At 32.3% G+C, this 144,179-nt stretch overlaps 8 protein-coding genes, 1 non-coding gene and 1 pseudogene across 10 annotated transcripts in view; 4 read left to right on the forward strand and 6 right to left on the reverse strand.

Annotated features, from left to right (window-relative positions):
* sqd (RNA-binding protein squid) overlaps window positions 1–6,740 on the forward strand; it is an 11,885-nt gene extending 5,145 nt beyond the window's left edge. Inside the window, exons 2-8 of one of the 2 annotated variants that reach the window (XM_077430194.1) lie at window positions 302–342; window positions 551–825; window positions 916–1,047; window positions 1,296–1,572; window positions 3,012–3,077; window positions 4,842–4,977; window positions 5,528–6,739. In XM_077430194.1, the coding sequence (XP_077286320.1) occupies window positions 302–342; window positions 551–825; window positions 916–1,047; window positions 1,296–1,572; window positions 3,012–3,077; window positions 4,842–4,927 (877 nt within the window). In that variant the 3' untranslated portion in view covers window positions 4,928–4,977; window positions 5,528–6,739. Of the gene's footprint in view, window positions 1–301; window positions 343–550; window positions 826–915; window positions 1,048–1,295; window positions 1,573–3,011; window positions 3,078–4,841; window positions 4,978–5,527 lie in introns of both variants that reach the window. The other variant, XM_077430195.1, reaches the window with a different exon arrangement.
* Window positions 395–464, forward strand: LOC143911429 (small nucleolar RNA snR61/Z1/Z11). The gene has a single exon (XR_013260575.1). It is a non-coding gene; the product is annotated as a small nucleolar RNA snR61/Z1/Z11 (small nucleolar RNA).
* A 2,483-nt stretch (window positions 6,741–9,223) lies between the features above and the next one.
* LOC143911389 (cytochrome P450 9e2-like) lies at window positions 9,224–13,611 on the forward strand. The gene is made up of 9 exons (XM_077430264.1): window positions 9,224–9,670; window positions 9,744–9,907; window positions 9,977–10,111; window positions 10,177–10,382; window positions 10,451–10,679; window positions 10,786–11,007; window positions 11,073–11,173; window positions 12,742–12,910; window positions 12,983–13,611. Exons 1-9 carry the CDS (start codon window positions 9,453–9,455, stop codon window positions 13,162–13,164), a joined length of 1,626 nt encoding a protein of 541 aa, XP_077286390.1. The 5' UTR covers window positions 9,224–9,452; the 3' UTR covers window positions 13,165–13,611.
* Window positions 13,612–14,722: 1,111 nt separating this feature from the next.
* LOC143911391 (uncharacterized) lies at window positions 14,723–15,842 on the reverse strand. Its single transcript, XM_077430266.1, has one exon. The coding sequence runs from the start codon at window positions 15,806–15,808 to the stop codon at window positions 14,876–14,878; it is 933 nt and encodes a 310-aa protein (XP_077286392.1). The 5' UTR covers window positions 15,809–15,842; the 3' UTR covers window positions 14,723–14,875.
* A 4,033-nt stretch (window positions 15,843–19,875) lies between these two features.
* On the reverse strand, window positions 19,876–21,757 carry LOC143911390 (uncharacterized). The gene has a single exon (XM_077430265.1). It carries the CDS (start codon window positions 21,708–21,710, stop codon window positions 20,178–20,180), a length of 1,533 nt encoding a protein of 510 aa, XP_077286391.1. The 5' UTR covers window positions 21,711–21,757; the 3' UTR covers window positions 19,876–20,177.
* A 3,850-nt stretch (window positions 21,758–25,607) lies between these two features.
* LOC143910322 (uncharacterized) lies at window positions 25,608–26,684 on the reverse strand. Its single transcript, XM_077428746.1, has one exon. The coding sequence runs from the start codon at window positions 26,652–26,654 to the stop codon at window positions 25,608–25,610; it is 1,047 nt and encodes a 348-aa protein (XP_077284872.1). The 5' UTR covers window positions 26,655–26,684.
* Window positions 26,685–41,451: 14,767 nt separating this feature from the next.
* Window positions 41,452–43,287, reverse strand: LOC143911392 (uncharacterized). Its single transcript, XM_077430267.1, has 2 exons — window positions 43,076–43,287; window positions 41,452–42,999 (listed from the first exon to the last, which is right to left on the reverse strand). The coding sequence occupies exons 1-2, from the start codon at window positions 43,249–43,251 to the stop codon at window positions 41,652–41,654; spliced, it is 1,524 nt and encodes a 507-aa protein (XP_077286393.1). The 5' UTR covers window positions 43,252–43,287; the 3' UTR covers window positions 41,452–41,651.
* Window positions 43,288–59,428: 16,141 nt separating this feature from the next.
* Window positions 59,429–87,318, forward strand: ChT (choline transporter). Its single transcript, XM_077428751.1, has 9 exons — window positions 59,429–59,594; window positions 62,870–62,977; window positions 67,482–67,637; window positions 67,712–68,010; window positions 70,089–70,218; window positions 71,589–71,775; window positions 71,888–72,022; window positions 73,041–73,313; window positions 86,940–87,318. Exons 1-9 carry the CDS (start codon window positions 59,429–59,431, stop codon window positions 87,316–87,318), a joined length of 1,833 nt encoding a protein of 610 aa, XP_077284877.1.
* On the reverse strand, window positions 76,269–77,385 carry LOC143910238 (cytochrome P450 302a1, mitochondrial pseudogene; annotated as a pseudogene).
* A 5,888-nt stretch (window positions 87,319–93,206) lies between the features above and the next one.
* Muc91C (Mucin 91C) lies at window positions 93,207–101,747 on the reverse strand. Its single transcript, XM_077428752.1, has 3 exons — window positions 101,727–101,747; window positions 94,986–95,052; window positions 93,207–94,906 (listed from the first exon to the last, which is right to left on the reverse strand). The coding sequence occupies exons 1-3, from the start codon at window positions 101,745–101,747 to the stop codon at window positions 93,207–93,209; spliced, it is 1,788 nt and encodes a 595-aa protein (XP_077284878.1).
* Between the last annotated feature and the right edge of the window lie 42,432 nt (window positions 101,748–144,179).

Here is a 144,179-nt window from a genome sequence, read left to right on the forward strand (position 1 = left end):
TCTATAATAAATGTCCGATTGATTATTATTGTCCGTATAACTTTTAAATTTTGCAGATTATTTTTTTTTTCGATTTGCTGTCTTGCAGGATCCATTTGAGATGAGGCTTTGTTATTTGTCGCAGTGCTTTGGAGAATTCTCACAATTTATTAATAATTTTTTTTTCTATTATACCGATTAACTGTAATTAAAGTACTGCGTAACGTTAACGTAACTGAGCGTACTTTTTTTGGCAAACGTATAGCTTCGGCCACCATTTAATATTTGATCACATTTTCTGACTCTCTGTTTTCGTTTTCAGAAAGCTGTTTGTCGGAGGATTGAGCTGGGAGACTACAGATAGTGAGTATACATTTTTATTTTTCCTCTTTTCGCCCCCCCCCATACTTTTCACTCTCAATGATGATCATTCCAGTTCTGCTACTGAAGCTAATGAAGATAGCCATATACCAAAATTCTGAGTTATTATTTAAAAATTTGATGAATCCTTCAGTCGTCGCGCTCGGTCATACACGGGGACTAATTTTTGTTTTTTTTTATTTCTTTGCAGAGGAGCTACGTGACCACTTTAGCACATATGGTGAAATAGATAGTATAAATGTCAAGACAGATCCAAACACTGGCAGGTCCAGAGGGTTTGCCTTTATTGTGTTCAAATCCTCAGACTCAATAGATAAGGTTATGGCCTCAGGGGACCATGTTATTAATAATAAGAAAGTTGACCCAAAGAAAGCTAAAGCGAGATTTGGCAAAATTTTCGTCGGCGGCTTAAGTAATGAAATCAGCGATGAAGATATCAAATCATACTTTGCTCAGTATGGAAATGTAAGTGTCGCGCTTTTCGATTTCGACTGTTTAATGCCAACACGCCCCCCCCCTTCCCGAGGTTGAAACTCACTTTTGTTTTGTTTTTAGATTGTTGAGGTTGAGATGCCATTTGACAAAACGAAAAACCAGAGGAAAGGTTTCTGCTTTATAACCTTCGAATCCGAACAAGTCGTAAATGATCTCCTTAAAACGCCCAAGCAGACGATCTCTGGCAAAGAGGTGAGGATGTTTTGAAATGTCGATTCTGTTGTTTATTCGATCCGACTACGTAACAATTTCGTGATGATAATTCGCATCCTGTCGGATATGCCCGAAGACGCCTCAGCGCTAGCAATAGCGGAACCCACTGAGGCTACGGTGTTTTAAAAGTCGAGATTCTTGCGATGTCTGAAAAAATAAAACGAATCGAGTACACACTGTGAATGCATGGATATTTTGTAGCGTTACTAAGCGATTGTTTGTGTTAGGTTGATGTGAAGAAAGCGACGCCAAAACCAGACGGACCCGGGGGCATGGGTGGCCGTGGCGGAAGAGGAGGACGAGGTGGCCGCGGAGGGCGGGGAGGACGAGGAGGATATGGCAGCCAGGGCGGGTGGGGTGGCAACCAGGGATACGGAGGATACGGCGGATACGGCCAGGGTGGATATGGAGGAGGCTATGATGGTTACGGCGGCGGATATGATTATTACGGAGCTGGATATGGTGGTTACGGAGGCTACGATTACACCGGCTACCCCAACTATGGTAATAAGTATAATAAGCAGCAGCATCAGCAGCACTAAAATGGCAACAATATCACCCATTGCCATAAAATGCGGTTCTACCGCTTTCCGCTAACGTCCTTGGGACCACACTCTCGGACTTATATTGTTCACTAAATCTAAAAAAAAAAGAGCCTATAATTAACATCTGTTTAGGTTTTATTGTGCAGATTATTTATTTTTTGGAAGATTTTTGTGGATAAAAAAAAAACAACAGATTTAAAAGAACAATATTGATGCATGTGATACCTTTCATATATATATATATATAATAATGTATATAATTAGTATTGTTTGTAATACCACATTTGGCATCTGTAGCACTGTCATTGTTTATTTTAGTAATTTTTGAGGCTCTTTTAGCTCGTGTGTGTGTCATAAACCTCATGATGCTATTTGCGAAATAATTAAAGTAAAATTAAATGACTACAAAGTTAACAAAAAAAAAATACACATTTAGACAGTGCTACATTTGGGAAATTGGGTAAATAGTATATGGAAGATACATTGTGAAATATTGGGCTTTTAAATAAAGCATTTCATTAAGTGGTATTCTCAATGTGTTTGCCATATATTCATGCCCCATTTCCAATGCCTATATATTTATCCCGCCTTATTCCCCCACGTCTCACACAGCTTCTATTGTCAAAAAAACCTTCATTCAAAGGTAAGTTTTAGACAAATCAACTGGCTTCACCAAAATCACACCCACATTTATAGACGAGACAGCGAAACCGTATTATTATATGATTGACAATGGAAGCGTTGGACTGATTTAATTTTATTAAACATTAGTTAAAATACAGATTTTTTTTTTAAATTTTCACTTTTTTTTTTTTCATACTCTAGTTATGGTTACTATAAATATTTGCATAATGTTGAGTTTAATCTTTGCTGTTAATAATAATAAATATATATATATTTAGTTTATATTGAATTACATATAAAAAATGTGAGTGACTCTTGTGTACATTTAGATACTTGTGGAAGTGCATATATGTACATATGTGTACACGTAGTTAGGGGCTTCGTTATCATATTATATTATGATATATTATTACGCAGTTTGTATTTTCTTGGGTCTTAGCTTCTGGACGTCACTTGCATTTTTTTTTTTATTAATGATATAAATAATACTAACTTCTCGAACAGCTTTGTGCTTCATAATGATTTCATCTGTATAAAAGAATAGTACACACGAATTTAAAATTTTTAAATAATATACATATATATACGACATTGAAGTCATTGTTTGCACATGCGCTGGATTTTATATGTATATATAAATTGTGTATATATATATATATATTATATGAATTAAGCAAACAAAATATATATATATAATTATATATACATATATATATAATCTCCACACCGGCTATTATGCTAACTGGGCATTTGTGTTGTGTGCGCTCTCGCCAGATTACGGAGGCTACGGGGGGTATGAGGGTGGCTATGGAGCGCGCAGTGGAGCCCCACGAGGCAAAGGTACCCTTTCCCATCCGACCTCATTGTAGAAAATATATACATAATATATATATATATATCTATATATATTTGTTATTTCAAATATTCTATTTCAAGTGCACTATGTAATATTTATACATATACATATATATATATTTTTACATTTTTTTTATACGTGTGTACAATGTGTACATATTTGGCGACGACTGTTATTTATATATATGTATATTATAAAAAGACATTGGGTTTTATTAGAATTTTTTCTGCTGTAATTAACCACTCCATTCACACGTGTTATAACATCTTTTATTTTTTTTTAAAATCAATACAATAATTCATTGACACGTTTGCAATTTTTTGCAAAATGTTTTAACGTGGGGAAGAGGGCAAACTCAATTGTTTATTTTTTTTTGTATTTGTTTTTATTGGGTAAGATGGGGGAGTTAATTAATAATCAATTATTATTATATTCTTTGGAGCAGTGGTTCTCAAGTCGTTAGTCTGTTCGGGTTTTTTTTGTTTTGGGTGAAGCCTCCCTCGTATCCCTGTAGTTGATCGACATGGTAGACTATTATTATGTTTATAATAATTAATTTAATGGTGGAGTGTATTTTGTCTTGTGTGAGGCGCTCGGCTTTCTGAAGCTTTTCGTGTTGAAAATAGGGAATTTTAGAGTGGGAGGGCTTTCATTTTAGACTTACAGTGGTGGCTTCCGTTGGCTGCCGAACAAAATAAATGACAGCTCTTTGGGAACCACTGATTCGAAGTTTCGTTTAGGATCATCTTAGTTGAATTATGATTGAAAACTCTTTGGTTTCTTTCGATTTTTTTTAATTGAAGGGCTTGATTGTTTTGCATGGTTTTTTCTATGGCAATGAAATGAATTATGATTGGTCTTTTATGACATTACGTGTTTCAGCTAATTAATGTAATGAATTTAATTTTATCATGTGAAAGTTATTTAATTTTCCTTTTTTTTTTTTGAAGCTTCGATCTTAAAACTTTCTAAAAAAAATTGTGGAAGTAATTTTCACACTTGGGAACATATTTTTATTCCCAAAAAGCATGTTTATCGAATGATAACCATCTCTTAGGAAGCGATGTAAAGTTTCCGCTGCTCGAACGATTCCTTTCGTACAGATCTCATACTTGCGTCTCGAAGTCTCGAATATTTTACGATTAATTCTGTTGTTTTTTTTTTTTTTTTGCTTATCTTGCACTTAGTGTTTGCTTTCTTTTTTCTATTCTTCGAATACAACTTTGGATGTAATTTCTCATATTTTTTTTGGCAGTAATTGTGTTGATTAGTTTTTCGAGTGAATGCCATTTGGGTATTTCCAAGACATTTTTTATGTATGAAAATATTGAAAGCCTTCGTTTTTATATATTTTCAATTGAAGATGTTTGAAATAACAGTGTGGTATTTATTATATTTAAGTGAATCATTGCTTTTTTTTGTATATATATATTATTATTATTAGTAAAAAAAAAACATTGAATAAAATGTGAATATTTTTAGATTGAGTATTTTAATATATAATATATATATTTTCATAATTAGTGTAACTTCCAATGAGATCATCCAATGTTCATTCGCGTGCTTTTGTTGTGGCATATTTTTTCATATTGTTTCGGGTGGTGACGTGTAATAGAATAAAATTGAGCTAAGCGGAGTAAAGCTAAGCTGTGCGTGATGTGCCGAAAGAGAAAAGATATGCCACGATGAAGGTGAATGAAATGGGATAATTTGGGGAGTGTAATTGTATGGAAATTATTGTGGGGCAGGAGGTTCAGGCGGTGGCTACACCGGGGGCAAGCAGCGAGGCGGGGGCGGCGGAGGCCGTGCAAACCAGAGGCACCAACCGTATTGAGATAGCTGCTGTTAAATTATAACCATCCATTTCACATCGTCTTCTCTTAGGTAAATATTCGAGAATTGTGTAAATACTACATCTATCTATATATATATACATATACATATACATATCCAATACATATATATATATATAATAAATACATACAAATACAATACCATATACGATTCGATTTGAGAGCTTTGAGGGAATTTTGTCTCTGTGGAAGTTGACGTGCACTTGTTTAGGGACACTAATATACATATATTTATATATGTATGTAATATATATATATATATTATATATATATATATATATATATGTGTATAACAACAATATATAACACTTATTGAAAATGAATACACAGGAAACAAAAAAAGTCAAAAGTCGAGTCGAGACAATTTCAATGGAAATTAAGAATGTTTGGAAGTGGTGTTATGCTAAATGTGTGTGGATTTATTATTTCTTTTTCGAATCACATTTTTAAAATTATTAATAGTTATATGAAATTAATTCGATTTGTAATTTTTGATAATAATGATAATAATATGGCCTTACTTTTCTTTTCTGGTAAGATTAGACGAAGCATCACTTCCAGTTACTCTTTTTTTGTTTCAGGTTTAAGAATCATTTCGTCATCGTGTATTATCTGATGTATTGGTAATCTCTCATTGCGTCTTCGTGAGAAATCAGATCATTCCATTTCACTGAGGATAAATAGGCAAGATTAGGTTAAACTGACAGATGCCGGTCCTGGTATTGAAATAAGAGAATTTAAGTCAAGCAACCTCATTCTCACTTCATATTTTTTTAATAAAAATTATACTATTGCATATTGATGTACAAAAATAATATTGTAGATTAATTTAATTAATTGTGACAAAAGTTAAATTATAAATTTGGCGTCGGTCCGAGAAGAATGTGTCGCGCTTATTTTTTTAAGCGATTCTTCTCGGGCCTTCGTTTTGGATTTTTATATTTTAAAATTACACAATTGTTTTTCGGAGACTGTGTATTTTATTGAACAAATCTAATTAAAAATAAAAATGAAATCGCCATTATGAGTATTTTAAAAGAGTTAAAAATAGAAAATGTGTTAGAGAGGAGGGGGCAAAATAGTCTTAGATTAATTAAGTTTTGCTGAGATCTGGGTTCGCATTTCTCCTCGCACATTTGCGCGCTGCTTGGTGGCGAACACTGTTTTTTGTGTGAGCCAAGTAGTTTTACATTCTTTTTGTCTTAGCAATTATATATTTAGTAAAATAGTGAATAAGTTTTTAATCTGAAATTGTCAGATGAAATTGAAATTGGTGTACACGTCTTGGAATTATTAAAATTTGTGTAAATAAAACTACCTTTTTTACTTGATTCATTCACCCATGACTTTTTTCAATGGATTATAATTATATTACTCTTACTATACATCTACATTTTTAATATGGATTGAGTGTTGCTTCTTTAATTGGTTAGCCCCCGTTGTATACTTTTTACTAATCAATTTCTAGTTTTACATTAGAATTACATATATTCGTATTTTTAATATTGGCTTACATGTGTAAATGTAATGTATATATTCATTGTTCACTTTTTTTTTCCTTCTTTTTATTCACTATTATATACAAAATTATCATATAAGGTGCTAACCATTTAATGTACTTACATGAATTCTCGTCCAAATTTTATTTTCTTTTTACAAGTGTGTGATACGGAAATGCATTTTTATGGAAGCTAAAAACCAGTCTTGGAATGATTTTTTTTCTCATAGATGACTGGCCTTGGGTTACCTGCAAAACCGAAATTTTCGATCCCTAATTAAATACTTTCATACCTAACAATTTTTATAAGGTCATGTTTTTGTGATGGTTTTTAAGTTGCCTGTCCGCTGACGCTCTCGTGAGTTAGATACGGAGTTTTGCAGTGGCTGGATCTTTACATTTTCCACTGTTTAATAAGATAACAGTGGTTTTATTGGGTGGGAAGATTACCCATTACAGTGTTGTGCAGATACAACTTGGACTTGGGAGGATATATGTCATAAACATGTTCTTGAGAAAGACTGAAAAGTTACTGGTATTGAAAGGGTCCTTGAGTCTTAATTCAGAAGTTTCTCTTGTCTCCATGCTGAAATTTTAAGTTTTTTTGTTAGGTAAGTGAAGGTAAATTTTGTATTGGAAACTGTCTCAAGATTTGGATTTGGTTTTCTGATCTAAGCCATATTGGATGGAGGTATTTATTAGTTCACAAGGTGTATTTTAGGAATGAATGGTAAGTAGATATTTGTGCTAGATTGTCCAGTTATAAAGAATACATGTTCGACTTGCTGCCAAATAAAGAGGTTTGTTTTGATTTAGTCATTCATGGCATAATTTATGCTGGTCATTGTCAAAATATTGATAGCCTTAGTGCTGGCTGGTGTATAGATTTGCCGACTGTATAAACATTGCCATCGATGTTTTAAAATATTGCCAGAATAAAAGACTGACCAAATAAATAATTCTTATCTCCGCGTATCTACATATATAAATACGCATGTTTAATCGGTGTGTAGAATTGTGGTCGGCAACCTTTGCAATATTTTAGATTTGAAAGTTTTACATAATGGGCGGTAGAAGTTTTGGAAAAGGTTATGTAGATACCAAATAAAATATCCTTTGAATTATGGTTTACTTTCCTTTGACTAGTTTGAATATATTCCGTCTAACCCACGTAAGTTGATTCATTTTGCGAATTGCGTTCTAACTGGTCAAAATATATTATAACTGAAAATCCATTTCAACCGTAAGTTGGTACCTGGTAAGATGTAGAGGTTAGGTTTTCGTGAAAACGTCACTTGACTAGTAAATTGGGTTAATACAGTACTAGCAAATATTTACGCCTTGTTGAATCCTAAAACATTCGTAATAACATCAGAGCAGTCAAAATTCAACTTAAATATTACTACTGGCCAGGGTTGCCAATATTCTGGCGATGCTGACCCGGAGATTTTTTTATGTGGATAGGGGGGGGGGGGGGTTAATTTAAAAAAAATCTTAGAAATACAGAAGAATTAAAAATAATGAAGTAAATGCTTTATAAAATTATATAATGTCTTACAAAAACTTAATTTTTTCAAGTTATATTTTATTTCTCTGCGCATATTGAATTAGGGACTTCTGTTCTGGGGCTTTTAAAAATGTGTAAAAAATTTCGTAATCCATATAAAAATTAAGCCGAATTGCCAGTTCGGACGTAACTAAATTTAAGCGCATTATATTTGTCATTCCTCCAAATGGATTCCATTATAGAAAAAATGCGTTCAACAAATGCATTGCTGATTTGGATAGACAAAGCTTTCCATAATATTTTTTTTAATTTCAGTTGTTTTCGACTTAAAAATTGTCACCCAAATCTTTACATTTTTTTTATATACATTTAGTAACTAGTGGTTTTATCCGGCTTCGCTCCGTATTTGTAATAGTAAACATTAATTTATTTTTTTATTAAATTTATTTAAATAAAAAAAAAATATTCAACGATATCGATATCGTCGTCATAGAAACTTTGATTTGTTTTCGATGTGCCCAACAAACTTTATATACATAGTTACAAAGTCTCTTTCGAAACTATACTTATATATTTGATTAAGTTTTCCCACCACGAATGATAAAATTTGACCACTGACCCGGAGATTTTGTTTGTAAACCCTGAGCCCAGAGATCGACCGTCAAACGCAGTCTCCGGGTCAAAATGACGGTGTTGGCAACCCTACAACTGGCGCACATTGTTGTAAGTGAATTTGCGCTTGTCTTGTTATATAAAAGGCTAACGCGTGAGAGTGTATGAAGTTAAGTCCGTAAACCCTGCTCCGTCTCTTTTTATCCCCTTGAAATCGTATATCGTGGAAAGAGACGCGGCATAGTTGGGGCTTTGCACATGTCACTGTACGAAGTACTCTCTCACTATGCTCCGTATCTCTTTCTCCACTTGGAATCGTGGAAAGAGACGCGGCATATTATAATAATATTTAATTCATTTTCTTTTAAAAAAAAATTGTATGTTAAATTTATTATTTGTTTATGTCGGCCGATTAAATGGAGTGCACAAGTACATATGTACACGCAAAATCCCTAGTAAGATATAATTTACTAGTTGAATTGTATTCGAATATGAATGAACTAAAATGCCAGTTGGAATATAAGTACCCATAACAATGTGAAGATTATCCAGTTGAATTTGAAATAGTTAGAAATTAAATCATTATTTTATTTTTCTAAAATAATACATTAAATACAAAATTGTGTTTATTTAGAACGTGCATCCAGCATCAGCACAGTTATCGGTGGGTTACTCACTTGTTTACAGGAAATACAATATTTTGCGGGTCCAAGGTTGCCTTCCTCTACGAGCTGATTGCATCAATTTTAGAATGGATTGTTCCATTTACGGAATAGATTAGGGAGTTGAGTCAGTTTCAAGCCAACTTTTGTTGACATCGGTTGCGACCCAAGATAATTATATATTTTTGTGCATAAAAAAATATATTTATATAGTGCCGCCTATCAAAATGACGATAACATTGGTAGACATCGGTATATTCGTCACAGTTTTTTTTATTGGTCTTTATTACTATGGAACGAGATTCTATGATCATTTTAAAAATACTGACGTTAAGCATACTAAGCCACCTTTACCTTTTTTGGGTTCGATAACTAACATCCTTCTTAAAAAAGAGGACTTGTTTCAGTTTTTTAAAAGAACTTACGACGAGTTTCCGGACGAAAGGTGAGTACTTAAAATTTGCACACCTGCACACATGCATATTGCCTTTTTATTTTAATGTTGTTTTCCATATAAGATACGTAGGTCTTTACGATACTTGGATCCCTACGATCATGATAAGGGACTTGGAACTGATTAAGCAATTGGCTGTCAAAGATTTTGAAACGTTTCATGATCATCGCACTTTCGACCTCGGAAATCAAGATGACCTGTTTGCATCTAATCTGTTTGTCTTGAAAGGTATATAAAATTAAATTTTGTTAACAGTTAAATAAAGATATGAAAACACTCAATTTTTTTTTCACAAAGGTGACAGATGGAAGGAAATGCGTGCTGCTCTAAGTCCAGCATTCACGAGTTCAAAAATGAGGAATATGTTTGATTTCATTGAAGAGTGCGCTAAAAATATGACTGAATACTATACGAATGACAAAGAAGTCAATGGTAGATACTGTTTCTAAGTATATGTACATTTGACATTGATCTGATTTTAAATAAGGTATTTTCAGAAAGGGGATTTGTGGAGATAGAGGTGAAGGATTCTATGGCAAGATACACTAACGATGTGATCGCATCTTCAGCTTTTGGTATTCGAGTGAATTCAATCAGGGATAGAGATAATGAATTTTTCAATTTAGGTAGACTGGGTAGTGATTTCGGTGGAATACAAACGATAAAGTTCATGGGATTCGCCCTATTTCCAAAGCTCATGAAAGTAAGTTAGTTTAATTTAGACCGAGCGAATATTTAAAATACATAGTACTCATTTATTCCTTTCTTTAGTTGTTGAATGTTCCATTTATGAGACCAGTCGTCTCTAATTTCTTTAAACCTCTGATAAGCGATGCCATTAAAAACCGAGAAGAGACTGGATTGATTCGGCACGATTTAATCAATTTGTTGATGGAAGCTAAGAAAGGCACTCTGGTACATGATGCAACCAGTGAATCATCTGAAACTGGCTTTGCTACAGTTCAAGAATCTACCATTGGACAACGGAAAGTTGTCAGAAGTAGGAACAATACTGATACTACTATTTTGTTTATGACATACATAATATATTAAGAGAAATACATATATGTATGTAGTATATTAAACTCTTCATGGCATCTATTCAGAATGGACTGACACCGAATTGGCTGCTCAAGCTTTTCTATTTTTCATTGCTGGATTTGACACGTCTTCCACGTTGATTACATTCTTCTTCTACGAAATGTTGCGTAATCCAGATATACAAAAGAGACTCCAGGAAGAGATAGACGAATTCATGTTGAAATCAGAGGGAAAACTCACATACAACGACCTTCAAAATATGAAATATTTAGACATGACAATATCGGGTAAGGATCTCAGTAAATGTTCAATGTGTAAATTGCTGTTTAATACCTATCGATTGATGTTTTAGAAACACTTAGAATGTGGCCACCAGTAGGTGCTGTTGACAGACTTTGCAAAAAGTCTGTCACATTGCCTCCACCAAATGAAAAAAGCAACATTCCTTACAAAGTTGGCGAATATTTTTTTTTTGCAATTTATGGGTCTACTTTGTTTTCTTGAAACTCAACTCCCTGAAAATCACTGTATCAGGTTATTAAAAAACTTCCTGGATGTGTAGTCAAATATTGTCTACATACATACATGTATATACATATGTCAGTAGCGGCTCGTGAGAATTCATAGTGGGTGAGCTGCAGAGTTCAATCAGGCTGGAGTACCTCATTGATAGAGACACGTATTTTGGGCATTTTGCTATTAATGCTAAATTCGTAAAATAGATGCTAATAAATGCTAAAATTACAAACAAAAATGAAATTTGCATAAAATTAATAAAATTAATAGACAATTTAGAAGGGTCTTCCTACCCCTTTGCCTATTTATTATGTGAAGAAATTGAGGGGATAAAACAGAGCTTGCAGTTGACCATAGACGGTGTTTTTCCTGTCGAAACCAAGCAACTGCTTTTGTCTACTACTGTAAACAGTTGGAGCTGTGTATCCAAAAGGCTGCTCAAAAAAGCGTCTTAAAACTAGACTTGCACTCAAGACTAAATGAGACAAATCTATTCCTCCAAACATTGAGTAAACTATTCAATTTATCTGTGGCAGGTACAAAATCTAATATTAATGTTAAAGAAACAGTTTTGTTTTTAAGAAACCTGCCATTGTTTAATGTATTAACAGATGCTCAATGTTTGGAAGGATATTAGCACGTTTTTAGACAATCAATAGAGAATATAAAAAGTGAATCCACGCCGGATATATTGCTATTATTGATGGCAACAAAAATTAAATATGAAGAGTTTGGTTGTGCAGCTCTAAAATCCATTTGGTGTCCCGTCAATAGTATGGATGCTGAAAGGTATTTTAGTAAATACAATATAATAGTTACCGATCGTCGCACGAATCTCAAAAAAGAATCTGTAGAAATATGCTCCATGTTCAATTTTAATAAATTTTAATTGGTATTATATTTTTATATTCATATTTTTGTGTTAGTATTTTTATATTCATGTTTTTTTCATTGTAATTTTAATTCCAAAATATTTTTAAATTTTTCTATTTTTTTTTAATTGTTGTGCTGTCTTTAAATTGTATATATGTACATATGTATATACATTTTATTAAAATTCATCGAAATTTTTTATTATTTAAAATTAAACTCTTCATAAAAATAGATGCTAAAATTGAACATTTTTAATGCCCTAAAACGCTGAAATACAAAATGAAAATGCTAAATTTGACAAAAATTGATGCCCAAAATACGTGTTTCTACTCATTGACCATACCGGTGATCAAAAGAAAACAAAAATAGCATGCATATGTATTATACTGAGGTCTGCAGCCCCACAGCCCATGTAAAGTGAAATATTGATATTGGCATCAGCGGTTCTATGGAAATGTGCCGTGGCCGCACCAAATTTTTATTTATGTATTTATGGTGACCCTGATATACTATGGTGTTCAAGTTCGGGGAGTTGGGTTTCAATGAATGCATTGCCACCCGCTATTTCTTTTATACATATGGTAAATTTTAAATATTGATGAAATTAAAAAAAAAAACCATTCTTTTTGAAGATCAAAACTAATGAATTGATATCGATCCCGATATATGGTTTGCTACACGATCCAAAATACTTCCCTGACCCTGAAAAGTTTGATCCTGAGAGATTTTCCGATGAGAATAAAGGTTCAATAGACCCAATAACTTATTTGCCATTTGGTGTTGGTCCTAGAAATTGTATAGGTAAATATGTATCTGTATGAATAAGACAAAATAAATTTCGTGATAATTGGTAATTTTTATAATTTTTTATAGGATCTCGATTTGCTCTGTTGGAGATAAAATTGATTGCTTTTCATATGTTGTCCAAATTCGATATTATACAAACAAAAAATACGCAAATTCCGATCGAATTTGAGAGAGGAACTTTGCAGTTAAGATTTAGTAAAAATGGATTGCGTCTTGGACTTAAACCGAGATCATTGAATTTAACTTAAGTCAACATTGTCTTTTTTTATTTTGTACACAATGTGATCTAATATCGTATTACAAAAACAATATTTATTTTAATACATCCCACATAAATATATAGGTATGTATAAATATTTTGAAAATAAAAATGTATCAAAACATTAAGATTTGACTTTCAATTAAATTCAAAGCGGCAAGTTTTGTCATGTACGTACATATGTATTACAATAATATTTATAATACATATATGTATGCTATAATATACATATGTATGTATGTTATAAAATAGAATAAAAAAGAACCGTTAATGTTGATCATAGAATTTGTATTATATTTAGAGGTAGGACCGGAAGCGTGCTTTTTTCAAGAAACAGGGCGTTTTGGGTCTATTTTCCAGGAAATAGGGCAAACTACAAAGCTAGAGAACATAAAAAAAGGTTCATCATAAAAATGAACATTGCACGGCGAACAATGAAATTAATTTTTTTTCTGAATTTTATTTACAAGCTTAAAAATTACAATAGAGTTTCTTATAAATAAAGTAATAATCAATGAAAATACACATCAGTTATTTATCAATAAGTTTTTTGCTTTTGTACATTCGATGACAAATTCTTAATATCTGGTTGATATTTCGTCACTTTTAGTAATACACAACTTAGTAATTTAGTAAGACCAACTGAATTCATCAGTCATTCTATTTCGTAAACTACATTTTATAAAATTCATTTCTGAAATTTATGACTCACAAGCATACGTAGAAGAGAAAATTGATAATATTGCCTTCGCTAGTTTTTTTAAATCGCTTAAGATTTCTGGAACGTCATTCTTATTATTTCTTCTTCTGCATTTTTGTTAATTATGTTCGTTAATCGATCACTTTCAATTATTTCCAAATCATTTCTCATATCAACAAAGTTTTGTTTCCATATCGAACTCGATTGGAATTCGATAAATTGCAATTCAATGTCTTCCAGATTTAGCCACTCAAAAATCTCCAAATTGAGTTCATCTGCTGATAGAATGTCTGGATATAAAATAAATTTTGATGTATTTTCAAATCTCCTGAATTGTTTGAATCTTGAAAAAAACTCGTTGATTACACTGAGCAACAAAAAATCACGTTTTTGAGTTACCAGAGCAGAGACTAACCAATCTTTACTAGGTTTGACCCACTGAATTCGAATATGATGCTGATTTTTGTTGTTTGGGTCTCCTTTGCGAGATATGAGCGTTTAAAAAAATGCGCACTTTTTACAGATTTTTGGCTTTTAAAATGCTTTGATTAAATCAAACATAAAAATAATTGTTTTGTTAAAACCTTGCAGTTTAATATTTAATTCATTTAAATGTAAACACAAATCAGTAGTTGAACACACGACAGATTTCGTTAGGATGTCTTTGGGGTCAATCATTTGCTTTCTGTTTCTGCCTGACCAAATGTAAATTTTGGAGACAATAAAATATTTGGTCAATTATTATTTAAAGTTCGTCATTGACTACATATCTATATATGTACATATATAAGAATTTAATTTTTAATGTGTTTAATAAGTTAATTTGATTAGTGAATAATTTTGTTGGATTAATAAAAAAAGGAAATAATGAAAGTGTTGTTTAATTTTGAACACATTATGTTTATTACTATTTTTACATAATACATAAATAAATTATCACAAATAAGTAAATGCTACTTATTCTAATTATTGAGATCGATATAAGGAAAGTAAAAGTGGTTTAAGGGAAAAATTCCGGGACTTCTACAGAACATTGAGCTTGATTGGGATAATCGCATACAGATAATGCGGCATTGAATTCCAGATTGGATGGACATTTGTGTCGAAGTGGAATTCCATGGGAACAAATGTAAAAGTGTTGGCAACTAGTTGGATCTGCTTGAATTTCTACAAAGCCGACATCTGAAGAAGTTGCACACATTACAGATTTTATTGAGGCTTTGTGTGTGTTTCTGAAATGATCTGTCTTTGACGCGACTTTGCATCCTGCAACCGATGGGTGATCGCATACTTTCTTAGCTGGATTGAAATGCAAACCAGCTGGGCAGTCTCTGCATATCGGAGGCAAAGTTTCGATCACGCAGTAGTAGAAAAGTTCACAATCATCTGGGTGAGGCAACAGCCTGTCATCGGGAAGAGTTTGAGCACACGAAACTGGTGTGACGCTGTTCTGTATACATCTTTGGGAGATATTGTTCTCGTGAGGAGTGACTACTTGTTCAAGCTCGGTTTTGCCAATGGTTCTGATTATCTTGTTTTTAATGTCTACCTTGTATTTGGTTTGGTTGTCAGTTATGCATCCGCCGTATTGTGGGAAGTCGCATCGTTTGGATGCAGCTCTAAAAATCGTTCCGGGTGGGCAAGACATATGGATGAGTCGTCCCCAGTCGCAAACGTAGTACTTGGTACAGTCCTTTGGATCAGGTTTCAGATCCACATATACTCCATTGTGGTCATTACACTGTTCGATTTCTTTCTGCATTCTGGATTCAACAACGGTCTCTGTTCGGCATCCGGCTACCTCTGGGAAGTCGCAGACTTTCTTGTTGGGGTTGAAATGTAGATTCGCTGAACACTCCTGTCTATATGGAACTCCATGCGAGCAGATGTAGAAGTGTTGGCAACTGGCTGGGTCTGCTAGAATTTCTGCCATGCCGACGTCTGAAGTAGTTGAGCACACGACAGATTTCGTTGCTGCTTTGTCAGCTACAGCTACACTCAGCCCGACAGATACCAGAAAAACTATCAATTTATGGTTAAGCGCCATTTCGTATCTTTGGTAGTGTGAGACTGGTGTTTGGCGTATGTCGATTGATACTTTTTTGAGAGGAAGGCTTGGTTTATATATTATTTTAAAATTTTGAGATAAGACGCACGCTCAATTGTTTTATTACATTTTGTTCCTAATTCCACTTAAATTATTATAACAATTGCTTTGAGATATTTAACACGATTCTTCAGAATTCTTCAAATGAAATTGAAGATAATGTTTTGGTCAATATCTGATATGAGATATTGTTGGGATAGCAGATATTCTATTATATCGTCATTCAAAATCTAATCGATTTAAATACTACATAAACTTGAGATTATAAACTAGATAGTATAAACTAGATAGTATAAACTAGACAGTATATAAATCGATGAATAATTAGCTATATGTGTATATATAATATCCATATTTAATTAGTGTGCATATTTTATAGAATTGAATATTGTAAAATAGCTTATATATTTCAAGTCTTGCAATGTTTTTTAAATTAAAATAAATATTTGGATTTCAATGTTTTGTTTATAAATATAAAGCTTTGTGGAATATCATGAAAAATATTGGCGTCCATAATAAATAGACTTTTTTTTTAAATATAATAATAATTTATGCGTATATCAATTTTTTTACATTTCCAATGTCACCGAAAATAATTTGAAATTATTATATTATTTTATGATATTGATCTAATTAAAGGTTCGACTTAAACAATATTACCAACTTCTGTATTTTCGAAAAATGTCAACGGTTAACAGGTTCGACTTAAAAGGAAATATTATACATACGTATGCATATTTCTTTTAGAAGCAGTCTTTCTTGTAAATGAGATCCGATTAAATTGAGAAATACAAAACATTAAATAGAATGTCACTATATGACTAGTCTTCGGGGTTGGATAAATATTTTTCGCAGAAAATACAGATCACTATTGTTATTTTTTTTTTTAGATAAACTATCCTTTTTTGCTCTCTTGCTTTGAAAACTAATGAAGCGGTTTATTTTTATTTGCATTCGCGTCTCTCCGCCTCTTAATTACATATGCTTACATGGCTATTGTTGTTATTAATTTTTAATAAAGAATTTGGAATGAATGATATTGTATGTATTTAAAGGTAAAAGGGGTATCATCATTCAGTAACGGACCAGAAAAGCAGGAATATCATAGAATGCTTGTTAATTGATAATTTTTTTCGATCGATAAATGATAATCAAACAAAGAATACATAATATATAAACAGGAAACTGTTTTTATATTATCTATATTTTTTTATGAAATTCCAAATTATACACAATAAACAATAAAGTAAAAATCTATCATGTTATTGTCGGAGATAAGGAAAAATTGAATATAGTTAATGATGTGTATATAGATATACATATATCTGTAATTACTAAGAAAATTATTTGAATCATTAATACCAATTTCCGGTCAATATATATCTAGGGATAACAATTTACCGTCAAATTTCATAAACAAGTAAACGGTAAATGATTTTTCCTACTGCCGGTATATCGGTATTTACCAGTAAATGAAAAAAAAAATCGTGGATTACATATGTAACTGTATGTGGTTACTTTTCCTAAAAATGTTAACCAAGATTGAACAATTAAAATAAATCTCGGGTGAATAATGACATAAATGAATTAAAGTAAATCCGTAATAATGAATAATTTTTATTTTTTATTCTTAACCAATCATATTTGTTTATTTAAAGTTTGAACCATTTGAAATTTTCAATCATAATTGAGACAACCTTATCCACTATAATTAATATTATGGAATAATATATCTGTATATGTAGATAGTTAATTCGCGATAAAACAGCTTACGGTAAATATTGAAATATACCGGTATTTACCAATGTTTATATTTTGTTGATTTACCGATAAACCAGTATACCGGTATACCGGTGTTGCAATCCCTAGTAATATCTATCTATACATGTTCATGGGAACATGGAATTTATATGCTCTTTGTTCCACAGGATATCACTTTCTATCTACAGGATAACGTGATACTTTTTTATTTAAATATTTGATGTATTTGCATAGTATATTTTATTGAAATTTTAATGCTTAAACTGCTGAAAATGAACTAAATTGTTATTTAAAAAGAATACTACAAAAAAGATTTAGAGTAAATTTTTATCTTGTCTTTTATATTTGGGCCTCACGGGGATATTTTGTATTCACGGCTGGTTCCTGTACATACTACATATATACATACAAACGTACATAAACACGTACGTACGTATGTACATATATACATATGTATGTACATATACTGATACTGAATTTTGATGCAAAACATTTAAAAATTTTCTCCTTATATTATATTTATCTGCCAAACCAATGAAGAGGTTGAAGAGAAGGGACTTCTTGGAGCAAGTGAATTGGCAATGGGAATTTCACCCACATGCTAGGAAATTGGCTTGAAAATGTGCTGAATATCCCAGACGACAGATAAATGAAAAAAACCGATAATGAAACATACATACACGTTTACACATACGGGCTATGAGAGTATTTTGCAAAGCAAGCAAAGAGACCAAACTTACACAAGACAAAGTCCTACTTCAGGTTGTTGTATTTTGTACAATTTTTTTTTATTACTTAACATCACTACAATATACATCTACATCTAATATATAATTTGGAAAGAGACTTTGTATATATTATATGTATGTAACCTTCGTTCGTTGGGTCGTAAATCTGTGACGCCATCGAACAAATAATTCATTTTTTTTCGATTCAAAGGATTCGAAGTCCCCGGGGGCAAAAGCGCCGAGGGCGAAGCCGTCTTCGCGCTGGGGCGAAGCCCTAGGGGGCACAGCCGCGGGGCGCAAGGCGGCGGATTCTGGTATACATATAATTTTTTATAAGAGACTTACTATATATATTCGTTTGTTCGTGACAGGCAATTTAATAAAAAAAACAAATGAGTATTCAAATAAATTTATATAAAATAAAACTATTCAAATAAATTCAATAAAATGTATACTATTAGATTAGTCATGTTTAAGTAGTTTATATAAGACATACTGAGCGAAGCCGGTTAATACAGCTAGTATATTGTAAACGTAAAATATCAAGAAGATGTGATCCGTTGAGCGGCTTGGGAGATAATTTAATCCAAAAACTTAAAAAAAGAGGACAATATATACATATATGTACATAAATACATACATAAATATAAAGGGAGGTACCACTTTTGGTTAACTTAAAAAATTGAAAAAAAATTACGCAGTATCGATTAGCGTTTTAGTAACTGATACTTAGTTTCAATTTGATAAGTGTTCAAAAAATCTCCAAAATACAGACACATATTTTTTTTCTAGATCATTAAAACGTAATCAATGATCGATTCTGAGTTCGAATTAGTTAAAATCTCGAGTTCAAATTTTCGCATTATCACAAAACTTTTGTTGTTACTACGCAATAGATAAAGTCAAAAATTATTATCGTCATATTAATAGATAATAAAACGTAAATAAATAAAAATATTATCTATAATATATACGTAAGTATATATAATAGATAATAAAACTATTGTTATATATTTTGTGACTATTATTATTTATTGAACTTTTGCTGTTATTTGTTTTTTTTTTTATATATTACTAGTTGTTTTACCCGGCTTCGCTCAGTATTTGTATTATAAACAGAGTAAACATGGCGAATATAATAGTAAATATTCATTTGTTTTTTTATTAAATTTATTTGAATCGAAAAAAAAAATATTCAACAAATTGAATTCTCGTAATAGAAACATTGTTTTGTTTACAAACTTCCCAACCAAAGATACTTACATATTTAAATACATACAAAGTCTCTTTCAAAATTATGTATTAGATGTACCTATAATATCTGTTATATATTTGACCATAAGATTTAAATAAATATTATACATATATGTATATGTATATGCATACATATTTCAATAACCTGACCAAATGTAAATTTTAGAGACAATAAAATTTTTGGTCAATTATTATTTAAAGTTCGTCATTAACTACATATGTATGTAGGTACATATGTTTATAAGAATTTAATTTTTAATTTGTTTAATAAGTTAATTTGATTAGTGAATACTTTTGTTAGATTAAAAAAAAGGAAATAAAGAAACTGTTGTTTAATTTTGAACACTTTATGTTTATTACTATTTTTACATAATACGTAAATAAATTATCACAAATAAATAAATGCTACTTATTCTAATTATTGAGATCGATATAAGGAAAGTAAAAGTGGTTTAAGGGAAAAATTCCGGGACTTCTACAGAACATTGAGCTTGATTGGGATAATCGCATACAGATAATGCGGCATTGAATTCCAGATTGGATGGACATTTGTGTCGAAGTGGAATTCCATGGGAACAAATGTAAAAGTGTTGGCAACTAGTTGGATCTGCTTGAATTTCTGCAAAGCCGACATCTGAAGAAGTTGCACACATTACAGATTTTATTGAGGCTTTGTGTGTGTTTCTGAAATGATCTGTCTTTGACGCGACTTTGCATCCTGCAACCGATGGGTGATCGCATACTTTCTTAGTTGGATTGAAATGCAAACCAGCTGGGCAGTCTCTGCATATCGGAGGCAAAGTTTCGATCACGCAGTAGTAGAAAAGTTCGCAATCATCTGGGTGAGGCAGCAGCCTGTCATCGGGAAGAGTTTGAGCACACGAAACTGGTGTGACGCTGTTCTGTATACATCTTTGGGAAATATTGTTCTCGTGAGGAGTGACTACTTGTTCAAGCTCGGTTTTGGCAATGGTATTGATTATCTGGTTTTTAATGTCTACCTTGGATTTGGTTTGGTTGTCAGTTATGCATCCGCCGTATTGTGGGAAGTCGCATCGTTTGACTGCAGCTCTAAAAATCGTTCCAGGTGGGCAAGACATATGGATGAGTCGTCCCCAGTCGCAAACGTAGTACTTGGTACAATCTTTTGGATCAGGCTTCAGATCGACATATACTCCATTATGCTCATTACACTGTTCGATTTCTTTCTGAATTCTGGACTCGAAAACGGTCTCTGTTCGGCATCCTGCTACTTCTGGGAAGTCGCAGACTTTCTTGTTGGGGTTAAAATGTAAATTCGCAGAACACTCCTGTCTATATGGAACTCCATGCGAGCAGATGTAGAAGTGTTGGCAACTGGCTGGGTCTGCTAGAATTTCTGCCATGCCGACGTCTGAAGTAGTTGAGCACACGACAGATTTCGTTAGGATGTCTCTGGGTTCAATCATTTGCTTTCTGGATTCAACTGGTTTCAAGAGCGCCGTGCATCCGGCTACTTCTGGGAAGTCGCAGACTTTCTTGTTGGGGTTGAAATGTAGATTCGCTGAACACTCCTGTCTATATGGAACTCCATGCGAGCAGATGTAGAAGTGTTGGCAACTGGCTGGGTCTGCTAGAATTTCTGCCATGCCGACGTCTGAAGTAGTTGAGCACACGACAGATTTCGTTAGGATGTCTCTGGGTTCAATCATTTGCTTTCTGGATTCAACTGGTTTCAAGACCGCCGTGCATCCGGCTACTTCTGGGAAGTCGCAGACTTTCTTGCTGGGGTTGAAATGTAGATTCGCTGAACACTCCTGTCTATATGGAACTCCATGCGAGCAGATGTAGAAGTGTTGGCAACTGGCTGGGTCTGCTAGAATTTCTGCAATGCCGACGTCTGATGTAGTTGAGCACACGACAGATTTCGTTGCAGCTTTGTCAGCTACAGCTACACTCAGCCCGACAGATACCAGAAAAACTATCAATTTATGGTTAAGCGCCATTTCGTATCTTTGGTAGTGTGAGACTGGTGTTTGGCGAATGTCGATTGATAATTTTTTGAGAGGAAGGTTTGGTTTATATAGTATTTTTTTTAGTTTGAGATTAGATTACACACTCAATTGTTTTAATTTTGTTTCGGTGCCACTTCCAGATAAATTTTCATCACAATTGCTTGGAGATACAGAGAGCGATTCCTCAGAATCCTTTGAATGAAATTGGAGATTATGTATTAGTCAATGTCCGATATGTCGCATTGACAAAATGACGATATTTGATCACTACCTATGTATGTATATACATACATATGAAATATTTTTATTTGACTTAAGAAAAGGTTTTAATAATAATGATAATAAATTATAATAATAATAAGAAAGTCTAAAAAATAAGATTTAATGGTTTAAAAATAAGATATTTTATTATTTATGATTAAAAAATAAGATAATATTTCAATACAAGTTTGAGCGTTAATAATGTTGGGAATCTCATACAAGACAAATTTCTACTTCCAGTTATTGGATTTTGTACAATTTTTTTTGCTTAATATCACTATACATATTATAAGCGTAATTGAAAATAATTGAAAAGATCAAAATAAAAGTATATAAAATGCAAATATAAATTTTCAGCTCGATACGCTTAGGGCCGGGCCGCACCGTAAAACTTTGTCGGCCGACTAGTTACGCGACACGAGAAAATGTATGGAAATGAGTGCGACAAACAAGTTGATGGATATATTTAAACGGATATACGAAAACTTTATATATTGTTACTACTTATGTACATACCTACATATATGTATAATAGATAAAGTAAAAATCTAACCAACTGCTATTAGGTCAATTGGTTACAGGTTTAAAAGAAAAAGGTAAGAACAAAGTTTTTTTTTTTAAAGAGGTAGCAGTCTTTTCTGCAAATGATTAGATTAAAACATACAGAACATGAAATAATATGTCATCAGTGGCAATGCTTAGATATGATGATTGTTGTTAATTAATTTAGATATTAGAACAGATAAGATTAAATTAAACGAAATAAGAAGTATTATGGCAAATAGGAAGCTCAAAGATCGATTGCCAATCAATAAACTTTGTCGTACGATAAAAGATAGTCAAACAATGGGATTCACGTTTGCTCTTCTAGTAAATACGATGCTGGTGATAACACGGCAGGAAACGGTTTTTTTTTTATATATTTAATGCCAAATTATATAGATAACAAATTATATTATATACAAATTATACAATAAACAATAAAAAATTGTTTTTGTAACAATACAAAATTAATCATATACCTAGTAGTTAACGACAAATATAATTTCCGAGAAAATTATTTGAATTATTTCAATTTCCGGTCAATGCGTATCATCTGTGAATTTTGTAATACACATAATCATAGTATCAATTTTTTTGCTGCTGAATTTTACTTACATATGTATGTATTTCACCATCATATATGTATGTACATAAATATGTAGTATAATTTGTATTTATTTAATAACCACGCAAGCTCATATTATCATGATATAATTGCACTGAAGTACTTATTTACTGTGTACATTGTGTAATGTATAACATGCGTACATATGTATATGTATGTACGTAATGAATTTGATCGATATTTCAATGTTAAAATTACTCATTATTAAACTAAATCTTTGAATTTATTTTGATTATATATAAATTTGGAGATTTTCTGTTAGTAATCGTTACACAATAAAACAATTGATATTATTTTAATATTGAAGTATTTATTTAACATATTTGGGTGCCCATTTTTAAAAAGGTCTTACTACATATGTACATACATATGTATGTACATATTTTGTCTTTCAATTTTCTAATTTAAAAAAAAATAGTTACTCAAGTATAATTTTTAAAATATTGTTGTTTCTGTAGCATTCTGGTTACAATGTTCGTAAGCTATGTACATATGTAGTTCATTGTATCTATCTAAAAGTTGGAATTTTCTTTTGTGTTTTTATTAAAACAACACCTGCATCCATAAGCTATGGAGCCTCCTCTAAGTATTCTAAACAAATAAATAATTCTATTTAAAATTTATCGATGAAATTTTCTAGATTTCCATTTTTAAACCGAGTGCAATAGGTTTATTTCCACTGAATAGTTTTTAACAAATTCAATATGTTGATTTTATACATTAATAATTTGCTCTCCATTACGTAAATAAGATATGCACTAGGGCTTCCAAACCGGTTTAAACCGAAACCGAAAAGCCGGCTTTTTGACCATTTTTCAAAAAAACGAAAACCGGCTTTTTGGCTCGATCAACCGGCTTTTTAAGGTTTTCTTTAATTAATGTTTTTTTCCTCAAAATTAAGAATTTTTATGAAAGAAAATAAATGTGTATAAACGCTCTTAGGTAATAGGCGTATATTTCTTTGAACAAAAAAAAAGCTACATTACTTTCTTTCTTGATCGGTTTCTTTGAGATTTAGTAATGGACCAGGTCATAAACCAATAAAATATTATTGAAAGTATGTAGTTTCAATGACCTACCCAACTTCAGGTATAGAAAGCATAGTTATCTATCGCAAATCCTTGTACTTGAAAACGTCAAAAAAAGTAGTCAAATGATTTATGGCAAAATGTATAGGAATTTCCGAAATATAATTGATTTTTCTTCGAAGGAATTGCCCTTTAAATATTGAGGCCACATACCTACTTTTATTATGGATTTAAAATGTTCGTGATCAAATGAATTTGCCGTTTCAAATGAATTTGTTTCCGAAATTTGCAACGGTTGCTTTTGGATTTTTTAAGCTAAAACAGATGCGTAAAAACAGCTTTGAAATCTCTTTATCTATAATCTATCTAGCTTATTTAAATCATTTAATTATATGTGCGTATTTAGGATCTGCCATTTTACGACTGTGATATATGTACACATAATACAAATTGTATTATTTGTAATATTTGTAATAATAATATAAAGTAATGATCTTATGAAAGTTCATAATGTTTATAACTTAATTTAATTTATAAAAAACTATTTTTTTGCATAATATAGATATATATTATGCAAATATATATGTACATATTTACATTTTTTTTTCGATATAAAAATTTTATTTTTCTAAAACCGGTGAAAGCCGGCCAACCGGCTTTTTATTTGTAAAAAAACCGAAAAACGGCTTTTTATTTCGGGTGGTTCTTTGGAACCCCTAGATATGCACACATGTAATATGTATTTATAGTAATATGTAATATGAAATATGATATGAAAATGAAATATGTATGTTAATTTGAACTTGATTGGTTAGTTCTGGTTAGAAATATACCGAGCAATTCTTTTGATTTGTTAAAATAAAATATATAGATATCATTACGAATATGGAACTGTAAACTAAACGTGAATAATTCTCACGTGTTCATGTAAGTATGTATATCGAGTATCTAATATATAATTTCGAAAGAGACTTTGTAACTATGTATGCATGTAAGGTTTGGGTAGGAGCATCGAAAACAAATCAAAGTTTTTATGACGATGATATCGATATCTGTTGAATATATTTTTTTTCGATTCAAATAAATTGAATAAGAAAACAAATGCTTACTATTACATTAGCCATGTTTAAGTGGTTTATATTACAAATTATATTACAAATACCGAGTGAAGCCGGGTAAAACCACTAGTAATATATGATAATATAATAATATTATGAAGTGTAATTTTGAATAAATCTTTCAAGGTTTTAATAGCATGTATGTACATATGTATGTAGGTATGAATATTAAGAATTGTTCAAATTATGAAACTGTTGTTAAATTTGGAATATATTCAATTTATTAATTTTTTTATACAATATATAAATAATTAAAATTAATTATGAATGCTATTCGATTGAGATTAATATTAAGAAGATTAAATGACATAAATCAAGGGAACAAATTCGGGACTTCCACAGAACATTGTGCTTGGTCGGGATAATCGCATATAGATAATTCGGTATTGAATTCTAGGTCGACTGGACATTCGTGTCTATAAGGAACTCCATGCGAGCAAATGTAAAAGTGTCGGCAACTTGTTGGGTCTGCTTGAATTTCCACCAAGTCTACGTCCGAAGTAGTTGCACACACCACAGATTTCGTTAATTTTTTGTGGGTATTTCTGGAAAGTGCTGGGTTTGGCGTAACTTTGCATCCTGCAACCGGTGGGTGATCGCATACTTTTTTGACAGGGTTGAAGTGCAAACCAGCCGGACAGTCTCTGCAGATCGGAGCCAAAGTTTCAGTCACACAGTAGTAGAAAAGTTCGCAATCATCTGGGTGAGGCAGCAGCCTGTCTTCGGGAAGAGTTTGAGCACATGAAACTGGTGTGACGCTGTTCTGTGTGCATCTTTGCGAGATGTTGTTCTCGTGAGGAGTGACTACTTGTTCAAGCTCGGTTTTGGCAATGGTATTGATTATCTGGTTTTTAATGTCTACCTTGGATTTGGTTTGGTTGTCAGTTATGCATCCGCCGTATTGTGGGAAGTCGCATCGTTTGAATGCAGCTCTAAAAATCGTTCCAGGTGGGCAAGACATATGGATGAGTCGTCCCCAGTCGCAAACGTAGTACTTAGAACAGTCTTTTGGATCAGGTTTCAGATCCACATATATTCCATTGTGGTCATTACACTGTTCGATTTCTTTCTGCATTCTGGATTCAACAACGGTTTCTGTTCGGCATCCTGCTACCTCTGGGAAGTCGCAGACTTTCTTGTTGGGGTTGAAATGTAGATTTCCTAGACACTCTTGCCTATATGGAACTCCATGCGAGCATATGTAGAAGTGTTGGCAGCTGGTTGGATCTGCTTGGATTTCTGCGTAGCCATCGTCTGAGGTAGTTGAGCACACGATGGATTTCGTTGAAGTTCCGTCAGCTTTAGTTACACTTAGGCCGATGCAGACCAGAGCAAATACTAATTTATGGTTAAACGCCATTTTATATTATTTCTAGTCTCAAACGGATCTTTGGTGTAATGGCGATTGATACATTTTCTACAGGAGGGCTCGCTTTATATACTTACTGTTAATTACAATAGGATGTATCGTATCAGAGATAAGATTAGGTATTTTGTTTTTTTGATTCCGTTCTGATGCTACTTCCAGTGAAATACTCTTCACGATTGCTTACAGATATTCATTGCAATTTTAAGAATTCTGATTTAGAATTCTTTCTAATTTGGAGGTAATATTTTTTGCAGTGTACGACGTAGTTTTTGATACTTGGTAAATTGTTATTTATTATTGTAATTATGACATTTAATATTCTTTGTATTGTAGTCGTTTTTCTGTGATTTGGTTATCGGTTTTGTGTATTATAAATGCTTATATGTATATGCATATACATACATATGTATAATATATCATTCAGCAAACTTATAAATAGACTTCGGGTAGAAATAATTGCAAATAGAAATAGAATGTCCATTAGTATTCAAAGCACGAACCCAAAAAAGCATTGTTTTTATAATAATTAATTTTACCATTGTACCGATGACTGGCTGTCTTGTATCGGTGTAGTATATTTTAGTACCAGTATTTTCCCATATATAATATATTTTTTATTATCAGTTATGGTTGTAATAGTTTATCATATGTGGAGGTGAATTTGTGATGTTTACATGCTAGCGATATACGAACCATATCATCTCAATTACAGTAATTATAGTTTTGGTAGCAAATTAAGACTAGCTTATAAAAAAAAGGATGAATAATGAGTCGCTATTTTACTGGAAGACCGATTGTCAATTGATAAACTTTGTTGATCGATATATGGTAATCAAATATTGAAATTCACTTTTGCTTTACTAGTAAATATGATGTTATAAATAAAAGGACAGTTTAATGTCAGTTTAAGCGAGTTGACCATATAAACTTAGTATGAAACCATTATATGAATATATATACATACATATGTTTGTTGCATATACATACATATGTATTAAATGTTTCTAAGAAAATTCTTCGATTGATTGATTGCCCATTTCCGGCTATTATGTTTCATTTAGATATAAACGTGAAGTTTGTATGCATGTGCACTTTACTTCATTCATAGGGTTGCCACCTCAGACTTAGAAGACCACCCAAAGATAATGACACAAAAAAAATATTATTTCTTTTAATTTTATTCATATAAATTATTATTTATGAAAAAAAAAATCACAATTCTACATATATATTATATAAAGTAATAGCAGGTAAATAAAGAAGAAAAATATGAAATCTACATTTATTATTATATATATATGTTATGTGACGAATTGTTTTATTGCTTGCATTGCTTGAACTTTTCATTTTTATGAATTGTTTATTCATTTATGAATAGTTAATTTATTTTGTTTCTTTTCTGTTATTTTTTTGACCATTGTGGCGCATTAGGAATTCTTATAATGGCACAATGGTCCAAATGATATAAATAAATAAAATATTAACTATCAATTAACATATTATAATAAATAATATGTTTATTTATGTAGACTTTTCCATATATATGTTTAACATCGCAGACTTTAATTAATTTTTATCTTTGGATCGCAAACCTTGCTTTGTTTAGTTTAAAATGCTGCAATAAAAATTCCTCCATAGATATATCTCTGTGGGTGATTAAAATATTAGTACTATATAAAAATGCTTATTGATCGTATTATATAATTAAAAAAAAATGTTTGTAATCGTATTTGCAATGTTTGACCATAGATGTCGTCTGCAAAAATTTAAAAGTATATAATGGTTATGTATATAATATATGTAATTTGATATGTTTCTTGATCTGTAAAAAGTACACCCGTCACTTTGGATGCAATCCGTTAGACGAGTGTACATGATTAATTGAATAAATAAATTAAAATGAAAAAAAATCTTCTGGTTTTTTTATAATAGAAATGCATGGTTTTCGAGACCTCTTGAAATTTTGTGCATAGCTCTGATTGCAAATCATCCCGTACCCTATTGTGATTGTTCGTCAATGCACATACGTATGTATGTATTTCTCACAATGTAACAATGCTTTCTTAAACCTTCGTACACCTTCTTCGCTTCAGTAACAAAGTTTTGTACACAAGGCTATTGCCAGATATTTCATACACTAGATATGTGCCACAGACCTCTTTAATCCTTTATTTATACGCTTAGCATACAAATTATGAATTTCTAATATTATTTTTATTAATTTATTATGCACCCAAAGAAAAAAAACTCAAACCCAGAGACCGGATACGACTAGCTGAATCCGGATCGTAAGGGTGACAACCCTATTCATTTACCAAAGTACGTCTGGATTTCCTGAATTGTTATCTCCCTTGTGACACATCGGAAAATACGAATTCGAATATTTTACAGAAATATCCATGCCAAGTTCAATAATAAAAAAAAATCATCGATACCTATAAAAAATTGAGTCACCCCGCATATGAATCGTTCATGTCGTGTTGTAAAACGCTGCATGATTAAGTTATTCTTCAGAAAAATATGTCGAGTACGTTTGCTATTGTGAATTAGACTTTAACAATGGCATTGATAAGGTATACAAATAAATAGGCACCTGGATTATACATATATGATTGTGATCATCATGTGACTCGTACATCTTTTATTTTTTTATAATTTATCGTATATATGTATATGTATCATATATATCAAACAAGTGATATGTGTTTGAAATAAGTTGTGTTGTATCTGATTTTAAAAAATAACAACTTTTTGCAGCCGACACACACACACCTGGGTTCAAATTCTATTACAACTGAAATTCAAATTCTATTACAACAGTATCCGAAAATTAAATGACACAAACCTCACTTAGGTATGGCTCACTTGCGCGAGTTGAATACAAGGGTAGTTCCCTTTGAGGTTATACCTTTTGTATCCTGTTCATGGCCTGTGCTTAAAATACTGGAATGTTTCCACGGCACACAAAAAGTACCATTGTCGTTTTGTGTTTCGTAGATCATATTTTGCAAATGCTATGATTTTTTAAAATTTCTAATTAAATTAACAGAATTTGTTCTAAATAAATTATTCACATATAGATACATATACGTATACAATATTTTGATACAAATTTTCGTAGTATAATAACGTAGTATAGTATAATATTTTTTATTTTGGAAATCCTTAATGTTATTACATTTAATAAACCATAATTAATTAAATACTCATCTATTGAGCTTAAGTTTAGTATATTTTGTTGTAATGTGATTACTGGATACTTTTGGGTTCGATTAGGCTAGGCATCCCGCAACAGATGGGCGATCGCAAACTTTTTTGACGGGATTGAAATGAAGGCCAGCAGGACAGTCTCGGCAGATTGGGGGCAACTTTTCAGTCACGCAGTAGTAGAAAAGTCCACAGTCGTCTGGATGAGATAGTAAACTGTCTTCAGGAATGGTTTCAGCACATGAAACTATTGTAATGCTGTTCCATATACATCTCAGAGAAATTTCGTCGTTGTGAGGGGTCACCACTTGCTCGCGACTCGACTCTACCGTTTTAACCCCAGCATTTGTCTTGGTGGCAATGTGATGAGCATATACTACTGAGTTCGAGTAGGCAAGGCATTTCGCAGCTGATGGGTTATCACACACTTTTTTAACGGGGTTGAAATGAAGTCCAGCAGGACAGTCTCGGCAGATTGGGAGCAACGTTTCAGTCACGCAGTAGTAGAAGAGTCCGCAATCATCTGGATGAGATAGCAAATTGTCTTCCGGAATGGTTTCGGCACATGAAACCGTTGTAATGCTGTTCCTTATACATCTCTGAGAGATTTCACTCTCGTGGGGAGTGACTAGTTGTTGAAGAATCGACTCCAACATTGTAATCCCAGCATTTAACTTGGTGGCAATGTGATTGGCATACCTTTTTGGGTTCGAGTAGGCTAGGCATCCCGCTACCGATGGGCTATCGCACACTTTCCTGACGGGGTTGAAATGAAGCCCGCCAGGACAGTCTCTGCAAATTGGGGCCAGCGTTTCACTCACGCAGTAGTAGAAGAGTCCACAGTCGTCTGGATGGGCCAAAATCCTGTCGGCAGGAATGGTTTCGGCACACGAAACTGTTGTAATGTTGTTCTTTATACACCTCTCGGAAATATGGTCTTCGTGAAGAATGACTTCTTGTTGATGACTGGACTCCACCGTTGTAATCCCAGCATTAATCTTGGTGGAAATGTGGTCTTCGTGAGGAGTAAATACTTGTTGAAGACTCGACTCCACCGTTGTAATCCCAGCATTCATCTTGGAGGCAATCTGATTGACATGCACTTCTGGGATCGAGTAGACTAGGCATCCCGCAGCCGATGGGTTATCGCACACTTTACTGACGGGGTTGAAATGAAGACCGCCGGGACAGTCTCTGCAAATTGGGGCCAACGTTTGACTCACGCAGTAGTAGAAGAGTCCACAGTCATCTGGATGTGCTAAAATCCTGTCGGCAGGAATGGTTTCCGCACATGAAACTGTTGTAATGTTGTTCTTTATACACCTCTCGGAAATATGGTCTTCATAATGAGTAAATACTTGTTGAAGACTTGACTCCGCCATTGTAATCCCAGCATTCTTCTTGGTGGAAATGTGGTCTTCGTGAGGAGTTAATACTTGTTGAAGACTCGACTCCGCCGTTGTAATCCCAGCATTCATCTTGGTGGCAATGTGATTGACATGCACTTCTGGGTTCAAGTAGACTAGGCATCCCGCAGCCGATGGGTTATCGCACACTTTCCTGACGGGGTTGAAATGAAGACCGCCGGGACAGTCTCTGCAAATTGGGGCCAACGTTTCACTCACGCAGTAGTAGAAGAGTCCACAGTCGTCTGGATGTGCCAAAATCCTGTCGGCAGGAATGGTTTCGGCACACGAAACTGTTGTAATGTTGTTCTTTATACACCTTTCGGAAATATGGTCTTCGTGAAGAATGACTTCTTGTTGATGACTAGACTCCGCCGTTGTAATCCCAGCATTAATCTTGGTGGAAATGTGGTCTTCGTGAGGTGTAAATACTTGTTGAAGACTCGACTCCGCCTTTGTAATCTCAGCATTTATCTCGGTGGCAATGTGATTGACATTCACTTCTGGGTTCGAGTAGGCTAGGCATCCCGCTACCGATGGGTGATCGCACACTTTCCTGATGGGGTTGAAATGAAGACCGCCGGGACAGTCTCTGCAAATTGGGGCCAACGTTTCACTCACGCAGTAGTAGAAGAGTCCACAGTCGTCTGGATGTGCTAAAATCCTGTCGGCAGGAATGGTTTCGGCACACGAAACTGTTGTAATGTTGTTCTTTATACACCTTTCGGAAATATGGTCTTCATAATGAGTAAATACTTGTTGAAGACTTGACTCCGCCATTGTAATCCCAGCATTCTTCTTGGTGGAAATGTGGTCTTCGTGAGGAGTAAATACTTGTTGAAGACTTGACTCCGCCGTTGTAATCCCAGCATTCATCTTGGTGGCAATGTTATTGACATGCACTTCTGGGTTCGAGTAGACTAGGCATCCCGCAGCCGATGGGATATCGCACACTTTCCTGACGGGGTTGAAATGAAGACCGCCAGGACAGTCTCTGCAAATTGGGGCCAGCGTTTCACTCACGCAGTAGTAGAAGAGTCCACAGTCGTCTGGATGGGCCAAAATCCTGTCGGCAGGAATGGTTTCGGCACACGAAACTGTTGTAATGTTGTTCTTTATACACCTCTCGGAAATATGGTCTTCGTGAAGAATGACTTCTTGTTGATGACTGGACTCCACCGTTGTAATCCCAGCATTAATCTTGGTGGAAATGTGGTCTTCGTGAAGAGTGACTTCTTGTTGATGACTCGACTGCGCCGTTGTAATCCCAGCATTCATCTTGGTGGCAATGTGATTGACATGCACTTCTGGGTTCGAGTAGACTAGGCATCCCGCAGCCGATGGGTTATCGCACACTTTCCTGACGGGGTTGAAATGAAGACCGCCGGGACAGTCTCTGCAAATTGGGGCCAACGTTTCACTCACGCAGTAGTAGAAGAGTCCACAGTCGTCTGGATGTGCCAAAATCCTGTCGGCAGGAATGGTTTCGGCACACGAAACTGTTGTAATGTTGTTCTTTATACACCTTTCGGAAATATGGTCTTCGTGAAGAATGACTTCTTGTTGATGACTAGACTCCGCCGTTGTAATCCCAGCATTCTTCTTGGTGGAAATGTGGTCTTCGTGAGGAGTAAATACTTGTTGAAGACTAAACTCCGCCGTTGTAATCCCAGCATTCATCTTGGGGGCAATGTGATTGACATGCACTTCTGGGTTCGAGTAGACTAGGCATCCCGCAGCCGATGGGTTATCGCACACTTTCCTGACGGGGTTGAAATGAAGACCGCCGGGACAGTCTCTGCAAATTGGGGCCAACGTTTCACTCACGCAGTAGTAGAAGAGTCCACAGTCGTCTGGATGCGCTAAAATCCTGTCGGCAGGAATGGTTTCCGCACATGAAACTGTTGTAATGTTGTTCTTTATACACCTCTCGGAAATATGGTCTTCATAATGAGTAAATACTTGTTGAAGACTTGACTCCGCCATTGTAATCCCAGCATTCTTCTTGGTGGAAATGTGGTCTTCGTGAGGAGTTAATACTTGTTGAAGACTCGACTCCGCCGTTGTAATCCCAGCATTCATCTTGGTGGCAATATGATTGACATGCACTTCTGGGTTCGAGTAGACTAGGCATCCCGCAGCCGATGGGTTATCGCACACTTTCCTGACGGGGTTGAAATGAAGACCGCCGGGACAGTCTCTGCAAATTGGGGCCAACGTTTCACTCACGCAGTAGTAGAAGAGTCCACAGTCGTCTGGATGTGCCAAAATCCTGTCGGCAGGAATGGTTTCGGCACACGAAACTGTTGTAATGTTGTTCTTTATACACCTTTCGGAAATATGGTCTTCGTGAAGAATGACTTCTTGTTGATGACTAGACTCCGCCGTTGTAATCCCAGCATTAATCTTGGTGGAAATGTGGTCTTCGTGAGGTGTAAATACTTGTTGAAGACTCGACTCCGCCTTTGTAATCTCAGCATTTATCTTGGTGGCAATGTGATTGACATTCACTTCTGGGTTCGAGTAGGCTAGGCATCCCGCTACCGATGGGTGATCGCACACTTTCCTGATGGGGTTGAAATGAAGACCGCCGGGACAGTCTCTGCAAATTGGGGCCAACGTTTCACTCACGCAGTAGTAGAAGAGTCCACAGTCGTCTGGATGTGCTAAAATCCTGTCGGCAGGAATGGTTTCGGCACACGAAACTGTTGTAATGTTGTTCTTTATACACCTTTCGGAAATATGGTCTTCATAATGAGTAAATACTTGTTGAAGACTTGACTCCGCCATTGTAATCCCAGCATTCTTCTTGGTGGAAATGTGGTCTTCGTGAGGAGTAAATACTTGTTGAAGACTTGACTCCGCCGTTGTAATCCCAGCATTCATCTTGGTGGCAATGTTATTGACATGCACTTCTGGGTTCGAGTAGACTAGGCATCCCGCAGCCGATGGGATATCGCACACTTTCCTGACGGGGTTGAAATGAAGACCGCCAGGACAGTCTCTGCAAATTGGGGCCAGCGTTTCACTCACGCAGTAGTAGAAGAGTCCACAGTCGTCTGGATGGGCCAAAATCCTGTCGGCAGGAATGGTTTCGGCACACGAAACTGTTGTAATGTTGTTCTTTATACACCTCTCGGAAATATGGTCTTCGTGAAGAATGACTTCTTGTTGATGACTGGACTCCACCGTTGTAATCCCAGCATTAATCTTGGTGGAAATGTGGTCTTCGTGAAGAGTGACTTCTTGTTGATGACTCGACTGCGCCGTTGTAATCCCAGCATTCATCTTGGTGGCAATGTGATTGACATGCACTTCTGGGTTCGAGTAGACTAGGCATCCCGCAGCCGATGGGTTATCGCACACTTTCCTGACGGGGTTGAAATGAAGACCGCCGGGACAGTCTCTGCAAATTGGGGCCAACGTTTCACTCACGCAGTAGTAGAAGAGTCCACAGTCGTCTGGATGCGCTAAAATCCTGTCGGCAGGAATGGTTTCCGCACATGAAACTGTTGTAATGTTGTTCTTTATACACCTCTCGGAAATATGGTCTTCATAATGAGTAAATACTTGTTGAAGACTTGACTCCGCCATTGTAATCCCAGCATTCTTCTTGGTGGAAATGTGGTCTTCGTGAGGAGTTAATACTTGTTGAAGACTCGACTCCGCCGTTGTAATCCCAGCATTCATCTTGGTGGCAATGTGATTGACATGCACTTCTGGGTTCGAGTAGACTAGGCATCCCGCAGCCGATGGGTTATCGCACACTTTCCTGACGGGGTTGAAATGAAGACCGCCGGGACAGTCTCTGCAAATTGGGGCCAACGTTTCACTCACGCAGTAGTAGAAGAGTCCACAGTCGTCTGGATGTGCCAAAATCCTGTCGGCAGGAATGGTTTCGGCACACGAAACTGTTGTAATGTTGTTCTTTATACACCTTTCGGAAATATGGTCTTCGTGAAGAATGACTTCTTGTTGATGACTAGACTCCGCCGTTGTAATCCCAGCATTAATCTTGGTGGAAATGTGGTCTTCGTGAGGTGTAAATACTTGTTGAAGACTCGACTCCGCCTTTGTAATCTCAGCATTTATCTTGGTGGCAATGTGATTGACATTCACTTCTGGGTTCGAGTAGGCTAGGCATCCCGCTACCGATGGGTGATCGCACACTTTCCTGATGGGGTTGAAATGAAGACCGCCGGGACAGTCTCTGCAAATTGGGGCCAACGTTTCACTCACGCAGTAGTAGAAGAGTCCACAGTCGTCTGGATGTGCTAAAATCCTGTCGGCAGGAATGGTTTCGGCACACGAAACTGTTGTAATGTTGTTCTTTATACACCTTTCGGAAATATGGTCTTCATAATGAGTAAATACTTGTTGAAGACTTGACTCCGCCATTGTAATCCCAGCATTCTTCTTGGTGGAAATGTGGTCTTCGTGAGGAGTAAATACTTGTTGAAGACTTGACTCCGCCGTTGTAATCCCAGCATTCATCTTGGTGGCAATGTTATTGACATGCACTTCTGGGTTCGAGTAGACTAGGCATCCCGCAGCCGATGGGATATCGCACACTTTCCTGACGGGGTTGAAATGAAGACCGCCAGGACAGTCTCTGCAAATTGGGGCCAGCGTTTCACTCACGCAGTAGTAGAAGAGTCCACAGTCGTCTGGATGGGCCAAAATCCTGTCGGCAGGAATGGTTTCGGCACACGAAACTGTTGTAATGTTGTTCTTTATACACCTCTCGGAAATATGGTCTTCGTGAAGAATGACTTCTTGTTGATGACTGGACTCCACCGTTGTAATCCCAGCATTAATCTTGGTGGAAATGTGGTCTTCGTGAAGAGTGACTTCTTGTTGATGACTCGACTGCGCCGTTGTAATCCCAGCATTCATCTTGGTGGCAATGTGATTGACATGCACTTCTGGGTTCGAGTAGACTAGGCATCCCGCAGCCGATGGGTTATCGCACACTTTCCTGACGGGGTTGAAATGAAGACCGCCGGGACAGTCTCTGCAAATTGGGGCCAACGTTTCACTCACGCAGTAGTAGAAGAGTCCACAGTCGTCTGGATGTGCCAAAATCCTGTCGGCAGGAATGGTTTCGGCACACGAAACTGTTGTAATGTTGTTCTTTATACACCTTTCGGAAATATGGTCTTCGTGAAGAATGACTTCTTGTTGATGACTAGACTCCGCCGTTGTAATCCCAGCATTCTTCTTGGTGGAAATGTGGTCTTCGTGAGGAGTAAATACTTGTTGAAGACTAAACTCCGCCGTTGTAATCCCAGCATTCATCTTGGGGGCAATGTGATTGACATGCACTTCTGGGTTCGAGTAGACTAGGCATCCCGCAGCCGATGGGTTATCGCACACTTTCCTGACGGGGTTGAAATGAAGACCGCCGGGACAGTCTCTGCAAATTGGGGCCAACGTTTCACTCACGCAGTAGTAGAAGAGTCCACAGTCGTCTGGATGCGCTAAAATCCTGTCGGCAGGAATGGTTTCCGCACATGAAACTGTTGTAATGTTGTTCTTTATACACCTCTCGGAAATATGGTCTTCATAATGAGTAAATACTTGTTGAAGACTTGACTCCGCCATTGTAATCCCAGCATTCTTCTTGGTGGAAATGTGGTCTTCGTGAGGAGTTAATACTTGTTGAAGACTCGACTCCGCCGTTGTAATCCCAGCATTCATCTTGGTGGCAATGTGATTGACATGCACTTCTGGGTTCGAGTAGACTAGGCATCCCGCAGCCGATGGGTTATCGCACACTTTCCTGACGGGGTTGAAATGAAGACCGCCGGGACAGTCTCTGCAAATTGGGGCCAACGTTTCACTCACGCAGTAGTAGAAGAGTCCACAGTCGTCTGGATGTGCCAAAATCCTGTCGGCAGGAATGGTTTCGGCACACGAAACTGTTGTAATGTTGTTCTTTATACACCTTTCGGAAATATGGTCTTCGTGTAGAATGACTTCTTGTTGATGACTAGACTCCGCCGTTGTAATCCCAGCATTAATCTTGGTGGAAATGTGGTCTTCGTGAGGTGTAAATACTTGTTGAAGACTCGACTCCGCCTTTGTAATCTCAGCATTTATCTTGGTGGCAATGTGATTGACATTCACTTCTGGGTTCGAGTAGGCTAGGCATCCCGCTACCGATGGGTGATCGCACACTTTCCTGATGGGGTTGAAATGAAGACCGCCGGGACAGTCTCTGCAAATTGGGGCCAACGTTTCACTCACGCAGTAGTAGAAGAGTCCACAGTCGTCTGGATGTGCTAAAATCCTGTCGGCAGGAATGGTTTCGGCACACGAAACTGTTGTAATGTTGTTCTTTATACACCTTTCGGAAATATGGTCTTCATAATGAGTAAATACTTGTTGAAGACTTGACTCCGCCATTGTAATCCCAGCATTCTTCTTGGTGGAAATGTGGTCTTCGTGAGGAGTAAATACTTGTTGAAGACTTGACTCCGCCGTTGTAATCCCAGCATTCATCTTGGTGGCAATGTTATTGACATGCACTTCTGGGTTCGAGTAGACTAGGCATCCCGCAGCCGATGGGATATCGCACACTTTCCTGACGGGGTTGAAATGAAGACCGCCAGGACAGTCTCTGCAAATTGGGGCCAGCGTTTCACTCACGCAGTAGTAGAAGAGTCCACAGTCGTCTGGATGGGCCAAAATCCTGTCGGCAGGAATGGTTTCGGCACACGAAACTGTTGTAATGTTGTTCTTTATACACCTCTCGGAAATATGGTCTTCGTGAAGAATGACTTCTTGTTGATGACTGGACTCCACCGTTGTAATCCCAGCATTAATCTTGGTGGAAATGTGGTCTTCGTGAAGAGTGACTTCTTGTTGATGACTCGACTGCGCCGTTGTAATCCCAGCATTCATCTTGGTGGCAATGTGATTGACATGCACTTCTGGGTTCGAGTAGACTAGGCATCCCGCAGCCGATGGGTTATCGCACACTTTCCTGACGGGGTTGAAATGAAGCCCGCCAGGACAGTCTCTGCAAATTGGGGCCAGCGTTTCACTCACGCAATAGTAGAAGAGTTCACAGTCGTCTGGATGGGCTAAAATCCTGTCGGCAGGAATGGTTTCGGCACATGAAACTGTTGTTATGTTGTTCTTCATACACTTCTCGGAAATATGGTCTTCGTGAAGAATGACTTCTTGTTGATGACTAGACTCCGCCGTTGTAATCCCAGCATTCTTCTTGGTGGAAATGTGGTCTTCGTGAGGAGTTAATACTTGTTGAAGACTCGACTCCGCCGTTTTAATCCCAGCATTCTTCTTGGTGGCAATGTGATTGACATTCACTTCTTGGTTCGAGTAGGCTAGGCATCCTGCTACCGATGGGTGATCGCACACTTTCCTGATGGGGTTGAAATGAAGACCGCCAGGGCAGTCTCTGCAATTTGGGGCCAGCGTTTCACTCACGCAGTAGTAGAAGAGTCCGCAGTCGTCTGGATGAGATATTAAATTGTCTTCGGGAATTATTTTGGAACACGAAACTGTTGTAATGCTGTTTTTTATACATCTTCGAGATATTTTCCTCTCACGAAGAGAGAATCCTTGTACGTGGTTTGACTCAATAACGGTTGTAGTATTATCATTTATCTTGTTGCCACGATGAATTTTGAAAATGTTCGTGCTTGAGAATGCTAAGCATCCAGCAACTGATGCGTGATCGCAAACTTTTTTGACGGGATTGAAATGAAGACCAGCTGGACAGTCTCTGTAGAATGGAGACCAAGTTAATAAATGTCAGTTGGTGAATTGTGATAAAAATAATAATTTTTAATACCTGATATATGAATTGCCAATGAAACAGGCAATATACTTTCCACAATCGTTGGCTATCGGTAGAAGGGTAACACTTCTTTCACTGCATTTTTTCTGAGAGCAGTCATTTGTTTCAGTCGCACGCAGTCCGACACAGACCAGAGCAACGACAAATTGATGGCTTATTGCCATATTGTATTCACACTTGAATGTTTTGTCAAGTAGGTATGTCGATTTCGAAGAGAGTGCTCAAGTTTATACTCTTGAATGTGTCTTATAAATGTGCCATCAGATTTTAAACCAAATAGTTTTTATTCTGTTGTGATGCCCCTTCCATAATTATTCATAAGTGTTTGAGAATGATTATTCAAGTTAAATTGATATACATCTACGAATTTTCTAACGGTCGTGTTTCCAATGTCATTCATTATGATCATCAACTTCTCATTTGTCTGTCATTATGACTATCGCATGATTGATTGACATCAGTTTATTATTATCAGGATATATATATATATATATTAATAATGATCATTAAAAAATATCAGATGATAGATAAAATAACTAATTATTGAGAATCCAAGAATAACGAAAATATCCCGGAAATTTTATAACTAGAGAATTCAGTCCCGGGCATTTTTCGATACCTAAGAATCTCGGGATTAGTGAACGTAATTCTGAAAAACTCGGGATTGATAATTTATTTTTAAATAATGACATCCAACGGAATTCTATACGACTCTATCGTATCTATGTTTTGTGGTTTCAATTTTGATTGAATCCAAATCCCATAAAAATCACTCAACGCCATTTTCTCGCTTTGCAATTATTTTAATGCCCGTGATGTCTCAACAATGACATTAATTTTGATCCATTTATGTTTTGGAAAATAGTACTCCATATTGTTTTCAACTATTTTTGAACAAAATTCTTTACATAACAATAAAAAGTTTAACATATTGAAAGTGCTATTCCATCTAGTAATACAGTCTTTTAAGGGTTTTTTAGTATCATTTTCGTTAAATTTCATAATAAGATAGGGTATTCTTAACTTTTTAACCAACTCGCGAGTTTCACATATAATTGTATTTAAATCGGAATCGTTAATAGAATCTTTTATTGCAAATTGTAAAGTATGTGCCACAAATTTTATTCCGATGAGATGAGGAAAAGATCAGTTCTCAATGGAAGGTAGGATATTTGCTTCACAATCTCTTTCATATCTATAAGTATATTCTGTAATATATATTCTCGTTTTCTTCATCTATTTCGGTTTCTAACAAGTTGACAAATTTGATCATATTAGTTACATTATCTGTTGTAACACAGTAGAATTGTTTGATATCGATATTATATTTTCTAAAAGTTTCAAAAACATATTTTTAATATACATTCCTATATGTTTTCCTATATGTAAAAAAAAATATCAGTTCGGTTTTTTGTTCCGGCAAAAATAACGGCTTGTCCATTTTTCGTTTTTTGGTTCTTTCAATGATAAATCGAGCATAACCTCTAAATTATGAGTGTGTTTTCTAAAAGTTTTATTGAAGTTTCAAAATCTTTAAAATTAGCCGTAGAAGCAACTAGTGATCAGCCAACATAATTTTATTATAAAGTTTCAAGCAATTGACCGAACTTATATCTGGCATGAAATGGTAATTTCTCTAAAAATAAAAACACGTAGAAAATCGAAGTCGAGAAAATTTCACTGATACACTTAAGTATGTATAAAATTCTCAATAATTTAATGACAGTAAAACTGAGATCATGTTTTCGACAAAAATTAGTCAAACAACATATAAGAGAGAGACAATTAAAAAAATACTTGAAAGATTAGCTGAAGAGCACGAATAAGATACGTTATCAGAGCAACACCACACGTCACATTTAGCATTATCTCCAACAGAGTTATTTCACACGAATCCTTACAAATTGAAGAAATGACAATGCAGCAGTTAAACTAAGTTAAAATATTATTTCTCACTTTCACATAATTATTTACACTATTAGACCTTGCATGTATTTCTAAGATTATACACATATAAGATTTAAAATAAATGTTGGATTAAATTGTATACATAAGCTGTTGAAAATAATCACAATTCCGGGATTGGTTCCGGGATCTCGGGATCGTCCAATTGTAATCCCGAAATCCCGGGTACGAAATTTTAGCTCGGTAATGGATAGTTAGGACCACTCCAATAAGAAAATAAACGCTACAATAGTATAATTTTTTAAAATTCAGAATTTAAGTCATATGGGTGCGTTTAAATTTTATGATTTAAAAAAATTCGAAGAATTTAATTAAATTAAAAATTGGAAATAATTTTAATGTGGATGGATCGTAAAGGTTGAAAAATAAAAATTCTTTTGTTGGTTCAAAATGTTTATTTTTATACTTGAGTTTATTTTTATACTTTAAGATACAATCTGATGAAATCATCAATTCATTATTGATTAATTATTTAATTATTATAAATTAAAATTATAGTCTTAAATCGAAAGACCCTCAAACTTTTATTATGTTTTAAATTTATAAAACTGCAAAATTATTCCATCATTTAAAATACTTGATTTAATTTATTCTGTTAACAAAACGATTTCTGAATACTTTTGGGATCAAGAAAACTTTGCATCCTGCAACTGACGGACGATCGCATACTTTTTTGACTGGGTTGAAATGAAGACCAGCTGGGCAGTCTCTGCAGATTGGAGCCAGAGTTTCGGTGACGCAGTAGTAGAAGAGCTCGCAATCATCAGGATGAACTAGAAGTCTGTCATCGGGAAGGGTTTGGGCACACGATACGGGTGTGATGCTGTTCCTTATGCACCTTTCCGAGATGTTATTCTCGTGGGGAGTGATAACTTGATCGAGCTTCGATTCTGCAACGGCTTTAATCGCATCATTTATTCTGTTTTTAATGTTATTTCTAGATGCTTCCGGGCTAGAGAAAACTTTGCATCCTGCAACTGATGGATGGTCGCATACTTTTTTGACTGGATTGAAATGAAGACCAGCTGGGCAGTCTCTGCAGATTGGAGCCAGAGTTTCGGTGACGCAGTAGTAGAAGAGCTCGCAATCATCAGGATGAACTAGAAGTCTGTCATCGGGAAGGGTTTGGGCACACGATACGGGTGTGATGCTGTTCCTTATGCACCTTTCCGAGATGTTATTCTCGTGGGGAGTGATAACTTGATCGAGCTTCGATTCTGCAACGGCTTTAATCGCATCATTTATTCTGTTTTTAATGTTATTTCTAGATGCTTCCGGGCTAGAGAAAACTTTGCATCCTGCAACTGACGGGCGATCGCAAACTTTTTTAACTGGGTTGAAATGAAGACCAGCTGGGCAGTCTCTGCAGATTGGAGCCAGAGTTTCGGTGACGCAGTAGTAGAAGAGTTCGCAATCATCGGGATGAACTAGGAGTCTGTCATCGGGAAGGGTTTGGGCACACGATACGGGTGTGATGCTGTTCCTTATGCACCTTTCCGAGATATTATTCTCGTGGGGAGTGATAACTTGTTCTAGTTTTGAACTAAAAATGTCGTCTTTGGATTTCGTTGGATTGTCAATTATGCATCCGCCATGTTCTGGGAAGTCGCATCGTTTGAACGCAGCTCTAAAAATCGTGCCAGGTGGGCAAGACATATGGATGAGATCTCCCCAGTCGCAAACGTAGTACTTTGTACAATCTTCTGGATCAGGTTTCAGATCTACATACATTCCATTCTCATCTTTGCACAATTCATTTTCTGCTTGGTTTTCGGAGTAGTAATCAAGATTGTCTTCTTCTTCCGATGAATCATCTTCTTCACTTGATTCTGAATAATCTTCAATGTTTTTGCATACGTTGCAGGTTATCATATATGATGGCACACAAGCTTGCAAATCATCGCTGAAGATGTGATCGTCTTTGCAGGACCTGAAATTACGTATATGTACACGATTAATGAATGCCAGGCATAAATATGATAATAGTTTGTTATTTTAATACACACTTAAGGATGGCCATTCCATTGTAGCAAGCGATGTACTTTTCACAATCGTTGATTATCGGTAGAAGAGTAACACCACTCTGTTCCTCGGGACATCTTTTCTGAGTGCAATCGTCAGCTGTAGTTGCACTCAACCCAATACAGACAAGAGCAAGTATCAAATTATGGCGTATTGCCATTTTGTATTTCTTGCCTCTTACACGGTTTTTCGCGTATGCTATTTATTTTTCTCTTGGGCGTGTATTTATACGCAAAATATATCCAGTGGTGTAGTCGGGCCAGGTCTGATTGACGAGAACAATTAAAAAATATTTTAGCTTTTCATATGAAATCTTGGACAGCAAATATTGTGAGCAGACTCTCGTTATAACATTTGATGGCCACAACCCAATAGTTATCTGGGCATATTCAAAACTTAAAAGAAGTTTTAATGAAATTCATGAACTTTTTTTTTATCTAAAACCACTCAAAACTTTGAAAGAAAACAATCTTTCAACTACTGATCATACGCACTTGAGGATAGATAAAGTAAAGGAACTCGGCTTAAATAAATAGTCATCTCTAAATTCACATGTTAATATATTATAGTTTTTTGATATACATATGTACATGTATATTGTTTGAGCATTGCTAAAAGCAAATGTTGCTGTTGACACACAAACACGGGTTTGCAAAATCAAAAATCTTGAAGATGAAGCAGTATGGAAGTTTTTATAAAATATAAAAAAATATCATAATTTCAATAAGTACGAATATTTGCTAATTAGAATTTGATATTTTTTATAAATATTCGAACTTCCAATATTAGGATACATATTTTTTAAGTAACGAAAAAAGCGGGGAGAGGGGGGGGGGGTCGTAAAAAATAAAAACCACCCTGGTTTTTTTTTATTTAGTACTACACCACTGGATATATTTCATATATCTATCTGCGATAAGATTATACATTGATTGTTTTAAATCTCAATTAATACCTCCGCTCCCATAAATATGGACAATTGTTTCAGAACGAATCTTGAAATTGAAATGAATCATCTGGTTTTTCCAATATGGTACATTATAAATATCGTTGGAACTATTAAATGAGAAGGTGACAGATTACACTGAGCAACAAAAAAAAAAACATAGATAAAGTAAAACTACCGGAGTGGAAACATGAATCAATCTTTACTAAATTTTATTTTAGGAAAATCAATCTTTACTAAATTTGACTCATTAAATTAGAACATAACAACGATTTTTGCTGGCTTTTTCTGGTTTATATGTATTAGGGTTTACAAAAATATTTTTGTAAACCCTTATACATATGTATAAGGGTTTACAAAAACGGGCAATTTTTACAGATTTTTGGCTTATGCAGTCTTTATTTCGAAATCTAGTACATGTTGCTATGCCAAAAGTGAGTATTGGAATCAATTGTCGGATATTTTTTCTATTGATTGTAGCTTTTACACTTTTAAAATTCACTAGTATTTCAAAGTAATAAAAAACCAAAATTCATAGATAACAATTGACTAATAATTGCAGCACTCATTTTTGTCATAGAAATACTAGATTTTGAATTAAAGACTGCAAAAGCCAAAAACTGCACATATTTTAAACGCTCATATCTCCTAAACGAGAGTAAGCCATCAAAATATATTGTCACATTCGTGTTTTTTTGTTGCTCAATGTTATTAGATTCAATTTAATAGAATAAAAAGTGTAATATTTCTATAGCCGATCAAACAAACAAGAGAATCATAGAGTGTTTCTCAAACAGATAACTTTATTGATCGATAAATGATACATTTTTGTCTTTCTAGTATATACGATGCTGAAAATAACAAGACCGGAAATTATTCTTTACTTATTCATGACAAATGAAATGATTTGACCTTATTGAATAAATAAAAAAAACTACCATATTGTCATTTGTGATGACGCAAAATCCAGCGGATATATTACACATATATATGTACATATATGTATATGTACATGTACACTCCATATGTACATATGTAATATTTTGAAATTTCAATGCTCACTTTGTTGGGGATTAACGATGTGATTAAAATTTCAATGAAGTAAATAAAGAGCTTGTTAAAATACACTTTGAATTCCTCAATTGAAAGTAAACCACACCTATTTCATGAATCTATTCAATGAATCACGTATCTTATGTAGTGATAGTGGTTGTAAAAGCGCAACGATTGATCACATAAGATAATATACTAACCACAATTTACTGTGAATTAAACGTTTTCCATATTTAAACAATGGTGTTGATAAGTTATCTACATATGTAGGTACATATGAGCAACTACAAAAATCTACTTTTCTTCATTTCGAGAAATATTTACAAAATATTAAATATAATGTTTTACATTTAACAATATTTAAGAATACTTGTGGCCTGTAATACGTTTAGTTTTCTTTAACATACATATGTATGTACATATGTACACACACACACATCTAAAGTCAAAATTAGTAATATTGGTTTCGATAGAAACTTTATAAATGTCAAAATATAATAACACGTCATTAAAAACATTAAAAACAATGATGAAAATCAATCAAAATCGTACGTTTTAATTAAAATACCGATACGAATTCATATTTAAATTCATTATTATTGTTCATATTATTCATATTCATATTCATATTCATCCATTTATTTAAATGTATTATTAAATTCTTTAAAAATGTCAATACCAGCACACTTCCCTTTCAACATTATAAGTATTTTTTTTCAATGTTCACGCGTCAACCGTAGTCATTCAAAAAGCCTTCTTGGGTCAGTGTCTGACCAATATTTCATGGGTTCCTCATCACTCTCATATAATATAATTCATATTTTAAGCTATTGGCAAAATTTTGTCTCACTGCTTTGCACACATTGAGCTGGTATATTTTTTTTAAGCTTCATCTGGATATTTAATGACGCTAACTGATTTCATATTGTATGTAATGCTTTAATCCAATGGGTTTTCCATTTATTATTTTATTTTATTTTTATTTTTTATTTTATTTTATTAATTGAAAAATCAACAGACAGGATGTACAGAGATAGGTATAAAAAAAACAAAAAGTAAATAAATAATATATGTAACATCCGAGTCCAATAATAGATTTTTACAAAAATGAAAAAGATAAATATAAGGAAAACAAATTAAAAAGTAAAGAATAAAGGCATGACAAAATATGTAGTACATTGCATAATTAAACTATAGTATTAAAATATTTGGAAAAGGTTATAAGATAGAATATAAGAAGAAATTGAAATTTACAAATATAAAAAACAAATGAAAAAGGTAAATACAAAATAAACAAATGAAAAGGAAAAGAATGAAAGCTATAATATGATTAAATAGCACATTACATAACTAAACTAAAGTATAAAAATAATGGAAATATTGGAAAAATAGAATAGGAGAAAAAATGAATCAATCGGTCAAGATTCTCTTGATGTTAGACCTGAATTGATGTAGGGAAATACCAAACAGATCAACCTCATTCAGCTCTCCGTTAAACATACGATAAACGCGCTGCAGATAAAAATATTTTTGGGAATTAGTATTGAAAGGATCAAGTGAAAAGAGTGCAACGCGTCTAGAGTATCGAACTGGGATTCTGAAATTAACCTTATTTAGTAAATCAGAACAATCAAGAAAACCATTTATGAGCTTAAAGAAGAATATAGCATCAGAATGTCGTCGCCTGACAGAAAGATTGTTAAAAGAAAGGATTTTTAAAATGTCGGAAACAGTAGAATGGGTATAGGTAGGAAAAAGGTAGCGTAAGGATTTAATAAATTTAAGTTGAACTTTCTCAATACAATTAATATGGGATAAATAAAAAGGTGACCAGATAATTGAGGCAAATTCAAGGTGAGACCTTACAAAGGAAAAATAAAGTAATTTTAGTACATAAGGATCATTAAAGGGTTTTGTTGAGCGGAGTAGGAATCCAAGAGATTTAAATGCTTTGTTGGTAATAAAAGAAATATGTTCAGAGAAATCTAGTTTATTATTGAGTATTACACCAAGATCCTTAATAGAAGATGACGTGTTAAGGATTGAATGATTTAATTGATATTGATTAGTAATAATTGACTTATTTCTAGTGAAATTTAAAATAGAGCATTTTTCTAGATTAATAAAACGATCATTATTTAAACAATATATAGAGAATCTATCTAGATCTTCTTGTATCTTATGACAATCGTCTATGGTGTATATAGGTTTGTAAATTTTTAAATCATCAGCGTAAAGAAGTATAAAGGAATGTTTGAAGATGTATGAGATATCATTAATATAGAGTAAAAAGAATAAGGGACCTAAATGCGACCCTTGTGGGACACCGGAAGGAATATGTCTAAGTGATGATCTAAAACCATTGAGAATTATGATTTGGTGACGATTTAGTATATACGAAGAGATCCAACGAAATAAATTTCCTCGGATTCCGAGGGACCAAAGTTTATTGAGTAAAAGGTTGTGATTGATTTTATCAAAAGCTTTAGAGAAATCCGTATAAACGACGTCTATTTGGATTCGTTTGTCCATATAAGATGTGAGAGTACTAGTGAAATTAAGCAGGTTAGTCTCTACCGATCTCCCCTTAAAAAAACCATGTTGTTCAGGTATAATGTAGTTTTTGAAATTGGAGAAAAGGAAATTATAGATAATTTTTTCAAAGATTTTACTAATGACAGATAGTTTAGATATAGGACGGTAATTCTCAATAAGATTCTTATCACCTTTTTTAAAAATAGGGGTGATGTAAGATAATTTCCAATAGTCAGGAAATTTACCGTTAGACATAGAAAGATTGAAAAGGATTGTTATGGGAAGAGATAATGGGACAGCACATTTAACAAGGAAAAAAGAAGGCAAACCATCACAACCCGCACCAAGATTAACATTGAGAGAGTTGATGTGACTGAGTACAGTAGATAAGTCAAAATGAAAAGTAGATAAGTTACAAGAAGAAGTATCTGTATTAGAGATAGAAAGGTTAATGGTAGAATCACTATTGAAAGTGGAGTCAAAATAGTCAGCAAAAATGGTACAGATTTCAGAACCATGTGAAGCCGACTTATTTCCATAATACATTACGGAAGGATATGAAGAGGAGGTATTTTTTTTTGAATTTATATATGACCAAAATGATTTGGGATTAGTTTTAATATTATTTTGAATAAGAGAAATATAATTTCTAAAGCAGATTAAAGAATATTTTTTAATTCGAGCTCTTAATAGTGAAAAACTTTGATAATCTAAGGGATTTGAATAAATTTTAAATTTTTTATGGAATTTGTTTTTTTCTTTTATTATTTTAATAAGAGACGATGTAAACCAAGGGGGATATTTGGTACGTTTAGATTTAAGAGTAAAAGGGACGTGGCATTCAATAATATTTTGTAAGGTATCGTAAAATTTTTTACAAGCTAAATCAATATTTAAATTGGACAAAAGTGAATTCCAATTGATATCGCTTAAAATTGGAATAATTGTAGCATAGTCAGCTTTTCTAAAGAGGAAAGTTTTATTATAATTATAATTCAAGGGTGAAGATTTGTTGTAAATTATTGAGATGCAAAAGGATAAATGATGAGAATCTTCATGGATTAGCGTAGAGTCAGCACGAGAAATATATAAGGGGAAACTACTAATAGCTAGGTCAAGAATACGATTATTAGTATTTGATAAATAATTGTATTGATATAGTTTATTATAAGATAAGAATTGAGTAAAGGAAAGGGAAGAAAAATTAATACAATTGGAAGGAAATAGATGCAGATTTGAGTCGTATTTTGTCCAATCAATAGTGGGAAGATTGTAATCACCGAGTAAAATGAATCGATCCTCTGGATAATTGGTTATTAGATCAGATACTTTATTTAAATGGGTAACTAATAGAGTTTGGTGAGAATTACCAGGAGGAATATAGACAGTACAGATATTTAGTTTAAAAAATTTAGTGGTAATAGTAATCCAAAGGTCTTCTGTGGAAGTTAACCAATTATTTTGAATGACAGAGGGTAGATTATTTTTCACAGCTATGATTACACCACCACCAAATATTTGGTTATGAAGAGAATAATCTCTGTCACGTCGAAACACCTGATATCTGGCATCAAAAAACTCACTATTATTGAATGAGTCATTTAGCCAAGTTTCTGATAGACAGATAATATCATAATTATTAACTAATACATTTTGAAGAAAAGAGTCAGATTTAGTTCGGAGACCTCTGACATTTTGATAATAAATGACAAGACGATTAGAAGACATTGTAAAAAAGGAAGTAGATTATATTTGGCTTGTCGATACTTACATACATATATTACACTGTTCGACAAATGACGACTTTTTTTTAATTCAGAGACGGGATATGACTTTTCTTATAGATCTATGCCCAGTGAACACGAATCTGGTAATAAAAAATGTTGTTTTGCTCGAGATTCGGAGATGTATGTGTTTTTTAAATTCTATTGATAACTGGCTTACCTCGATAAAATAAACGAATTTTTGTTATTAATCCACAAAAATAGTCAAAATATGATTTCTCTAAGTGGAATTTTATTTAATTCTCATATAAAGACAATTTAATATATTATCCCTATTAATTCAATTCAGATTCGTGTAAATACTAGTACGAGCTTTTAGCTCGAAATTTTACCGATTTAAAATTCAGCACACTTCCAATTAACCCCTTTAAATGAAAACAAAAAATAGTATGGCCAGAAAACTATCCCAATAAACATCTTTCAATAGAAAATGATCAATATTAAATAGTATTAACAGTGGGAAAAAATCTCAAGTGAAAATACGTACTTTTGACTTTTTATTTGAACTGGACGACTACTTAGACAGATTTGAAAGCTGAAAAGTACTACAAATGAAATATAAAATACCCGACTATAGATTCCAATATTCATTTTGAACAGGAAATTGACAAATTTTGAGACATCGACCGAACAACACCAAGATATAGAAAAATCGCGCGATTTAAAAAACACATATCTCCGAATCTCGAGCCAATCAACATTTTTTATTACCAGATTAGTGTTAACTGTTCATAGATTTATAAGAAAAGTCATATCTCGTCTCTGAACCATTTTTCGTGTCGAACAGTGTTATTATAGCATGTATGAAAATGGTTTTTGTGACTATTGACTTTGTTAGTAGATAAACTCGTTGTTACAATGTCCCCCATTGTATGGATTGTTTTCGTATATTTGAACACAAGACCTCTTAATTGCTGGTAGCCTATTGAACCATACTGTGGTTTGAGGATTTGATCTTTTTGATAAAGGATTGGGATTTATTTTACGAGTTTGATGAACGAGAATGGATTTGCATGAAAGAACCAGTTGGTGGCCATTGCGCATGCTCTGCGAAGCCTGCGATGAGACGTGCGCCATTTTGAACTTACGCTAGCGTTGTGGGCGATGATGAATTCGATTGAGAAGGTCAGGGATATTCAACACAGTGTCAGTTTTTTACAAGATATACTTCAGAAAATATGTATTTATATATACATAGGTAATATACATATATATGTTGGATTCGAGCCTAATGTTGATAAGTTTTCCAATATATGTATATATATTTTTATTTTTATTTATTATTATAGTAAATACATTATATAAATGGATAGAGAATACTAATAACAAAATAATGTCAATGTGTCCTGATAGGTTGCCCCAAAGCGAAACAACAGTCGTACAAAAAAAAAAACAAGAACAATAACAAATTGGCAATCATTCATCTCATTCAAATAGATTTGTGTTGAATCTAATGAAACTGACCAGTTCATCAACATGACAACTAAACAGGTCCTAATGCTCATCTATCACATTAAGGAACTGGATAGCCTTTACAAGAGACGAGTTGTTGAAAGCAGACGTTTTCGCAGAAATAGGTTGGAAAAGTAGACGATGATGCAAAGCTCTGCCGCATTCAGGCGCCCAAAATTTAAGTTCCGATAAAATCGAAGGGTTGTAAATACTCCCTTTTAATACTACAAAGAAGTATTTGGAAATGACAATAATTCTTCTCGAAGATAGTGAGCCAAACCTAAGACACCTTGTTAAAATAGTATATATATGTATGTATATGTAGGTATAGTTTATTTTTGTGTTATTTTATTATTGTAATCGTGTTGGCGTGATTTTTGTATTTTTGTGCGATTTTAGTAAGTGCGCATCGGTCTGGTTACCATTTAAATTTATTTTATTTTATTTAAATTGACACACATACAGAATAAAATATAAAAAAAGAAAGCAGTACAGCGAGACAAAAAATATACAAATATAAATGAAAATATTATATTCCGTGTACAGTGAGCACCACATGTTAATATAAAGCAAACAGAAAAGAAAAATTACAAAAACATATTAAAATTAATAAACAATGAATGGCAGTGAAGGTGACGAAGCAAATCAACCACAGATTTGCTTCATAACCTTAGCCCTAAAAGTATTGAAAGAGTCAGCAAAAAGGTGGGGACAATCATCCATACCATCGTAAAGACGGTATATACAAACATACGTGCGATTGTACTATTAAATGAAGTGTTGTTATGACAAATTGGTGTATACTAGAAAAGATTTCTACATCTGGTGGATCAGGCATTAACGTTAAAATTAATTTCGTTCAAAACAGATGTGTCAAGGATACCATTAGCAATCTTGTATAAAAGTAACAAATCAGAAACCCTTCTGCGATGAGATAAACTAGCGATCTTGAAAAAAGAGAGTCTCTCATTATAAGTTGGCAGCAATCTTACAAGACCAGTCTTATGGGATAAATGGCGCAGAATACGCGTCTGAATTGTCTCTAAATGATCTATATGAGTTTGGTAATAATGAGACCATATGACTGAAGCATACTCTTACCAAACTGTTATAGAGCAATATCTGAGTATGCGGATTCTTAAAGTGATTCGCAAACTCGGCAGATAAATTCCAATAGCTTATAAGAATTAGTGACTATATGGTTAAAATTGCATCTCAAATGCGAATGTACATATATACATATGTACATACTGTTTAAAAAGATATTCTGAAAAAACTTTTGGAGCATGTTTTTCTGTTATGATTGTTAAATATATGCCATTCTAATCCAAAAAGTATGCTTACATATTGTCTACATGTAAGCATGTACATGTAAGCATGTACATGCTACATGTAAGCATGTACATAAAATATTGTTTTTGTTAATTTTTCTTTTCGAAGCGTCCCAAAGACTGAAATGAGTTTGACATCCCTGGAACCATTAACAAATGAAATTTAGCCCCCCCCCCCTGTTGATGCTAAATTATTCTCATAAGACAAAAATTCCTTTTGCGCGACTGGATGTCAAGCTAGATTTTGCATTGTTTAATTAGATTACATAGTTACATAGTTACCATAGACGATTGTCATAAGATACAAGAAGATCTAGATAGATTCTCTATATATTGTTTAAATAATGATCGTTTTATTAATCTAGAAAAATGCTCTATTTTAAATTTCACTAGAAATAAGTCAATTATTACTAATCAATATCAATTAAATCATTCAATCCTTAACACGTCATCTTCTATTAAAGATCTTGGTGTAATACTCAATAATAAACTAGATTTCTCTGAACATATTTCTTTTATTACCAACAAAGCATTTAAATCTCTTGGATTCCTACTCCGCTCAACAAAACCCTTTAATGATCCTTATGTACTAAAATTACTTTATTTTTCCTTTGTAAGGTCTCACCTTGAATTTGCCTCAATTATCTGGTCACCTTTTTATTTATCCCATATTAATTGTATTGAGAAAGTTCAACTTAAATTTATTAAATCCTTACGCTACCTTTTTCCTACCTATACACATTCTACTGTTTCCGACATTTTAAAAATCCTTTCTTTTAACAATCTTTCTGTCAGGCGACGACATACTGATGCTATATTCTTCTTTAAGCTCATAAATGGTTTCCTTGATTGTTCTGATTTACTGAATAAGGTTAATTTCAGAATCCCAGTTCGATACTCTAGACGCGTTGCACTCTTTTCACTTGATCCTTTCAATACTAATTCCCAAAAATATTTTTATCTGCAGCGCGTTTATCGTATGTTTAACGGAGAGCTGAATGAGGTTGATCTGTTTGGTATTTCCCTACATCAATTCAGGTCTAACATCAAGAGAATCTTGACCGATTGACTAATTTTTTCTCCTATTCTATTTTTCCAATATTTCCATTATTTTTATACTTTAGTTTAGTTATGTAATGTGCTATTTAATCATATTATAGCTTTCATTCTTTTCCTTTTCATTTGTTTATTTTGTATTTACCTTTTTCATTTGTTTTATATTTGTAAATTTCAATTTCTTCTTATATTCTATCTTATAACCTTTTCCAAATATTTTAATACTATAGTTTAATTATGCAATGTACCACATATTTTGTCATGCCTTTATTCTTTACTTTTAAATTTGTTTTCCTTATATTTATCTTTTTCATTTTTGTAAAAATCTATTATTGGACTCGGATGTTACATATATTATTTATTTACTTTTTGTTTTTTTTTATAACTATCTCTGTACATCCTGTCTGTTGATTTTTCAATTAATAAAATAAAAAATAAAAATAAAATAAAATAATTTCGTTTCGTTTTGTTAAGAAGTCAACTTTGCGTCTGACTAATTGATTATACGTTCAATTAGTATTGGATTTGAAATTCCATACATTACAAACAAACCTAAATTGTATCGATTTAAATTGACTTTTATAGACCACATATATATATTTGAAGATGTCTCATATTCGGAACAGTGTTTCTCATATGAAGATGTCTCATATTCGGAATTTTTCAATTAATAAAATAAAATAAAATAAAATAGTTTGTAGAACATACGCTATAATATCAACTGACTGAAGCAGACATTATCAATGCACGACTTCTGAAAAAGTCACAAAGTTTCTCCTTGAGGGGTTCGCGAAAAGGTCGAACGGCCACGCGTCGTGAACTTTTCACTGACGTCAGCTGCGATCGGCCCGGTTCACGCGAACCGGGCGAACCGGTCGACCGGTTCGCCATTGTTTTGGAAACACATTCAGCGATACAAACCGACGTGGACAGGGTTTCGGGCGGGAGAGCTTTCGGCGCTTGCGCGTTCAGGGGTGTGCGCGCGAGAAGGCTTTCGCGGATCGATCCAAAAAGCTCAGACCAGACACGACCCGACTGCTAGCGCTAGCTGTCCCTTCGACCACCACGAAACCTTCCATACACAACCCTAATATTCGACGTGCACGTGTCCATCGCATACGAGAGTCATCTCTCCATGACGTGCCCCCAGTCTCATCGGGGATAGTGAACGCTGCAACCGCATAACATCCCCCTTGACCTATCGTCAGCACCCGTGGTGTGGAGGGACGGCGAGCGAAAGTGACCCTTAGTGCATAACCACATAGAGGTGAGTGTATGCTTTTCAACTTCTTTAAACTGGGTTATGTAATCATTGATGCGATTAATTGCCATTGGAGTGTGACGTTGCGCATACGTCGATTTATTTGCAACATACAAAATGTACAACATTCACATGTCACATATGTTCATTTTGACCTAATTTGAATGCATATTAATAATAAGTACTATTTATTTGATTTTTGAACAATAAAACAAATATATCGAAATTTATACGAATCAAGATGTTCAAAAATACAAATTATTGATATAATTGGACTTATTTAAATATATGTATGTAATTCCTACATCATATCTTCATATCAGGTTTCAAAATCGATGATGAAATTTCAATTAAATGCATGTTTATTTCTTGTAAAATATTACACTATGATGATTATGTTTTAAAATCATCCATATCGTACGTTTATTTCAATATTATTTTATTGAAAAAGTAATATTATGTAAATTTTGATTGAACCCAACTCAAGTGTAATAATGATTCATAAGATGTGTAGTATTTTTTGTATTCTGAATTGTATTAAATGTAGATTGAATGAAATGTTGAAATTTTTTTTATAATTGATTTTATTTGATGTTGTAATATAATTTGTATAATGACATACATATGTATGCACATACATATGTAATTTGTGGATTGCTATTGATTTCATATTGCATTGTACATCCATGGAGAATCTTTTGAAGCTGTCGCACTTTTACATTATGAAATTAAATTAAATAGATCTCTTCATATCATATGAACATACATATAATATGTATGTATACTGACACTTAATATTAGTATATACATATATTATATACAACATCGCGAATATGGTTTGAAAATTTTCAATGTTTAAAAACTATGGCTATTGAAAATCATATGATTGAAACTTTATCATTCTGTATGAAAGTATATCCATATGTATGTATGTATGTATATTATTACAAAATTGCACTTTATAGTATTTATAATTATACATACTTCACTTAAGTGAAAGTCTAAATGATATCTAAAATGATAATGTCAATATAAAATAGATAACAGTTAAATTTTAGCATAGTATGTTATATTACATTGATTAGCGATTATTTACCAGAATAAATTAATAAAATTTTATTTAAATCATACTTTTTACTCAAAAGTACGATTTATTAACCCTTCCCATTTACACATTTATTTTATAATATATTCCTGTCGATCCCTAGAGATTTGTCAATCAAGCTTATATGATATGACATTGATTGAAAATCATCACTTAGGTAGGTAATTAATTGTAGTGGATACACTTTAGAATTTTCGGCTTGGATAAAAAAATCAAAGAATTATAAAATGTCAATCGAAGTTAATATTTACACAATCCCCGGTTTCATCTGGGACGTAATTTTTTAAATTATAACTCCATTATAGAAATTTGGGGGGCTACCTATGTAGTTCCACCGACCTAAATATCTCGAGACTCGTTTCCCCGACTTTTTCGGTGCTTCTCGTCGTCGAGTTTGTATATATGAATGTATACAAAATACACATTTTGAAATACTTATTTTACGGAATAAATATTTCACTATTATAGTAAGAATTTATATTTTTATATTTCAAAGGAGTATTGATAGCTTAAAAATCTATGAATAATCACAATATATCTCGTATATTAAAGATATTACATATGTACATGTATACAAAAAAATTATAAACAATATATATTATCGGGATATTTCAAGTCGGTTGAATGGAGCGCACCAATAATTTGTGTACTTTATGATTTTAGTTATTTATTATTTCATCCCCATACTTTTCAAAGTAAGGAAGGAGGGGTAGATAAATAGCACTATTATTCAAAGTTTGATTTAGAAGTTATAAGGAAACATACATACATTATATTTTATATTTAATTTATACCAGGAAGGCCTAATAGAAACATTGTACATTTGATACAAATATTATTAGTATTATACAAGTACATAAATATATATCAACGAATATCTACACAGACATTTATGGTCAAATTTGTAAATTTGCAGCATTTTATACAATTCGGAGAAATTCAAAATTGTTGGAAACTCTAGATTTTGCGAGAAAATGGGTAAGGTTGCTAATATGTTGGAACCGTTTCAATAAAAATCAGATAAATTGGCAAACTATTATAGGAAACTATCGACCTGGAGTCACAAATCCAAGGTCTGGCTAGCAGAAACCAGTGGGATTTGAACCCGTGACCACTCTGTTTAAAGCATTATATGCCAACCACTAGTGTTCTGTTGGTTATATAATTAAATGCAAGTCTTTTTTTTACCATGTAACGCGTTGGAACGGCGTTCCGGCACCTTTTTGTCTCAGCATTTTTTATGTGTCAAACGAATATTCTATATAATATAATTTGAATATAATCTTTTCCAATAACAAACTTGACAATAAGTGAGTTCCGGCACCTTTTTTTTGCAAAAAAAAAGCCCTGCTTCTACGTATGTATAAACATAAGTATATGTATTACGTCAAAGATTTATTACGATTATTTGTAGTAGTAGTAAATATAAATCTTGGCTTAATTCACAACATATGTATGTACGAGTTATAGAATATTTACTCACAAATAATAATTTGAGACATTTTCAATGAAAAAGCAGAGAGAGTCGTACGAAAATCAATAGTTCACGTGCTGGTTATTTATGTGAGTCATTATGATTCCAATAAATAAGCGGGTGCCGCTTATTGTAATCGCACGCATAACGACATCGATAAAAATGGACTTTCATAAATATTTTTGCTGACATATGATACGATTACAAGTACGTATGTATGCACATGTGAAGTGCATGGAAATATTTGAAAACATTTTTCCATTGTTACCGAGATAATTGAATTATTAGTCACATTGCGATCGATAAAGGATTATACATATACAATAAGAAATATACAGTTATTATACTAGAAATAATAAAAATTTAATTGTAGGTAGAGTAAGAAATATAAAGAAGACAACTGGTGGTGTTTTTCACAGGGGTGTGCTCATGTACAATGCTCTCCCTGAGTGCGTCAGGTATTCTAAGACCGTGGATGCATTCTTGCATCCACATTGCAAAATACATCTGTGAAGGACAGTGCATATGAATTTATACATAAAACTTTAGAGCTAAGTAACTAAGAATGTATTTTTTAAATTAGCTAGATAGGTAAAATTATATAAATAAATAAAAGACAAATTTTGCCATGAAAATCGCGAATACGGAATATTTGGCACTCGAGTTCTCGTTAATATGATAATTATCGTTAGTATAATGGACTTTTTGGCTGCCAGATGTTCCGTTACAGAGATTTTAGTGACCTTTGGGCGAGCGCTTTGTGACCAATAATCACCGAACCGTTATTCTATTTATCGTATAGAGTTTTCAATATGTCGGGATTGTGAATAATTTGATTGTTTTTTTTTTTTTGAATTGCAGATTGATCAATTGCAATATTCTTAAGTGCGAGTGGTGATACTTATATAGCCTATGAATGTCTGGAAAACGGAGCCCACATGTGCGGCTTAGGCTTTAGAACAAGAAACAGTCCATCACAGAAGACTTCTTTGAGGTGGGGCGACTGCTGTCTGAAGATTGTGTCTGAAACGACGGACATTTTGTAAAACATTCTTATAAAAATAATTGATAAGGATCGAAGCAAGTTCGCAAGATTGGCCAGCAGAAGAAATGTCCCTCGAAACTCGGTGCTCTAAGATTGGAAAAAAATATTAAAACAAAAAAAATTAACTAAATATATTGATCAAGTTGTTATTGGTGTGAAAGTTTATTTTTGAAAAAATATAAATATATATACATTTATATATATGAAATATAAACTGTTGAGATGCACTGCTGAATCAGCGTTTGCTGTCTCTGAAAAAAATTATAATTTTGGTTGAACGAAATAAATCAACTATTGTTACTAATAATAATTAATACTATCCACCGTTATATGTGATGCAATTATAATTATAAATTATTAAATTAAATGTGATAAAAAAAAGCATATCATTTAATGAGATTTGAAAGTATTCATTCTAATGTGTATTGATAGAAAAAACTATAGAAAATAATTAATATAAATGTTGTGATCGGTATATGTCATTCGAAAATAATAAAAAATATACATACATATATCTACATATCAATTATATTTATTTACGTTATAACTTATACTGCTGTTGCAAAATTGAAAATTATATAAAAATAAATATGATAATGTTTTAAACATCGAAAATTAGAAGATCGAGAAGACGCTTATAATAGACGCTGTATTACAGCTGAATCTTTTATATTGAAGGTCAGTACATCATATGATTAAATTTCATTTAAAAAAATGTTTTTTTTACTAATATAAATTAATACAATGGATTGTTAGATTAATTAACACATGTAATCATTCCAATTTAATCCGTATTATAAATAAATGATAAAACCATCGCAATTCGTTGAACAAACTGCATCACTGATTTTATCGGTGATTAAATGAATCATGAAATGTTATCGGTGCAATTCAAGCCTGTCATTAGAAACCCAATACGTAATCGTTAATTGCTAATTAAACCAGCGGCATTTGGGCCTTAATTTAAGGACACGGTCATTATCCGTTTATCCTCCAATGGGCCGAGATTAATTCCTTTGGCTAATAGCCGCTTTTCCGATCAATGAATTCTCGCTCGGAAAATGCGTCAATTTTTCACGCGTAACAATTGTAATTTTTCCCACATGCTATGCACAAAAATATGCTTCACTTGAAGTGTTTACAAATTTCGGCTCGTGCACAATTTTATATTTAATTTTAATTGAGTTGATCACGCAAGGGGGTTCTCGTGCGAATCGTACGTTATCTAAATATAGATGATTTTTTATTATTATGCGCGTTTTGCTTACGACAGGTCAAAGTAAAATCGAATCAAGATGATCAACGTCGGCGGAATTATCTCCATCATCATCTTCTATGTTATGATTCTGGCTGTCGGCATCTGGGCAGCTAAGAAGAAACAAGCCGGAAATGATTCTGAAGAGGAAGTCATGTTGGCCGGAAGGAGTATCGGCCTCTTTGTCGGAATATTCACAATGACAGGTGAGATTTTAATATTGTGAAAATCTTTGCATACATTTTTATAAAATATGTATCATTGATTTTCAATTTGATCTGCTTTATGAGTTGCAAATATAATAATAATTTTAATTTATTCTTATTTTTTTATATGTAATAATATATAATGAAGGCTTTGTAATTATTTAAAATACATTTTAAGAAAAATTTTGATAAAATTTCAAACGAAATAGTTCTTTTAATGGTTCTTTTCAATATTGAATCAATCTCTTAAGGAAAATCTTTTTTTTCATAAAATTAATCAGAATGATAATTTGCAATTTTTGTCGTAGTAATATTTTAATATAATACGCTATTTTTCATCTAAAAATATTGACAGTTTTGTTTTCTTTTTTGGAAAACATTTATATTTTCTATGCGGCCAAAATTATGAATTCAAATAAAGATTTTTTGCTATAATCGTATAAACAATATTTAATTCAGAATTAAGTTTTATTTAAAACAGATGATAGCACCTTCTAAATTGTACAGTCAAATATTAAAAAAATTTAACCACTTAATCGCCACGCGTTTGTAGAAACCGATTCGATTATTTTATTATACATATGTGTTTTGTAGTGCCAACCCTTGACACTACCTATTGAATATATCACAAACTATATTTTTCAATTACATAAGTATCACAGGATATTTTTAGATGTCACTGTGAAGAAACCAAAATTATTTTCTAGTCATAGCCTTAAATAGGAACAACCAACGGTCTGCTTATGGCGATGAAGTGGTCAAACTATGTAATTCACACAGATAATAGAATTGAATATGAGTAGGAATAATCTCGACAGAAGATTTTAAAATCCAAATCTAGGTATAAAAATAAATATATGTACATACATAATATGTATAGTACTTACATAATTTAGGTCAGTATACTTGAACAATGTTCTAAATTAGATTTTCCTTGAACCGATTCATACAGGTAACGCAATGTCGCATAGTATGGAATTTGAAAGTAGCGATCATATTTCCGAAGCGTTTCATTTTATTGTATCATAAAATGAAACGATATATTTTACATACATACATCTATAGTAGGTGCAATCTCGTTAGTAAATCCACATTGTAAATTTTAAACAATAAACTTCTACGTATGTATAGATATATATAATACTTCGGCAGGTGAATTCCAATTATAAAGAATTATTATTTTTCAAATCCACCTGAAGCCAAATAAATTTTAACGTTGAAAAAGTTCTTTCGTTTTTTATATTTTAATTAATGCAAATTCAGACGGAGGTTTCCCTCGCTCAACAAAAACACGGGCTTACTTAATTAATATTGAGACGAACCCAAACAAATTCGTTCCAGACCAGTATAAGATACGCTCCTTTTAGTAGAGGCGTAATCAATCTGCTGGGCCGTCGAATGAATAAAAAATAATTCAGCCCCAACATACATAAGAAGAATTGAACGAAAATGGAGGCTCTTGATGGCTTCGAGCCTCCACTAGTTTTCTATTTCGGGCCGAGCTCACACTAAGGCCGGAAAATCGATTTTCCGGCCCTTTCATATTTACGACGAGTCGATTTTCTACGACCCTGCTCGACGTGGATATTTTGTCTTGTCCTGGGTAGTAAATTAAAGTACAGGGTGTTTTGTTATGTATTTTAAATTTTTAACGACGATCGATAGCACGTAATTGCGTACGTGTCGTGAAATATTAGTGAAACGTTCAATGACTCCGATCGATTATTGGCGTGTGTTTGCTTTGGAAGGTGGTCATTATGAATCCTATGGGAAAAGAGTGGACTAATTCGAATGTTGAAATTGTTTCAATATTAGCCTCTTGTGGTTATTTTACGTGATTAAATCGACCGGTGGAAAAGTTTGATATCGCAAGCTAGAATTAAATTGCCTTTTTTCACTATGAATTGGTCCTCAAATTTTATTTGTTTTCATTTTTCTAATAAGTAAAAGTCACAATCTTATCGCTTTATTTTTTTATATTAAGAATATATGAAAAGGAAAAAAAAATAAATCTTAATCCTAAAAGGGCGCCATTTTTACATACCTCCTTTACGTTTCACATGGCTTTCGTGTTAGTGGTCATTTTTATCTCTTATCCGATCGTTTTCATACTTTGCCATATTGCTCATTTTGGTCATCAATATAAGTAAATGGAGCCTCCACCATTACGATGGTGCAAATATATCGTGTAAGACGCGATTGTAATTTGCCCGCCGACATTCTATTTGACGTTTACGGTTGACGTTTGTTTGTTAGTTTTAAACATAGATGGCAATAGTAAAAAAAAATTATTGGTGTTTTTATTCAAAATAATAATTTTATATACAAATTATAGAAAAGGTGTATTTTTAAAAAACTTTTTTTTATTTATTTATGTTTTTATGTAGGTTTTTCATTCCAAATTGACCATTTTTCCTTTCAAATTGACATTGAAAAGGTGTCAATTTGAAACGAAAAAGGTTTAGTTTGAAATGAAAATAACTCCATTTGAAATAAAAAACGGGTGGGTCAATTTGGAATGAAAAACCTGTATATTTTTTGATTTTTAATGCTTATTCTTCATTTCGAAAATATAAAAAATAGACTAAATAACAGTTTTTCACGACAAATTTTGAAAAATTTCTATTTACAGGAAAAAAATCGACAAAAATTTGACTTTTCTTTTTCCCAAAATTGCTCAAAGATTTTTGTTTTCATTTTACGAAAGTAGACACTTATAATTTAATGTCAATCCTTTGTAAGTTTAAATATATTAAGCAGTCTCATAATGTGAAATTAGCAATTGTATATTTGTAGCCCATTTGTGTTAATTATATTCATTTTCTTAAATACTTTTCATTGAAGAGTTAAAAAAAATTATTTAATACGTGAAAGTGACCTTTCATTTTGGTTCATCGCCCGTTTAATTAAATATGCATAATCGAGATGAATAGGTTCAAGAAAATTCTATCAAAATTTGATGCAATTTGAATGACATTGTTAGAAAGCGTCCAGACTTTTCTATGATGTATGGATACATTTATGTTGATTGAATTATTTTCGGCGAACGTTTTTGAGTACCTATTAGATTAGAATGAATACAAATTACAGCATTAGCCATGCGTCATTGAAGACTGCTGTAGCTAACGATGTACGTAATATTTCAACTGCTTTTTTTCTAAACAAATTCGTCTGAAAATTATTGCGATTTAGATCTAAATTAATCAGTGAATTTTTTTCTGTTTTATAATAAAAATAAAATTGTATATTTAATTTGTATATTTTTAAATCATTAGCTACCTGGGTTGGAGGTGGTTACATAAACGGCACGGCAGAGGCAATCTATACATCTGGATTGGTTTGGTGTCAAGCTCCCTTTGGATATGCCCTTTCTTTAGTTTTCGGTAAGTGACCTTTTACATTGAAATCAAATATACAAACTGCGCAAATAATATCTTTAGCGATCGAAAATTTCTCTCTAAATCGCAATACGGTATAAGTCTAATGACTATGTAATTGTTGACAGATACGATAAGTATTGATAGTAAATGATTGATTGAAATATTGTTTGGTTTTGGAATTCCGATACGATTGCGAATTGCATACTCGTTGACATTTTCAACGGATGGTTTCGGAAACTGATTGGAAACTAATATGTATAATTTAAAATAAAGTAACAATACGAACGGAAATACAAATCGGAAACTGGAACTGAAACAGGAATCAGGAATTGGAAATTAAACAGGGATTGGGATGTGTGTGTGTGTGTATTTGTGTGTCTTCATGGATGTGTGTACGCTTCCGCGCACACTTACGCGCATTTGACTATGACGTCACCCGTTCCAACTCAGGCGCTCTCGACACGATCGGTCGTCACGCCACATCCCTATACATAACATATACTCCTGGTTTTCTTATTTGTTTTTTTTTAATCTTCATACTTGTCCACGCACTCGCAAATACAAACATACATACATACATAAAAGCACACATATTTTCCTATGATATTGTTTTTGAATGTTAAACACACGATGACATAATCCGGAAAATGTTTTTCGGAAAATGAGGGTTGAAAATTCTCGCTGTTCATTAAATTTCATTCGGCTCTGAAAATATTATAAATGGAATGTTTATTAAAATTTACACGGCGAATTTGTGTGGCTTATATAGAAAATTTCAATATACATAACGTTGTTTGTGAAATATTAGAGGTACAAAGTTTACTATGTAATTATATATTTTTTTGTTTACTTTTCCTTTCATACGTTTGTATATTATATTAAATAAAAAGTACTTTGGGTTATGAAATATAATTAATACATTTGTTGATAAAAAACCATTTTAATAAAATAGGTAGAGAATGTTTGTTAACTAATAAATAATTTGCCATTTATAATAGTCTTATTCGGTAATCAAACTTTTTTTACGTCTTTTCTTATCTTCAATATTTTTTTATATATAAATATGTAGAATAGTTTTACTTCAATTAAAATAAACAAAATAGCACTGAATAAAATATAATATAGTAGACGAGTGTTGACAAAAATATCTAAAAAAGTATGTTTCATATTATCTTTTACAAAAATTTCAATAAACTGTACAATGGAAAAAAAACTCTTTCTACAATAGAAAATATTAATTTTTCAAAAATGCATTAAATTAATTATTTTCCGATATTCTCTACATTTACATATTTACAGTATGAGAAATTCTGTTTTACAAAAATATATACAGACTGATAATATTATCGTGTAAACATTTTTTTGCCGCACATTTACATTTTTCAGCTACATATGTAAAACATTTTTCACATACATGTATTTCGTTGTCATGTTAACGACCTTTTCATTTTTGTTTTTATTACGATATCACATATACTCGTATCTAACTTCTAGTTCCTAAACCTTAAAAAAACCAGGACTGTGGAGTGGGAGCCGCAGTTGTGGAGTCGTGGCTTTTTCACCGGAATCAGAGTTGTTAAAAACGAAACGACTTCGACTCCGATTTCTTATCTATGTAAACACATTCTTTACGCATATTTGACTTACATGTATAGTGCATTGATTACGTAGCACAGCGGCTCCCAAACCGTACCACTTGGTGGTACACGATTGGTGGTTTTGGTTCCACGACATAAGATCCAACGACAAAGGTTCCACGAAAGAAGATCTACCCGATAGAATTAACTCGATATCGGATTTAAATATGGAGCGTTTTATCAAAAATTCTTACTTTTATATTTTGTTTTCGGACTTTTTGTGGCTGGACCTTTAACCGGTTGGAAAATTTATTGGTCGGACGTTTTTTTTTCGTGGAATCAATAATTTTTTTTTTCGTGGAACCTTTGTCGTAGGATCTTATATCATTGGACCTAATGTCTTGATACGGATGGTTGTTGGAATGCAGGATTTACAATAATAAAAATAGAAATATTTTTTATATAATTAATAAACATTATCTTAATCATAGTCGACGTCAATATGTACAGTCGATGATCGAAAATCCAGCAATTGATACCGTTTTCCCCTGATCCGGCATGAACTTTGGAGTATATAAAATTTAAAGTATGATTAGAAAATTAGATTTTTGGAAGCTGTGTATCGAAAATGATCAACCTGCATTATTTGAAACCTTACATAATTTCTTATCTGAAAACAAAATTCGTTAGTCTCGGGATATATGTGAAAAAATAATTGAACATTTAATCGAATCGCTGAAATCGTCTTTTACGCGGTACTTCCCCAAACCTGAAGAAGCAAACGATTGGATTTTAAACCCCTTTGATAGTGAATATTTTCGGACAGGTACGTCATTATCAATCAAAGAAAAGGAGAACTTGATTGAACTTTCAAGTGATAAGGTTATCAACTTTTGACTAGATATTAGTGAAGAATATGAACATCTTACTGACAAAGCGTTTAAATTTATGTTGCCGTTTACTAGCACTGAACTGGTTGAGATAGCTTTCTCTTCATATATTTTTTTAAAAGAAATATATTGAATGAATTCAGCTTCAGACTTAAGGGTATATCTCGCATCACTTGAATTGAATTTTAAAAAACTATGTTCCTCGAAACAAGCTAAATAATCTCATTAAATTTATTTTGTAACGAGATTTAATTAAGAAAAGAAAATATATTATATGTACTTTTTAATTTTGTGTTTTTATCAAAACCAATTATCAGTAATAGAAGTATGACGAAATAGTAGATAAATATATTAAACTTAGAGCATATTATAATAGTGACTCTGCAAATCCACAAAATTTCTTAACAAAACATATCCATTGCGTCAACCCTGTCTTCATATTCCTTACTAATACTATATAATTACACTTGCAATAACAAATTTCATGAAATAAAATCATTTTTATATGGCGTAATGTACTATCAAGTGGTATGCGAGTCAAAAATGGTTGGGAGCCGCTGACGTAGCACATCAAAGGATGGCTCTTTTGAGGGAAATTATGACAGTTGAACTCATTTGCATTGGACATTTAAGCGCACTTATGTGATCTTAAGTGAATTTTTAAATCTATTGTTAGATCCACACTCACTACCTAAGTTAGTGAAAACATAATTTCGCTGGCGAAACTTTTATTTCACTGACACTAACATTTTCACTGCACATACATTCGCACATTAAATTTAAAATAAATTAGTTTCAATTTTCACTCATAGATGTCTATAGTAAAACCCATATTAATTGTATTGAAAAAGTCCAACTAAAATTTATCAAATCCTTACGCTACCGTTTGTTTCTATCTACGCACTACTATATACTGTTACCGATATTTTAAAATTCCTATCCTTTAACATTCTTTCTGTCAGGCGACGTACCACTGCTGCTATATTCCTTTTTAAGCTCCTAAAGGGTTTCCGTGATTGTCCCGATTTACCCGGTTGGTTTCAGGATCCCAATTAGGTATCCTAGACACGTTGCATTCTTTTCACTTAATCCTTTTAAAACCAATTCCCTAAAATATTCCTATCCACAGCGTGTTTATCATATGTTTAACGGGGAGCTGAATGACGTGGATCTATTCGGTATTTCCTTGCATCAAATTCAGGACTGCCATCAGGAGAGTCTTGATTGATTGATCCATTTATATATTTCTATTATATAATATTTATCCAATAATAAATCATTTTATGTTTCGTTATGCACTGTCGTATTTAGTCATATTTTAGTTTTTATTCTTTTCTTTTTCACGTGTTTGTCTTTTATATTTTATTAATTACATTTTATGTAATTTGTAAAAATCTATAATTGGGCTCAGATGCTATTTTGTTATATTTATTCTTTATTTTTATGCATTTCTATATCTGCTGTCTATTGATTTTTCAATAAAAAAAAAATAAATTATATGTATAATTGAATGTCTGTCTGTCTGTTTGTCTGTTTGTCTGTTTGTCTGTTTGTCTGTTTGTATGTTTGTCTGTTTGTCTGTTTGTATGTTTGTCTGTTTGCAGTTTGTATGTTTGTCTGTTTGTCTGTTTATCTGTTTTTCTGGTTGTCTGTCTGTCTGTCTGTCTGTCTCGTATAGGCTCCTAAACCACTCAACCGATTACGATGGAACTTTCGGGATTTGTTGTCTGCATATCTGGGAAGCTTAATGTGAAAAAAAACTTCTTAATAATAATTGTAATCACAATTTTACCGACGCGAAAGTTTGAAGTGCCATTGTGTAGTCAAGGAAATGTGATCGTTGGTAACCACGTTACCAGTTAGTTTATGACGACACGGCGTTGAAGAGACCATCACTTGAAACGGGAACGGGGATGGGAATTGCATGCCTTATTCTGGCATTGCAACGCATGTCGGGTTCAGCTAGTAAATTAATAAATGTAACAAAACAAGGCAATCGATTTGCTAGCTGTTGGATAATTAAAGATTTTCTCCACACAGGCGGCATATTCTTCGCAAATCCGATGCGAAAGCAGGGCTACATCACAATGTTGGATCCACTGCAGGACTTGTTCGGCGAACGAATGGGAGGCTTGCTCTTTTTACCAGCCCTGTGCGGAGAAGTTTTCTGGGCGGCCGGGATCCTAGCAGCTCTCGGTAATCAATAGCCACTTTTTACCTAGAAATGTCAACGTTTGAAGTGTTTCGCTGATTTTGCTGTTGAAATTCAGGAGCCACGCTGTCCGTCATCATCGACATGGACCACCGAACCTCGGTCATCTTCTCGGCCTGTGTGGCCGTCTTCTACACCCTGTTCGGCGGTCTGTATTCCGTCGCTTACACGGATGTCATCCAGTTGTTCTGCATCTTTGTGGGTCTTTGGATGTGCATCCCGTTCGCTTGGGCCAACGATCACGTGAAGCCGCTTAGCTCCATGGAAGTGGATTGGATTGGGGCCGTTTCACCGAACGAGCATTGGTACTATTTAGACTATGGATTGCTGCTCGTCTTCGGTGGGATTCCTTGGCAGGTTAGAGTATTGATATGTTTATTTGCTATTTGTTCTGTAACAGTGTTGGTGAACCTTTTGTAACTCACGACTGGGACTATCCAAAATTAGCATTTTTCTTAATCAAGTATTGGTAAAACAATATTGAGTAGTTAGCTTTTATTATATTTCATTTTTGAAAATGACAAAGCATAGACGAGTTGACGGAAATTTTTTAAATATGCCTATGAAGTTTATATTTCACTATTGACAAAGCGGAAATAATTGAATTATCTATCTGGGGCCAAAACTCGCAAAATGGCAAAGTTTCAAAGAGATCGGAAGAGTTTTAGGAGGTTTGTTCAAAACAATTTGCAAAGTGAAACCAAGTAGAACCTTGTAAAAATACGCAATAATTAAATAATGTTATTATTTTATAAGTACAAATTTTAGCGCAAGTTTTAATTTTGCTCTTTTCACCGAAAACGACCGGTCATTGTAGCAATATTAGTTTTTTGTAACAGGTTTTTATTTCAAAATCGTTCTGTCAATGAAAAATCTTGGTCCCATAGGTTCGCCACCATTGTCCTGTAAAATGTGTATTGTCTGAGAATAGAACATTTATTTAAAATTCTAATGGGTGGGCCAAAATACAATATTTATTAATATTAAATGAATTTATTAAAATCTTATCTATATAAATATTAATTTAAAATACAAAAATATATTTTTCGATTTCTCGGGATTAAATTAACCAAAATTCGCCTTTTTAAAAATTTCACATAATAATTTTTAAAAATAATATAAAAATTCATTGTATATATGTAATGAATGTTACATTATTTAAAGTAGACTATAGATAGGAATATGTTGTTTTTATTTATATTATGGTTCATATATGTATGTATGTATTGTTTTTAAAATATATTCATTTTAATGGTACTGATTCAGCAATCATTATCTATTTTATCCATTATTTTTCTTGTTCTTAGTATTTATTTTAATGTTAGTGTTTAAGGCATACTAGGAAAATAGCTCAAAAAACCTATTTACAATTATGTACATACATAAATAAATTCATATGTACATCTGTCAAATCGTATTCAAACGTGCAATTGAATTGACACTTAATAAAATTGATAAATTTGTATATTCCATTTATATTACATGTCTAGATATCGATCTGAAAACGCTCCGTTTTGATACAAGAAAATAGCGCCATGAATAAGCGGAAAAATATCCCTTTGACAGCTCGATCATTCATGAAATAATGAATATGTTCATTCGAAACGTCAACCTTAATATATTTTCGCCTGACAATAATAGAAATATATGTATTATATCGATTTTTCGAGGAATACTTGGATATAAATTCATATGAAATTCGAGGGACGTATTTTCGAGGGATGTATGCTTCGATCCAAAACTTTGAATTGTATATTTAATGCGAGAAAAAGAAAAAGGGACGGTTGCGTGTTATAAATCAAATATTTACGGCCAAAACCTCGGATAACTTTTTTTGAAATGAGATTTACGTGGCATTTTCTAGACTTAATATAAAAGTGCTTTGCCTTTGGCAAAATCAAAGGTAAAAGGTGCAAATGTTTATATAGCAAAATACGGCAGAAGTATCGGGCGATAATTAACATAAATGATTTTTTATATATGTTTTCAATTCAAATTAAATCGATTATATTTATAATATTATGTGTATATGACTTATTAATTATAATACAAATTTAACTAAATTATGCGTATAATACATATTTGTGCAGAATGATTGATATTTCGTTGGAATAATATTCCACATTTAATTTTCAACTGTATATTTTTAATAAGCACACCTCTTAAATATAAAATTTGTTTTGAAATTAAAATTAATTTACTAATTTAAATAAAAATACTAAAAAACAATTGAAAACGATTTGAGCATTTTTTATAGGCGCAAAATCTGCTGTAATGTTTTCGTAAGGCTTTTTTCACAATTTAATATGTATGAGTTTGAAGTTATTTTTATATGTATATATATATATACATATGTATGTACATATATATGCTGGTATATATTGCTGGTAGAATTGCCCATATTATTGGCTCACTCTGGATATTTTTGTCTATAGGTGTACTTCCAAAGAGTTTTGTCCAGCAAAACAGCCGGTCGTGCTCAGCTTTTATCCTACGTGGCTGCTTTTGGTTGTATCTTGATGGCCATACCACCAGTGTTGATTGGTGCTATTGCTAAAGCAACTGGTAAGTTTTATAAAATTATAAAAAAATATTAAAGCACTACGAACTCGATTATCATCATACCTAGAAATATGAACAGTAATGTCGATTTGGGCTGCTCAATTCTCTTAGTTTTGAATTATGCAGCGTATAATTAACGAGTAGGGAGAGTTGGAAACTTTTAGAAATCTCAACGTTTGTTATGCTCTGGAAGGATTCGTTAGTGTTGGTCTGAAGTGTGGCTTTGTAGTTGGCGACTTGAAAGCTCACAAAAGCTCCGAGAGCATTATACCTCATAAAACTAAATAGCGCTGCTTTGACGTTGTATTATTTTCAACGGCAAAACCAAGTGTCGTATAATTAGCAGTTCTTATGAAGATTGTCTACTTACATAATTAATTTGAACGTGACGTAATTTACATTTGAAATTTTTAACGACTTTCGAAAATGTGTACAACACTTCCACTACATTAATTGCGACAAAGTGGCGCGATTGAATTGCAAATTATGCTACATTTTAAATGCGAAACATTTTTAAAGTCAAATTTAATCATACTTTTAAATGAGCAGAAAAGTTAGGCTAATCTGTTTACGACGTAAGATATTTTTACGTAGTTTTTAAACGGCTTAAATTTATTTACATGGTATAAAATATATGAATTTAATTTTCACCGTGGAAACTGAAATTGGGCATCTTACATATTAATAAAAGTCACTCAAGAATTTTTTTGACAGTACTCAGAAATGTTGACACGTGTCATTTATGTAAGTGTCATAGAGAATTTAAATTTAAAAATAAAAGTTGATATGATATTATTACAAGTACCTATACGTAAAATGTAATATTTTATGACTAATTTATATGAATATGGATTCGTATATTGTATTTCATCTTTTTGAATAAGCGAAAGCCATAAATTTAATATTGCTTCATTTAGACTAAAACCACATACATTATTCAATATTTGATTGGTCAGAAATCTGGTATGCACCGAATGTTGGAGAACATTAAATCAACGGACATTATCAATTTATCTACTTATATATATGTAGATTTAAATGATTTCTTAGTAGATAAATCTGTCGTAGGGTCTCTAGCTACGACAGTCAAATCTCTCGACTTCATCGCAATGAAAATTTTTTATTAAATTAAGAATTGCCTGTCGAAATTGCCAAAAACTATGCTTTGACGTTATATGTATACCTACATATATAATCGCAAATCTCACTGTTAAAAAACTAGGATCAACTGAATGATTGTTTAATTTATTTAACAGAAGTCTAATTTGTTTTCAGATAAGTTGTTTGAGAATTCTCTGAATTTTATCGTAGTCATTTAATAACCGAAAATTTAAAGTAATGAATGTGTGTATGACGAGTTTTTTTTGTTCCAGCTTGGAATGAAACTGATTACAAAGGTCCATATCCTCTGACCCAAGCCGAGACATCGATGATTCTGCCGATGGTTCTTCAATACTTGACACCAGATTTCGTGTCGTTCTTCGGTTTGGGAGCTGTTTCAGCTGCGGTCATGTCTTCAGCGGATTCCAGCGTTCTGAGTGCTTCGTCCATGTTTGCCAGGTATAAATATATTATTATTATTGTATAATATTATTAGCTTTGATCGCTCGATATTCTATGTTGATTTTACGACGTGCTGTTTGATGGTACAGTGTAAATGTTTACTTTCCAGGAACGTGTACAAACTCATCTTTCGGCAGAGAGCCTCCGAAATGGAGATTATTTGGGTGATGAGGGGTGGCATTTTGGTGGTTGGTGTTTTGTCGACGATCATGGCGCTAACAATACCTTCGATTTACGGTCTATGGTAATTATATATTTTTTTTATTATTATTATGTGTATCTACATACATACATATGTAGTACAATATATTGGGAGAAATACTCGCGCTATGAATACATATATTATGGTAATGTGAAGTGGGCCAAAATTAATCACACAATTTTGATCGCTTATTAATATTTAAATAACGGATATAATTTCATTATTTTAATTGAAAAATATAAATTACGTATGTAAATTAAATATCGAACTTAGTGAGTAGTTAATTTGTATCGAATAAGTATTGAAAATTTTATTCAAATTAAAAAGTACGTAACATCAATTGGGCTTGAGACAAAAAATTGGACAATTTTATTTAAATTTATTAAAAGCACGTCTTCGCATTTCAATTATTTATTCAATTTGTACGTAATTGATACAATGGCGAATAATTAAAATAATATAGTATTTCTTCACCCCTACATATTTCATTGTAATTATTAAATTTTGTCTGGTTGATTATAAAAATTGAAACGTTTCAAGAATTTGATAGATAATTATTTTTTCAATTTATCATTTAATTATTAATTTTTTTCCCATCTAAAATATAAAATATACCTGATTAATTATAAACTATTGGGGATCATTTTTTTTTATTAAAGTAGTATTTTTTTGTCTTTATATGCAATTCGTTCTAAAAAATGCAATTAATTTGAAGATTTAGATCGATATAATATATTAAATAGTTTTTATTTAATTTATTTTTAAATATATTAATATAAATTTTCATAGCTTTTGTTTTGATATAATACAAAAAATAAATAAAAAATAGTAAAACCAAAAAAAATATGTTAATTTAAATAAGAGTGATTTATTTTGGTCCGCCTTCCATTTTTTGTCTATTTGACTGGAATGAGTATGCAAACTCACGTTTTTACTAAAAAAACTACATGAAGTAGGTACTCGAATATGTACTTCGAAATTTATTTAATACATGCGAATAAATGTCTGCAAGCAGTAGTGCAAAACAATCGGCATTTGAAAATATGTAATTTGCACCCAGGTCAATGTGCTCGGATTTGGTGTACGTGATCCTGTTCCCGCAACTGTTGATGGTCGTGCACTTCAAACATCACTGTAACACTTACGGGTCCTTGTCGGCTTACATAGTCGCTTTGATAGTGAGGCTGAGTGGTGGAGAAGTCATGCTGGGACTACCAGCTCTGATAGAATATCCTGGATGGGATGCCGAAAATCAGAGGCAGCTCTTCCCCTTCAGGACGATGGCCATGTCCATATCTCTGTTTACGCTGGCGGGCGTGTCTTGGCTTACTAGGTGAGTTTGATATTATTTACTTTATCAGGCGACGAAAGGTTGTCCCAAATAGTCACAATAGCCAATTTCCGAATATTCCGGCTATAGGAACCGATCGAGTCACGTCATAAATGCCATAAATAGCATCTGACCAGCAGCACTACAGAAATACTTCAAATCATACATCGTATGACTTTTACTTTATCTATGTACGTAGTAACAATAGATGAAGTTTTGTGATCATGCAAAAATTCTAACTCGAGATTTTGACGGATTCGAACTCAGAATTGATCACGTTTTCACGATCTAGAAAAAATGTGTGCGTGTGTGTGTATGTGTATTTTGGGTATTTTTTGAACACCGTTAGTCCTATCGGACTGAAATTTAGTTACTGAAATTTTTATCGATACGATGTAATTTTTTTTCAAATTTTGTTCACCAGAAATGGTACCGCCCCTTATAAGTGTCCTCTTTTTTTTAGGTTTTTGAATTAAATTATCTCCCAAACCGCTAACTGAATCGGACTGAATTTTTTTTACATATAATATAAATAATAATTTTTATAACCTTATAATTTTTAAATATTTTTATCTGAACCGGAAGTAGTACTTTTACTCTAGAGAATCGAGGTTTTTTTTATGTTTTTCTCAGAAACGTTTTGGTTTATTGAACTAAAATTTCATATCTACAAGTTTAAGCTTAATACCAAGTTATGTATAAAATTTGTTAAGCATCCCTCAACCTGAGACATCTCAGCTTAAAACTACCTATAATGTCGTTTCGAAAAACGAATAAAAATAAACGGAACATTTCAGAAAATTTGGTAGCTTACGGTTTGTGAGATAATTTGTCGGTATTAAATTAAAAACTGTAGATTTGCTTGGCGGATAAACTAACAAACAAAATAAAATTCGTATACCAGCTGGAATTTCTCAGGCAGGTGAAATCTGAAAAATAACAAAATAAACATTTTAGGGGGGCCATGAAATGATTGGCCCTAATTTGAAAGCTGTAGAATTGTATATCTAATAAAAAATCATTCGCCTCTATATATGTATAGTAAATTAACCGGCGTTGGTTAGGCGGATGTCCGTCGGCCATATGTCCATCGGCCAAATGTTCGTTCGGCCAAGCGTCCGTCGGCCTAGCATCCGTCGGCCAAGTGTCCATTCGGCCAATAGTACGTCAACCCACAATATGAAGTTTCTTAATCAAATAAGTCCGTTTTTGACGAAAATACTATGGGGTTCCATGTGTACTCCGCTTGGGCAGAGCTGGAATTTATTTTTGCTTGGTAAAGGAAAGGATAACTGAAAAAATTACGTATTCGAGTGCTTGAGGTGTGTATAGGGTTGGATTGGGTCACCGGGAAGCTGGGAAATATGTATCATGCCATATTATACAATTGTGCGTATGTAACGTGAAGTAGGCGTTAAATTATTCAGTCATAATGGGGTGTGTTGTCCGCGTTATTATAATTGGAACGATGGTCATAATATTTGCATACTAATTCGAGAAGTGTAGTGGTACTCTTTTAGCGTGAATAATTTGGGGATAATTAAACATAAAATGTTTTTCTGGGATGTTTGCGCACTCGTTTTAATGGCGTGTAATTTTGAAACTGTATTTTTAAATTGTAAATTTAATTATTAAAAATAAAATAATATTTTTGAACGAATTATTTATATTACTCTTAGAATAGAAGTTTGACATCACGGGTCTTTTTTTAATACTATCAAATTAACTTATTTTTACAAGCTTTTTATCATAAAACTTGTAAAAACTTGTTCACAGAGTGAAGCTAATAAAAAGCTTGTAAAAATCATTCACGTTATTACATACATAGTTCGACTTGAATTTCTGAGACAAGTTTCCCTCCTTCCTTACTTGTAGTTTATGTTTTTTTTATCTGTATTTTAATTATGTATTTAATCTTTATCAAAATGTGCCGATAGTATTCATAAATACACATAAGTATTTGTTTAAATTGTTCAATCGCTACATACGAAGAATTTATTCGAAGATTTTAAGATCGGCGAGTATGAAACGAAAAAGTGTAACTTAAAATGTTCCATAGAAATATAATGGAAAATGTATTCGTTAGCCCGTCAAATGACGGTTGGTGCTCAAATTGAATTCTTTTGAAAATATTAACCTTTACGTACTTACTTCTAAATTCTCCTATACATCATCAACCATACTTTAGCGATACTTGACATATTATACTAATGATATATTAACATATGTTTGTATATGCTCATATACACGGATTTCAAAACAGCCTTTGACCTTATTAATCACCAGATTTTGCTTGTAAAATTAAGCTGTCTGGGATTATCTGATATTTTTAGAGCCTTGAAAAATCCGATTTTTATTTATTTATTGAAAAATCAACAGACAACAGATGTAGAAATGCATATTTATGTAAAATTCTATTTTGTGAATAAGAGGCAATATTTTCATATTGCGGCAAGGTTTCTGACGAATACCCTACCCATTCTGGTGTTCCTCGGGGTTCTAATTTAGGTCCCCTGCTCTTCATTATATTTATAAATGATATCTTTAAAGTTATTAATCACTCTGAATTCTTATTGTTTGCAAATTAAATCTAAATTATATATTAGCAAAATCTATTGATGACCGTTGTGATTCCGTTGATCACCAATTTGTTGACGTACCAATTTTTTTTATTATAGTACATACAATACTACGTACAATATTTATTTCAAGTTTAGACCATTATAGCATTACAGGAATTCGTAATGCGCCACAATGGTCAAAAATATAACAAAAAAGAAATTAAAAACAATAATAACTAAAGAAATTAGACTATTAATATATATTCGCATATATACTTACAAATGTATATGTACATACATTTACTTACTTTTGTACATATATGTACTTTTTTAAGTATTTTAAAACCACACATTATCTTCACGTCACTGATAATCTTTATAATAAATTTCAATACAATTAATCCCTCAGCTGGAACTTCAATTTAAGAGGACTATCCGGCTTATTAATCATGACAGTTTTGACACACAATCCCCGCCTATCCAAGATATCTTGAAATTTCTTACCAGCTTCAAAATCGTAATATGAATATTTTGTTCAGCCAATCTCCTGGCAATGCACATACGAGAACCATGCCCAAAAGGTATGCTCAAAAAGGGATGATGCTGTCTGTAATTTTCATCACCTCTCAACCACCTTTCGGGCATATATTCTGTGGACCTTTTGAAATACTTATCCAGCATGGAAACAACTTGGTTATGCGTCACGAGGTTAATCCCTTTTGGTATTCTGTAACCAGATAAAGCAATGTCTTGAGTTAATGTGCGGTCTACACCGATTGAAACTGGATGTGTTCTGAGTGACTCCTTCAAACAGACCTTCAAATAGTTTGCCTTGGTTAAAATTTCGTCAGTGATGACTCCCTGGGGGTTTGGAAGGAGTTCCAAAGCTTCCTTATACAACTTCTCTTGAACTCGAGGATTTGTCGCTATGTTGTACATACAAAGCGAAAGCGGTCGTAAATGAAGTCGTTTCAATGCCCCCCAAAATCAAATCAACACTCATTGCCGTCACGTCCTTCAAATTCATATCAGGATTTGCAAAATAAGTCTCCAACAATGATAGTTTTTCTTTTTCGAGTTGATTTTTATCCATATTTTTAAATATTTGCAATTTTTTCCATATCAAACTCATTGTTATTCCTTCGAGGTATTCCAAATTTTTACGAACTCTTTTGTAGAGTGGTAGCTCTACATACATATTTCAATAGACTCGATACAGTATCCAGCGGTAACATTTGCTTATTTATATATTCGGTACATTTTATGGTGTTCGACGAAACCGAATCTTCCAACATTTCCTCATCGGAAAAACTATCGATCTTTTCGTCGAATGCTATGGTCAATATCAGTTGTAAATTGAGCCTTTCCAAATCGTGCAAACAATCGATCGGGTCTTTATGCAAGTAAACTCTCTTTATTCGATCGATAAAATCTGAAATTTGATGATTGCGTCACGTGTTGCCAGAGGCATCAAGCTCCTCAACCAGATTTCTATTACCTTGGATTTGTTTCATCTAAAATATGCTGATCTAGTTGATAAATTGTTTAATTTGAGATCGTAACGTGTTTATTATTGCATTTGTTTTATATTTATGCTAATTTTGTTTTTGTTTTTTTTTTCTTCATTTTTTGTATCATTGTATCATTTTTTATTGGTTTATTCCGTCATAGTGATGACTAGGAATTACTCTGTAATGTCACTATGACAAAATTGTAATAAATAAATATCCGGCGTCACCAGAGTTAAAATTATTTAAAAATTAGCATTGATTGTATTAGCAATATGTTATTACATACATACATAAGTTTTATGTATACATACATATTTAGTGGCAAAATGTTGTGCGCATCTGAAGAGTAAGTCGCCAGGGACGAGAGCCGGTCGAATTATATCGGCAATTATTATTGCGTCAATTTATCACTACGATGACTGTGATTGCTCAAGTTTATAACCATGTAATATGTATAATGATAAGTGTATTTTTTTTCGAAAATTCCCTTGAACTTGGTTACATCACGCATCGATTTGACCCCAAGACGAGTCAAGGTCTAGAAATTTCGGACATATTGAAAATCGACAATGAGATTAGCCAAGAAGCGGTTCTAAGTATGTACATACATGTCTGATATTATTATTTCGCAACGCATCGGTCGTGATATTCATTCCAATCGTTTATATGTACATTGATGCATAAAAGTGCATCCGGATTGTTCAGACGTTTTGGAGTGCATCAAAACCGATTGCGTAAATTGTCTGGTCAGTTAATTGGATATATGACTATATGGCTGGAGAGTGTACTTCTCTATTTACTACCAGTTTCAGTAAACTCGTATATTCTCTCCAAATGCAATGAAAGCTTTTTCGCTATTTCAAAATTGCATTTCTGTTGCATCGCAAAGGCCGTCTGCTCTCTAATATAATGTTTCTCATACTGCTTTTGAGTTATTTCATTTCTATTCGTGTATAAGTTTGAAGCTGAACGGTGGGCCAAAAAAGGAATCACATTATTTTGATTTTATAGAAACGCTTAAAACATTTAAATAATCGACACGATTTAAATTGAAAATAATATATCATCATCATCATCATTTACAGCCATTCACCATCCACTGCTGGATGAAGGTCTCTCCAGCACGCATCTCGTCTCTGTTATGCACAACTCTCACTAATCTCACTCCATACGTTTTTCTAATTTTATCCACCCATCTTCCTTTAGGCCTTCTTTCATACTTTTCTCTCTGATACCGTTCTAGCACTTATTTTGTCAACTTTTCCTTCATTCTTCTGGGCATTTATAAAACCTGTAATTTGCAGTGGTGACCAGTGGAAAATGGTTTTGGGGGTACTGTATGTACCAGTCTAAAGTTTCGAGGTACTGCAGTACCGCAGTTTTTATAGATGAGCTACGCACTGGTCATTTGTATGTATTGTCACGCTCCAATGAAAGATTAAATAGTTTTTCTTTATTTAATTGTTATTAAAACGTCTCATTTATCTTATTGGTAGAATTTAATTATGGAACGGAGAATTTAAATGAGGTACGTAGAACTGTTTTACTTGAAATTTGCTTCACTATTTAACTTTGTTCTGCTGCTGTGCTGACCGTCACTTGCGGGGTCGACATTAATGACTAACTTAAATTCTAACAGTAATGAGTTTATATACTCTTCTTTAAAACAATGAAGTGTCGAAGACACGTGTCGTACAATTTTGGTTAGTCAGTGATTAAGGTGTGCTATAAATCAACGGTGTTACTTATTAAATTGGGTGTGCCGCAAATCAATGGTGCTACTTATTAAGTTAAGTGTGCCACAAATCAATGGTGTGTCTTATTTCTACTGGTTAGTCGACTACATTGATAAGCGAGGTACATAACAGTATGTATGTATGTACATACATATATATGATTACATTCGCAGACAAATTATAATGAGTTATATTATTATAATTATGAATATATTTTATATAATAGTAAATTTATATAAAATAAATTCTAAAAAGTGATATTGTATGTATGTGCATTCGAATACTGTGTTTTTTCTCACTATAAATGATTTCAACATGAATAGATGTACATATGTATGTATGCATCGACAGTTTATATCATAAATCACAATAAATATGTTTGAGAATCGTTGATTTAATACAACTTGTTATGCACGACGCATTCAAATCTTCAATCACATCAAAGATGACCGGCCAATGACGCGTTTTTGCGCGTAATTACACCGCTTTTGAAACAATTTTACGATCTCGTCTAGATGTGCAAAATTCTCGAGATAATAACAATATTTATCGATGGTAAATGCAATAAAACACGATTATTTATTTATAAGCTTCGTCATAGCGATGTATTTTTATTCGATTTGTTACGAAACTTTCGTCCGTTGTATATACAAGATGTTTAGTGTCTAATTCGATTGTTTCAAACTTGCGGTTTTATCTTTCTATTTTAGCTACTGCTCATACCGAACAAAGTTATGTAGTGGCTCATAATTTTATCGAATTGAGTTATCTGCAAAGACACAGTTTTACCTCAACTCCAGTTTGGACTCGGCTCTTAAAAAGGTCAATGTTAAATATTGAAATACACTTCATGCTTAAAAATTTCATTGCCTATTTTACTCGCATTTCTGTTTGGGATTTGTATAAATATAATATTAGACATTTCGACGTTGACATTTCAATAATAATGAACCTTGGTTCATTTTTAGCAACGGAAACGACGGAGGTAAGAAAGATTGTTGTCACGGTTTGATGCAACATAATATATTAAAATATATAATAGAAGTTGAGACATGGGAGATGTCAGCTAGCGTGGATAATATGAAATATTAAGTTAGAATAAAAATAATATTTCTGTGTTGTTTTTCGTTATGATGAATTTTTTGCGGAAAATTTGTGCGATATGAGATTTAATTTCTGTTTTGTGCCAATTCATTTTTTTATTAAGATTTCCATTAAGCGCAATGTAGTGGAGTCGTTCAAAATTAATTGGACAATTATCCAATTTCTTTGTGGGGGAATTTCGGTGAAATTTTTCACATTTAAAGAAGGTCTTTTTATTTCGTCTTCTGGGTATGATTTTAATGTTGTACCAGTGAAATAATTAAATAATAATAATATTAAAAACTCTATTATCGGTCTCTTATATACACGGATATTATAAATACATATATTATTTTTTTTCCAATTATAATTTTTTCCTACGAGCTTTTCTGAAATTAATTTCATTGTTTTTTAAACACACACACACACACACATATATTTACATACAAGTATTGATTTGTGTTACAATTTAATATTCATTATTTATTATTTCATTCAATCAGATGATATTTCATTTGAAATACACACTTTTTAAATAATAATAAAAAGCTGATTTGTGGTAGGTAGGCATAAACGATAAAAGTGTAAACTTTTTGTAAATTATAAATATAGAAAAATAGAGGTTGTATTCAACATATAAAGTTTTTATACTAAATTAGTGTTTAGCCTAGTTTATTATTGCTATTTATAAGTGATTACATCACAGAACAACGTCTACATGCACAGCTATGTATGTATTTATGTACTATACGTAGAAGAGTAGTTATTCTTGATGTTTTCATTGATAAAAATGTCTCTGAAAATAGCGTTGACCTTACACTACTTTCGTGAGCTCCTGACCGGAAAGTGTTAACATTTCAGCACGAGATTTTTTCGAATAATTAATTACTTGCGACGTATTTTTTTTATAGACCGACAAAATAAAAAAAAATTACTAGTCGAAATATATAGCCAGCAGATTAGCTGTGCTAATCTTTAATACTACTGGTCAGACTTGGATATTTGTGATTTCAAGTCGATCGTTTCTTTTCAGAGTTTGCCGATTTATCTGATTTCATTGTTGAAACGGTTCCCCCAAATTGGCAAAAATCACCTTACTCGCTATGTCACAAATAGCTGAATTTGATTTATGTACAATATTTAAATATTTATGCACAAGTCTAAATCCATAAATATTTCTATGGATTAATTAGTTAATAAATTGATTGTTAATTTAGTGTATTTCAGCCTCTCGAAATACAACGATTTCTGTAATAAAAAAATGCTGCAATGTTTGTAATTAATTGTCTAAGAAGGCGCATTGGGGTCTACTTGTTGGCCTTCCTGGGATATTATTTTCGTTATGTATTAATTTATGTTTAATTGTTATTTTGTTTTTTTTTGTGTTATATTTTTTGACCATTGTGGCGCTTTAGGAATTCCTGTTATGCCACAATGGTTTGTTTCGAATAAAATAAATAAATATCTATGTCAAATAAAATAAAATATGATAAGTAGTTACAGTCAAAATTGCTGATTATGAAAAAAATATTTATAATCTAATTATTTTCCAATACAATTGATTCCGCAGCTATATACATTTATAACGAATTAAAAAATGAATATATTGGATATGAATACTGCTATTTTTTACCAATAAATTTGAATGTGAATTTCTATATAATTTTTGGACAATAAAATCAGTCAAAAGTTTACGTTCTACAGTTGAAAAAAATTATCAAAAATATCTCGATGCAAGTATTAAATGCATTTTATTTAGATAACACAAGTTAAATAAATTCGGTATTGTTATATGTATGTAAATGAATTGGCGTGTAATTTTATTTTATGTATCGGCTTTAAATGAGCAATTCGTTAAAGAATATTTTTGCATTCAAATTTTTACTACTAAGTTGACTTAAGAATAATAAGAAAGCACATTAATTGTTGGTCCCTACCTTATTTAAAAATATAAGTAGTAAAACTGTGTACGTGCAGTCTGCTTTCCAAAATTAGCTTGACATTTTTGACATGTACTATTTATAAAATAATACCAACCAGAAATAAATGTATTTACATACAACATCACATTAACAGCGCAATAATCGTTCCGTTGCATGTGCATTCGATCGTGCGATTATCAAGATTCGCACGAAACAAGGTAAGGGCCCCTTCGATGACGAAACAGAACTATAGCACTGCACCATAGTGTTTTTAGTAGAGACGTGAACCAATTAACCCGGACATAGTACATAGCAGAAGCGAATAGAAGAAGGCAGAAGTTGTCGCTGATGCAACGCATAAATCATCCGAGTGTTGGGCAAACGTCTGCGAGATTGCAACTGCATGCTAAGGTTGCATTACCTCGTGCGAAAATATATTTAATATGTATGTATAAAATTTCGAGACAATATGTATAGAACAGAGAATCTTAACCAGCGGTCCAAGATTTCAAGGGGTCTGTGATCTGATAATAGTTTCCATTGTAACAAATTTCCCCCAATTTCACTGGAATGGATTTAAAATAAAAAGTTGTTTTGGATATATACATACATAGATATCTGCGAGCACTTGGAAGCATTATAAACATATGTATGTAGGGTTGTAGAATAGTCTTTTATCGGCACCGGTACGCGACCCGCCATACAAATGTCAAAAATCAAAATAGTGTTGCGTAGGGGTGGGTGGAGGATCCAAGTAAAAGGCCAACAATCGTCTCACAGCATTTATTGATGATTAAGGAGATACACGCACTGGCAGTGCTCAGTCCAGAATGACCTGATATCGCCTACGTATCGCCTTATAAAGGGTAGATCTTTTCGGACATCTAATCTGTTTACCTATTGTATAGTCACGTATTCGGATATGTATTCCCACGACATTAGGTCTCCCCGTACCGATTCTGAGAAAGGACTAATAATGGTCATTGTTTAGCCTAAATGCACTTAGAGTCCAGATATAATCCTGGAAGTAAATGCAAGCACTTACTTAATCCGTTAACAGATAACCCTTGAACGGTCACATAGTCTCTGGGATTCTATTCAATAGTATAAAACTTAAATTTTTTCGATAAGTTTTACTACTTTTGCAAAATATTTTTCACCCAAGCTCGATGACAAGAAGCGCTGTCGTGCATAAAAATTCTGTCAGGATCAAGGATACCACCAGGCTTTATGTGAGGCACCAGATGTCTCTTTAGCACATTTAAATATCGGTCCCCATTCATGGACCCATTAACGAAATAAATACCATTCTAGCTTCTAAATTAACTTCCCTTTTCCATTTGCTTTCTTTCCCGGTAAGGTGTTGGGCTTCTACCTTCTCGTAGTCCTTACCAAACAGTACTTTTAAATCATCTTTAAAAGTACGGACGAAGACTTGTACATAAACCACTGTGTGTGTACAAAGGAAGACATTTTAAATGTAATTTCTGTCTTCATGACATGAAAGCTAAGCCATGGACCTGTAGTATTTTTCTCTCTGATATAAAAGTTGTCAATCTTAAGACATATAGCTTATTAAAATAATTGAACTGTATCTCAAACAGTTTATGATAATTCTGGTATTCTTTGAATGAATCCTATCTTGAGTTAATAGAATCTTAAACAATCTATGAGTGTTACACAATCTGATTGCACAATCTGAGTGCTACACAATCTATGAGTGCTACACAATATTTTTATGAGTGCTATACAAGTTGATTGATGTTCAACATGACACGAGTGTTATAAAATACCGCACCATTATTAAATGCAGTTATAAAAACAATCTTCAATTTAATATTTCATAAAAAATAAAAAACCTAGAAACGTATTATGTAGATTTGTATCATGTCTCAATGGATTAATTAATTAATTATTTATTTCGTGTTCTTCAGTCTCTCGAAATACAGTGATTTATGTAATAATGTTTCTTTGTTTGTAATTAATTGTCTAGGAAGGTGCATTGGGGTCTTTCTGTCAAGCCTTGCTATTATATATTTATGTAAAAATAAAATAAAATGTATGTACATATATTCTGGGAATAGATTCACGACTTGCATCCGATTGGAAAAAAAGCTTAAAAATTTTTGATATAATATCTTATGATTTATGATACATATGTATATACATATGTACATAGGTATATTATAATTTTGCTCGTTTTTGCGTTGAGTATTTGAAAAATTAAAAATATATGTACATATAATATTATACTTTTGGGGCAACTTGTGGATGGAAAAACAACAGCGAAATTGTGTGGGTTTCAGCAGAGGAAACTTTCAGTGTATGTGCACGACTGATTAGATCGCATATTGGTATGTGGAAATTTACTGTTTATACAGCAAATACAAGAATAATCAAAGTTTATTCTTGTATTTGCTGTACGCGTTTTTTTTTAAATCTCGACGGATGAGTGTTAAGTTATCCACGGTTCAAATGATGCGTAAAATGGGGTGTAGTCTTTCGAAAAATTTTCTTCTCTTTTTTGGTCTCATCCATTATTCATGACGAACCTTTTTTGACATTTGATCTAGGCAAATTTTATGCTGAAAACGATACTGTAGCCTTATTATCACGAGTCGGTTTATTTTGCCGTATTTTCGCTACTGCCAAGTATAAATTGGAATTTTTAATATTGTCGTAGCTGTGCGCCAAAATAAGAGTATAAATTGTGTGCCACATTGGAATGAATTTGGAATGAATTGGAATGGATTGTGTGCCACATTGTAAATAGGTTTTTGAGCTCTTTTTCCTATTATGCTGTACATTAACATTTGAATAATATAATACTATGATTACTAAAAATTTTTTATTTAAATTTAAAAATAGAAAATGATCAGTAGATCAGTAGCTATTAAAATATATATAAGATGTATTGTAAATATAATTTAGTAATAATAAAAAGCATTTAAAAATCAAAAAAACCTTGGAATGAACGAAATGGCAAAATGTGTGATGAAAATGTGTCTTTAAAAATGTAGTAGTAAGTCGAATAGGGCATAAATACATTTTTCGTAGACGTGCTACGGTTCTTTCGCTCAGATGGAAAAAGGTAATCGAGAAATTTGTCTGAAGAGCACTTACTGAGATGGAAAAGTTTTCTTTTGGAAATAGAATTGAATATAAACAACTCGAAAACTTATTCTATTTGTAAACGTAAAAGTCGTTCTCCAGTTATATATTCGAAATGTTTTTTGCATTAAAAATGGTTAGCTTATTTATATCGTATCATAGACTGAATTATACATATGATTAAAGTTTTAGGTGTATTTAATATACGTCTAGCCTCTAGAGAAACCATGAATTTGAAAGAATATATTATTGAGCAACTTGAATTTATTAAAAATAAATTTCAGCATAACCGAATCACTGATGATGATAATATTCACTTTCACAAAGTACTTACTTTATTTTTCATTTACCTTTATGTATCTCTGTGAGAGTGGAATATGCTAGCATTAAGATTTTAAAACTGACTGTCAATTTACAAATAAATTATAATATTAAACGATGATTATACATATTCTGGAATATCCATTTTTAACCAACATGATTTTATGAGCAACATAAAATACATCGCTAGTATAAAAGCTTTAGAAGCTTGTTACATGTTTGTAAGAATCGATTATTACTGTTTTATGCATATAATAAATTAATATATAATATACATCTATGTATATATGTATGTATTTGTGGATACATAATAATGTGGATACGTAATAATAAGTGCTCTTTGACTTTGAAGATGTGTATTTTTGAGTGTTCCTAAATATGAAATGAGATTTTTTATTATCTTTATTATAGATATATAGATATGTAGGTACATATGTTTATTTGTGATACGATGAGATGAATATTTTTAATGAGAAATTCAGGAAAACGTATAAAAATATCAACTTTGTTTTTAATTTTATCTTTTGCCATACCAGCGCTAAATTTGAATTGAGAAAATATTGCTTTCGTTATTATTATTATGAACAAAAAATTATATTCGTCTTGTTCGCGTCATGAATATTTTATTTGATTCCAAATTTACATATTTTCAGAGATAGTAAAAGTTTTCGTGATTTTTTATTTATTTGTTGAAATACATAAATTCATGAAATTCATTTATTAAAATACCTTGAAATAAGAAAAATGTATATAAATATATGTATATATGTAAATACTAGTATTTAGTATTTACCAGTGGCGTGGACTAGTGGTTAGCATATTATACTTTCGAGCAGAGTGGTCATGGGTTCGAGTCCCACTAGAGTCCCGCTGCTGGCTAGATCATGGTTTGTTACTCCAATTCAATCGTTTCTTATCAGAGTTTGCCAATTTTTCATTTGAAACGGTTCCTATAAAATTGGCATCTCCTTTTCTATCTGTCTTGCTAATCTTATGTGATTCAGCGTCTTGAAGTTTGTCAATTTTACTATAAAATGCTACAAAATTTTCTCCATAGATGTCACTGTAGATGCTTAAATGCTTGTGTATTGATTGATTGTATTGTATCTGTATAAGTGCACTCGTCGCTTTGGAGCGATTTGTAAAGGCGAGTGTTCAGGTTATATGAAATGAAATAAAATAAAAATTAATGCAAATAAAGTAATCGGAACAATTGCGAAGTTTGATGGAACGACTTGCGTTCCCTTGTTCATCTGTGAGCACCTGGCGTGGCTATATATTTGTTCGTGAGCATTCTGCGTGTTCGTTCGTGCGCGACTAATTTAGACGCAGCTTTATAGTCTCGTTTAATTGCATAAAAACTAACGTGATTTTTTGTCAACAGGTGGCTGTTTACAACGGGTCGTTTGGCGCCTCAATACGATTACTTCCACTGCGTGGTCAACATTCCTGAGGATATCCAGCGTGTCGGAGACACGTCCGAGGACGGGGAGCAAATGTCGGTGATGACTACAGGTGCAATAGGGCGTATGTACGGTGCTGCCACCACTTTGGTCGGCAAGGACGAGATGAATGGTAGGGTAAACCCCGCTTTGGAAGCTGATGATGACCTGCCTGTGGAAGAAGTCAAAGAGATAGGATCCGCAGCCAGGGGAGCGGGGGGTTCCGAAAAGGGCGGAGGCTCCGACGTGAGGAGCAGGATGGTCCCCTCGCCCATGGAAAAGAACATGAGGGGCATGCAGCATGGCAACACTGCCTTCTAAATCACCACTAGTCAACACAAATGAAGACCATAAGCATATTTATATTATAGAGCGGTAGTATACATGAAGTTTTGCTTTTATCTGTAATAATATAGGTAGTGATTCTGTGTCTGGACATTGTTCCAGAAATTCGATATTTGATTTTCGGAAATTCCAGAATAGTACATTTGAGATTGAAAAATTCCCGGGACCCCAGAGTTTGATCGTACGTTTGAATATTATTATGGAATTTGGCTCGGATGATAGCCGCTAAAAATTCCATGAAATTTCATTTAAGTTAGCACAGAATATTAGAATTGAAATTTGGAATTTTTCGTGACACAAAATTTCATGTATATACATATGTATGTATGTACATACATATATACATATGTAATCTCAAATATAACTACTAGGATGATGATTTTCGGGAATGTCAAAATTCTAGATCGGAGGTTTTTTTCGGGAATATTAAGGTATTGGAATTGGAGTACCTTGACGGGAGATTTGAAACTTTGAATTTCGAATTTGAGATTTACAACACTATTTGAGGTTTAAGTTATTCCTTAGGAAAACTTAAACCAAATTAGACTGAAATCTCGTTTCCAACTAAAACTCCAAAGTTGTCCGAGACTCGCGTGTTTGTTTTGTGGTTTTGACGAATACAATGTGAAGAAAATTACATCTAAAATTGTGTATTCTTGGAACGTTTGAATAAACCAGTCTATGTACCTTCTCACGGCTTGGGATATTAATTACATCATATCATTTGATTACCGTGTCTGGTTTAAATATTGATTGAAATTTTCGAAGAAAACTTTGGCTGAATTGAATCAATGTAAGAAAGTAGCGTTTCGGGAATACTCGGGACTATATGTATAATGCATATCCGAAAAAATCCTAGAATTTACCTATGATATAAATATGAATAAACCAGTCTACCTTATTACGGATATATATCATTTGATTATCGTATCTAGTTTAAATATTCATTGAAACTAAAAGTTTTCGAAGAAAACTCTGGTTGAAGTGCTAACTTAAGCAGTTGAAACAAAGCAAGAAAGTAGGGTTTCGGGAATACTCGGGACTATACATATATAATGCATATCTGAAAAAATGCTGGAATTTACGTACATATGATATAAATAAAATACACTTTGTGTGTTGTATTGAATTGAAAACTTTTGAGAATCATGATTTTGTTATGATTCCAAAAATTTAATACGATTTTGTAAAATTCTTTAGATGTCGCTATTGATACAGAATCACAAGAATTTGTATCATATTGCTGTTCTATAATATATACGTATGCATATTATCTTTGATCGAAACTAAAAAAAAAACCGGCTCGAACATATGTCATCGGCATTTCGCGATACTCATCTAGCGTAAGTACATAGAATACTATTAATACATATACATATAATATTAATGTGTAAATTTTAACTTAGATTATGTTTATAGTTTGCAAAGCACTCGTCAATTACATTCGAGAATGAGTCAATTTATTTTTGTGTGTATTCTGCATATTTTTATAGAATTATTTCAACACACTGATTGTTCAGGTATTTTTTTTTGTTGTTTTTGAATCTGAAACAGATCTATAGCTTTTCCGTCCTTACGCGAGATTTTTTATTTGATCAAAATTGTTGTAAGCACTCCATCTTGTGGTCTAGTACTTGGTCTTTTTATGGTGATTCATAAACAAGTTGTAATCACCTGTTTGTTCTTAGAATTCTTATCGTTTGGTGGATACATAACCGGGTATAAATAATTCTCGTCTCGTTCTTCTTAAGCGGCGGCAGGTCAGGACGGGTCAAGTTACGGGTCAAATTAGATAAAACGAGCCCTGGAGACGTAACAAGAGATATAAAGGAGCGTGACAAGAATTTGCAAAGCCTGAAATAATACTGTCGGAGTGTTCAATCTGTTCCATGATACTATAATCATCGGGTCTTTGACTGTTCGTAAAATATTTTCCGGCAAATTTACCAGAATTCTATTCAATATATATGTACATATGTATGTAGAAAAATGAATTTATTCAAACATATATGTATAATCAGAGTCGTTTTAAATATTTTTGCTGCTTTGAACATTCGTCCGTACAATACCATCTCGCCTTTATGAGGAAAGTCGTAAAAATGTTAAGAAAATGAAAAAATTCTAAACGAACATTTTTTCCTTGAAAGAACAAGGCTATAAAATGTTTCTAGCCAAATAAAAAAAAACTAAAATGACTTATTTAATAATTCAAAATACGACTCATTTTTAGTGAGTCTATGTATTTCATTCAAAACAATCTTATTTTCATTATATTTATTGGTTTGTATTTATTTGCCAAGTAATTTGATCTAATTACGCCAGTAAATAAATTATCAGTAAGTTTTATTAACAGTTAACGACTACTTGATTTTTGCGTGTTTGTTAAAAAAAACACCATCACTGAATTTCCGTCAAATTTATTGAACATTTTACACAATGATTTAAATTTTACAGGGCGCTTTAAAATTAAATCCAAACTTAATAGATTTGAGATTGCCTGTTGTATAGTAAATACTTCAACATTTATTTCATTGAAAAAGGTTTTCGAATTTAAATCGAAATCATTATTAAAAGGATTCGGAAATTTTGTCGAGTGCTTCGTTCGCTCTTTGTAGACCGCGTCAAGGACTGATTCAGCTCGTGTTTTTCGTACTTTTGCGATTTATTTAAAAGAGAAATAAAAAGCGAAGACGACACTAGAGCTAGATGATAAAATCTCGTAACAGCCAGGGAATAATTTGTTCGACCCACGCCCTGCTAGTAAAGAGGATCAAGGAGTTTTTCCTCGACACAAAGGACACATTGTAGCCCATTTGTACGTGAGACATGTGCCATATAGGCTATACAATAAAAGAGGACGATAAGATGGCACATTCTAGACGAATAAAGCTGCTTAAATTTAATTTGCAGACCAAATATATCATAAAATAGATGGGGAATCACAAAAAAATGGAGTGCTTAGCGTTAGAGACTCATCAGGCTTACTTCTTGAAAATCAGTTGAATTTTCAGTGCCATTTATTCGAAATGTATTTATAAATATTATATTACATGTTACGGCACATTTTTGAGAGTTGTTTCGTGTATAACTTTAAAGAATAATGAATGTCATTTTTGATCGCTTTTTATCATATATATTATGTATACATATATATATACATATATTTGTGTAAATGGTATACAAGTTTCTGAAACGCATACATATCACACATTACATGGTATAATTAAATGTTTGTGTATGATAAAAAATTGTAATAGTTATATAATTATACGTACACGTAGTTAAAAAACCGAAACTCCGACTTACATCAAAATACATATCATAAATAATTATAGTATAAATATTTTACTTGAACCGTTAACTGTTAAGTGAACAATACATATCAATAAAAAGTGTGAATAGTTTATAAAATATATGTATGTAATAAATAAAATATCGTAGAATTAAGCTCTATTTTTATTAAAACTGATTTCAAACTGTCATTCTTCGATTACGTTCCGCATTGTATACAATAATTAAATTAAAATCAAAAAAACGTATAAGAACACTTTGACAATATCGAGAAAAATACACGAATTGGGTTAAAAAATTAGATTGTTTGAATTAGAACTGAATGAAATTAATTTGCTAAATATTTAGAGAGATATATACATATATTATAAATATATGATATATAATATATATTTAGTTTAGTTTTAAAGGTCAATAAATTTATTTGTTTGTACAGTTTAATTCTATACGATTCTATCTAATATTTTTGTTATGAAAAAATGATTTATTTGTGTTATAAAATTTTATATATATATACTTTTAAGAAATGTTGAAAAGAATTGTTACGTACGATTGTTGATTGATCGGTGCCATATCAGAAAATTAATAAAAAATAATAAAGGCCTAGTTTTTAAAGCAATTTTGATTTAATTATAATTTTTTAATATAAAAAGGATTCTAAGATTGGGAAAAAATAAGGGAAAGGAGTGGTTTCATCTATTTTTGTGAGTTTGGGATGGTTTTAAGGCGGCAAAGAAATCAAAAAAATTATGAAGCCGTACATAATAAAATGCTATTTATGTATTATATTATTTTTAGTGAATCGTGTCAAATTCTAACTGTGAAAAAATTATTTCTGGCCTTTAATGATGTATTTCGCCTTTGATACAATTATTGCAAGCCTTAAACAACTCAACATACATATCAAATTTTATACAGAAGAGGTTTTCAGGGCGATTATGTCATAAATAGATGTTTAAATCCTTCTGGTATTTTTATTTACTTGTGAGTAATCCTGTAAATGTGTATCATAAAAAGTAATAAATACGGATTTTTTTACGTAGCAGTTTATACAAGAGAGAAATTGCGAATAGAAGAAATTAATTAAAAAAAAAACACTTAGTGCGTCCTATCCTATTTAGAAATCACTAATTTTATATACGATTTTCAATTAAAAGTAAGATTTTTATCGTCAATTATTGGAAAAAGACAAACATACATTCATACATTTGAAAAATGCATACGTAAATTTTGTTGGATTGACGTGTCGGGAAATGGCTATTATATAAAAAAAAAATAATAAAACAATAATAATAAATGACATATAGTTGGCGAAATGGCTTCTAGCTTGGTGTAAATATAGTATGAAGAAAACTTTATTATATAAAGTGTTAAATACATATGTATGTTGCTGGTATTGTCTATGAAAAATGCTTTAAAGAGTTTATCAGTATTGAAAAATATATACATATCTTTATGAAAATACACTCGTAGATGAAAAATATAGCACTAGATTGAATCGTTGGGATCATCGTCGGTGCAAAAATATATTGGGCTGCTCAAAAATTACTATTTTCATTTGATTTAATGAATTTTGTTAGTTTTCGTCTAAATAAGTTTAGTTAATATTGTTAGAAAAAAATCCAACAAATAATTATCCCAAAATATGATTGCGTAACGTGAAAAGATTTAAGCTTTTGATATAGTTTTGTTTTGCTTTAGTACTAATAAAATACCTACATAATATAAAAAAAGTGTTAAGCGCATTTAGGAAAACCAGACTGACATATATATTGGTCGTTATATTATTATTTATTTTATGTATATAACTTGTATTTATCTGAAAATCTCAATTGTATTAATCTTTCGAGAATGTTCTGTAATATCCATGACCAATGTATATCTCATTGTTACAATAAAATAAAAAATAAACATACGTTTATACAATTCTCTTCCATTGCATACTTACAGGAAACGAGTTTGATGTTTAAAAGAAAATAAATAACTTAGGTTTAAGTAGTTATTGTTGTTGAACTTCGATTGAATGTAAGCGTAGTATTATACATATCAAATATATAACCAAAGGCAAAAATATACTAGTATGTTTCAAATCTCTGTGTATTATTTTTAATATTACATACATACATATACACAATATGTATGTTCTGAATGAAAAATATGTATTGGAAATTAAAACAAGTGAAAAGGGTCAACAATAAAACGTCAATAGTACTTAACAAAGTATAAATTTTATTTACAAAATATAGTGGTTTGGTATAAAAAAAATCAAAAACTCAAAATTGGTCCTAATATGAAGAAAACTACATATATTCTACATATACCGTTACTTAAATATTAAATGAGTATTTTCAATGCACTTTCAATAAATAAATTATAAATTTTTAATTATAATATAATACTTGATGCATACATATCAATATGAAACATAGGAGAGACGATATTTTTAAAATTAAATTATAATAATATTATTAAATGGCAGTGCGATTTCATAAATAATAAATGCTTCGAGTTTTGCTATTAGAGGAAATGATTTAAATTATATGGGGGTTTGAACACTTGTGATCGAAAGCTTTTTAGTAGACGTAGCCTCCGTTGGAGTCGTACGATTGGTTGATGGTAGCCGGGATGGAAGAGTATGCACCTCCTCCTCCACTGGAGTGGCCACCTCCTGAGGAATAACCACCGCCTCCTCCACTTGAATGACCACCTCCTGAGGAATATCCACCACTTCCTCCACTAGAGTGACCACCTCCTGAGGAATAACCACCACTTCCTCCGCTTGAGTGACCTCCTCCTGAGGAATAACCACCGCCGCCTCCGCTGGAGTGACCTCCTCCCGAGGAATAACCACCACTTCCTCCCGAGGAATAGCCACCACCTCCTCCGCTAGAGTGTCCTCCTCCCGAGGAATAGCCACCGCTACCTCCGCTGGAGTGTCCTCCTGAAGAATAACCACCACCTCCTCCGCTAGAGTGTCCTCCTCCTGAGGAATAGCCACCACTGCCTCCGCTGGAGAATCCACCTGAGTATCCACCACCTCCACCTCCAGAGTGTCCGAAACCACCTCCGGAAGCACTGGGAGCACCGTAGCTAGAAGAAGGCGAGCTGTAGCTAGCTGATGGGGCGCCGTAGCTTGAAGACGGGCTCTTTATTCCACCACCAGATCCACCTCCGAATACTCCGTGACCTCCTCCAATTCCACCCGAGGGTTTAGCTGGGCCGGCAGGTACGCCGTAGCTGGTTGAGGGTGGTTTGAAAGAAGCTCCTCCGAATCCAGCTGATGGTGCTCCGTAGGAAGACGATGGAGCACTACCGCTGAATCCACCACTTCCTCCGAATCCGCCGCTGCTTCCTCCATGTCCACCTCCGAAACTGCCTCCGGTCGATGGAGCTCCGTATGAAGATGATATTTGCTTAGATGGGGCACCGTAGGAGGAAGATAGTGAACCGCCGAATCCTCCGCTGCTTCCTCCGTGGCTTCCACCGAATCCACCGCTGCTTCCTCCATGACCCCCACCGCTGCTTCCTCCGAATCCAGAAGATGGAGCTCCGTATGAAGATGATATTTGTTTAGATGGGGCGCCGTAAGAGGAAGATAGTGAACCACCGAATCCTCCGCTGCTTCCTCCGTGACTACTACCGAATCCACCACTGCTTCCTCCATGACCCCCACCGCTGCTTCCTCCAAATCCAAAGCTTCCTCCGGAAGATGGGGCACCGTATGAAGATGAAATTGGCTTAGACGATCCACCGAATCCACCGCTAGTTGGGGCTCCGTATGTAGATGAGGGTGCCTTAGATGAGGATCCGCCGCCGAATCCACCTCCATGTCCGCCTCCAAATCCTCCTCCACCACCACCGCCTCCATGTCCGCCTCCGAAGCTTCCTCCTACAGATGGTGCTCCGTAAGACTGGGATAGTTTAGATGGGGTACCGTAGGAAGATGAAGGTGCACCTCCGAATCCTCCACTTGATGGGGCTCCGTAAGAGGATGATGGTTGCTTAGATGGGGCTCCATAAGAAGATTGGAGAGATCCACCGCCTCCTCCACCGCCTCCTCCATGACCTCCGAAGCCACCGCTAAAACCGCCTCCACTTCCTCCATGACCTCCACTGAATCCACCACTACCAGATCCACCGAAAGATGGGGCACCGTATGAATTCGAAGGTTTTCCGAAACCACCGCCGCCACCACCACCACCACCACCACCACCTGCACCTGGAGCTCCGTATGAAGATGATGGAGGTAAGTACGAATTTCCAGGCAGAGGAGCTAGAAAACAAATACATACAATCAGGTATTCAAAATAGACTTGGGTTGAAGAATCATTTAATTGGTTGGATTTATTTACCTTCACGTTTTACGAGTTCTCCAGACGAGACACCACTGGCTAAGAGGAAGATGGCCAGGCTGACGTTCTAAGAGGACAAAAGCAAACAGAAAATAATGAGCGGATTTCAGAACAATATGGTATTAAAATACATACTAAATTGAACGCCAAAGTATTTTTAGCATTGCGCAACACAATCTGAAACGACCCATTGTGGCCGAAATGAGCAGATCGTGATTTCAGCGAGTGATTTCTTTATTTTTTTTTCATACGAAACAAAAGCGTAATTACAAAAGGCGTAATAAAAATAAAAATGTCTCCTTCACATGTGACACAAACAATCGTGACACACAAAAAATGTCAAAAACAATTATTACGTATGTACATACATACAATGTAAATCGTATGTTTTAGTAAAATACAACTAATCGTACAAATGTGTAAGTAAGTACATATAATTTGAATTTAACAGTAACAAAAAGGCTAAATATTTTTTTTAAACTATTGTGATGCTAATTCAGATTATAATTGAATTTTGACATTATTAAATTAAAATCTCTTTGTTTTTAAACACATGTACATATATGTATATTGGATATCCAGTGCTATATTTGCTTATGTGTAGTCATGAAGTTTTATATATATTAATTAATATGGAATCTCAGCAAAATATCCCTTGCAAATAAGCCAAATACAATTACAATATACCTATAGTTTGAAGACATGTTTTAAACATAAAAAGTAAATAAATGACGAGAACATATAAAAGCCGTGTAAGCAGTTCTAACAATAGTAAAATTTTGCACATATTATATTATTAGGACTATTTCCTTGAACTATTTTGGTGGATCAAAATAATATTTAAGTTTTTTTTGCTCTTCATGTACGATTTAAAATAGTCTGATAAATAAAACTAATGAAAAGTCAAATAATAATATTTAAAGATATTTTGAAATTGATTCTTTCATAGATTTATAGTCATAGATTTATTTTGTATAGATCAGATAATATATTTAAAGTGTAAATATATATAAAATATATATAAATATATATAAATATATATTAAAGTGTAAATATATATACTATAAAAAAAATGCAAATGAATTTAACCCTTTAATCTCGGAAATTTTGCAACGCAACTGTAGAACCACGTCGTAAATTACGATAAGAAAGTTTTGTAACCGGATTTCAAGCACGAAACAATATTTTTAAATAAAAAATAAATAAAACTGCTTGTTTTATATCAATAGAAAATTATTATTATGTTTTTAACCTTTTGTGCGTATCGTGCATGTGGCAATTATATTTTTTCTAAAGACTCATCTCTCGTATGAAAATTTAATTAGCACTATGATATAGACATATATTTTGTACTAGTTGAAAGTTTACGGATAATTTTAGTATCGTGAGATATTTAATTGAAAACTGTAGATTTGCATAGTAAACGAACAAACATTCATATTTATATGGTAGATGTTCAAATGTAAATTACTTCACGGTCTGATTCGTCGATGTATCGACAAGTACAAGTGTTCGCACACTGAATTGCATACAAATGTTATGCAGTTGCACCGGGATAGTAAATAAATTGCATTCTGATCGCGTGTTGTAGTAACATGTGTCGTAGATCAATCTGGCGATGGATTTTTATTCTTGAATGGGGAAAATCGTATTGTTCGTGCAGCAGTGGACTAACCCATGGGTTTTTCGTTAATAATTTATTTCATGCTGTCTAATTTTATCAAACGTAGCCGACACAATGTAGAGCATCGTTTGAATAATACATATATGAGACGCTCTTCGTTTCGGAATTATTGTATTATACATAATGTAATGAGGGTCACGTTTTATGGTACCGTAATACTCATTGCACAATATTAATCTGTGTCAGTTGGGCTAAACATTTTCGCATATATTCAGTTTATGGTTTACTTAGATATTACAATTTTGCTTTACGGAGAAGCTGTAAAGATTACCGTTAGCCAAAATTCCGTAGATCCAAAAAATATATTTTCAATACAAATGTATAGAAATCTATACATGTGTATGATGGTTAAAATTCAATTAAAAATTTAACAATTATCTAGAAATTATTTTGAAATATGAACCTATAGATCATATATCAAATCTTATGAAGAATCGGAGTATATATGTATGTACATGTAATATTCCAAAAGTTTTTTTATTGGGAAGCCGAGCAAATTTTCCTTTTTCTTCTTAAATAAATCGATACCTTTATAGTAAAATTCCGCTGAAAAAGATATATAGTTTTTGCGAATAGAATTATAGCTTTGGTTAATACATACTTTTATACTGTTTTTTCATAAATTTTAACTACTGAAATGGTTATTCACCGCTGAAGTATACGAAAATTCATCGATTAAATTGTACGTAGATACTTATTACGCACTCAGAATAAATTTCAAAGATAAGCGCACACTTTTTTTTAAAACAAAAAGTGAAAACTTTTCACATCGTCACAGTAAATTCAAATGAGTTCACTTTCGTGACACTTACTCACAAGTCTTACGACTTATGCCATAGCGGAACGTGACTCACGTTTTTAGACATCCGAAAAACATCTTAGTTTATTTTTTTGCGGAAGTCGAAGGTCGTAAGGCAATTCCGAATTCGGAAGTTCAGCTATCGTAAAACAACTTTTTTTCCATGTCCTGTTTTTCTTTGACTTATCGTTGATTGATCAGCGGCTTATCGACACTCAATATATAATAGAAATTCAGGCTTGCGATCACGACCGGCTGACTTTCATTATTAAGGTCATAATAGGTTAATTTGAGGCTTATTACAAAGCCGAAGATCGCAGCTAAGTATCGGCTTATTGACTGAAAGTTTCAAAGAGAAATGTTTGCTAATCGGAAGAGGCAAAGCCTAGAACCGAATTAAAATATGCATTTTTAATATAATATAATGGGGTTTGGTTCACTTTCCAGATGTAAAGTGCGGGTTTTATTTATTTCGAAAAGCTATGTAAATTTATTGCAGAGCAAAACAGTCGATTGTGTTACAACGAGATCTTATCGTTTCGAGGCGTTATCTCGTGAGAAGTACTCTCGATTCTATTTTTTCATCATCATCACTCTCGTTATCCATCGAATTTAACCAACAACAGTAGCAAGAAATCGAAAAGCTTAACCGTATCTCGAAACCGGTGTCGTTTCCTCGGTAAAAACCTGTGTGTGTATGTAAATGTTGTAATTTCGACTAGTATTTGAAGTTGTATGTTGAGTAATGTACACATTACATACACATATTGAGGTAATATTATTATAATACACACATGAAAAAGTGTGTCAGATCTTCAATCGAGCGAAATTATTCAAGTTCAGATAAAATTATGAAGAAATTACATATATAGCTAATGTTAAGTTCTTCGTGTCAAGGATTATTGATTAGATTATTACCATATGAATGACAAAATTTAACTTTGACAATAGATTCGTGATGTCATATAATTTGAGCCGTTTCATGCAAGTCTCAAATTTATTGTATTTTATCTAGACTGCAAACTAAAAACATGTAAATTTGGCAGCCTTAGATAATGGTGGACATTTTAAGATCAAAGTTTTGATTTTACATTAATTAGCTCAAGTTTTATATTTTATTTCTTAATAAAATTAAACAGTCACAGTTAAACGTCTATAGAAGGACATGTAATAGTCTAAAGCCGTCGCAATGACAGTTTAACAGACCTGTTCATAAGGTTGTCGAACGCAAAATAAGAAAAATAAATTAAAACTTAATCACAGTACTATTTATTGAGCACGTGTTTTATCTACGTACTTGGAAAATTATAATACTTCGATTTATAGACATGTTCAATTCGTTACAACGAATAGCAGACGTTGTAGGTCAAAGGGTATATAGTAGTAATTCTCTGCTTTCTTCACGGAAACAACAACAACAATAAAATCGTGCGACTATGATGAATTTCTCACGGCGAATACAAAACAGTGTATATAAATAAGTACAAAAATTGTTTAATATGTCCATAAAATTGACAAAAACACCGCTAAAGATACCCATTGAACACGTACGAGATGAGACAACGAAAGTCGAAAGCGTGAAACGCGAATCGCACCAATAACGAATCGCATTCTTAGGTGTTTAAGTACATAGATATAAATACAGATAAATAGATAAGCATTTTTTTACAGTTACGGTAATATTCCAACTCGGTCAATAGAAAGCGTTTATTGTGTGTGTGTGTGTGTGGATAATATCGGATGTGCACAATTGTGCAATAATACTCGGTAAAGAAGTGTCTTATGTCCGTCTATTCTTTTTTTTTTGTTTATTACCCAACGGTATAATAGTGACATAAAGGCTACACAAACGAGGAAAGTATTAAACCGTCTTTTGTGGACACTTTCGTTTTTCTTCGTAGATCGCGGTGCTTTCACTCGCAGATCTATGTAAATACCTACATACAGCGCAATGCTGCAAATGGCGGGAAAAAAATAGACAAAACGTAATTATAAAATCTGTATATACCTATATATAATATTTGTATACAATATGGATCATTAGTTGTGTAATCGGTTAAGTAAAAGAAACGAGTGTGTATGTGTGGGTTATGTAGTGTTATTTGCGACGTTTAATTTGAAATGTGTTCATAAAATGTGCGGTGAAAGTTCAAGGTAGATTTTAGGTTAATTACATGTTGGGATTCCCACAGGAAGGATATCTGGGGCGTAAATCTCATCGCAAGCATTCAAATATCTCGTTATGAAAGCTGTAATATTTAATAGCTTCTAATCTATTTCTATATGTACATACATACATACATACGTATATAATAATATTCTGATGTATTATAAAATATTAATAGTGCCCATTGAATTATAATCTATATTCATTTCACTGAAGATCTTTGAAGATATTTAAATAGAAAGTAATAAAGAATGTAGATTTACATAAAAGCCAGTGAAAAAATATTGCCTTTTGTATGTGAATGAAAAATATAAATTGTTTTATTTGTTTGAATACGTTTACTAAATATTATGATAATAGATGATGTTTATTATAATATACATATATTTAGTAATATAATTTATGAAAATAATTATATTTTTTTCGTTATAGATACATGTATTTTATCAAAATACGGTATTTATTAACATATTATAAGTATTTTTTACCTATTATATTATATGTTGATATACTAGTGTTGTGCCCGTTGATTTAAACGGGTGGCTTCGTAAAGGAATTGATAAACGAATTAAAATAAAGTTATATTTAAATATAATGAAAGGTAATTTATAAGCACGCGTGCGTATTAATAATAAAAAGTCGATTGCGCTCATAATACGCTTGTTGTTTGTACATGTCAAAATGATGAATGTATGTGTGTGTGTCTTCTCGGATGTGTGTATGTGTGTACGATCCCGTGCATGCTTAGGCGCATTTGACGCTGAAGTCACCCGTTCCAACTCAGGCGCTCAATATCAGGAGCACATGTCAGATGCTTAAGTCTCCAATTCCCCGCTACCCCGCGTCTCCACACGATAGGTCTTCACGCCACATCCCTATGCATGATGTATATTCCTGGCATTCTAAAATATATGTTTTTTTGAAATCTCCATATTTGTCCTATATATGTGTGTATATACCCACACACATGCATACATCGCGTCCGTTTTTACATATATTATAATATTTATGAATGTATGTATGTATGTTATTGCATTAAAAAAATGTTTTATGTTTATAATTTGAATTAAAATCTATAATGATTATATGTAGTTACATATTTTGAATTAAACATTCATGATACTTCAAAGTAATGTTATAGTGAATTAAATTAATTTAAGTTTTTAGTATAGAGTTTGATTTGTTTTTTTGATATGATACATTTAACAGTCGATTTATATTATAAATAGCCTAATCGAATGTAACAATTGAAAGTAATTCTAAAATAATATAATTTTTGATATTAAAATCACACGAGGAACGAACCTGCAAGCGCGGTCTCATCGATTGAGCCTCGAATTTCCCACTTTTCCGCCATTGTTTGCGAATTTTCCATGTATTTATTCATCATTTTATAACAATGATTATGTGTTTTACCGAAGCGTTTAAAACGCGAACATCGCCAACGTTCATTCATCACTTTTTCCCGCGACTTCCGAAGCTCTACTTCCGACCGGATTATTACACATTCACACGCTATGTATTATATATGTATGTAACGATGATTTACGTCACTTCCCTTCGATGATTATTTATAATCATCAACACAGAAATACACTCGAAAGTAGACCAAATCCCTTACAGCACACGAAGCCTTCAGAAAGTGTTCTAATCAACTCGTTTACTTACGCGCTTCCGTATTAGGAATAGGAATGTTCGACTGTCAATATTTGACATCACTTTATTTGTATTGTGTAAAAAAATTCAAACGATAAAAATACACGACGCCAGAATAAAACAAGACTTGTTTCCACTTTGTATTAGCATGTTGGCAGATCTCGAAAGGTATGATGAATATTTAATTTAGACATACCGATTCGGAAGCGCGACATGAATAGACGATCGATAAGCTATTTTTATTCTAAGGCTGTTTGAAATTGCTTGGATCGATATAAATATTTAAAATGTGAAGAATTCTCACGTTTTGGGATCGATTTAATGTTTCGGATATGAATAAAAATATGGGAAAAGCTCAGAGTCAAATGCATTCCAGTTTGAATAGTTTTTGATTAGATGTAATCCTGTATTAAAACTTATGCAAAAGTAACTTACCAAAATATTGAACTTCGCCATTTTGCAACGTCGCTAATTTTCCTTCGGCTCGAACAAAGATCTGTAATTAAATTAACATGCGTTCAATAACAATGTAAAATGCATACAGAATCATATTTTGAAAGAATAAATTAAACATTTGTATGTTTATATTGACAATACGAGTGTCGTAACACTTTAAAACCATGTTTTTCATTAAACAAATTTAAATGTACTATTGTTTTGTATGATTCAAATTCAAATGTCCATTTAAATTTGCGATCGTAAAAAATATTTACATATACAGGATGTGTGTATTATTTTATGTAGTTTGCATAATGAAAGTACAAGTGTACGATCTTTACCGACAGATCATAAAAAAATAATGATTCCTTTATGACTTTCACCGCTATATAAATGTATATTATACATACATTACACGTATACAATGAATGTCACGGATGAGATACACATTCACACGATACAAATCACGATTTGAATCTCAAAAAAATGACCCCTTCACGACTAAGATAATCATCCTGTCGGTGAATGCCTTTGAAAATTCCAAACATTAAAAAGCTCATTTTACATACATATATTATAATTTATTTTAGCAAATTTTAATGTGATATTTAATTATTTTTTCAAGCTATTTAGACTAATATAGAGAAAAAATATACTACAAAATTTTGAACTATCAGCTGATCTACATATAAGATTATTTTTTAAATGTATAATATAAAATATAAAATACTCATTTTGATAAAATGATTGATAGTTTTTGAGTCAAAGATCGTACAAAACTGTAAAATGGAAAAGTTGATTTTTTTATTCCAATTTGAAATATTGACGATAAATTTTAATACCATATTCATGATCAGTGAATCTGAAATAGTGCATATAAGTAATTTAAAAGTATAATATTTTTGAAAATTATTAAAAGAGAATAATCACAAATCACTATTCACATATATATGTATGTATATAAATAATTATTATTTTCACATATATGTATATAGAAAATTCCAACTCGAGATTTTGACTGATTCGAACACATAATCGATCACTGATCACGTTTTCATGATCTAGTTTTTAATAAAAATTTGAAATGAAAATTATATGAAAACATATGTATGTATGTATATACATAAATAATTTATAATTGATTCAACTTTTTAAAATATAACATTTTCATTTCATTTCATTCTATAGGTATACGAATAAGGCTTAAGAATTAGGTATAAGAATAAGGTTTGATGCCAAAATAATTAGTTTACAAGTTTTTGTTTTGTCTTAATGTATTGTAATTACATATGTATATATAAGTCGGAGAAAAAACTAAAAGGTCTTATTTATAAAACGTTCGTTTCTGGCCCAAGTTCAAGGCATTTTGTTGTAAAATTTGGCAACGATCGGAAAGTGAAATGCGAAAATCCGCGTCGTTTAATTAGCAATGGAAATTAAGCCGGGCGATCGAGTTGAATTGTGATGCAAAACATTTCGAGGAAAAGCGAGAAGAAAGTACTATTTTCTTTTATAAGAAAATGGCACGTGCGATAAAAGTGAACGGTAATACATCTACGTGCATATATGTATAATTTTTATCATTATTGAAACACTTGCGTAACTTTTACTATTTTGTCGAAGATGACCCGAGGTGGTTTCAATGTCTGTTCATTTCATGAACAAGAAATAGAATTGCCATAGAGTCGTTAACCTCATCCGATCCGAGCGAAGAAATGTTATTGAACTTTACGTTGCATTATCGTATTGCATAATCGGGAAAAAATATTGAAGGTTGTTTGGTGTTTGATTTATTTTTAAGCTGAGCTACTAAAATCGATCTGATACATTTTTTTTGTAACAAGGCGTTGATTGTTCATTGAATATTTATCTTTAAACAAAGGCCGATGAATTTTAATTCTTTTTTTCCCACCACATCGCGTCTTTGATATATCGTTTGTTTTGTTTTTAGACGCTGATGTTTTTACTTTTTTTTCGAAACTATTTAATTTCTCATTATAATTCATTAGCTATAGTATTGTTAACGTTTCAATGATAATTTCTCATGATCGTTTTGTTATTATTTTTTCACATTTTGGGTAATGTAAAATGTAAAATTATCTTGATGAGTATTTAATTGATACATATATTTATATAAATATATATTATATCTTGTTTCAGACTGTTGTACATATGTTTAGGTATATTCAAACATTTTCAAACACACCGAAAATTAATTGAATGAGCAACGAGTATTAAACTCAGTTGAAGTTTCCCGGAATTTCCCGAATGTCACCGCAATTACCGTCTAGAAAATATACCTATACATTGTACATATTTAAATAACGTATAGAGAGTGCATTGTGAAAGTGAAAATGCGGGCAAATAAATGTCCGTGTAGATAAGCCGCCACGCGCCACCCGGGTAATGATTTTGAAGAATTTTCCGCACAGACGCGGAAAAGTCCCACTCACCCAGTTATTAAAATTGTATACACACGCATAAATATATTCACCGTAACACTTTTCACCGGTCGAAGTGTGATGCGATCGTGCATAATATTAGCGGAGAAGCGGGTCGGTTACGTGGCGACACGAAACGGCAAATGTGCACGGGAAATGCAAGTAAAAGTGCAATCGAGATCGATAGATCATCGACAAGAAAGTCGATAATCAACACGCGATCTTACAGTTCCGGAAGATTAGTGTGTATACGTGAAATTAGCGATCGAACACTAATTGGTCGAATGCTTGGATGTTATGTACATGGGTATTGTACTGTGTGTTCAATACTTGATTTACCAGTCGTAAAACTTATTGGTTATCAAATGAATGTGTGAGGAATTCAAATGGCTGGCAAATTGATGGAAAGTCAAAGTCAAAGTATAGTTTGATGGTTTGAATATGAAAATTCGACACTGTCATTGTTCAAAATTGTTTCTATTAAAGCCGAATTGTTTGACTTTGCTCAAGCTTGAAGCCTTTGAACTACAAGTACTATAAAATGGTATACCAAATTGGATGATTCTAAATTGAAAACTGTATATTTTGCATAGCAGACAAACAAAATTTTATATATATATGCATATAGAAGAAGATATAGGAATATTTTTCTGTTATCGATGCATGTTGGTTTTGTATTAGAATAGTACACATTTGTAATTCAAGTATGATCTCATCTACAAGCCCTTAGAGAATTCTTATGCAGATATGTACTATAAAATAGATTTATTCACCTCGAACATAATGGTGTGTAAATTTTACGGTGTATTGTTCGCGGATTACGTTAAAAGTTGAGGATTTTATGTCTTAAAAGTGAAATGGGTTATTATTAATCATATATAAAATGACATTTCTGATCTTAAGTGATTAAATTCAACGCACTTTTTCGTATAATTAATGAATAAAATCTGCGTATTTGTTTATAAAAAATTCAAAAGGTGGTTCTTTATGTTGGTTGAAAAGATTTTTATTTTGTAAGTGTAATTAATATAAGCATGTCATTAATCATAGCCATGTTTATTCATATTTGGTTGAAAGCGACATTCTGAAAGGGAATGTGTTTTTATATTTATATATATATATATATATATATATATATATATATATATACATATATATATATATATATATATATTATAGTTTGTCGTAAAAGATTTGGATTAAAATTTTTAATAAATAACTTTTATGAATGTATTTTGAATATGTATGAAATTTTGGCTGAATTTTAATCGCAAAATTAGATGATTTAACGAAAACTTATTTTTAAATTGATTATTTAAATGAAATTTGATTGATTGAAACTGTCGCTACACATCTGTTCAATGAGTCTGTTTAAAATAAATTTTGATCAACTAGTTTATTATAATTAATTTGTGGGAGAAAGTCATTGCTTTCGATAAGCAAATTAAATGCATTTTGAAATTAAAATGATTGGAGTTAAAATTTGATAAAATTGAGGCTTACATATTAAACTATAATATTAAATTAATATTAGGATCAATGATTGTGTTATTTATATTATGTATAATGTAGTTAAAATTGAAAAAAAACATAAAATTGAACATTAAATAATGTGAAACGTAAAAGAGGTTTGTAAAAAAGCATAACGGTTAAATTATGAATGAAATCAACGTAACGCATTATATATAAAAAAAAATAATTGAAGGGACAATTTACTTAAAATTGAAATATGATGACATATCGATACATGTATGTATGTATCACGAAAGTATTACGACGAGTCGTTGTCTTGCCAAAAGTCATTGAATAAAGTAGCATACCATTTTTATTTTAAGCTTGTAGAATAAGCATTAAAGATTCAAAAACATATACATTATACATCAACCCTAAATGGGTGTGATTTGTTTGCTTTAAAAAATAATAAAAAAAAACGTAATTAAAAATTTTTAATGCCCGTTTTAAATAAAACACATATAAACTAAAAAATATAATGATATTTTCAGTGAGACTTCTACCACGTTATTTAAATATTTTAGAACACGCATACACTACAGACGCTAGTCACTTTTTTTTAGTTTTTGAATTAAAACTTTTACAAATAACCTTTGTGCCTTTAATGGCACTTAAGTTCACTATTGGATGATAGATAAAGATATATATGTGCAGTACATATATATCAATTTATAGTTTTAATCCAAGTGACAAACGATTGCATTGTTTCAGTTAGTATTCACAAACAAGTACATTGTGTAAATACTGCTACATTTCCCTTATTATTATTATATATTATAACAATGATCAGTGTTTATATATTAACTAGTTGTTTAACCCGGCTTCGCTCAGTATTTGTAATATAAACATGGCGAATCTAATAGTAAATATTCATTTGTTTTTTTTTTTATTAAATTTATTTAAATCGAATTTAACGATGTCGAAACTTTGATTTGTTTTCGATGTTCCCAACAAACCTTAAATACAAAGTCTCTTTCGAAATTATATATTAGATTATATTTGGACTTGAATATTTATAAAATTTCAATATTGTATTGTTTACGAAGTTCCCAACCAATTACATACAAAGTCTCTTTCGAAATTATATGTATATTAGATTAGTAAATTAGAAAAAAATCAAAAAGTTACTCGAGAATTGCACAAAATTGAAACTACCCTTAGTTATAGCGCACAATTTAGATGATTTAAATAGTCGGGGGGGATAGAAGGGTGTGAAGCGCGCACTTGACGAGTTTGAAAACATACCGTGCGTCGATGTCTTTTTAAAGATTCACTGGGGAAAATAGCACTCGGTTGGTGGTGTCAAAGTTGAGGAACAATGCGGTCTACGATGGATGAGGTGGACTGGTGGAATGATGCACTCGATGTTGACGAAGACGCCTTTATATGGCCGGGGCTCAGCTGCCACCGCCACTTGGCTGAAGATGGATCGCGATTTTTTCGCCAAAACGCAACACTGACTGCAAGCGACGGGAGGGGAGGAGGAGGAGGTCGTAGCCGAAAGTGAACGTTCCCTCTCGTCCCATTCATCCGTTTGTCACTCACACAACATCACTCATAGCCCACACCGCACCGTGTGACACCAGCTGCTCAATCTGCTGTCGGTTGCAACCGCTGCACTGTATTATGCAAAGAAAGTTGCAACGCGATCGTGATCTCGCAGACGTCAGATCGATGCTCACGAAATATCAACTTTAATAAACTCTCGAGTGTAGTATCGTTTATCTCAAGGATTGGCAACCTTTTCACAAAGATGATCATCCCTTATTTTATTTTATTTATTTATTTTTACATAGATATACATATACCAGGAAGACCTCAATGCGCCTTCCCGGACAATTAATTACAAACAATGCAGCATTTTATTATTACCAGTTATTTGACCAGTTCTTACATTTTTCTCTTATAAAAGAGGCTTTAAAATCAAATATTCGCTGGTACATAATAATCTACGGATAACAAAAATAGGTTCGGTGATTATTGGTCACAAAGCGTTCGCCCAAAAGTCACTAAAATCTCTATAACGGAACATCTGGCGGCCGAAAAGTCCATCATACTAACGATAACTCGAGTGTCAAATGTTTATTTTATTTTATTTTTACATAGATATATACCAGGAAGGCTTGATAGGAAGACCCCAATGCGCCTTCCTGCACAATTAATTACAAACAATGCAGCATTTTATTATTACCAGTTATTTGACCAGTTTTTACATTTTTCTCTTATAAAAGAGACTTTAAAATCAAATATTCGCTGGTACATAATAATCTACGGATAACAAAAATAGGTTCGGTGATTATTGGTCACAAAGCGTTCGCCCAAAAGTCACTAAAATCTCTATAACGGAACATCTGGCAGCCGAAAAGTCCATAATACTAACGATAACTCGAGTGTCAAATTTTTATTTTATTTTATTTTTACATAGATATATACCAGGAAGGCTTGACAGGAAGACCTCAATGCGCCTTCCTGCACAATTAATTACAAACAATGCAGCATTTTATTATTACCAGTTATTTGACCAGTTTTTACATTTTTCTTTTATAAAAGAGGCCTTAAAATCAAATATTCGCTGGTACATAATAATCTACGGACAACAAAAATAGGTTCGGTGATTATTGGTCACAAAGCGTTCGCCCAAAAGTCACTAAAATCTCTATAACGGAACATCTGGCGGCCGAAAAGTTCACCATACTAACGATAACTCGAGTGTCAAATTTTTATTTTATTTTATTTTTACATAGATATATACCAGGAAGGCTCGACAGGAAGACCTCAATGCGCCTTCCCGGACAATTAATTACAAACAATGCAGCATTTTATTATTACCAGTTATTTGATCAGTTCTTACATTTTTCTCTTATGAAAGAGGCCTTAAAATCAAATATTCGCTGGTACATAATAATCTACGGATAACAAAAATAGGTTCGGTGATTATTGGTCACAAAGCGTTCGCCCAAAAGTCACTAAAATCTCTATAACGGAAAATCTGGCAGCCGAAAAGTTCACCATACTAACGATAACTCGAGTGTCAAATTTTTATTTTATTTTATTTTTACATAGATATATACCAGGAAGGCTTGATAGGAAGACCTCAATGCGCCTTCCTGCACAATTAATTACAAACAATGCAGCATTTTATTATTACCAGTTATTTGACCAGTTTTTACATTTTTCTCTTATAAAAGAGACTTTAAAATCAAATATTCGCTGGTACATAATAATCTACGGATAACAAAAATAGGTTCGGTGATTATTGGTCACAAAGCGTTCGCCCAAAAGTCACTAAAATCTCTATAACGGAACATCTGGCAGCCGAAAAGTCCATAATACTAACGATAACTCGAGTGTCAAATTTTTATTTTATTTTATTTTTACATAGATATATACCAGGAAGGCTTGACAGGAAGACCTCAATGCGCCTTCCTGCACAATTAATTACAAACAATGCAGCATTTTATTATTACCAGTTATTTGATCAGTTCTTACATTTTTCTCTTATGAAAGAGGCCTTAAAATCAAATATTCGCTGGTACATAATAATCTACGGACAACAAAAATAGGTTCGGTGATTATTGGTCACAAAGCGTTCGCCCAAAAGTCACTAAAATCTCTATAACGGAACATCTGGCGGCCGAAAAGTCCATCATACTAACGATAACTCGAGTGTCAAGTTTTTATTTAATTTAATTTTTACATAGATATATACCAGGAAGGCTTGATAGGAAGACCCCAAATGCGCCTTCCCGGACAACTAATTACAAACAATGCAGCATTTTATTATTACCAGTTATTTGACCAGTTCTTACATTTTTCTTTTATAAAAGAGGCCTTAAAATCAAATATTCGCTGGTACATAATAATCTACGGACAACAAAAATAGGTTCGGTGATTATTGGTCACAAAGCGTTCGCCCAAAAGTCACTAAAATCTCTATAACGGAACATCTGGCGGCCGAAAAGTTCACCATACTAACGATAACTCGAGTGTCAAATTTTTATTTTATTTTATTTTTACATAGATATATACCAGGAAGGCTCGACAGGAAGACCTCAATGCGCCTTCCCGGACAATTAATTACAAACAATGCAGCATTTTATTATTACCAGTTATTTGATCAGTTCTTACATTTTTCTCTTATGAAAGAGGCCTTAAAATCAAATATTCGCTGGTACATAATAATCTACGGATAACAAAAATAGGTTCGGTGATTATTGGTCACAAAGCGTTCGCCCAAAAGTCACTAAAATCTCTATAACGGAAAATCTGGCAGCCGAAAAGTTCACCATACTAACGATAACTCGAGTGTCAAATTTTTATTTTATTTTATTTTTACATAGATATATACCAGGAAGGCTTGATAGGAAGACCTCAATGCGCCTTCCTGCACAATTAATTACAAACAATGCAGCATTTTATTATTACCAGTTATTTGACCAGTTTTTACATTTTTCTCTTATAAAAGAGACTTTAAAATCAAATATTCGCTGGTACATAATAATCTACGGATAACAAAAATAGGTTCGGTGATTATTGGTCACAAAGCGTTCGCCCAAAAGTCACTAAAATCTCTATAACGGAACATCTGGCAGCCGAAAAGTCCATAATACTAACGATAACTCGAGTGTCAAATTTTTATTTTATTTTATTTTTACATAGATATATACCAGGAAGGCTTGACAGGAAGACCTCAATGCGCCTTCCTGCACAATTAATTACAAACAATGCAGCATTTTATTATTACCAGTTATTTGATCAGTTCTTACATTTTTCTCTTATGAAAGAGGCCTTAAAATCAAATATTCGCTGGTACATAATAATCTACGGATAACAAAAATAGGTTCGGTGATTATTGGTCACAAAGCGTTCGCCCAAAAGTCACTAAAATCTCTATAACGGAAAATCTGGCAGCCGAAAAGTTCACCATACTAACGATAACTCGAGTGTCAAATTTTTATTTTATTTTATTTTTACATAGATATATACCAGGAAGGCTCGACAGGAAGACCTCAATGCGCCTTCCTGCACAATTAATTACAAACAATGCAGCATTTTATTATTACCAGTTATTTGACCAGTTTTTACATTTTTCTCTTATAAAAGAGACTTTAAAATCAAATATTCGCTGGTACATAATAATCTACGGATAACAAAAATAGGTTCGGTGATTATTGGTCACAAAGCGTTCGCCCAAAAGTCACTAAAATCTCTATAACGGAACATCTGGCGGCCGAAAAGTTCACCATACTAACGATAACTCGAGTGTCAAATTTTTATTTTATTTTATTTTTACATAGATATATACCAGGAAGGCTCGACAGGAAGACCTCAATGCGCCTTCCCGGACAATTAATTACAAACAATGCAGCATTTTATTATTACCAGTTATTTGATCAGTTCTTACATTTTTCTCTTATGAAAGAGGCCTTAAAATCAAATATTCGCTGGTACATAATAATCTACGGATAACAAAAATAGGTTCGGTGATTATTGGTCACAAAGCGTTCGCCCAAAAGTCACTAAAATCTCTATAACGGAACATCTGGCGGCCGAAAAGTCCATCATACTAACGATAACTCGAGTGTCAAGTATATTTTAATATATATTTAAATATATTTTACTATCACATAGACCAGGAAGGCTTGATAGGAAGACCCCAATGCGCCTTCCTGGACAATTAATTAAAAACAATGCAGCATTTTATTATTACATAAATCACTGTATTTCCAGTAGCTGAAGAACACGAAATAACAATTAATTAATTAATTACAGAATTAATCCATTGAGACATCTATGGATTTAATTTTTTACAAATTGTACATACAATAAATACAGATGATTTGTGACAGCAGGAAAGGTGATTTTTTGCCAATTTTGAGGAACCGTTTCAACAACGATCAGATAAAATTGGCAAACTCTGATAATAAACGATCGATTTGGAGTCACAAATAACCCCAATTCTAACCAGCTGTATAGCGGATCAAGCCCACTGATCACTTGGTGCTAAATATACACGCTACCATTAAGCCACACTGCTGGCAATCTTCATATTATGGACACTTAAATGTATTATATTTTGTGTATAAATAGAGGGCTACCAGCAGTTAGCTTTAGCTTTGTATAGTTGTTATCAGCTCATTACTAGTTCAGTGCTGTGACCAGTTGCACTGCGCTACACGACCGGTAGTCCTTCTTCTACTTTAGGCCGCAATAAAGGAAAGTAAACCAAAAGGAAAGGAATATTATTCATCATTGCCACTTACACATCTCTCTACCTTACAATAAAGAGCACGCGTAATACGAGGAGAGGTGGTAACTAAAAGTAACCGGAAAAATCGAGTACCTACACAATTCCAAATGAATTTACATGATGTCATTGTTTCAAAGTTTTTCCAAATCTCTTTTGAATTCAACTTTAAATCATTTTGTCGACTTCCGTCACATCTTCAAAGCGGATTATTTCATCTTTTCAGTTTGTTTGAAGGAACAGAATCATTCACATGGTGGCAGATGAGGTCACTAAAGAGGATGGGAACAACGATCATGAACTTTTTTTATCAATAAAAGTTGTAAAATATTTATAATGGGTAAAGTGCTGCCACTAGGATGTCTGTGTTTTAGGGATTGCGCTTTCAATTCATGTCTAACATTAGAACGAGGTGAAAGTGGAGAATGTGTGTATGCATTTGTATTATGGACTGGTCAAATTACTATTATTTATTTATTTTATTTTAAGTTTAAGTTTGGACCATTATGGCATTACAGGAGTACCGAATACGCCAAAACGGTCGAAAAAATACAGAGATGAGAAAAATAAAAATATATATGTATATATACATAATAGATTTATACAAAATCGAGACAAAAATAGAGAAAAAAAATAGAGAAAAAAAATAGAGATAAAAAATACATTTATACAAAATCTTAGAAAACAATAACATTATAATAAAAGCAGATAAAGTAAAAAAATATCAAATAATAAACTACAAAGTAGGGAATGTCTTGCACCTATAGCCAGCACCAATATATAAGAAACAGAAGCAAATACAAAACATCCCTTCGAGGCCCAAATGGAAGAAAGAAGATCAAAATTTCACCTATACATTAAATCGAAATTATGAAAATAATGATAGATGAAATTATATTATAAATGAAATCATGAAGTATTTAAACTTTTTCAGAAACCATGTTTTGTACGTAGGCTTTTTGTCTAAACTCATAGGGATCCCAAATATTCGTCGACTTCGACTATTCGAATATCGAATAGTAAATCAAGAGCTATTCGAATATTCGAATATATTCGGAAATTAAAAAAAAAAGGTAATTACATATAAACCAAGCATAAATTTGAATGAATCGTCTTATCATATGTAGTTGCCATTGAATTCCAACTAGTTTTTATTTTCTTTTTTCATTATGATTTCTTGTAAAAATGTATATTTCGCCGGTGACTTCTTAAATATTCGTATTATTTTTCTGATGTTTTCTAAGATTTCGTAGAGATTATTATCGATCGAAAAGTGATTGTCTTCAAACATTTCCGTATTTATGTAAATAATAAAAATCTTCTTCATTATCTTTTTATCACAATTATCCCCATTATACATATATGTATTTCATTTTCTTCATAATCGTTCTTCTTCATCACTCTTTTCATCTTGATTTTGTGTATTTAGTTTATAAAAAAATATATACACGAATAATATTCGAATAGTTGATGAAATATTCGAATAACGAATGGCTGAAAAATCAGACGAATAATTCGAATACTCGAATATTCGAATATTCGATTGGGATCCCTAATGCATGCTAAATTTGGTGGTTCTAAATTTAAATGTATTGATTTACATTGTAGACAAACTAACAAATAAATAAACGTGTGTTGAGGCTTTAATCTGTATTCAAATGCACATACTTACGTTCATATTTTTATTTGAGATGGTAGATTCTATTAGATTCAAATATCTTGTATTAATTTGCTCAATATGCCCAGTGACAGTTGTTATTAATATAAAATAAAATTTATTATCAAAACTGTACAGCTTAACCCAAATAAATACTGAAATCGTTCATTAGAAAAAAAAACAATTGAATTTTTATCATTTTTATTTCATATAAATATGAATATGAATGTACTTATTCAAAATATTCAGTGGTTAAGAAAGGTGAATGCCATAAATATCTCATTTTCCTGGTCGAAAGTACTAAAACGTAAATAAAACACTCCTAAAAGTCCTAACTTTCAATTTAACGTTCAAAAGAATTTTAATGATGCACTTTCATCAACATATTTGTAATAAAATCTATAAATGTGTACACATAATTTTCTGCAGCTTCAATCAAATGTTTTAAAAATCTAAAGCTTTCTTTAGGCTTATAAATGAAATATTCATTCGATCCGTCGCTTAACATTCATGTATTCAATAAAATTATACGATAATAAATAAACTTTTGATATAAATTTAATATAAATATTATATAAGTCAACGACACATAATTTTATATTGTAATTTCAACATTAAATTAGTACAAAGTCACATATTTTGCATGTAATGTATGTATGTATCAATGTGTATTAACCTACATATATTACTCCTGTATGGAATAACGCCTCCAATACTAACCTTTCCAAGCTGAAAATAATACAAAACAAACCCCTACAAATAATTTATAACACACCCATGTATACTAAACCTGAAAAAAATGCATACCAGAAATAATATTCCGTTAGTTACTGACATTACTAACAAACTAACTAACATCCGTGTGAAGAGTTTCGGTGATTACAAGTAAATGTCTATACCTTTCAGGTATAAACACAGATTACCTAAACACAATCTGCCTTAGATTGTTGACTTCAGAGAGTCTTTAGTTAATATCACGTATGTATAAAATGTACTATGATCATTTATAAGAATTGTGAATAGGTTTTTGAGCTCTTTTTCTTATTATGTTGTTTATTAAAATTAAATAATATAATACTATAATTACTTACAACAAAAAAATAAAATCGTAAAATAGGAAATGATCAGTAGATCAGTAGCTATTAAAATATATAAACATAAGATGTATTCTGAACATATGTACATACATAGTTTAGTAATAATAAAAAGCATTTAAAAATCAAAAAATGCATGTGTGTGTGTTTAGCGAGGGAATGTTATTCGATTTGATGATGAATATTATTATTTTTTGTGTATTTTTTGACCTTTACCTTCGTGAGCTGAACCACGGCCATTTTACAGTTAACTGAGAGAGTTAACCACTCTCACCTTCGGAATTGATTACGCAACGAACATCTTCACATGCATACACATTTTATTTTATTTTATTACATTTTAACCAAACTTCAACTCCTAAACCCTTATCTAATGCGTATTATTTATTACATATATCTACATACATATAATAGAATAGAAAAAAGTTTTCATTTTGAACGTTTAGAGTGACGCAATACGTAGTAATGCGTTTTTTGGGGTTATAAGCGCGTTGTGTAATATTTACATATATTTGAAAAATAACGATCGTTTAGTATATATGTATGTATAGTGAATGGTGTAGTAATGTGTCGCAGAAGAATGAGAGTTATTATCATTATTAGAGTGTAAAATTTATACGTAAATTTCTAATGAACAAATGTGGGCGAATTCGAACGTTCGGTTGTTTTTAGCGAATTTCTTTCATTACCCGTTCAAAGAATATATTACGCGTGGTAATTACCGATGTTGTTGTGTAACGCAATTGCAAATTTGTTGCAATGAAACTAAAAGATGTTAGTTTTAATGGGGTATTTACATACATTGGTGAACGTCGAATTCAGCTTACAGTTTAATTTTGTTGTTTTCGGAGGCCTTTGAAGTACTCTAAAATCGAGGAGTTTTCACCAATGCGTCATCTATTATGTATTAATTTGATCAAGCATTTAAATTTTATTTTATTTTTAAATATAATAGCACACATACAGAATAAAAATACAATAAAAAACAAACAGAATCAAATAAGATACTAATATAAAAGAAAATATTTAATTCCTATTAAAGCGAGCATCGCATGGTAATAATGAAAATAAAAAATAACAAAAACTTATTAAATATAAATAAAACATTGATTGAAAATAGGTGGACCACAGATTTGCTTCTTCACCTTAGCCCTAAAATAAGGGGAGAAGTACCATGAAAGGGCCACTCCATGAAAGGGCCATTCGCGATTGCCAGTCTATGTTAAATAATGTCACAGAAATGAATATTGTTATTCAACAATGGCAACACTGCAAACATCTTTTGATTTGACAGTTCAGGATCGAATGTGTTCGGATTTTTGCGCGAAAGTTTATTACCTTTACCCAAAGTATTTTTTCTGTTCTGCTGTTTTCTGCTGAAGAAAATAACTTAACTTACTTATTTAGTGTGCAATACTTTGAGAATGTCATTAAATTAAGTTATCGAACTATCAAGGATTAAGCTCTATAAGTTTATTTTCTCTAAACTGTGTGAATATTTTTTTTATTTTTAGGTTATTCCTCAAAAAGTAATGTTTCCATGAAAGGGACGGCTCTTTCATGGGAAATAACTTAAATGATAATTTATTTTAGAATTTTCAGTCGTTTCATTGAATTATTTTAAGTTATTATCTATTACGCATTTTAGATCGAAAATGTCGAAAAGAATAAGAAAATCTCCTACAGACATTGAAAATGCTCTTAAAGAAATTTTGGAAAAAAATCGAAGCACCCCGCATTAGAAATTCAGTTTTCTTTGATTTATTCTATTCTGTCAGATGTTGAAACAATTATAACTTTTTTAGAATTTTGTTCTTTTTTCATTTCAATAAATATTATGCTTAATGTATAATATATATAATAGTTGATATTTTATTGATATTATTTTAAAATGTTACCGATAAATATAAATTAGGGAGAATGAAAATATGACATTGTAAACGAAACACACACAAATTGTTAACATATAATTTCAATGGCCCTTTCATAGACGGGTTATGCATTCGAAATCGTAAGAACAATTTATGATGTTTTTTTTTATAAATTTCCATTCTTAAAGGTTCTTTTTATGTTTTGTTAATATATTTTTCAATTTTCGATTGATTGAACCGTATTTATTAATCAATTTATAAAAATTGCCCTTTCATGGTACTTCTCCCCTACCAATAGAGTTAAAATAAATCAGGGCAATCATCTGTACATTTAATTGTAAAGACGGCATATCCATGCAATTGTTCTATTAAATGAGGTGTTATTATATAGAAATGGTAGATAAAAAAGATTTGAACATCTGGTAGACCGAGTATTGATATTAAAATTAATATCAGCCAAAACAGATGTATCTAATGCACAATGAACTACCTTATATAAAAGTAATAGATCAGTAACTTTTCTGCGATGAGACAAACTTATGATCTTAAAATGAGAGAGTCTGTATCTATAGGTTGGCAACAATCTTACAAAACCAGCCTTATGGGATAAATGACGCAGAAAACGCTTCTGAATAGTCTCGAAGCGATCGACATATACATATATAACTTTGGTAATAAGAAGACCATATGACCGAAGCATACTTTATATTGCAGCGAATTAGACTGTTATAGTGCAATATTAGAATATGCGCATTCTTAAAGGGTTTCGCAACTCGGCAGAAAACTCTCAACAGTTTGTATGATTTAGTGACTATACATACATATGTATAGTTAAGATGCTCATTAATTGACAAAAACATAAATATTAACTGAAAAATTATCCATACAATACTCACTTTAGTTCAATTAAATTTCAAGATTAATATTAAACTAACTAGCTGAATTGTCCGGCATTACTCGGGTGAGTGAAAGTTAGAAAAAAATAAGAGTAAAAATGAACTTTTCATAAGATAGGTAGGTATACCTAGTTGTTAATTTGAATAGCGGACAAACAAAGATTAAGAATTGGATTAATTGGAACACTTAACAATTGAACCTGAATAGGTGTTCCGCGAAAGTTTTGCAATGGTTTTATAGGTTGCTACACATTTAAACATGTTTTACCTCAAATTGAAAGGCGAGTGATGGTCAATCTTCACTGATGTTTATGACGTCAAGAATCTAAGTACATACAGGCGAAGAGTTTGAATAGAAATTAGATATGGAAATAAAAATTGTGGAAAAAGTATTAAAATACAAGGCAGCAGTTTCCAAACTGGGAGACGAATTCGAGCTACCAACCATCGAAAAAGAAAAATTGATAGCTCACTAAAACAAAAGTTTCAAAATTAAACCATAATTAAATTTTGGACGAATCTTAGTGGAGAGTGTGAATCTTTGTATTTCAAAGCAATGCAAGTGCTTCTACCGTTTGTAACGTCTTATTGATGCGAAATGGGCTATTCGGCACTAGCTGCAATGAAAACCAAATATCGAGCCAGGTTAACTTTGTGCCAATAAACAACAATGTACAAATATGATGTGTTAGATTTAGTTTATTAAGTAATTTAATATAAAAATAAATATACGTGTTCGTATAAATTTATGTTATAGCAAAACCTTTTTATTTTTCTGTCTATTGTAGTGTTCAGTTTTTTTTTTAAATAAAGGTTTATTATTTAAAACGTGTCTATATTATTATATCTATTAAAAAATAAACGGTAGGGAGGCGCGGAAAAAAAAGGGAGGCATAGTAGCATAAAGTTTGGAAACCGCTAATATAAGGTAAAAGTAATACAATTTTTAATACAAGAGATAAAATTCAATTTTGGATTTCATCAGTAGAATCTAATAATTTTGATTGTTTTTATCCTTTGTGCATGATATTCAAGATTCAAGGACTCAAAATCATCAAAGTCGTTAAGAGCTTTGTTTACTATATTTAAAAATAATTATGAAATAAACAATAAGTGTTTTACACAATAATATATTTTATTTGATATTAACCCAAATTTAAGTGTTCCGTTAAAATTTCCGGATTTGTGTAGTGTCCCGTTGCAGAAAAAGTTTGGGAAACCCAGAATTAGATCATTTGAATTATACATATAGCAAATATGATCAATTAATTATCTGGTAAACAAAAAGTCCCTCAATTAATCGTAATTGCTAGGTACTTATTGAACCATATCGGACCTTTTCAAAATTTTGTTGAAGAGATTTTGAAAAGGCTGAAGAGATTTTGAATAGGTTGAAGAGTTTTTGGAGGAATAGATATGGTACGATAAGTACATAGCAATTACGATTACTTCAGGGACGCCACTTCACTTCAAGTGCTTTCGATTGAGCATATGTGTACCAATTTGATAAACTATCGCAAAAATGTATATATTTACCGGAATCAATCATAGATAGCAATCACATGACTCAATCAATCAATTGTACGGTAAAGAAATACCTCTGAAGTAATCGTAATTGCTACTTATTGTGCCGACTTTGTCTTTTCGGATTGGTTTCTGATTGCAAATCTGATGACTGTTTTTACGACAGATTTAAATCATAATGAAATATTTGATTTTAGTTATGTATAATATTATCGCACATACACATGTATGTATTTTCAATATTCCATTAGCTTATATTATATTTCCCAAGTTGAATCAGCCAAATCGTATCACTTAAATATAAATTGAACCGTCTCGTTTACGTTGAGGTAGATCCAATCGAATCTCTCATTAGTTCTATGCTCAAATTTCGCTTTGATGTTAGAGAACCATTAATGTCGAATATGACAACGTCTAAGGTTCTATCAATACACACACATCATAGACGAATGATATTATTATATATAATAGAAGTTCATCAATTCAATATCGATCAGAAATGTAGGACCAATTTTAAACTGATTTTCCACGTTTTTTAGGCTGGACTTGGTTCATTTTTTTCACTTGTCGACTCGTTCTAGCCCTCGAGCTTACTATTCCAATTTTCGACCTTCGTCAAGTACAATATCGCGTGTGATCAGAGACACGTTTTCCACACGGTGGGTTCATCTGGAGATCATCTCGTCTCCGTAATTGATAATGCGACCGAGGCTTTTCAAGGTCACGTGTGTGAGTACGATTTTCGATTTTTTGCACACATTTTTACTCTATCTGCGTAATAATAATGTCGTAAGTTAAAGTAGTAGTTCGTGAGCGTTGCATTAGCGTACCAGGATACGCCGAACGGGTCACATCAAAAGAACGTTTAATCGCTTTAATGGTTTCTTTAACCCTTGTTTGAATTTGCATATCGCGGCAAAAAATCAACCTTAGGGTCATCGCACACGTTCGACAAAATGATTTTTGTACGAAAAATCAAGTTTCTTCAATTCAATTTTGGATAATACTAGATTTTTTTTACTGGCAACCCATTTGACGTTTGATTTGCCGGGCGGAAACCGAATATGTCGTGCGAGCTATTTTAGAGAGGGGCATTCTTTTTATTTGCTGGGCCGATATATGGTACCCTATATATAATATAATATGTATATGCTTGAACAGAGTTATAGGCTATAGTGTCGATTTAGGGTGACCTGTTACGGTACTATTGCATATATGAAGAAAAAGTGCCCGGCGTTGTTCGGGTGGATGAATGTTGGGAATATATGTATTATATAATAAATTACTTTCAGTTTAATTTAAATCTATTAAATTTTTTTTTATTTTTCTTTTCTTTAAATATTTTGGGTAGCATGTGAATGTGTTTAAATAAAATGAAATGTGTTTTGATTTTTAAATGCTTTTTATTATTACTAAATTATGTTCACAATACATCTTATATCTATTTTAATAGCTACTGATCTACTGATCGTTTTTTATTTTACAATTTTAATTTAATTTTGTTAGTAACCAATCAAGTATTATATTTTTCTAATATTAATTTACAGCATAATAGGAAAAAGAGCGCAAAAACCTATTTACAATTTTTATAAATGGTCATAATACATCTAATACATAACAATAATTAAAAATTTCTAAAGTCGATGATTTAAAGCAGATTGTGTTCAGGTAATCTGTATTTATACCTGAAGGGTATATACACTTTGTTGTAATCACCGAGACTCTTCACAAGTGTGTTAGTATGGTTATTAGTGATTCTGTCATAGAATCTACTGGTTAGTTTGTTAATGATGTCTATAACTAACGGAATATTATTTTTTGGCATGCAATTTTTTCAAGTTCGTATATATGGGTGTGTTATAAATTCTTTTCAGGAATTTATTTTGTATAATTTGGAGCTTGGAAAGGTTAGTATTCATGGCGTTTTTCCATACAGGTGAAGCATAGGTTAATAATGGTAATATGAGTGCGCGATATCATTTTATTTTATTTTATTTTGAGTTGATAAGGAACTATAACGATTAAATATTGGGTATATTGAGGATATACCTCGCATCGTCTTGCATTTCGCTGCCTCAATGTGAGGTGCCCATCTCATTATTTTATCGAACGTTACTCTTAAATATTTTATTACTGATTGCCATGTCAGACTTTCTCCAGAAGGGATTTTCAGATCTGAACTTCAGGCTTGTGCCTTCTAACATTAAAGAATATCGCGTCTGTTTTGGTTTTATTAATTTGAATTTACCACTAAGTGGGGTTCCGTCATTGTTTTAATTGCAAATTCAAGATTTTTACGAATAGTGTCTGGTTTTTTGCTACTTGTGAAGCAAGCAGTATCATCTGGATATAGGGCTATGTGACAGTTTTTTTGGAATAGGTATGTCATTTATATATATGGAGAATAAGTGGGCCTAACAAGCTCCCCTGTGGAACGCCATAAATGTGTTTTTATATATTTTATATGTATGTATGTTTATATAAAATGTGTATTATTTAGCCACAGTGTCATATTGGGATAACCTGTGAAGACACTGTGGTATATGTTTATTAAAATAAAAATAAAATGTGTACATATGTATGTATGTACCTACCTATGTATATAGAAAAAGTGCAACAAGAACAATGAACTTTTTTTTAACTTTGTATTACACAAACATACTATATTAGATATTACCCGATATGTCGTGAATTGGGTCAAAAACTATATATCAATAAATAGAGTATGTATTATGATCGTGAGAAAATTTAACCTTGAAATTTTGATTTGCTATCAATTTTTGATCAGTTTTCACGGTCGTTATAAAATGGTATTTGCGTCTTATTATTTTGAAGACAATTCAAACACCGTGAATGTAATCAAACCGAAGCGTTGTATTAATCAATGAATTGATAATTATTACCTTGTATTTATTTTTAAAAATGTTACCTTCTCTTCTGGATCTTTTATTTTTACAATATGTATATCGATATTTTTGTATATCGATAAGCAAAGTATTTTTGACATTGAAATTTGAAGGCACGGTACTATGTATATACATATATATTATATGAATACAATAAGTATTTCAAAATCAATGCATTCCTAACCGTTAATTGTTCAGCTAAATGCTTTTAACCTTTTCGAGGTCAAGTTAAAAGTTCAAGCGAGTGAAAAAATAAAATAATAGTAAAACGATAACGTCAAACAGACATGATGTAGCTATTTCTCAAGTCTCACTCAATATCTTACAATGACTGGGAAAATCTTCGATTGGAAGATTTTAACACTAGATTACATACACACCTACAACATATTAACATCACGACGAGTTATTATGAATTATTGTTATAAATATTTTCCCATTAAAACACAATCAGAATTATCTAGGCACGTACGTATTTTTTTTATTGTTTATTATAAATAGAAGTAACCGTGTCGGTGTTAATATTATGCGTAGTCATTTAAAACATGGTGTTAAACCTCAATTGATTAATTTATGATGATATTAGGGTTTTTGAGTACTCGCGATTTGAATGTGGAATATTTGGGTTAAATTTTATTTTAAAATTATGCTTACTAATTTTAGGTTGGGATCATTTTAGCGAAATAGGATTCATTAAATATGGGAAGAACAGATAGTAAATATAGTTTTTTTTACAAAATGTATTTTATTTACAAATATTAAATGGTCTTTATTAATATAAAGAATTATAATTTCTAGTATGTTTACATACATATGTATATCATATGATATTTTTTAATAATTATTTTATGAAAATGGAGAGCATGAATCTTAAAATTTGTAGATTCAATTTTAATCAATCTACATAATTTTGACTTTTACTGCACTTAATTTAATTTTAAATTCAACACAAACCTGAAACTCATCATGGGTGAGAAAATAAAAGAAAACTCGCTAAAGATCTTTAACCAATTTTGAATTCAACTAAATCAGCAATCTCTAATTGCTAATTGTAATCTGTGTGTTATACCTGAAGGGTATAGACATTCTGTTGTAATCACCGAGACTCTTCACAAGTGTGTTAGTATGGTTATGAGTGATTCTGTCATAGAATCTACTGGTTAGTTTGTTAGTAATGTCTGTAACAAACGGAATATTATATATGGCATGCAGTTTTTTCAAGTTAGTATATATGGGTGTATTATAAATTATTTTTAGGGATTTATTTTGTATTACTTGGAGCTTGGAAAGGTTAGTATTCGAGGCGTTATTCCATACAGGTGAAGCATAGGTTAATAATGGTAATACGAGAGCGCGATATAATTTTATTTTATTTTGAGTTGATAAAGAACTATGGTGATTAAATATTGGGTATATTGAGGATATACCCGCATCGCCTTGCATTTCGCTGCCTCAATGTGAGGTGCCCATCTCATTCATTTATCGAACGATACTCTTAAATATTTTATTACTGATTAATCATTTCAGACTTTCTCCAGAGAGGATTTTCAGATCTGAAATTGCCTTATATTTTCTAACACTAAAGAATATCGCGTCTGTTTTGGTTTGATTAATTTGAATTTTCCACTTAGTGAAGTGTTCCGTCATTGTTTTAATTGCAAATTCAAGATTATTACGAATAGCGTCTGGTTTTTTGCTACTTGTGATGCAAGCGGTATCTTCGTATGTGACAGTTTTTTGGACAAATATAGACACCTGTAAATATACATAGTATAAATTGCTCTCACCGAAACCATCATCGATTTCTGATTTTTTTTTTAATTCATCTTCATGGCATATGTTTGTATGTAATTCTCATTAGACCCAACAATACAAGACAATGATAAAACTGCGAGCGATTGTCTCGCCGATTGAAAATCACGATCTTTGGGGTTGAAAAGCTTAATCTTGTGCGCAAACAATGGCAATAGATCACTATTGTGACCGGCTTGCATTAGATATAAAAGCACGATTCATAACCGCGCTATTTGCAACTGCCTAGTCTCGTATTTCCACAATGCAAACAATACCCACACTCATACACGAAAAGAAATTTATAACGTGCGAATATAACACGAGGCCGTCGGTGGAAAGGGAGAGGAGACCCCTCAGAGTGACAGACGATTTGTCAGTTTCCACTGTTGGACCGCAAAACATAAAAGGTTCTTATATGGATCAAGGACCCGACGACAAATAGAGAACGAAAAAAAAAGAGTGTGACGATCCGACTAACGAGACCGTTTTTGGATATTAAGACGACGGTACCGTTTATAAATCAAATTGCGAAAATTCTGTCTATGAAACCCAGAGTGTGTATATATATATATATATATATATATATATATATATATATATACATATGTATGATATCATAAAGTTAAATTAATAGGCAGGTCCGTTCCGAGAAATGTTTTGTTTGATTTGATTTGACCGCACAGGATGTTTGATGGGTTTTGTCAACCTTGACATTACAATCTTCATTTGTATAATCGGAACTGTTATCGTTATTCCTGATTATTATTTATGGTCGGCTTAATTAACATGTAAAATTGCGTGTGTATGTACAGTATGATAATTATATGTTCCTTTTTAGGAGTTTTTAAATGCTTTGTGAATTTTTTTGTTAATATATGCGTAATACAATGCCCTTGAGGGTTGTAAAAAAATGTATAGAATATTAATGAGGAACGGTTCAAAATTTTTGGCATAAAATTGAGATACATAATTATTTTGTGATTTTTATATTTCTATATGATGTACAATTATCTGTTCATATTATAGAGAGGTATACTTGTATATGTAATTTTAGTTAGTAAGTCTTAAAAAACTTGAATGAATAAAATAATAAAATTGACATAAAAAAATGAATAAAATACATATACATATGAACATACATACATATGAAGAGTTTATTTACATATGTACATTATTTACATATATTCAAAACATCGTGTATTATAATGTTGATGCAGCTAGTCTGGAAAATTAAATAGTTTTCCCTTTTTTTTGGAAGAATATTTATGAAAATAATTAAATCGCTTCAATCAATTCGACATAATGGGAAGAAAAATGAAATAAAATATTAATCTTATTAAATATCAAGCCTGAATTTTTTATTCCATAATGAAACAACCTATGCGAAGATTTGTCAAATTTCATAAATGATGATTGAAATTATGCTATTTTTCTTCGGAAATTTGGCAGAAAAAAGTTCCACTGATGGAGGAAATATTTATTTCCAATACAAAGAATAATTGAATAGTGCCAATTTTGTAGCTAAAACACGCCTTGGATACGATAATATGGTCTCGAAAATATTCTAACTTTGTAGGTCCTATTAGTAAAATGGAATTGTATTGAATAAAGCCTGTTTGATTACGGTATATTTACAAATGGATCAATATATGTAGTTATATAATAAATGTAACTGATATTGATCCATTTAAATATATACAGTATAAGCATTATAAAAAGAAAATGACATACAAAAGTATTATTTAACTAATAAGATCCAATCCGTAAATGCGATGATTTATGTATGTAGATGTGAAGAAAATGATTAAGCTTTATTGAAAACCAGTCTTCCGTACAACGATTCATAGCAACAGTAAACTTAATTACACGATTAAATAGCAAATCAACGGCAGCTTTTATGTATTTATATTTCCATCCAAACAACAAAGTGGTTGTAGCAAAACAGTCAGTAGCTGAACGTAGCGAATGCATGCATATAATTTGCCAGTAAAGGCATGAATGGCGTATTTGGCTCATTAACGTAATTGGAATCGTGTTCGGTAGTCGTGTGAGTCTTGTGATGGCGGCCACTTTAGACACTGGTCGGTTTTCCGGTTGCGCAACGGCCAAAAGCGCATTTTTTGCATTGGAAAGATCTGCTAATCTCCGATGATCCGTGCTCGGTTGCATCGCGACTGCACTCCGGTTGCACAATGCCTCATTAGAACGACGTACACATATTATACTACATACACACGCACAGATTTATCTATGCACTTGGATATATGTAGTATGTACTATGCAGTCATTGAGAAACTCTTCAGTTGCATCAAAAAGATACAATCTTTCATTATTATTAAGCATTATATTCCAGTGTGATAGCCGTAAGCAAATTCCACGTTGTTGTATTCTTAATGTGTGCGTTTTATCGTAATTTCTCATGTGAACGAATTGTTTGTAATATTTAATTTGTTCAAATTGGTACCTACGGTGGTGTGTATAAATTGATTGAAATACGTATTGAATGTATTATTAAAATAATTTGTGAAATGCCAGCAAAATTTTTGAAATAATTCGTTTATTTTATTTATTATTATTATTATTTATTATTTATTAATAGTTTTGGACCATTGTGGCATTACAGGAAGAACCTAATGCGCCACAATGGCCTACATTTAACAAAGATATAAATACAAGTAAAATTAGTAAAAAACAGAAAAAGTAAAAAGCAGAAAACATGGTAATATAAAATAATAATAAAAAAGTAACAAAAGGAAAATAATAATACAATTAAAATAGTACATAAAAATGTACAAAGGAGAAAGAAAAAGTAAAATAAATAAAACAAAATATGAATAAAAATAAATAAAATCACACCGAGGCCCAAATGGAAGAGAGTAGATTAAGATTCCACTCATACATCACATTCAAATTAAGAAAGTAATGATGAGCGCAGGTTACCAGATAAATATGTTAAAATAACATCCGATAATCTACGCTCCCCAAGGTGGAAAATATCACATTCAGGGACGGCAGCAACGATTTCATTGAGAAGTCGAATAGCTCTTAAAATAGGAGCCATTCGAAAAATAACTGTGCGAACAGCAGGTACAACCATCAAATGATGAATTATGTACCACGCACATAATTATTAGGGACATAAAGTCCCAACTGTTCCAGCAACAACGGGCATGACGTATTACCACGCAATAGCTGGAGAACGAAACGAATTAACGAGAAGTTTCTCCGAAGTTCAAGGGAATTATACCCAAGCATGCCCAAAAGGAAAGGAGTAGGATAGAGATATGGGTAGTACCCATACTCTTTCTTACAAAGAAAACGAAGAAATGTTTTTTGCACTTTTTCGATAATAAGAGAGTAGTTTGCTTCATGCGGATTCCACACAATCGCATTATACTCTAGCTTACTTCTAACAAGCAAGTTGAAAAGCAAGCGAGAAGACAAGTGGTTGGAGAATAATCTAGTATATCTCAAGACAAATCCAAGTCGACGAAAGGAAACGTCAGCGACTGTCTTGATGTGGTTGTGATTTTATCGAGGTAAGCCAGTTATCAATAGAATTTTTGTTATTAATCCACAAAAATAGTCGAAATATGATTTTTCTAAGTGGAATTTTATTTAATTCTCAAAGACAATTTAATATATTATCCCTATTAATTCAATTCAGAATCGTGTAAATACGAGTAAATACTAGTACGAGTTTTTTGCTCGCAATTTTACCGATTTAAAATTCAGCACACTTCTAATTAACCCTTTTAAACGGAAACAAAAAATAATGTGGCCAGAACACTATCCCAATAAACATGTTTTAATAGAAAATACTCAATATAAAATAGTAGTAACAGTGGGAAAAAAACCAAAGTGAAAATACGTACTTTTGACTTTTGATTTAAACTGGACGACTACTTAGAGAGATTTGAAAGCTGAAAATTACTGCAAATGAAAGATAAAATACCTGACTATAGATTCTAATATTAATTTTGAACGGGAAATTGACAAATGTTGAGACATCGACCGAACAACACCAAGATATAGAAAAACCGCGCGATTTAAAAAACACATACATATCTCCGAATCTAGAGCCAATCAACATTTTTTATTACCAGATTCGTGTTCACTGGGCATAGATCTATAAGAAAAGTCATATCTCGTCTCTGAACCAAAAAAAGTCAACATTTGTCGAACAGTGTAATTGTTCTTCTGTATGTTTATTACGGATTTTTACAATCTGGATTAATCTCTGAGAGATTAAATATGTACTTTGCATAGTTAATCTCTCAGAGAAGAACGTTTGCGTGGAAAGTATGGGGTTGGAATGGTTCTAGGTATGTTGCTTGAAATCAATTCTAGAGAAAAAAATGTTAAAATGTCACATTACTCGAAATATGTACAAAAAAAATATGATATCGCATATAATACAAGTTGTGTGTTATAAAATTTCATATCAGTACATATGTATATTTGTGTGTATTATTTGTATAGAATAAATTGTATAAAACAAAATCGTACATTAAATAAACATCAGATTTCATAGCTTTGTTTTTTCGAGTAATTGAATTGGAGAAATTTACCGGATATTGTTTGAAATCATAAAAGGAATGGAAAAATACAAATACATACTCCCGAAAAAGACACACGAACTTTTACATATATGTACATATGTATATTATACTACATTGACATCTACATAAATGTATGTTAGTTTAATTAATGAATAATGTATCAAATAAATTCGACGAATTTACATATAATTAGGTAGTTGAAAAATATTTAATATTATACATTCCAAAAATTAGTTTCATACAGAAATTAATTAATTTCAAGATGAGATATCTCATACTAGAAAAAAATACCTTAGAAATAAACATGCTCATTTTAAAGTTGAATACAATGTTAACGGAAATATTTTATAAAAAAATATACCATATAAGAAGGCATCGTTAGATTTATTTTTTTATTTAATAAAATTTTACATTTCATATTTTACATTTCATAATTTTACATTTCATATTTCAAAATTTTACATTTACATTTTCTATGTATATTTTATTTTTATTTTATTTTATTTTATTTATTGAAAAATAAACAGACAACAGGATGTACATAGATATGTATAAAAAACAAATAGTAAATATATAATATATGTAACATCCGAGTCCAATAACAGATTTTTACAAAGATTATAAAAAAAATGAAAAAGATAACTATAACATGACAAAATATGTAGAACATTGCATAATTAAACTATAGTATTAAAATATTGGAAAAAGGTTATAAAATAGAATATAAGAAGAAATTGAAATTTACAAATATAAAACAAATGAAAAAGGTAAATACAAAATAAAGAAATGAAATATACATAAGTATGCCGGTTGTAATATTTATTTATTTATTTGAATTTGGATCATTTTGACATTACAGGAATCCTAAATGCGCCACAATGGTTGAAAATATAACACACATATATATATATGCAGAAAAAAAATTCATATATAAAAAAATAGCAGCAAAAGTACAAATAATAATACAGTCAGCAGCAATATATGTATATATGTTCAAGAACCAGCTGTAAATATGAAACATCCCCGTGAGGCCCAAACGGAAGAGAAAAGATCAAAATTCCACTGAAACATCACATACAATTATAAAAATAACAATGAGTGCAGGCTACCAGACAGATAGGTAAAAAAAATCTCCGATAACATACACTTACTGACGTGGAAAATATCACATTCAGGCACAGCAGCAACGATTATTGAGAAGTTGGATAGCTCTTGGAATAGGGGCAATCTTTCAATATGTAAATTACGCATTAATTAATATCTTCTTCTTCTTCTTCAAAATTCCCTCTCCGCATCCTGACGTTGGCGACCACCTCGTCCATTATTTGAAGATATCCTCATCGGTATTCAGCGGCTCGGAACGGTCCATATGCGCATGTTTCGAAGCCGAGACAACTTTTTCCTTCCAATTCATTTTTTGCCTTCTATTTTCGCCATGGTTATCAAACGGAGAAATTCATATTTTGGACCCCGTATCATGTGTCTAAAGTACTCCATCTTTCTCCACTTGGTGACAGAAAAAAGTTTCCTGCCTCTCCCTATCATGCCAAGGACAGCTTCATTTGACATTTTTTTGGACAAATAATATCAAAACCATAATTTTTAAATTTATTTATTACTGTCTAAGCGATGTATCAGATTATAAAAATAAATTAAAAAATTATATAATACTTACACATTGTACAAAATTAAACCTTATTTGTTTCGATATCTTTAATTCCATAGCGTCATACGCGATCACGTTTTCAGGCATACAAATAATTTTCTCAAATCCAATTTAGACATCTCAAAACAACCTTGAATTAATTTACGCACATGTGAATACCTTTTTAATGTAATACCTTACATATTTTTTTATAAAACTAGGAAATTGAACCAGGAATTAAGACTCGATCCGTCTTCGCGAATCGGTCACGGTGATTAATCGTTCGTGTCGTACTCAATACAAAACGGTGATAAGCTATTCGATGACTTACTACTCACTAGGATGTTGAAAACTCAATTACAATATTTAAAAATGAGTCGGGACTATAAATTAAAGCCGTGTCGTTAATTATAATAATAATTAGAACGAACGTATGTGATTGCATGATTAGTTTCGAGTGCGTGATTGCTTGATTAGTTTAATCGTGAAATAGAAACGTTCGATCAAAATTTAATACTATACCTTAAAATTGAAATTCATATGTATGTATGTACATACATATATGTATAAAGTTGACGTTTTAATGACTCGTCTATTAATTATGACACTGTATATATATAGACATATTGAATTATATATGTACATATTATTAATGTGGCTTCGTTCTTTTATATGAAGATTTATATCAGTAACTACATTTTTATTTATATATGTATATCGAATTGTTGATTAATGTGAATTTAAATTTGAAATTTGGTCAAATCTTATATTATTTATTTATATATGTCGATAAAACTTAAGAATTTTCAATTTTCATTTTCAATTTTCAATTTTTCATTTTCGTCATTTTCAATTAGCAAGCAGATTGAAAACGATCGGTCTGATTAAATAGCACAATACAATTTTTATACTTTAAAAAATAGTTTGAGGAATAAATCAAGTTTGTGTTTTAAGATATTTGTATTCTTAGATTATATTTATATAATTTATTATTTGATTAACAAGACTGTACCAAGTCTTAAACAGTGTGTTTTGGAAAATTCTTAATTCCCAAGAGTCTAAATGTGGTCAATGAGGTATTTGTCCGCAGAAAAATGAGTAGACTAATCAATTGTAATTTATCTGTCGCAGCGGTTTATCTGCATTGTATAATCGGTCGAGTGATCATAGCTGTGTCGCAGTTGCTTCAATGACTATTGGGTACTCAAATATTATCAATTAACGGACCAGATATTATAATTATAATACTTCTATAATTATAATACTTAGTAAAGGTAAAAAATTATGTACGGTAAACGGACCAAGCTTAAAGTTTTTTCAAAATTTCAAATTTTCTTCTCTCGTAGGATTTTAAGATACTACAAATACTATATGTAGATTGTATCTACATACATACATATAGTAGACTTGCCTTCAGACAAATCTTTAGATCAATGGTCGCGTTTTCATTATTCTTTTTTGAAAACTTCTATTAAGTTGTCTGCAATTCAAAGTGATTAATTTTTCTTAATTTCATATTATATTTACCTGATAAGCATTTTTATAATGATTCATTGAACCATTTATAAGGATTTAATATACGATCCTTCAAATAATGAGTTATAAAAATTATACACTGTATATGTACTTATACAAATAGCATCTAATATATAATTTCGAAAGAGACTTTGTTTGTATGTAGGGTTTGTTGGGAATCGAAAACAAGTTAAAGTTTCTACGATGACGACATCGATATCGTCAAATATTTACTTTATCTATGTACGTAGTAACAATAGATGAAGTTTTGTGATCATGCGAAAATTCGAACTCGAGATTTTGACTGATTCGAACTCAGAATCGATCACTGATCACGTTTTCATGATCTAGAAAAATGTGTGTGTCTGTGTATTTTGCGGATTTTTTGAACACCGTTAGTCCTATCTAACTGAAACTTAATACTGGTTACTGACACGACGTAAATTTTTTTCAAATTTTTAAGTTGACAGGGAATGGTACCTCCCCTTATAGGTGTCCCCTTTTTTAAGTTTTCAAATTCAATTATCTCCCAAACTGCTAATATTTTTTTTCGATTCAAATAAATTTAATAAAAAACAAATGAATGTTTCTATTAGATGTTTTGCCATGTTTAAACTGTTTATATTAAAAAATACCGAGCGAAGCCGGGTAAAAACACTAGTTAAGAATAAAATGTAAAATTCTAATGTATACAGTTTCCACGATGATTACATCGATATCGTCAAATATATTTTTTTTCTTTATCAAATGTAGGCCATTGTGGCGCATTAGGTTCTTCCTGTAATGCCACAATGGTCCAAAACTGACTATAAATAAATAAATTATTGTTTTTTCAGTCAAATAAATTTAATAAAAAAACAAATGAAGTTCACTGTTAGATTGTTTTGCCATGTTTAAGCTGTTTATATTACAAATACACAAGCGAAGCCGGGTAAAAACACTAGTTAAGAATAAAATGTAAAATTATAATGTTAACAGTTCGACATATACATATATATAAAACAGTTATTCAATTGAGTGAAGTGGTGCATTCATGTGCAAACAATCGATGGATTTTCTCACCGTTTCCGGTCGATTTTCACCGTTTTTCCGGAAGCGAGTCATTTTCCGGCAAACATAATAAATGACACGGCATGACGCGATACATTTTTTACAACAGATTATCTTCGCTTGTGTGTCCAGCCTCTAAATTGTAGCCATCTTCAAGAATAGGTTCTGCATAGACGTCACGAGCAATTAAGCCGAGAGCGACTCGGGTTACGCCAACACAATGGGAACGACTCGTCGATTGTATAATATATACGAGATACGTACCCGTCAAAAGTGACGGATAATACATCGTCTGTATACATTATAATAATAGAGCATCGTTTATAATGGGTTGTATTTACCTATATATAATATAATATGAGAGATGAGTTCGGTATGTTTTTTTAAAATCGTTATACCTTGCGTACTAATAACGGCATGGAAATTTTATTTTAGTTTGCGTGAAATTTTTTTGATGCTTCAGGTGGTTGAGAAAACTCATTATAATTTTAATTAAAAACGCCTATATAATTATGGATATGAATTTTAAAATTTTTATTATTGTATCTTCACGCAATGAAGATTTAATTTTAAGTCCAAATCATTTATTCCTATTTGAAAAAAATGCGGCAATGTGGACAATATAACCAGTAGTTTGGTCTAGTGGTGAATGTTGAATTATCTCGTACTTGATGTTACGAGTTCGATTCCCAAGTATTCTTGAATAAATAAATATGTAAAATACATATAAATAAACAATAATTCATTTTTACATAACTCGTAACTACGATATTAGCTTAACAGTAAAAGCGATATTAGCTTAACAGTAAGCTACGTTAAGCTACGATAACCAGCAGCGTGGTCTAGTGGTGAATGTTGAATTATCTCGTACTTGATGTTACGAGTTCGATTCCCGCTAAGTCTCGCTATTGGCCAGACCTTGGTTTGTCAAGGTCGATCGTTTCTTATCAGAATTTGCCAATTTTTCTGATTTTCATTGAAACGATTCCTGTAAAATTGGCGTTTCCTTCCCAATTTTCTGTTGCGAACCTTTAGTTATTGTTATATCTTAGGTTTCGCCATATTGCTCACCATAGATGTCTCTGTGGTTGTTTATCGAATATAAAATTCGTATTGTAACATGAAAGTTATTCATCGTTTTAATACGATATTTGTAATATCTGACGATAGATGTCAGATATTGTTTAGATTTACATGTATCTATGTAATAATTATGTGTACCAGGAAGGCGCATTTGGGGTTTACCTGTTAAGCCTTCCTGGTATATTTGTATATATGTATGTAAAAATATGTATGTAAAAAAAATAAATATACGTCACCGAGTTTTCAAACGTGTCTATTACGATTATTTTTCACCATCGTAATGGCGGACTTAATTTCCACATATATTGATGACCAAACCGAGCAAAATGGCAAAGTTTGAAAACGATCGGAAGAGTGTCGAAAAAAACCCAAATTTCGTCATACGAAAAAATCGAAAGTGAAGTAAGAAGAGGCTAGTAATAATAAAAAAAAAATAGACTTTACTCTCAAATAAATAAAGTTTTAATTGAAATACAGTTTGAAAAGGGTACCATTTATCGGCCCGGCAAATAAAAAGAATGCCCCTCTTTAAAATAGCTCGCAGATTCGGCTTAAAATAGCTCACAGACAAATATAAATACCGACCCTAACAACCTAATCTTAAATTAATAGTGCCAACCTTAACTTAACCTAACCTAACCTAATCCGTAAATAAATAAGTGTAGGCTGCTAAGATATTACGACTACCCAGTAACAATGTAACTATTATAATTTCACTGAAACGTAAAATTTTTGATTTTCGTTACTGGCAACCCGTTTGGCGTTTGATTTGCAGGGCGAACGCCGATTCTGTAGTGCGAGCTATTTTAGAGATGTTAATTTTTTTTTCATTTAATACCGTTTTGACATCTGTCGAGTAATTTATTTTACAGCCGTGCCAAAAATATTATCCCTTTTGAAAATAAGCAGTATATCCAGTAACCAATAATGGCATACTTTTTTTTACGTCAGTTCACTTCTATACGCACGGAAGAGTGAATTGGATTTATGTCATGAAAGGTTGCACTCTAAAACGCATACAAAAAAGTAATAGATTTAGCCCAGATATATCCAATTCTGGATACACATACATTAATATAGATATTTATTTATTTTATACCAGGAAGGACTTACAGGTAAACCCCAATGCGCCTTCCTGGTCAATTACAAACAATGCAGCATTTTTATTACACGAGTTGCAGAATTACGAGACATTGAGAAACTCGCAAATTAACGAGACATATATGAATTGTACATATATTTTTATTTTAAATTAATCATACTTAAATAGTGGTGGCATAGTAGGTAGGAAGGTTTTTAGCCAATTTAATCGGGAACCGTTTCAACAATGAAATCAGATAAATTGCCAAACTCTGATAGGAAACGATCGACTTGGAGTGTGTGTGTGTATATTTTGGGGATTTTTTGATCACCGTTAGTTCTATCGAACTGAAACTTAGTATTGGGTACTGAAATTCTTATCGACACAACGTAATTTTTTTTCAAATTCTTAAATCAGCTTCATTTCTTAAATCAGCTTCTATTGGGTACTGAAATTCAGCTTCAACAATGAAATCAGATAAATTGACAAACGCTGATAAGAAACGATCGAGTGGGAGTCACAAATATCCAAGTCTGACCAGCAGCACTACAGATATACTCGGAATAAATTATTTTCAATCGAGTTCAACTCACGGAATCGAACCCGGCGCCTCTCGGTGCTAGGAAAAATCCCAACCGTGCTCCACTAGTACGAGTTTTTAGCTCGAAATTTTATCGATTTAAAATTTAGCACACTTCCAATTAAAATTCTTTTCAATCGAGGTCAGCTCATGTGATCGAACCCGGCGCCTCTCGGTGTAACGACCGAGCTATGCTGCTTGCTAAATATAATATGCAAGACTTCCACTGCTTTTTATCCTCACGTCTGCCAATTTATCCTAGCTTTTTCATCGATATAATCGATTCTGTGGGTCTTCAGTATGCATATGTATCTTTTTTGTACCATAAATGGTTGCTTTGACTTGTCTAAACTATGTATGTATTTATATTTTGAGTCAGCCTTCGTGACATCTGTGACTTTGGTTTGATGCTCCCGAAGGCTAATACCAAACGTAGCCCAGCAATACTTGTAATTGGAGCAGTGAGGACCCATTAGTTCTGTATCTTCTGCCGCACAGTGGTGTAACAGCCGTATCAAATGCTACAATATCCGTATGACGTAATTCTACCTTAAATAAATTGCTCACGCACCACCACAAAGAGTATATACCCAGTACCCAGCCTTGAAAGGAAGCTGGTCTCGCGGTCGAGGTGCTTTCGCCAAGATGCACTAGCTTGACAAATTGATTTCCCTTCTCTTCTTGGCGAGACGAATCTCATGTGTGTGAGTTTGTGTGTGTCTCCACAAAAAAGTGCACTCTTATGAACATTAGTCTAATTTGTGCAACGACAAAACCGCGATACAAATGCTATACCTTGACATTTTGCATTGTTTTTGTCGCATCGGTTCAATTTGAACGCTCTTTATTGTATATCATTGCACGGAAGATTTGATTTTTTTTATGATCGTTTTGTATGACATACATTATGTCACTGCAATTTTTTTTAATATGCCTCATCTATTCCTATTCACAAAAATCAACCTATACTTATTTAATTCATGATTTATCATTTCTAAGCTCTAACTGATATTGAAAACTTATAATGTTCGACACGAAAAATGGTTCAGAGACGAGATATGACTTTTATTATAGATCTATGCCCAGTTAACACGAATCTGGTAATGTTTATTGGCTCTAGATTCGGAGATATATGTGTTTTTTAAATGGCGCGATTTTTCTATATCTTGGTGTTGTTCGGTCGATTTTCCTGTTCAAAATAAATATTGGAATCTATAGTTGGGTATTTTATCTTTTATTTGTAGTACTTTAGAGCGTTCAAATGGTATAAAATGTATTGTGTGCGTTCAAATCAACTTCATTTTATTATTTAGAAATAAAATTAGACAGTTGTACATACCGAATTGTACGTATGTACATATGTACATATGTACATAAATTGGTAGAGCTGTCAAATTGACAAACGTTTGATAAATCGTACTCAATATACGATCAATAAAGTAGTTCGAAAGTCCTAATGAACTCACGCAGACAATTTGTCTGTCGTAAAGATTGATGACTACTTGTGTGTATCGTAGATAATAATATTTTATACAGTTATATTGAAAAAATATATTGAAAGACCTGCTACCTGTAAGTTTGTCACTATGACAAATCGTCGCATTTGTCGCAGTAATAAATTGCCTAATTGATTGTAAAGACAAAGCATTGCGTATTTAGGATTATTATAATAGATCTAAAAACACATTAAAGTTTTCAGTTACTATGTATGTATATAATTGACAATTTAATGTTTAATTGAATCAAATTGAAATTTTAATGGGCTATCGTGTCGGCTTCAAATACATTTAAGTACTTATCATTTATAGCAAATGTAAATCAGTAATTGATGTATGTAACATAAAATAAATAAATATATTAAGCATTAAGATTATTTATTTATTTTTATACATACATATACGGCCGCAAGGATTATTGAACAATAATATTATAAATAGAACAATAAAACAAAAACAAAAAAAAACACTATATTAATATAAGAAAAGAAACGAAAAAATATGAGTTTTAAAACTAATTGAATAAATAAATGAATGAATTAAAACAATAAAATAAAATGCATTTAGCATTTGTATAAATCAGAAAAATGATGATGCAACAATTTTTTTAAACTATGTTTACTAATCTTAAAAAAATCAAATTGGCTAAATTCGGGTCCCAGTTTATGAAGTCGGGGTAACGTTGAATTTTTGTTATAACTAGTGGCATAATTTTTGATGTGGAATAAATAGTTGCATCTGGTAAATCTCCCCAGTGTATGAAAATTTATGAGGTCCACTAATTCACTACAGTCCATAACTCCGCTGAGAACACCAAACAGACATAATATAAGATTATGTTATAAATATATTTTTATTATTAAATAAGTCACACATAATCGTTAAAATTAAACATACATACACATGTCCATCGATTATGCACATTTACGAGAGATGTATTCAAATCAAGATAACCATAATTTTACACGTGTTGTATTACGAGGTAGTAAAAACTTTCATTCGATCGATACGTAATCGGCAATCGTACACGTTTGTGTATAGTATAATAAAATATTCGCAATTTAAACCCATCAATGGTTTGATCGCAGAATATCAAATAGGAATTTGACAAAATTCAAAAGTTCCTTGCTTCAATTGCCCAATCGGTAGCCTATTGTTTTGCGTCAAACTTTCACAACGAAACTGTCAACTTTTGACACCTTCAAAACCGTTGAAATAATCGCATTTCGTATTTGCGTGTGAAGCGCATGAAATAATTGCACACACTACATTTTTATACTGCGTACAGTCCACCATCAACGGTTGACACAATTAATGATTGGAAACGATTTTTACGATGAAATTTCTTTTTTTTCTTGTTCGATGCGTGTCAAAATGTCAACAAGGTGTTTCAATCGAGAGACTTGAAGAATTTTGATTTTTTTTTTTACTTTCTTCGCGATGTTGTAATGACATGTGTAAATTGTAAAGTGACATTTCTAAGCGAGTTCTTGTTGACAATTACACTTATTACTGTGAGCCGGTGCGGAAACTGTTAACTTTCGTTTGTTTGCTCTGTTCGATTGACGAAATAGAAGTGTGTGTGTGTGTGTGTTTTATGTATATACTAATCTTGTGTTAATTGAAAGCTTAGGAGCACACTAAATAGGGTTAAAAGCGTGTGACTGATCCGTTTGAAGGGAATTGTCTTCGTTGGGTTACCAGGTTAAATACACAGTAAGTTCTATTACATATTTACAGAGTGAGACGTTACATACATACATATGTAAATACATAAGAAGAATGCCACTTGATAGAATCGCATTCGCCGATGTTCCTAAATATGTAAATTAAACACCAACCAGTCAACACTCGGATTGAACAATGGCAACGTTTATGTAGCAACGTGCTCTCGTTGAAAGCGTCTAATTAATCGATTGCAAATTCGAATCAAGTGTATATTACATATATTATATAGATTTGACCCGTGCGCAAGTGCACCTCGCACAGCGTTGCTTAACCCCGTAACAATACGAAAAGCGTTTGTGGTTTCCCTCGGCCCTCGGTGGTTTACCCAATCGACACGGAGTCGTCGCCTCCTCATCAAGATCCGGCATTGTGTCGAAAGTGAGAGATACGAACCTCTGATCTTTCCCATGTTCCAGGTCCCACGACCATCTCAAGACCATGGACATTCCGCCATGCCACTCCAATTTCGCAATTCGCGCTCGAAACGTTGCTAACCCTAAAACTGCCGGGGCTCATCTGCCGTCATCTATTGCGATATGTGCAATGAACGAGCCTTGACTAGCATGCCAAACATTTGTGCTATGTATGTAGCGTTGTTTTGTTTTCTTGAGAAAGATATTCAAATCCAGTGGTTTCTCGTCGACGTCTGAAGCGGAAAGAATGGAAAGTGGGAATGGATTAAAAAGGCCTTTATTAGCTTTGCGGAAAAATCCCAATATCAATTAAACCCTTGAAGGTTTTCCTCGTGCGATTATTTGACCAGTTTTTACATTTTTCTCTTATAATCAAAATATTCGCTGGTACATAATGATCTACGGATAACAAAAATAGGTTCGGTGATTATTGGTCACAAAGCGTTCGCCCAAAAGTCACTAAAATCTCTATAACGGAACATCTGGCAGCCGAAAAGTCCATCATACTAACGATAACTATCATACTAACGAGAACTCGAGTGCCAAATTTTTATTTTATTTTATTTTTACATATATACCAGGAAGGCTTGACAGGAAGACCCCAATGCGCCTTCCTGGACAATTGATTACAAATAATGCGGCATTTTATTATTACATAAATTAGGCTAAAAGTAGCTAAAATGATAGGTTCTCTAAACACATTTCTGTCTCTCGTGCATTTCCCAAATATGAAGGAAATGGCAGTGAATTCAACGTGTCATTATTTTATCTTCGAGTGAAAATTTTATCTTTGTGTCAAAATTTTACCTTCGAGTGCTTTATTTTATCTTATTTTTTTATTTAATTTACACCAAGAAGGCCTAACAGGTAAGCCCAATGCGCCTTCCTGGCCAAAGACAATTATAAAAACATACATATATGTACACCATTCATATATACACAAATACACATAGATACATACATAAATATAAAAATACACATATATACATATACATACATACACACCTACAAATATATATATATATATATATACATATATATACATATATATATATATATATATATATATATATATATATATATATATATATATATATATAATAACATGTATATATATATATTCACATATACATACATATACATATATATATATATATATATATATATATATATATATATATTCTATAGCTATATATATATATATATAAATATATATATATATATATATATATATATATATATATATATATATATATATATATATATTCACATATACATACATATATATATATATATATATATATATATATATATATATATATATATATATATATATATATATATATATATATATATATATATATATATATATAATCGTGAAGCCAATATGGACATATGGCATACAACTGTGGGGATGCAGTAAGCCATCCAATATCGAAAAAATGCAAAGATGTCAAAACCAGTTTTTGAGGATTATCACCGATGCATATCGCTTCGTCACAAATGAAGAGATCCACAAGGACCTTAAAATCAAAAAAGTAAAAGAAGTCATCCGAGAATGCGCCGGGAGGCACGAGTTGAGACTGCACCGTCACCCTAACATAGAAGCGTTGCAGCTATTGGACACAACTCACCAGCAGAGGCGTTTAAAGCGAAAAAAGCCTCACGAATTGGTGTTCTGAATGTGAGAGATTCAGAAGCCCAATTCACAATTTTGGGGACGGAGTGATGATTCCGTAGTGCCCGTACATGATCTGAAGAGCAACGATATCGCTGGTGATGATTTATCGGGAATCGATAAGATGGCACCAAAAAAAAAAAAATATATATATATATATATATATATATATATATATATATATATATATATATATATTCACATATACATACATATACATATATATATATATATATATATATATATATATATATATATATAAATATATATATATATATATATATATATATATATATATATATATATATATATATATATATATATATATATATATATATATACATATACACATACACATACAATACATACATCCATATACATACAAACATTATACATGCATATACACATAAACACATTAATAAAGATAAAACCACCATACATACACATAAATAAAGATAAAACCAACATACATACACATCATGATAAATAATAAAATTACAAAATGAAAACAACATGTGCAAATATGTATGTAGCTAGAAGTCATTTAAAATATGCTGCCTGACAGAACTGTATGATGCAGTAAAAACATCAAGACTCCCAGAAAGCAGGTTAAATAATTGAATGGCTCTTGAAAGGGGTGAGTCATCAAGCACATTAGCTCTGGCCCGAATATACAGGAATAACAGTTTGAAAAGAAATTTCAGCAGTTTACTATAATCGAGCCAATGGTCTCCTTTTTTATCAATTATTTTACTTGCCAAATAAATATAATGGAAATAGCTATATATATATTTCGGAGCTTGTTCATGTAAGGACAGAACTAGAGCTAGAGAATCTGGACCTTCAGAATGATATTATGCCAAAATCCTTTATATCAGATGAAGACTTTTGGAAGACAGTGGACAGATAAATGTTTCCATTGTTAAAAAAGCATCATACAAGAAAAAAAATATTTTTCGGTTCCAAAAACCTTTGCGAATCATTGTTTTCAAACGTGGATTTAATAAAATAAAAATATACATACTCGTAGATATCTCGACTCACCGATGAGCATCTTTATGATTGTTTACTAAAAGGAATATCATAATACTCTCCTAATTATGAGGCATTGACCAATGAAATGCAATGCCAAAGATCATACTGACTTTAATATTGATGCTAATAGTTCAAACAATATTCCTACATACATATGTAGATCGGTTTGAAACTTTGCCATTTTGCGTGGTTTGGTCAACGATAGAAATTTTGTATGATGCAACCATGACGTGTATTAAATTTACATAAGAATATAAACAATAATTTATATATTTTGAAATTTTTTTTATTATTTATTACCTGCGCCCAACTATAAATTTGCTTTGAAAAAAAAATAGATGGTGCTCGCCGTCCTACCGATATTTCAGAACGTGCTCTGGGGTATAAAAAGGTTGGGAAGCCCCGGTATAGAAGCCCTGGATTACTTCAAGTTTGGGTAGTTCATCGGACGTGGTGACGAATTTTAATATACTTCTACAATCATCCAGATTTTGCAAGAAGCGATAGATTTATTTGTGATCATTAAAAAAAAATGAACAATTCTTCAATTCAGGTTAGCATTTGAACCCAAGACTCAAATATTTTTTTGTGCGCTACGGAATAGGTAATATAAAGTGCGTGCTGGTTATACAATGAAATTGTAAACATACTATAGCCATAATAATATATAGTCAAAGTTTAATGACGTCAATTCTAATCGTGATCAAAGTTTAATGCAATCAATAATTAGTACCCTACACTTTATAAAGTTATTTTAGTACGATAATTACATATATACGATGAAAACTTCATGGGATCGAACTTAAATAATGTACATATTTAATTGTTATCGTTATAAATTTGTAATGTTTTGACTGTGATTTTGAAATATTTATTTGGTCAGTAGCTCCCTTTTTTTCGTCCGATAATTATATACATACATATATACGATGAAAACTTGATGAGATCGAACTTAAATATTGAACATCTTTAACTGTCATCGTTATAAATTTGTGATGTTTTGACTGTGATATTAAAAGATTTATTTGGTCAGGAGCTTTCTCTTTTTCGTCGGTAAAAAGATGATCAGTAAGTTATATTGTCGGTCACTTACTGCTTGACCATTGTCTATTTGTGAAAAAATACTTATATTTATATAGATATAGTTACTGACTTGGTAAGGATTGATTATTTTCCGCTGCGGTAAGTAAAAAACTTTTTTTGCTCAGTGCTATCAATGCATCCTAAGTAACAGTACTTAAATTTTGTAATGCTTTAGTATTATAAATGCAATCTATGTTTTATGATTGAATGTAGTGTAAATAACTTCCACGGTCCATTCGATCATTGAGGCGCGTAAAATGTGATTTAACATCGAATGCAATCAATGTGGTTGAATTTGATGTTTTCAATTATAAAGGTACGTTTGATTAGATGAAATGTAATGTGTAATCGACGTTTAATTAAATTTTTCAAATGTAATGAACGTTTGACATGGTCAAATAATTACTTTATCTATATTTTTTTTATGTAATCAACATTCAATGTGCTCAAATTTAATTTAAGTGTGTTGAATGTGATCAACACTGAATGTTTATTGCAATCGGTTTATTCTGTAATGCTAACAGAGAAATGTTATAATAATAGAAGTGCGTTTACGAATAAATAAATTGTGTCAATAATAAGCGGTACGTCTCCACAACTACGCTACAACGCACGGAATATATGCAATCAGGGTCATCACATATTCACTACCGAAATTAAAGTTTTATTTTGATATAGATTTATTTACAATTTGACTATATGGTGATGTTGGGCGTTGGTGGCCAATCTGTTTATTTTTTCAGTTGGAGGATTATTTTTATCCACTTTTTTGTATTTGTCTGTCCTTAGGAACTTTTAAATTAACGTGTAATATATAGTTTCAACAAAAATATGTATAATATAAAATGAACGATTAAATAATTGGTTATTAATATTTTATTTTATTTTATTTTATTAATTGAAAAATCAACAGACAGGATGTACATAGATATGTATAAAAAAACAAATAGTAAATAAATAATATATGTAACATCCGAGTCCAATAATAGATTTTTACGAAAATGAAAAAGATAAATATGAGGAAAACAAATTAAAAAGTAAAGAATAAAGGCATGACAAAATATGTAGAACATTGCATAATTAAACTATAGTATTAAAATATTTGGAAAAGGTTATAAAATAGAATATAAGAAGAAATTGAAATTTACAAATATAAAACAAATGAAAAAGGTAAATACAAAATAAACAAATGAAAAGGAAAAGAATGAAAGCTATAATATGATTAAATAGCACATTACATAACTAAACTAAAGTATAAAAATATTGGAAATATTGGAAAAATAGAATAGGAGTAGAAATGAATCAATCGGTCAAGATTGTCTTGATGTTAGACCTGAATTGATGTAGGGAAATACCAAATAGATCAACCTCATTCAGCTCTCCGTTAAACATACGATAAACGCGCTGCAGATAAAAATATTTTTGGGAATTAGTATTGAAAGGATCAAGTGAAAAGAGTGCAACGCGTCTAGAGTACCGAACTGGGATTCTGAAATTAACCTTATTCAGTAAATCAGAACAATCAAGGAAACCATTTATGAGCTTAAAGAAGAATATAG

This window comes from Arctopsyche grandis, chromosome 4 (genome assembly GCF_051622035.1).
Source record: "Arctopsyche grandis isolate Sample6627 chromosome 4, ASM5162203v2, whole genome shotgun sequence".
Lineage (NCBI taxonomy): Eukaryota > Metazoa > Arthropoda > Insecta > Trichoptera > Hydropsychidae > Arctopsyche > Arctopsyche grandis.

Excerpts from the sequence above, each read along its gene's own strand:
- LOC143911389 (XM_077430264.1), top strand. The coding sequence starts at position 9,453 with ATGACGATAACATTGGTAGACATCGGTATATTCGTCACAGTTTTTTTT. Across the intron at positions 9,908-9,976 it reads TAATCTGTTTGTCTTGAAAG|GTGACAGATGGAAGGAAATG; the intron begins GTATATAAAATT and ends TTTTTCACAAAG. Across the intron at positions 11,174-12,741 it reads AAAGCAACATTCCTTACAAA|ATCAAAACTAATGAATTGAT; the intron begins GTTGGCGAATAT and ends TTCTTTTTGAAG.
- LOC143911391 (XM_077430266.1), bottom strand. The coding sequence starts at position 15,808 with ATGGCAGAAATTCTAGCAGACCCAGCCAGTTGCCAACACTTCTACATC.
- LOC143911390 (XM_077430265.1), bottom strand. The coding sequence starts at position 21,710 with ATGGCGCTTAACCATAAATTGATAGTTTTTCTGGTATCTGTCGGGCTG.
- LOC143910322 (XM_077428746.1), bottom strand. The coding sequence starts at position 26,654 with ATGGCGTTTAACCATAAATTAGTATTTGCTCTGGTCTGCATCGGCCTA.
- LOC143911392 (XM_077430267.1), bottom strand. The coding sequence starts at position 43,251 with ATGGCAATACGCCATAATTTGATACTTGCTCTTGTCTGTATTGGGTTG. Across the intron at positions 43,000-43,075 it reads AATGGAATGGCCATCCTTAA|GTCCTGCAAAGACGATCACA; the intron begins GTGTGTATTAAA and ends ACGTAATTTCAG.
- ChT (XM_077428751.1), top strand. The coding sequence starts at position 59,429 with ATGATCAACGTCGGCGGAATTATCTCCATCATCATCTTCTATGTTATG. Across the intron at positions 68,011-70,088 it reads TCGGTGGGATTCCTTGGCAG|GTGTACTTCCAAAGAGTTTT; the intron begins GTTAGAGTATTG and ends TTTTGTCTATAG. Across the intron at positions 71,776-71,887 it reads GCTTCGTCCATGTTTGCCAG|GAACGTGTACAAACTCATCT; the intron begins GTATAAATATAT and ends TTTACTTTCCAG.
- Muc91C (XM_077428752.1), bottom strand. The coding sequence starts at position 101,747 with ATGGCGAAGTTCAATATTTTG. Across the intron at positions 95,053-101,726 it reads TGGCGAAGTTCAATATTTTG|AACGTCAGCCTGGCCATCTT; the intron begins GTAAGTTACTTT and ends TTGTCCTCTTAG. Across the intron at positions 94,907-94,985 it reads AGAACTCGTAAAACGTGAAG|CTCCTCTGCCTGGAAATTCG; the intron begins GTAAATAAATCC and ends TTTGTTTTCTAG.